The 144,179-nt window shown below is 34.8% G+C and overlaps 1 pseudogene; it reads left to right on the top strand.

The window, feature by feature from the left end:
- LOC123835933 (golgin-45-like) overlaps nucleotides 1-1,135 on the top strand; it is a 1,375-nt pseudogene extending 240 nt beyond the window's left edge.
- Nucleotides 1,136-144,179: the final 143,044 nt, after the last annotated feature.

Genomic DNA, 144,179 nt, shown 5'->3' with positions numbered 1-144,179 from the left:
AACCCATGATACCCCCAACAAAAATGCAAAGGTGGAGTCTCTGGGACATCATAGATGAGAATTCCTTGGTCAGTCAGAGAGAGTCATAGAACCCAGGAAGGAACTATCAGAGGTAAAGAATATATTGGAAAAGCACAAGAACTCTCTTTTTTTTAAAGATTTTATTTATTTGACAGAGAGAGACACAGCAAGAGAGGGAACACAAGCAGGGGGAGTGGGAGAGGGAGAAGCAGGCTTCCCGCAGAGCAGGGAGCCTGATGCGGGGCACGATCCCAGGACCCTGGGATCATGACCTGAGCCGAAGGGAGATGCTTAATGACTGAGCCACCCAGGTGCCCCAAGAAAAGCACAAGAACTCTTAAAAGTTACTACAGGACAAAGATCTTTCAAACCAGCTCAGTGTACAGAGATCAACTGAATTTAAAAAGTTGCTAGTGGCTTCTGTTGGGGATGATAGTCAGTATCACTTTGAATGTCTAGTCCGTGAGAAAAATCAGCTTATTTTAGAAAATGCAGCCCTAGGTCAAAACACAGCTCAACTTTCTGAATAGTTAGAACATGTATCAATATAGTGTGATGTATGGCAAAGTAATTTCCTCACGAGCAGGATTATAGCAGATGAGTTAACCAACTCCAGAGCAGATTCACGGCATCAAAACCCTGATGCACAGAGTGCTATTCAAAATCTCCTGAGTGAATGGAATAGTTTTGTCAGGAAATGACAATTACCCAGAAATTGTTGGAGGAGCTCTTAGTCTCCCTGTAGTGGGGAAGAGAGCATACTTGCTACCCTAGTACACAGCCTTACACCATAGCAGGACTAGCATTAACAAATCACAAGTTGGCAAAGGCAGTAAATGCTCATCTTCTGGATAATGTTGGCACTAACAGTCAAAAGAAGATTCCATCAACAGTTGAATTCTGCAGCACCCCAGCAGAAAAAAAATGGCTGAAAGGGTTCTACTCATTTTGGATCCAGTTACCTGTACAGAAAGCTCACCTGATAATCTATTTTCTGAGTTTTCACCTTACTTGCTACAAATAAAAATATTGGATGACTTCATCCTTACACAGATATGAAAATACAACTTTCAGTTGTAGCAATCACTGCCAGGAAGAACTCACGGTCCTTTAATATTCAGTATGTTGGAGGCATGGCTTTAGGCACTTGCTTCTTACCCAAGAGTCAATACTATTTGGGAGTTCTTATAATGGTAGAAGTAATATTACTTTCTATTTAAGTAATACATATTACTTATATCAACGATGTTTCATGTACTGGACCACAGATTACCCTGTTTCAGTAACTATCTCAGGGTAAGAAAAGAATGAAACTGTGAGGATATATTTAAAGTAGATGATACTTCCCAGGCATTACATAATGCTTTTCCCAAAGGACTCTGAAAGAAAAAGAGTCTATCTTTATTTTAGGCCCTAAGGTATATCTTGCTATGTATTTAATATGAGCAGATTTAATTGTGATACTCTCTAATGCAGGGTGGGTCACGCAGCCACATGCATTCACTTACTGTTGTCTATGGTGGTTGGTTTTTTTAAAGATTTTATGTATTTGTATGTGAGAGAGAGAGAAAGCACAAACAGGGGGAGCGGCAGGCAGAGGGAGAAGGAGGCTCCCTGCTGAGCAGGGAGCCGGATGCGGGGCTCGATCCCAGGACCCTGGGATCACGACCTGAGCCAAAGGCAGATGCTTACCCGACTGAGTCACCCAGGTGCCCCGTCTATGGTTGTTTTATTGTTTTTTTTTTTTTCCAACAGTAGAACTGAATAGATGCAACAGGGCTTGTAAAGCCTAAAATATTTCCTATCTAGCCCTTTACAGAAAGAGTTTTTTGGCCCCTACTCTAAAGGAATAAAAGCTCGCATGGGGATGGGAAGAGGGAATGTTTGTTCCCTTTTTGGTGATTTTTGGGGGCTATAAAAGAGGCTTATGGAAATACTATGGGTGAAGGGACTAATATTTTAAAACTAAATGCTATATGTTAGGAAAATTAACATTTTACAGCCACAATAGCAAGTGTTTCAGCAACATATGTTGGTTTTGTGTGGGGAACCCCATAGTTTGAGTGGATGCAACTTGACATATATAAAAGAAACAGATTCTATTGAGCTCATTTTGACAAATGCAACACAATAGGAATATCCAATTTGACATAAAATATGGAGAAAGTAGGATCTTTCTAGAACATTGTACAAACTCAAAATTGCAATCCCTCAATTAATTTATATTAATATATATTTTTGTTTACTTATGATGGACCATCATGAAACATCCTTTTATAGGCCTTTAAAAATATCCACAATATGTTTATACCAAATTACACTCTATTAGGTTCAGAATTGCCTATCAAAAGAGAAATTTTCTAAAGACAGATCTGGTTAAATAACATAATGTTAATGATTTTTTTGGTCTGATTCATCTGAGTTATACTCTGAAATGGCAATAAATTTCTCTACATTCTTTAAAAAAACTACAATGGGATATTATCTGACACCTGTTAGGATGGCTATTATCACAAAGATGAGAGATAACAAGTGCTGGCAAGGGTGTGGAGAAAAGGGAACCTTGCACAACATGGGAATGTAAATTGGTACAGCCATTATGGGCAACAGTACGGAGGCTCCTCGAAAAGTAAAAAATAGAATTACCAAATGATCCAGCCCATTCCACTTCCGGGTATTTATCTAAAGGAAATGAAATTGCTGTTTTGAAAAGATACGTGCATCTCTTGTTCATTGCAGCATTATTTGCCATGTATTTACAATACACACAGTATTTGTCTTTCTGTATCAGGCTTATTCCACTTAGCACAATGCCCTCCAGGTTCATCCATGTTGTCACAGATGGAAGGATTTCCTACTTTTTTATAGCTGAATAATATTTTATTTTATATATGAAAATCTATCTCTATCTATTTCTCTAATCAATATATAATTTTCTTGGTTATTTGTTGATGGACACCTAGGTTGTTTCTATAGCTTGGCTATTGTGAATAATAGGTTCCATAGGCTGGCTTATTTTTCTTGTTCATCTGTGGGTAAATATTATTGACTTTTTTTCTTTGGGGATTTTATAATAATTATGCTTTTATAATTTGTGAATTTGCTTTTAAATACTGCTAATGAATAATTGGATAGAGCTTCTACCCAGAAACTTGAGAATATAATGAAAAGTTTGTTGCCAGTGCCTATGTTTCCAAGTATTTGTATTCATAACAGACACAGAGGCTTTTATTTTATCCTAAGCCAACCACCATAAGGGATCCTGATGAGTGGGTGCTGGGTTACTTATTGTTTGTAAACAAATAAAAAATATGCCATAAAGCTATCTTTTATTGTTTGTGCTTCCCCCTGGATAAAACGATTTGATACCCTTGTGAAATCATAATGCAGGATCAGCCATTATTCAGAATTTTAAATTTCAGGCCCTTGCTCAATTATAAAAGAGTAGGATGTGATTCGATGATTTGACACTGCAATCTTGTTCATTTCTTAAATGACAGTCTCCTGGATTCTTTTTAAGGAGATTTTACAATAAAGATTTAAAAAGTACGTCTCGAATATACAAATACTCATGTTTATAATGGTTGAATAAAAGTCCTGATTTGGCGAGACTGTATCACAACATATCTCAGAGATTAAAGGAGAAGCTTCTATTTTGTGTTGTCCATAAAACATACAGACATTGGGCTTTTTCCAAAAGGTCAGTAGATAGCAGTGAGCACATCTTCCAAAACATTTTCATGTGTTCAGACTGACCAACTGGTTCAGGAGTGTTATCCACTGTCCTACTTAAGAATCAAGTTTGTGGTATGAATAGTCTATAAAAGCACTGAGTACACTGAAGACCATGCCTTTTCAAAGAGCATTACTATTAAGAGATGCTAGTATACACCCACTATAAAAATAAGCTGCAGATGAATGTTTCAGGAAGTCTGCATACCCTATTTTTTACTGCTCCTTATACAAATTTTATTTCAGTAATGCTTTTTATAAATGAGAAATTAGTAAACTCTACTTTGACTTTTCGATGAAATTTGTACAGTTAGCATTACAGTTGACCCTTAAACAGTGTGGGGGTTGGGGGCCTCAACCCCTGCGCAATCAAAAATCTCCCATAACTTTTGGCTCCCACAAAACTTAACTACTAATAGCCTACCACTGACTGGAAGTAACACAGACAGTTGATAAACACATATTTTGTATGTTATACATATTATATACTCTATTCTTACAATCAGGTAAGCTAGAGAAAAGAAAATGTTATTAATAAAATCATAAGGAAGAGAAAATAACATCTATAGTACTGTATTATAAAAAAAAAGTCCACATACAGGCAGTGCACCCTGGGGTCACATGAATCTATCTGTTGTTTCAACAGTGTTTGGATGGGACCAACCCAGGTACGTCCCTTCTCCAGCTTCTAACCCCCCTCCAACCTCTTTTCCCGTGGCAACCTTCAAAACCATCCTCTCAGCCATCTTCTACCTCTGGTAACAGCCAACACCATTTTTCGAGCTTAGCTCCTTATTGCCAATCAACTACCAGCTCCCAGATTCCTCAGATTTACTGCACTGAGGTGGAGCTGATGACAACCACCTGGTCAATATGCATCTGTGGGTCTCCTACACTTACCTCTGTCTGGGCTTCTATTGTGTGCAGGATGTTGTGGCACTGGAGGGCATGGGCCACTTCTTCCCTGAGTTGCCCAAAGAGAATTGGGAGGGCTCCCAGCGCCTTGAATATGCAAAACCAGTGTGGTGGCCACGCTCTCTTCCAGGACCTGCAGAAGTTATCCCCAAATGAATAGGATAAAACCCTGGAGCCATGCAGACCACCACAGTCCTAGGAAGAACCTGAACCAGGCCCTTTTGGATCTGCACATCCTGGGTCCTGCCTGCACAGACCTCCATTTCTGTGGCTTCCTAGAGAGCCACTTCCTAGATGAGGAGGTGAAACTCATCAAGAAGATGATGACCACCTGACTAACCTCCGCAGGGTGGGAAAGTATCTCTTCAAAAGGCTCACCCTCAAGCATGATTAGGAGCCTCTGGACCCCCACAGCCCTTGAGGGGTTCCTCTGGCATCCCCCTGGTGTCAGGACTTCTGCCTGAGCCTCTCCCTGCAGTTACTAAGCAGCTTTTCAACCACCTTGGAGCCCTCTAAGCCATGGACCAAATAGAAAGAACAAAGCTTTTTGCAGTCCCCTCCCAAAATCTGTGCATAAGTGGACCCACATAGTTCAACCCTGTGTTGTTCAAGGGTCAACTGTGTAGGTATAGGGGCTCCTGGGTGGCTCAGTCAGTTAAGCATCTGCCTTCCTCTCAGGTCATGATCCCAGCGTCCCGGGATCGAGTCCAGCATCAGGCTCCCTGCTCAGTGGAGAGCCTACTTCTCCTTCTCCCTCTGCTCCCTCTGCTGCTCCCCTTGCTTATGCTCTTTCTCTGTCAGATAAATAAATAAAATATTTTAAAAAACTGTACAGGTACAAAAAATTTCTTTTCTGAAAGCTAACACCTGTAATCAACAAAACACCTATTTTTAATAAAATAGTATTTACTGGAATACTTAAAGATTATTTTTAAATACCAATGCTCCAGCAAACTCCAAAATAAAATATATTGGCTGAATATTAAGAATTTAAATATGAGGATGCTCTGCTCCTACAAAAGTATATCAAAGAGTTAACAATGTGATTTTTTTCTATTTTACAGTTTAAAATTATTAAAATTACAGTACTTTTCAAAGTATTTTAATCACAAGTGCTGGGATTCATATAGCCTGGGAATGTATTGTCTGATGGTTAAGATATAAGAATTTGTTTGCATTATACTTTCTGAAGACTTTGGATTTACTTGTAATCATCTAGAATAAAATTGAGGAAAAATACATTGTCTTTCAAATAGATGTGATGAGATATTTCTACATATCATGTTATGGCCTTCCCCAAACCCTATATAAAAAAGGAATATATACTCCATAATAGAGAGGGGTCAAAAGAATATTACTATGCCAGTTATTAATCTTTTGACTCTCAGCTCTAAATCTACTCTTCCTTGTCCTGATTTGTGATATTGGAGATGGACCCTATAATCATTTCTATGTTTCTGGCTTGGACAATATTAGTTTTGCCAACAGTAGTGGAGAGACTCTGCAAGTCTAGAGCAGGAAGAAAGGACACCCTTCATTCTTTCAGTCTGCTCTTTTCTGGAAGGCAGGCTGTGCATTAGTGTGATAAGTGTATGTGAGTTGTAGCAGTGAACTTGTGCATGGCCCGTAATATCAACTCAGTGGCTCTCACAGTTAAGCTTCATCTTTGTCCTTGGCAAGTTTATTCTCTATTAAAGAGCTGCATGTTTCCATGACAGCCATGGCCTCTATTCATATATCTGAATCCTGGGCTTGGGTACCCACCCTGCCCTCCTTAATTATTTTCCTAAAAAGTAGCTGTGTCCTATACCTCTTAAGAGTCCTTGTTTGCTCCTTTTATTAGTTAACAATTCTTTATATTAATCTTTGCTGTTCAAATTACAGGTGTGGTTTTTGTTTCCTGACTGAACCCTGACTCATATAATCATGTTAAATAATATATATGATGTAAAAAGCCTGTAGCTGGAATGCTATGAAGTTATGTTGTGATATGAAGTATAGTTTAAGGGACTTGTAAGAGATAATTTGAAAAGAGCAAAATAGGCCCTTTTAAAGTCAGATAAATGAGAAAGAAAATGTAAGTCAGACTGTGGGTTACAGATATTGGAATGATCAGACAGAGAAGTTAAAATAACTATGATTATTATTTTAAATATTCTTTAAGATTTTATTTATTATTTGACAGAGAAAGAGAGAGAGAGCACAAGCAGGGGGAGTGGCAGGCAGAGGGAGAAGCAGGCTCCCTGCTGAGCAGGGAGCCCAATGTGGGACTCAATCCCAGGACCCTGGGATCATGACCTGAGCTGAAGGCAGATGCTTAACTGACTAAGCCACCCAGGCTTCCCAATATTTTAAATATACTAATGGCAAAAGTAGACAATATGCAATATAGCATGGCTAATGTAAACAGAGCAGTGGAAATTTAAATCATCAAAGAGAAATGACAGAAATAAAAAATGGAGTAACAAAAGTAAAGAATGCAACACACCTGGGGACAGATCAGTAATGTTGAAGATAGGTGAATAGAAACTTCTCAAATGAAGTGAAAATAATAATAATAAAGAATAAAGAATGAAAGGAGCATAACATCCAAGGACTGTGGGACAAGATCCAAATATCTAAATATCCAAATGTGTTATATATATATATATATGGAAGAAAAGAATGAGGAGAATGGAGAGAAGAAATATTTGAGCTAATAATGGCCAATACCCTTCAAAAATTAATGACAGCCACCAAATCACAGATACAAGTAGTTCAGAAAACATAAAACAGGATTAAAAAAACATAGGCATATAATCTTCAAATTGCAGAAAAATAAAGACAAAGAGATAATCTTGAAGAAAGTCAGGGAGTGGAAGGATAATAATATATCAGACTCCATGAAATCAAGGAGTACAGTGAAATCTTTAAAATGTTGAAAGAAAAATCTACTAAATTAGAATTCTATATCTGGAAAAATTATCCTTCATAAGTGAAGAACAATGACTTTTCAGAAAAAAACAAAAACTTAGGGAATTTGTTGTCAGCAGACCTGCTTTATAAAAGGTATTAGAAGCTGATAATATCAACTGTTGGTGAGCATATAGAATAATGGGAACTTTCATTCATTGCTGGGGAAAATGCAAATTGGTACACCCATTTTGGAAGACAGTTTCTTCCAAAGTTTGGCAGTTTCTTACAAAATTCAATGTAATTTTACTAAACTATCTAGCAAAGACACTTTTAGATATTTACCCAACTGATTTGAAAACTTGTGTCATCACAAAATTCTATATGTGTGGCTTTATTCATAATTGCCAAAAGCTGGATATTATCAACATGTCTCTCAACAGATAGAGAAACTCTGGTACAGCTATAAAATGGAATACTCTTCAGCAATAACATGGAATGAACTATCAAGTCTCCCCAGAACATGGATGAATCCTAAATGCCTATTGCTAAGTGAAAGAAGCCTGTATGAAAAGACTCAATACTTTATTATCCTATTTATATGACATCCTGGAAAAGTAAAACTATGGAGTAGATAACTCAGTGATTTCAGGGAGTTGGGAAAAGGGGGAAGGGTTGAATAGATAAGTATAGGGGATTTATAGGTGGGACAACTCTGTATGATACTGGATACATGGCACTATACATTTGTAAAAACCCATAGAAACTTAGACCACAAAGAATGAACCTTAATTACATGCAAATAACAAAAAAATATCAATTAGGAGATTGGGGGATCCCAGGAGGAATGCAGACTGTGATAAAATAATCCATATTACAATATGTGATATAACCTCATTGAAGGGGATGGAAAAAGAAAGGTGCCAATATAAGTACCTCTGGATATGAGTGGGGACTGTAAACTTAGGAACTGTACATAATCACTGTGCTCTATCTGGTAAAATTATTTGCCATGAGGTTATGGGTTAACGACTCTGAAATTACCGTACAGGTATGAAGGATTGAACAAATAAGTAAGTGGATGGCAGATGATGAGAGGGAGGTTTCTCACGGTTGTAGTGGCAGCTTACAGACAAACAAGGTGTGAGGGGGAGTCTAGTCTACGTGGTACTGGATGAAAATCAGAAATTTCAGTGTGAAATAGATATAGATGGATGTCGATATGCATAAGTGTACATACACAGGTTAGTATATATGTGTCCTAGCTCTGTCTGTTGAGAGACTGAAGGCAATTATTCCCTTAGAGCAACAAGTACACCTAGCACCTAGATCTTATGCCTAATTTTATACACTAATAAAAGGAACCAAGGCACTTTGGAGAAATGGTTTTGAGGTTTAAGGCAGATAATATACAAGATGAGTCTAGAGCATCTTATAGTGTCAGAAAGAAAGTAATGCTAAAATCAAAACAAAACACAATGATGGGATGTGTCAAGGGGATATATGAGCCAACTGAAAAAGTCCCAGTGGCAAATCTGGAACAACTGTAATCTGGAACTTCTTGTGTCAGAAAGTAAGGAAGTGCTTAAAAAAACAAAATGATATGGGTATGTCAAAGCGATACAAGAGTCGACTGAAAAGCTCCCGTTGCCAAAGCTAGAAAAATTGAGCAAAAAAGAAATAACGTACTATTGGATTATAACCCAAAGTATAAAACTTTCATGCATCCATACAGATATAAATAAATTATTAAATAAAAAATGAATGAATGAATGGGAAGAATAGACAAATCTCACTTGCAGAAGAATTCCAAATATTTTCTGTAGATATCACCCCTTGTCTTAGTCCTTTTGGGATGCTATAACAAAATGCCACAAACTGGGTGGCTTTTATTTTATTTTATTTTATTTTATTTTATTTATTTATTTATACTTTTTTTTTAAGATTTTGTTTATTTTTTGAGAGAGAGAGAGAGCATGAGCAGGGAGACAGAGACACAGGGAGCCCGGTACGGGGCTCGATCCCAGGACCCTGGGATCATGACCTGAGCTGAATGTAGGTGCTTAACAGATTGAGCCACCCAGGGACCCCACTGTGTGGCTTTTAAATAACAGAAATTTATTTCTCATAAATCTGGAGGCAGAAGTCTAAGCAGCCAGCACTGTTGGGTGAAGGATCTCTTCTGGGTTGCAGACTTCCCCTTTTATCCTCACATGGTAGAGGGGGCTCTCCAGCTGTGTTGTCCTCTCAAGAGCACTAATCCCATTCATGAGGGCTCCACCCTCCAACCTAAGAAGCACTTCCCAAAGGCACCTCTATCCATATCATCACCTCTGGGGGTTATAATTTCAACATATGAATTTGGGGAGGACATAAACATTTAGACTATAGCACGCCTCAAATCTTCACCTCTTAAATGTGGAGTACACATAGTAACTTTTTAAAATGAGTACAGTAGGTAAATGGAAAAAGAAAGAGTAACTTTACAGCAGAGAAACCTGATAAACATTATGACAAGGTTAACATAATAAATAATAAGTGATCTTAGTAGCATGTACCTTTGATACAACATGATGATGAATAGCACTTTACCTCTGTAGTCTTTTTCCCAAACTTTCATAACCCCTGTACAATCAGGAGAAAGACATTAGGCAAATCTAAATGAAAGAATATTCTACAAAATGCCTGACCTGTACTTGAAATTCTTAAGGTCATCAAAAACAACGAAGAGTCCGAAAAAGTGTCACAGCCAAGATGAAGCTAAGGAGATGTGAATGAATATGTTATCCTGGTTGGAATCCTGGAAGAGAAGAGGAACACTGGATAAAAAAGAAGGAAATCTGAATAGAGTATTAACTTCATGTGTTAATAATGTATTAATATTAGATTATCAGTTTTGAAAACATACCATAGTAATGTTGACAATAGGGGAAAACAGGGTATGGGGGACTGGAGAGCCCTCTATAAATCCAAAACTTTTCAGAAATTAAGTTTGTTTAAAAATTCAACCTGTAGCCCAATAGCCTAAGGTTCTAATTAAATAGCAAAATTCTAGGTTGACCCTCTATTATAAATCTTACATTATTAATTATTTCAATTAAGTAATGTTTTTGGGTCAGATTTAACTAAAGGACAGTAATGATAGAGAGTCAGAATGCCTTTTTGTAACATTTAGCAGGGCAAAGGATTTTACTGACATTCAGAAGACAGGTGCACATATCTACCGCCAATTTGAAAAATAAATTGGAATCTAACTGGTAGGATTGTTATTTAGGTGAGAATGTTACATGTAAAAATATCAGCAAAACAGATGTCAAAACTCACTTTACTTTTAATTTGCAAGTTGTCATTTAACAAATTAAAATATAGGACACCCACTTAAATTTGAATTTCAGATAAACAATGACTGTATTTTTAGAATACATATATCCCAAATATCAAATGAGATATATATACTCATACTAACAAAAATTTCCGTTTTTCTGAAATTCAAGTTTAACTGGATCTCCTATATTTATTTATTTATTTAGAGTTAGCGTGGGTACGTGCGCATGCATGCAAGTGATGGGGGAGCTGCAGAGGGAGAGGGAGAGAGAGAATCTCAAGCAGGCTCCACACCCAGCACAGAGCCTGACATGGGGCTCAATCTCAGGACCCTGAGATCATGACCTGAGCCAAAATCAAGAGTCAGATGCTAACCGATTGAGCCACCCAGCGCCCCTGGGTCTCCTACTTTTATCTGGAAACCCTATTTCAACTAAAAAAAGTGTATTTGAAGCAGCCAAATGTATGAGTTTGTTAATAGCAACAGAAATTTCTTGTAAATTGCTGTGCAATTTAAGTAGTGTGGTTACTAAGAATGTTTGGTTTAAAGACCAAACTCTTGGATTTGAATTCCTCCTAATTCAATTTACCTAATTGTGTAACTTTGGATAAATTACTTATGCCTCTGCTCTGAACTTTCCTTTTCTGTAGACGGGTATAATAAGAGTTGACATTCAGAAGACAGGTGTGCCTACCTGTTGCCAATTTGAAAAAAAGATTGTGAGTATTAAATGAGCTCAGTGCACTTAGAATTATGTTTTACACATGGCAACAGCTTCGTAAATGCTAGTAGAATAACAGCACTGTGCCGGAATCTGATGTAGAATAGGCCTATGCCTGTCAGCTAGACCATTCAGTTTCTTCATTTCACTTTTTATAGACCAACACTTATTTAGCAAATACTGTGTAACAGGCACTCTGCTATTATCCTCTCCTTTCTCAGAGACTTTAAAAGACCATTATATTTGAAATCTCCCATCATTTAGTTATAAAGTTTACATTTAGATATGAAGTATACATTTTCTGATGAAAAGTATTTCCAGAAAAGACATATTCTTTATAGAAATTCATAGACAATGGCTTATTTTTCTTTGAACACATGATATTGTCATTTCTGTAGGTAAAATATGGCAATTTCATGTGGTTTAAACTCATATCAATAAGTACATCTTTATCCTTTATTTTTGTGGTATATCATAATTATTTGGTATATCATAACTGCATTAAAATTCTGAAGAGGAATGTTATTTTTATTGGTTGCCATATGTTTTTTTTGAAATAATTTAATATGATTTTGTAGCTAAAGCGACTTCTAGGTAGTCCTACTATTTTATTTGGTGTCATGATATTATTATTATTATTGTCAAAACATGAAATGTATAATTTTTTCTTTGGTTTTAAGTTATTTAGAATTTATTCATCTCTTTGGAAATCAGAGTTGACAAAAAAACAAAATTAAGGCAAAAATGGGACTATGTAATAAAGATGTGAATCCTAGCTCAACTGTAGTAATTAATACTGATAACTTTTCATTTTACACAGCAGTGCACATATTGACTGTACTGAACACATCAACCCACAGGGTACCTAGTGAGGCAGATAATAGAATTTGTGTTTCATAGCTATGGCACAGAATTAAAACAACTTAGGGCAGAGATGGAATTAGATTTAAGAAGTAGTTCGATCAACTTGAACCTAAATTCATTTAAAATACATCAATGATGCACTGTAGTTTAAGATAGCCTTCCAAAAGAAACAGCTGTGTGGTCAAGAAAGTTTTGCTTTAAAAGAACCACTTGGATGTGGAGTGTGTAATTTGCATATGAAATATTCACTCTCAAAGTCTAGATATATCTGTGTGCATATTTTATCCAAATGTGCTGCTTAATAAGAAAGGGATGAGAAAGGATTTACCAAATGCAAGGATACGTCCAGAACTCCTCTGACATCGAACCCATGCTGAAATAATAAGATCTGGAAACTTGCTTCCTTGAAAAGTTTCCTGTACCAATCATGCTTCTAGAAGACTTTTTTTTTCTTATGTCAAGCTGAAATCTGTATCTTTATACTTTTAGGATTGCCAGATAAAATTCAAGATGCCCTGACATTATTTGGTACAATAAAAAATGATTTACTATTTATCTGAAGTTCAGATTTAATGGGGCATGCTTTATTTTTATTTGCTAAATCTGGCAATCTTATCTTTCTACCCATTAGTTGAAGAACGTGAGAGCAACAGAGAGCAAGTCTACTTTTCTTTCCTTATGCCATTCATTCGTTCATTTATTCTTCTATTCATTCATCTACCATGAATCTAATGACCACAGTTTGTATCAGATCCTAAGTGTAGAAATGGATATTAAAAATCTCTATCCTTGGAAAGTGAGCAAGTTAAATAGTCAGTAGCCAATGTGACCAATACTATGATGGAAATATATCCAGAATTCTTGAAGAAGCTGCATGAAGAGACCCTTGACTCTCATGGGTGAGGTTGCAAGAGGACATGAAAGAGGAAAGAAAGGCCCTGAGTACAGCAGTTGTTGCCAATGTAGACTGGAGCGTGAAGGTTTAACAAGAAAGGAAAGCTGGAACATCAAAGGGGATAATACTTTGCATGGGGATTGAAGTGAATGAAAACAATATGCAAGTATTTAAAGACAGCTTCTCCCACCCATGTTTTCTTTTCCAGACTAATCAGTCTTTAATTTCTTTTACTACATATTATATCATTTCCAGAACCTTTCCTTTATTTCTAAAAGTACCCTCATTTGTCAAAAATGCAGTTTTAGGGCGCCTGGGTAGCTCAGTCAGTTAAACATCTGCCTTCTGCTCAGGTCATGATCTTAGGGTCCTGGGATCAAGCTTCCCACTCAGTATGGAGTCTGCTTCTTCCTCTCCCTCTGCACACCCTCCCCCCACAACTGGCTCCTGCTCTCCCTCTCTCAAATAAATAAATAAAATCTTTTTTAAAAAAGTGCAGTTCTTAATTGGATGAAGTATCTCACATATCTGAAGTGCCTTTAGGTGTATCCTTGAAATAGTGCTATTAAAGTTAGTTTCTTAAAACCCCACTGGGGAATGCTGTTGAGTTAAAGCACTAAGACCAATACTACACAAGGCACAAACATCTCCTACATTTTGTCTTTTCATTCTAGAGATGCCGCTGCTCTCATAATTTACTTTTGTTTATTATTGGGTTTCAAAAGCATAAACTATAATTGGTGGGATGAAAACTTCTTCCTCTTTGATTTAATACAATGTAAATTACAACCAGTTTTGAGATGGGACTTTCAAGGTCATTCTGTAGGGGCAAGATTAAGCAGATATTTAGCAGCATGCATCCATTGATTTACTGGATTTCTCAAACTTGGCACACATCAACCATCTGGAGTGCAGAGGCAAACTTCATGAATTTGTTCACATTTGCTGTGTTTCACTCATGGTGGAGCACAAAGTCATAAAGAAATAGTTGGTGGTGGATTATAAGGAAGGGAGTGGGGTGAGTAAACCCACTATTAGTGACAAGCAGCTTGCAAATAGCTCGGTAGTGGCTGGAAATTTATGATAGCATTAGTTATACACCATTAACTTTATCCTTGCTCGCATTGGGAAGTAAAAGAAGGTAGAGTCATTGAATCCAGGGGTTCATAGTAAACCCACAATTGACCACCAGCTTCAGGCTGTTCAATATATTATCTGTGCTGGTAATATGTGTCCAGAAAAAGCAAAGTCAGAAAACACCAGTGAAGATCCTGAGCATAGATGTCAGGGCTATTTGTTTTTCTTATTTAATACATAATAATCACATTCTTTAATAGCCCCCTGCCCCTGGCGCCCCCCCCCCCCCCCCCCACAAGCTCTCACACATCACAATTCCTCTAGCTCTTACTTTCTCTGGAACTTGGCATCTATGAGCAAGGGCATAGTCTGCTTCTTGGACTCACATACTGGGTTTGCCAATTAGTGCTGTGTGGATATGGTCTTGAATAGGTTGTGTAACTTCTCTGGGCTTGGTTTACTTATAATATAAACATAACAACTTGAATCTCTCACTGAACTGAGTTGTCATATGTTTGGGTATGTTGTAAGCAGCTAACACTCCTCCTGGCCCATAGTAGATGTTTGATGAATTGTGTTAACATATAGTAACATGCTTGTTACTTTACCTTCTCTGTCTTTTCTCCCATGTCAGGTTTAAGGCTTCTAGAGGGAAGGTGGGACTACAGTATACTATCTCACAAATGTTCAATGAATTCTTGTAATCCACTGACTGGTTTGAACCTTATGTTGTTAATTAACAGATATAAAAATTATTTATTTGCTCCCTGCATGAGTAGTGAGACTCGCAATATGATTTCAAGGACAGTATCACATGGCAGCTTCTCCATGTGCCTCTTTAAGCAGCCCACCCTTCTGGCTTCTAATATCTCTTAGGTTCTAGAATTTTTTCCAACCTCCCTTCTGTACTGCCATCTGTTGACTGTGGTCTACTTCTGATTCCTTTCTTACCAATCTTGTTTTTAGGAGAATTCTTCCCAGATGGAATGGGACAGGATTTCCTGTGGTCTTAACTATCCTTGAGTTATAACCCTTGGCTACTTCCCTTGTTTACCCAGTAGTGGGATTACTGGTGCAGGTGGTAATTCTATTTTTAATTTCTTGAGGATTCTCCACACTGTTTTCCATAGTGGATGCACCAGTTTGCATTCCCTCCAACAGTGCATGAGGGTTCCTTTTTCTCCACATTTTCACCAACACTTGTTATTTCTTGTGTTTTTTATTTTAACCATTCTGACAGCTGTGAGGTGATATCTCGTTGTGGTTTTAATATTTGGGGATCATGATAAAATGAAAATTCAGTAGGTCTGGGTGGAGCCTGGGATTCTGTATTTATAATAATCTATCAGTTGATCCTAACACTGCGGATCCCAAGGGCACACTTTACATGACAGGGCTGTAGAGCCCATGGAGCTACAGTGCAGTGAATATTCCCCACTTTACTGTCTCATTGCTCAGGTAGTCCATGGCAGACATGATTCCAGGCTTTGTTGATAAACATCCTTCAGTTAAGGGAATATGTTTCTTGATTTGCTCAGACTGGGAGAAAGACAAATTTACAGTCATGTTAATAAACTATTCCTCTAGTTAGTGGGTTTTCATTTAGTGAAAGTGGGCTAACTTCAGCTGATGGATTTAGGATCCTATAAAGGAAGAAGAGAAAACAGTTATAAAAAGACAGTGCAAGAGCTGAATTGCTAGGGTTTTCAGGTTGTTATTTGAAAATGAAATCTTGCCATTTGCAATGACGTGGATGGAACTAGAGGGTATTATGCTAAGCGAAATAAGTCAATCAGAGAAAGACATGTATCATATGATCTCACTGATGTGAGGAATTCTTAATCTCAGGAAACTGAGGGTTGCTAGAGTGGTGGGGGGTGGGATGGATGGGGGGCTGGGTGATAGACATTGGGAAGGGTATGTGCTATGGTTAGCACTGTGAATTGTGTAGGACTGTTGAATCACAGACCTGTACCTCTGAAATAAATAATACATTATATGTGAAAAAAAAAAAAGAAAAAGATAGTAGGAAGGGAAAAATGAAGGGGGGGAATTGGAGGGGGAGATGAACCATGAGAGACTATGGACTCTGAGAAACAAACTGAGGGTTCTAGAGGGGAGGGGGGGTGGGGGGATGGGTTAGCCTGGTGATGGGTATTAAAGAGGGCACGTACTGAATGGAGCACTGGGTGTTATACGCAAACAATGAGTCATGGAACACTACATCAAAAACTAATGATGTAATGTATGGTGATTAACATAACATAATAAAGTTAAAAAAAAGAAAAGACTACTGTGGTGGGATAATACACAGAAATATTATTAAAGATATTTTAGCAATGGAAAGAAGATTCCTCTTTTAAAGGACCACACTAGCTATGTATTTGAAATATACCAGGTATATTCAAAATATACCAGGATACACTGAATCAGGAGGCAGCTTAGTAAGGTAGTTTGTCATTTGATGCCTGAGTGATATATGGGAAGTTACTTAAAAGTCTTGGTTTCCCCATCTGCAATAATAATAGTATTTACCTCACAGGATTATAGTGAGGATTAATAAGCAAATACACATGAAACACATAGAAAAGAGTCTGGCACATAATCAGTACTCAATAAATGTCAGCAATTATTCTGTGTATATTAGGAAAATATGCTCATGAAGCTACTGGTTACTATTTTTCAAAGAAAATATGGAAGTAACAGCCTCAGATGACAAAAAAATTTGGAAATGTTGAAAAAAAACCCCACTAACCTAGAATTCCAGTAAAATTATCACCAAAAAGTGAAGGAGAAATAAAAATTTTCAGAAAAACAAAAATTGAGGGAATTTGTGGTCAATAAACCTGCCTTGTAAGAAATGTTAAAAAGAAGTTCCTCAGAGAGAAGGAAAATTATATAGATCAGAAACAGATTTACATAAATGGTGTTAGGAAAGGAATAAATGAAGGTGAAATATAACTTTTTGTTTTTCTTATGTTCAATCTAACAGAAACAATTTGTTCAAAATAGTAATGGCAATGATTATCATAGTAATTGTTACTTATGGATATATGAAATGAATGACATCAATGTCATATCAAACCAGAGAAAGAAACTGTCAGTACTCTGTTATAAAGTACCTGCACCAACTATGAAGTGGTATAGTGTTATTTGAAAATGGACTTAAAGTAGTTGTAAATGTATATTGGAAACTCTCGGACAACCACAAACATTTTTTGCTTTAAAGGAGGATAATTGATAGGCTAAGAAAGAAGGAAAAAATGGAATCACATAAAATGCTCAGTTAAAACCAGAAAAGGCAAAAAGAGCAGAAGAGACAAAAAGAAACAGAGCAAGGGCAACAAACAGAAAATAGTTACAAATATGTTAACTGTTAAACCATATATGTCAATAATCACTTTAAATGTGAATGATCTAAATATACTAATTAAAAGGCAGAGACTGTCAGAGTCAATTTAAAAAATATGACCTAACTTGTTTATATTAATTTTTTAATTTTTTATTTGAGAGAGACAGAGACAGCAACAGAGAGAGCAAATAGGGAAGAGAGAGAGAAGCAGGCTCCCCACTGAGCAGGGAGCCCAATGCAGGGCTGGATCCCAGGACCCTGGGATCATGACCTGAGCCGAAGGCAGATGCTTAACTGACTGAGTCACCCAGGCACTCCTAAGAGATCTATTTTAAATATAGAGTCACAGTCAGATTAGAAGTACAGGGATTAAGAAAGATATACCATGTTAGCACTAATCTATACTGCAGGTAGGCATGTGAATTGGTGCAACTATTTTGGAAAAAAAGTTTGATGGTATCTATTAAATTTGAATATATGCATAAACCTATCATCTAATAATTACTTTCTTAGGAATAGTCTCAACAAACTATTTTTATCCATATTTTTCCCACAAGAAATATATATATATATTCATTTCAGCACTATTTGAAATGGCCCCAAACTGGGAACAACTTAAATGTCTATTAATGATTGAATGGATAAATATGCTTACTATATTCATACAATGGAATACTGTACAACAATGTGAATGAATTATTGTGCAACATGAATAAATCTTACAAATAGGCTGAGCAAAAGAAGCCAGGCACAAAAGAGAACATAGTGTATAATCTATTCATGTAAAGTACAAAACATAGAAAGTCAATCTAAGATATTAGAAATCAGGATAGCGGTTACTTTATTTGGGAAGAAATATAGGTAGTGACAGAATAAAGGCATTTAGGGTCTTGAAATGTTCTACTTCCTGAACTGGGAGTTGGTTATATGGATGTATTCTTGGTGAGAATTCATTGAGCCATATGTTTATTATTTGTGTACTTCTCTATGCATGTTTTATTTCAATAAACAATTTAAAATTTCCTATTTATGCAAAATAATGTATGATTAAACATTCTAGAAGGAAATCAAGCTGAAGAATAAAGAGAGTTGCTAAAATACAACATAAATCCTGCAGTTGTAAAAAATTTCAGGGGTAGAAAAAAAGAGTCTTCTAAAGATACTGTACTAGAGATCATTTTGTTAAGCTCAAATTGTCAAAGAAAATGTTCAAATTTTACAAAGGGGGCAGGCATATTAAAATGTTGATAAATATTTTATATTTTTGTGTATCTCTACAAATAGCCTCAGGAAGTTTGAAGAATAAATTAGGGATTTTGAAAAATGCTAACAGCATCAGAATGTGTTTGCTGGCTGAGGAGAAATAGTATGAACAAAGGAAGGATAGGACACATAGTTGGGGAACATAATCTGATATTATATTAAAAATAGCAGGCAGAACTGCACACCTGCTTTTATTTTGTTCTTTTCTCTTAAATAGATCACTCTTCAAACTTGAATGGGCTAGGCTGTGCATGAAAGGAGTGAAAATATGAGGGCTATTCACCATTTTAAAGTAGATTCAAAGTCTCAGATAAAGGCAAATTATTTTTGTGATACTGAAAAACTTGTTTAAATTTTATTAATGTTTGTAATCTCTCAGGAATCAAAGAAGGTGGGAGAAGAATCAGAATTCTGGAGAGGGGTGATATTTTCTAATTTTTAAAATGGTTGTTTCCAGCGCATCTGGGTGGCTCAGTTGGTAAGCGTCTGCCTTTGGCTCAGGTCATGATCCCAGGGTCCTGGGATGGAGCTCTGCTTTGGGTTCCCTGCTCAGAGGGGAGCCTGCTTCTCCCCCCACCCCTACTCCTGATCTCTCTCTCCTCTCCTTCACTTTCTCTCTCTCAAATAAATAAGTAAAATATTAAAAAAATAAAATAAAATGGTTGTTTCTGGAAGGTATAGGTTGATAATTTTAATATTGATATTTTTTTAAATTTCCAGGGCAAAATTTTAAACTAAAGTATTTTGCTAATACTGAGTTTGGTCAGGGAGGTGATGGAGGTAGTTAAAGCTATGAACATATTTTATTTAATTCCTATAAGAATCTATCATACTTGTTTTGGTGATTTTTTTTCCTTATAGATTAAAAAATTATAATTATTCCAAGATTATGTAGCTAGTAAAAGTATAACTGAACCTAAAATTTGTGTTCTTTTCACTATGTCCCATTCCATAGATTCATGTGTTTTCAAGCAGTACTACTAAAAAATATTGCAGATACAGTATATTGTAATTTTATGATGACTTCTGGCAAAGCGTGTTAGGAAATCCATCTAGAGAAAATAGAACAAATAAGATTCATAGCATAACTATAATATCATCTAAAAAATGTTAATTAATGAAATGCTCTAGAACACCATTGTCTCTTTCTTGTTCGAAACTTTATTACCTTAACGGCTATTAAAAAGGTGATTGAACGATAGCAGATAGAGATTGCTGACATACTGCATATTAAAAAAAAATTCATATTGACTCTCATTCAACAGTTTATTTATCAAGCGCCTACTAGGTGGCAGCTCTTCTGCTGGCTGCCTGGATTGCACTCGTAGACACAGAGCTCTCTGCTTAGTGCAGGACACAAATGTTTAGATTGAGTGTTAGAATTGAGTGCTTCAGTATATAAGAACATAATAACTGGCAGTAACCCCATCCTGAGTGATTGCTGGGGGCCCTCCAGGAGTATCTTTAAGGTTCAGAGCTAAAGAATAAGCTAAATTTAAAAAGCTAGTTGGAGGGAGTTTGGCAAGTGTCGAGGGTGGGGGTTGGGGTGGTGTTGGAAAGAGTCAGGCAGAAGGAACAGTAAACACGAAGGCCTTGGGGTAGAGGAGAACACTGTTTTTCCCATGGGAAGTTGTCCAGTGTGCTGGGAGTATGGAGGTCAGAACTATAATGACGAGCTGAAACCAAAGGGCTGCAGTGCAAGAGAACAGTATGTAACATTTTATATTAGTGTTTTCAAAATACATATAATTTATAATGTAAGATCTGGATTTGTAGGAGGAAGTTTTATTTGGCCACTATTTTTGATGAAAGTGAGAAAGTTAACAGATATGCTGCTCAGAAAAAAAATAATTCAACTGCATTTGTGGTGATTTAGCGTCTAGAACTAGGAAACTTACTCTTCTACTGTGACTCTGTGTTTATCATTCTGGAGGCGGTGCATTAAATGTTGTAGGTGCTCCACTGGAAGAGATGATTGAAAACCATTATTCATCCAGTAGATTTGGAGGGTCCATGTGAGGAACAAGTTAAAGAAGCTGCGAAGGCTCAGTTTGTAGAAAGATAGATCAAACCGAGACATCATTGCGTCTTTATATATCTGAAGCATTGTCAAGTAGAAGCAGCAGTTGAAGTATTTTGTGTTTTTTGACAATGATAGATTTCCAAGTAAAGGAATGCTCTCCACAACACACTCCCTGCCATGGACACATTTAAGGGGAGACTGAAGGTCATTTAAGAAGGCTATCATTCCTTCATTGAGATAGAAATTGGGCTACATGACTTTTCCATTGCTAAGAGGCTGTGATTATATTTTCCTGTACTATCTTTATTTTATTTTTACTGTGTTATACTGCTATGAGGTTAAAAATGGCAGAGACTTCCAATTAACTTGCAAAGTGGCTAGTTTCTAATTCTCTGCTAGAACACTGGTTGCTGTCTTGTAGATGGTAACTTTGTTATTTGCTCAAGTGGAAGTCTTATATATGGTTACAGTTGAATTAGTCCTGCTGAAGACCCCTAAATATGAGGCAAATACAGAGATGTTCAGTGGTGTTTGGTGACTTAAAGTATAAGAATGGTGGCAGGGAACTCACCATTTAGAAAACTATTTCAAACAATATGTACCATATACTTCATTATCCCTGCTTTATGTCTACTTTCCAAATGGCTAGAGGAAACATTCTATTTAATCTTGTTGACCTATCTGATGTTGCCCTAAATAGAGTTGTCTTACCCCATAATAACTTTCTTGTCATTCAAAAATAGTTTTCTCTTCTCTGTTTATGACTCCATGTCCTCTGGAGTTTAGTGTTTATAGCATGATCTGAGTCATTTACTTATGAATTCTATTTGTCATCACTTTTTTTCCACATTAATCTTTTCAAATGCCTTAACATGTAGTCTACCTAATGATTCTACACTTTGTTGCATCTGGGATTCAACTATGAAATACAATTCCATTCTTTGCAATACAATTTTTATTAAGTGAAATCTCATAAGGTTTCTCACTTTGCTACTATTTTGCAAAAGTATTCTTAGAATCTTGAATTTTGTAAGAAAAGTTAGTGTTCCACTGCCCTCTAAGTAGAAATATAAATATTTAAAATATTCTTCATATTAATCAAGACATTAAGACATTTAAGACATTATCTTAAATATCACTGTTACTGATCATATTTGGCAATAATGAACAGGGAAATCCTGCAAACAGAATTATGAGTGTGGTAGGAATCTGTTGAGACTCGCAGTTGTTGATACGTTCCGCCTGACAGCAATTGTAAATCTTGGAAGGCCATAGATGGTTGGTTACTGGTTATTGCTGTGGGTAATTATCTAATTTTCTCTATTGGAAGAAACTGATATCTACCAAAAGCACAACCTTATACTTGAGAATGACCAAATTGACTTAGGTTGGTTTATAGTATCCATTAACATCGTAAGAGGGTATTTCCAATCTAAAATTGGTGGTGAGTTTTAATAAGATAATAAAATAATATAGTACATCTGAGTTATTTCATTTGTCAGCAACCATCCTCACATCATTAAAAGGTAGTTAAAAAAAGTAACATCATAATTATTTTGAGAGTGTCATTTAAATAGTTTGATGTAAAATTTTATAGTTTGAGAATATAATTTTGTTCATCTTGACTTGTCGTATTTTGTCATATTAAGAAAAGGAGCTTGTATTAGGGAGAAAACCAAAATGAAAACAAAACATCCCTCTCCAGGACCACACAGAATACAAAACCCACAACAAACTGGATCATTAAACTAAATCTATTAACAACAAAAATAATTGAAAACTATTATTTATTTATACAAGTAAATATATATATTTTTGGTACATATACCTAGTTTTATAAATGGTGTCTTCTTTTTTGAGATTTTTTCCTGACTACTAAACTTCATCTCAGAGTTTGCCTCCTGGAAAATCCCTTGTGGCACTGTTTTTGTTGTTGTTATTGTTTTGTTGTTGTTTTGTTTTACTTCCAGTGTTTGTTTTAAACAAAGCACTAAGAGGGGTGCCTGGGTGGCTCAGTCGTTAAGCGTCTGCCTTCGGCTCAGGTCTTGATCCCAGGGTCCTGGGATCAAGCCCTGCATTGGGCTCCTTGCTTGGCCGGAGGCCTGCTTCTCCCTCTCCCACTCCCCCTGCTTGTGTTTCCTCTCTTGCTGTGTCTTTCTCTGTCAAATAACTAAATAAAAATCTTTAAAAAAATAAATAAAGCACTCAGAGGTATAGATAAATCTGGGTTTCTTGATATCTTTGGATTTTCTGTGCACTAGAACTTTATTAGGACATTTATAAAAACTATTTGGCTTCAAGTGATAAATATTAAGACATAATATATGGAATATTTTTATTTTTAAAACTACCAACGAAATAAACATAAATTTCCTTTTTTTTTCTTTTACAAAAAGGACATGTATGTCTTTACAGCCTACCTTCTAAACAGAAATACATTGTTTTTTTAGAATTTGTAATGGTCTAATAGTCAAAGGAAAAAAAAATCTTTGAAATTTAATTATTGAAATGTGTCTGGGTACTTTACCAGCTTTTGACCTTCAATTATTTAAATTGTTTATATGAGTCTTATGAACATCAAGAGTATTTTATGACTTTTCCTTATTATGAATTATTCACTCACAAATATTAAAGTATAATTATATTATGTGATATGTATTTTCCCCATGGTATTGATTATTATTACTTTTTGCCACTATAATTACCATTCCTTTTTTTTTCTTTTCTTATTGATTGCTATTTCTTATGTCATACCAAATATCAGAAGTTTGGACAACTTCTCAGATAATTGACAAAGGAAAAAGTTATTTTTGCCTTATTAAATTTCTCAGTTATCTGCTTTATTATTCATTCCTATTAAAAGAATATAGTATAGTATGGTATAAAAAACACGAATTGAAAAGAAGTCTTTAGACCTGGGTTCATATCCTTGAGAAAGTCAATCATTTATTCCCAAAAGGTATATGACTCTCCTATATATATATATAAGATAATGGGACATAGTTTATGAATTATTGCGTCAAAATGAAATAGAAAAATTTCCCTATAAGAATGCACTAAGGAGAAAGGAGGGAAAATTATGGAATGATGACAGAAAAAGGAAATTAAAAGGCATGGAGACATGGATTTACAATTAAGTTTTGCCACTATGTTGGTTGAATGACATGCAGCAAGCCAGCTAACATTTTCAAGGCTGTGTGTATGTGTGTTTGCCTGTGTGTGGTTTTAAATCTATGTAAGTAGTGGAAGAAGGGAGAGTTCAACATGAAATCAAGTGCACCACAAAGTGGTAATATTGCAGGAGTTTAAGTTACTCTAATGATTTTTAAAATGTTGTAAAAGAATGAAACAATCACCTTTCTTTTGCAATTCTTCTTTGTATTAAAGATGCATACAATAAATCCGAGGCAATGTGAATCATTGCTTACATAGCATCCTCTAGTCAGGTATTTATTCAAAACTTAGATTTTTTAGGTCAAAATTAATTGCTGAAATTTCTCTGTTGGGAATTGTTTTCTTTTATCCTTTTTAGTTCTTCATAATATTATATATTTCTTGCCTTTGGAGAATTGCAGAGAAGACAGTTACATCAACAGAATTTGCACCACTCTTAAAGATTTTGAATCGTTGACTCCTCAAGGCAAAGTGTAATTATTTTGCAAATGTGAAGACAAAATGAAGTTAGCATGTTTAATGAAGATATAAATTTGATGATGGAGGAATCGTTTTCTATATTTTTGCAGCATTTAAATAGTAATTATGGAGTTGTGCTTTTAACAAAAATTGGCCCGTTCAGTACTTTATGAGGCTTGGCCTATAAAAGATCTGGCTTTAATATACAGCAAAAAATGTAATCTACAAAACAACTGCTAACTTCCTGTAAAATTAATTAGCTGTTTAACCACTTTAGAACTTTAGAAGTTACGTTTTTAAAACCCTTGGGTGAATTTCTGTGGGAGAACAATAGGAACAGATGTGTGATTAAAAATGATTTAAAAATAATAATGGCCCAAATAATTGTGCTTAATGTAGAGAATCAGAAGGAATGTTGTTGTAAAAAACCACTCCATCTGGGACATGAATGGGCAAATCCTCTTTTTTTCCTCCTTCTTGGGCACTCAATAGGTATGATTTGCTTTGCTTTGCTGTATTGGCAAAATCTCTATTATTAAAAAAATTCAAAGAATAATGTGTTGGTTCTCAAATAAGTTTAGGCTTGGGCCTGGGGATTTGACAGACATAAATAGTTAATCTAAGCATCACAATTACTGCATTTAGAAGCATTCTCATTATGTAGGCATCCGTAATTTATTTCCTTCTTTCCTTCTTCCTTCCTTCCTTCTCTCCTTCCTTCTCTCCATCTGAATGATCAGAAAGATACTGAGGATTGTATATCTTATAATACTTTATTGTCATGATGATAGGGGGTATTGATTTGTTACATATGCACTAATAGTAATTTTAAAACTAAAACTTTGTTTATAGCTGGGTTCTTGAAATGCCTTTGTTATTTATTGGAGTGTGAATAAATTGAAAGATATCCTTGTGGCAGCTTACCAGTGGTCATAACATTTCATTGGAATTTTTGTTTAAGTTTATTAAATGGAAATATTAATCACAAATATCTTGGGATTGGATAGTCAAGAGGACAGAAGAACTGCATGATAAGACTACTCAAGATCAGAGAAGTATTCCAATGGGTTACTTGCAGACCTAATCAGATATATATACCCCATCAAGAGTACTGGAAAAAAAAATGCAACAAGTTGAATCAATAAAAGGGACTTTTGAACCTAGAAATTTTCTTTAACAGAGCAAGAGCACCTAATCATTCAGCTCTTTCATGTAAATTTTTAGCCAAAGCAAATATTCTAATCAAACAGTCAATAGAGTGTCTGTCCTTCCTGTGGAAACATTTTTCATTTCTGATTATTTAAATTTTAATTCCTTTTTTTCTGGTACTGAATTTGATAGAGAAAAGGGAGGAATGAATGTATTAAGAATTAGGTGATCAGGGTTTTGGGCCTAAATTATGTCACTAACTCTTTGACATTGATTATATGAAGAGACTTGTATTTACTCTTTTCTTACAGAGCCATTGGGACAAATACATAATATAATATACTTGCAGAATCTATGAAATATTTGAAATACTATAATAATATGAGAAATTATTATGAAAGAAAAAATATAGCAAAGTACAATGTGTTTTGTGTACTTTTTAAAAATTGGAAATTAATATTCTATCTCTACTAAATTGAAAAGTAAGTGAATAACATTATAATGTCTTTAAATAACAACAACAACAACAAAATTACATTATACCTTTTCAAACCCAAACTAATACTCAGTGTTGTGGTAATGTTAACTATATTTAACTTTATTCTGGTCTATAAACATTGATGCTAATTTTATCATGAGAACCCATTTGTTCATTCCACAGATATTATGGGTGAGTATTGGTAAAACAATATGAAAGAAGGCAAAAAGAACTTGTAAAAAACATTGTCTTATAATCAAGAAAGTACATATACATATATGTATATGTATATGTATACACATATACATATATGTAGATATTAAGGAAAGAAAATTATCAATGAAAAAATTATAAAAATATAGAAGAAGATACAGCTTTGGAGTTTAAAAAGAAAAGATAGTTCTTGTGATTGTCGATATTATGGGAATCTCACAGCTGAGATTTCTGTTAGTTCAAATTTAGAAAAATTACATATTAATAAGCCATTTCAGTACTAGGCCAGATAAGAGAGTCTCAATATGATTTTCTAAATGGAGTATTTAGTGAATATAAAGTAATTATTGAAGTATTAAGATTTATACCTACCATTTTGCAATTTATTTTGGGCATTATCAGGTTTCTGGTTCTCTGTGTCTCTAATTTCTTACCATTTTATTTTATTTTTTAAAGATTTATTTATTTGACAGAGAGAGAGATAGCAAGAGCAGGAACACAAGCAGGGGGAGTGGGAGAGGGAGAAGCTGGCTTCCCGCTGAGCAGGGAGCCTGATGCGGGGCTGGATCCCAGGACCCTGGGACCATGACCTGAGCGGAAGGCAGATGCTTAACGACTGAGCCACCCAGGCACCCCTTCTTACCATTTTCAAAGATTAAACACTTAACATTATTTAATTCTTTATCTTCTATTATCTTTTTTTTTTAAAGATTTTATTTATTTATTTGAGAGAGAGAATGAGATAGAGAGAGCATGAGAAGGGGGAGGGCCAGAGGGAGAAGCAGGCTCCCTGCTGAGCAGGGAGTCCGATGCGGGACTCGATCCCAGGACTCTGGGACCATGACCTGAGCTGAAGGCAGTCGCTTAACCAACTGAGCCACCCAGGCGCCCCTATCTTCTATTATCTTATTAGAAATTCTTTTACTATTCTTTTGTGGTTATCCTAAAGAGCAAAACTTGCAACTTCGATTTTTTTTTTTTACACAACTTAGTATAATTAGTTCCTTACTCCTTCCAAGGCAATGCAGATATCTTTAGAACTTCAATAGTCACCATTAGACACATGTGGCCACTTAAACATGAGTCGAACTTAAATAAAATAAAAAATTCAGTTAGTTAGTTGCATTAGCCACATTACTAGGGCTCAGTGGGCACAAGGGACTAGTTAATGTCTACCCCATTGGACAACTCCCAGTTGAAATGTTGGCAGTTCTACAAAGGAGCATTGCTTCACAACACTTGAATTCTTTTCCCTACTTTCTGGTATTATGTATTGTTATTGCCTTGCAGATTAGTTTTCATACATTTAACCGTAGTCTCCTAGATTTACTATTTTTGCTTTTGTATAGTCAATATTTATTTATATTTATCTACATTTATAACATTTCTATTACCCTTCCTTTCTTCCTCACGACATTAACATGTTTTATCGGAATATTTTTATTTTCACTTGAACTCCATTGGTATTTAGGTTAGTTCAGGAAAAAAAAAGTGATATATTCTCTGATTTTGATAGCCTGAAAATTCCTTCTTTTCATCTTTAATTTCTTTTGGAAGAAATAGAAATGTATGTTGACAGTTGTTTTAAAGAAATTATTAAACACTTAAAAGAAGTTATTCCATTTTTCTGAGGTCTCTATAGCTTCTTTATAAAGTCAACTATAGCCTCACTGCTATTCCTTTGAGGATAATATCCTTTTTTTCCTCTGGGTGCTTAAGCATTTTCTCTTTATCTTTGATATTCATTAGTTTTACTATGATGTGCAAAGGAACAGAATGCATTTATTCTAGCTGAGTTTCAGGCAGGAAAATCTGATAAATCTATCTTTCGTATCTTATTTCAGCTTTGAAAAACTCTAGCCTAATAGTTACTCTAAGTTTCCCATTCTGTCTCTAACCCCAGACAGGTATAGATATATATTATTTACACACAGGTTTTTGTTTTTATTTTTGTTTTTGTGCTGCCTGGTTCAGAGCTATTGTGTAAAAGAATGCTCTAGCTGTCCATTTGCATGTGGGACATTAGTAGGAGAAATGGGCTCATCTGTCTGGAAAGGTGATCAGGGATTTCAGGATAGAAAATTGACTTGGAGCTGCTTCCAACCAGGCACATTTGCCAGTGAAATGACCCATTTTGCTGTAATGAGGTGGAGTCACTGCCCAGAGCCAGATTGTTGGGCCATCTCCCTGGAGTTGCTCAGGGACCTGCAGGTGAGGTGTGGGTGGGACTTGTTCCTGGTACAGCTCCTGGTTAGACTAGGTTTTTTTTTTTAAAGATTTTATTTATTTATTTGACAGAGAGAGACACAGCGAGAGAAGGAACACAAGCAGGGGGAGTGGGAGAGGGAGAAGCAGGCTCCCCGCAGAGCAGGGAGCCCGATGCGGGACTCGATCCCAGGACTCTGGGACCATGACCTGAGCTGAAGGCAGTCGCTTAACCAACTGAGCCACCCAGGCGCCCTAGACTAGGTTTTCTTTCTTTCTTTTTATTAAAATTTTTTAAAATTTATTTTTATTTTTTAATTTTTTCAAGTTTTTATTTAAATTCTGGTTAGTTAACATGGTGTTATATTAGTTTCAGGTGTACAATATAGTGATTCCACAATTCTATACATCATTGCTCAGTGCTCATCATAAGTGTACTCTTAATCCCCTTCACCTGTTTCACCTATCCCTCCACCCATCTCCCCTCTGATATGCTTTATTTTAAATGAATACCCTCAGTTAAAGTTCTTTTGTTTTTCTCTGGAAGGTTGGCTCAAGCCTCCAGAAACTTGCTTGTGGCTGGGAATTTACTATCACATATATCAAATCTATCTTACAATCTTCTCTGAATTTTTCATTCTTTTTGTTCTCCATGATTCTGCCAGGATTTTTTTGTATTGATCTATCTCTAAATCTCTAACTTTCTATTCTGTTGTTAAACCAATCTGTTGACATCTTAATTTCAGTATTTGCAATTTAAAAATCTTTCTGATTCTTTTTTTCAGAGATTTTAGTTCTCCAGTAAAATTCCCCCCTCTGGCTATCTACTTATTTGAACATAGAAATCACAGGTATTGTATAGGTCATCTCCAGTATGTCCAATAAATCAATCATCTGTGGGTCTTCTAGTCTGGAAAAGAGCTTCCAAGTGCATGAGGACTACACTTTGCTTGGTACTCTTGGGAATTCTAAACAGTTACACTAGGCACACTCAATTTTAAAGAATATATTATGGGGCGACTGGGTGGCTCAGTCCTTGGGCATCTGCCTTCGGTTCAGGTCATGATCCCAGAGTCCTGGGATTGAGCCCCATATAGGGCTCCCTGCTCATTGGGAAGCCTGTTTCTACCTCTCACACTCTCCCTGCTTGTGTTCGCTCTCTTGCTATCTCTTGTCAAATAAATAAATAAAATCTTAAAAAGAACACATATAAAAAAGAATATATTACAATTTTACATATTTTCTTTTACCCATTTTATGGTTCTCAACTCTGCTTGTGCTTTGACACAGGTGAAATGATTCATGTGCTTCCTCATTTCTTGGAGAGGTTCATTGCACTTTGGAATTTCGTTCATCTGGTTGACTTGTGATCTCATATCTCTGATGGGCTCAAGAAAAGTTATGCTTTTGTAGATTATCTTGTTGTTAGCATGTGAGTGATGTTCTCTGGTAGCTTCCTAAATCCTAATTGAAAACGGAACTCTGCTGTGTATTTTAACATAAAAGAAAATAATAGCATATTAATTTAAATTCTTTATTTTTATCCCAAATTATATTATCTAGTATAAATACTTATTGAAATAAAATACAATAATAGTAGTAGACTTACTAATGATTAGAAAAAATACAACGACTCAGTGCCAATTGTTAAAACTTTAAATTTACATGTAGGAAAATGGAAAAAGAAATTAGCAGACAGGAAATCTAATACCAACTATCTTAATGACTCTGCATGATGTTATTTCTTAGTCTCAGTTTTTCAACAGTCAATATAAAAGGTGTTAAATCCAGAGTCTAAGTTTTTCATGTCTCTACTTATTCTGCCACCTCCTTTCTCCCCAGAGCATACACACATATCCTGAACTCTGGCCTTACCAAACTACTACATCCAGTTTCTATTTGTGAAAACAAAAACAAAAACAAAAACTAATGTACAAATACGATATATATTTTTTTGACATTCTTAAATTGGATAATTTTTTTTTGTTGTTTTCTACTGACTCTACACTGAATTACTTTGCCTGAAGACCTTTTTTCCCCTTTTGCATTTTTGTATTCTCAATGGGTAAAGCAAAGTTTGTTCGCAAACAAAATCAGCTTGTGAACCTGCTGGCAGATGATTAAATGACATTTCTAATAAATTATCCAGGATATTAGAAATGTATCATTTTAAAACTTGTGGATTTCCATGCCTTCAGGTTTGATAAGATACTTAACTTGTTCTACAGTTATAATTGTGGACACATGTATCCTAATACATCTCTCTACATAAGTAATGTTTCATTCTCTTTTCCTTCTTACAAATCTGCTCACTCCAACATTCAAATATTTCTAGCTGTTCCTTCTTTTGGCTTTCTACTATACTTGGGGTAGTAAAATAAATTGGGAGACCAAAAGTTAAGTGCCTCTAACAACCAGAGAGGCCCAATGACCGTCTTCAAATACTTCCCCTGAAGAGACCTTAATATTGTTATAAAATTGAATTGTTACATGAAATAAAGAAACAACAACAAGGAAAACAGTATGAATTGTGTTTTCTTGGCAGGTTTGGTAATAGATTTGACAATTCTGTCATCCAGTCATAAACCTCCAATTACGTCCAAGGCACTAGAGCCATTTCAAATAACAAAGGCTTCATTCACTCAGTGTCAAATCATTCAACGTCTTCCTTCTTGTGTCAATAACTAGTTTAAAAGTGAAGATGACACGTAGAGGCAATCCATATAACTTGACATTATTTAGACATCCAGAACAGGATTTTAAGTGTAGCAATATCACTTCATGATGGAATATACCAATGAAGTGCTCTTGTCATTAATTATATTTATGACATTTTTATAAAAGCAAAATGTAATCAGTGAACTCTGTAGACTTGCAGCCTGCCAGATGTTGTAGCAATGTTAGGTAGATTAATTTAGTTTGGTTCTGAACAATAAAAATAGAAACATTAATATTAATTTATCATATGAATTAAAATGACCTAAGCATTGTTAATTCACTTTGTAGCTAAATTCAGTGGTAAAGTTGGAATAATAATTGTGTGAAAATGAATTTAATCATATTTAACATGTGAGTTTAGGTATTATTTAGAACATTCTCACATACTATAACATCATTCCTTATATAGTTATAAACTTTGAGAGACTGTATATTTAACAATTGCCTGAACATCTACATGTCTGGATTAGAGACAAGGATGAAATATTTTAGTATATGATTACAATACAAAGTTGTTTTCTTCTGATTTGCCTGAAGACCTTTTAGACTTTATTATTGAAAGCCTAAAATAAAATTAAAATTTTTCTGAGATAAATTCTTTGCAAATAAATAATCATCATCTCTGACTTTATCTAGAAATGTGGTTGCATTTGATATAAAGAAATTCTGCATAGATTTGGGGGTTTCTGTACTTCATAAAATAAAATAATAATATTGAGGAAGGAGCATTAGACTACCTCAGGTAGCAGATCTATGTGGGAAAAAAAACTTAGATACTGTCTGCCAAGCAGACTTAGTTATATATAACATATTATATATAATATATATTTAATATATATATTTCAGCTTTATTGAGATATAATTGATATATAAAATGCTACATATATTTAATGTGCATAATATGATGAGTTTGGACATATGCATACACTCATGAAACCATCCCCACAATCTTCTTCAAAAGTTTCCTTATGTCCTTTCATAGTTTCTCATTTGTTTTTGTTTTTTTTGTTTTGTGTGAGATGAATACTGCTTGATTTCACTTACAGAATGAATCTAAAATAGTCAAACACATAGCAGCAGAGAATAGTGCTTGCCAGTGGCAAGAGAAGGGGGAAAGAGGATTTAGTTATATATTGAATTTTAGATCAAAGTAGTCTAGGAAGCATTCAACAAACAATTTCAGTCATAGAATAAAATCTATACACACACACCCCTTACCTTATTTAGTCATTATCACTTAATACTTTACTGTGTATCCTGTACTTAGGAACCCCAGCCCATACAAGCCCCCAACCCCTTTAATCTTTATTGTAGCAATAAAACAGTATTTCTTTTTAAAAAATTTTAAGTAATCTCCACACATGGGACTTGAACTTACAACCCCAAGATCAAAAGTCACATGTTCTACAACTGAGCCAGCCAGACACTCCTAAACAGTAGTTCATGAATCTGTTGGGGATAAAAGTCAAAATAAATGTAATATTCATAGTATTCAAGTATATTGGCCAAATTCTAATCATGATTTTTGTTCTTAAGTGTATTAGTTCAGGCTTTAACAAAACTGTTAGTACATAAAAATATCTGCTAAGTGATATGGGTTGAAATCTTTATTTAAATGAACAAATTATAATAAAAACAGATCTGACCTCTAGCAACAGAAAATCTCTCAGATGTTCATCACTCTAAGTATTTTTTTAACCAGGGTTTTATCATAAAGCGAGAACCAAATTCAAACAATCAAAAGATACATATAAATTATGAACTTTTCTTAGCTTTATGACTACTAAAAAATTAGAAAGAAATTACAGAATAATTTCTGTAGAGAAAAAAATGTGCATATTAACAGAAATATGGGCTAAGCCATCATAGATACGTCCCGGTGCACCCCTGTTAGTATAAATTAATATGCCAATCCATAGCTAGAGATCATCCACAGGAGGAAGAAGAATATTGGAAGAACAAATATTGCCTTTTATTTACAATGCAGATCACTAAAGGAAAAGAACTGCTTTGATTAGGATCATTTATTCATCTTTCTGGGATGTGGTAGAAAATGTTGAAATCATTTAAACAGATCACGTAAAACATGTCAAATATTTTTTAGTACGAGTGTGAGTTTAGAAAGAAAGCAGAGCAGTGAAACAATTAATACTCAGTCTAGTGTGTTTGCATTTGTATTTACAATGCCTGGTCTGGGTGTTCAGTGAATATACTTTGGAGATAATTTGAACACGTTCTCCTCTGCTGTTACTTCACTTAGAGTCTCTCACAGTCTAAGAAGCCTGACTTTTTTTTTTTTTATGAGATTTTATGCCTCTGCCTACTATGAAAATCTAGTTTGGGAGAATATAGTATAAGATTATAAGTAGGTACTTAAGAAGTCACATATAATTTGTTACTTGTCTCCTCAATCTCACTTTGAATGTGATGCATAGGTTTAATCTGGAAAGGTAAACTATTGCAAACTGGCCACATTTATTGGTAACAGTGATAGAAGGCAGTAGTTTCCAACCTTTTTGAATATGAGGGAAAATACATATTTTTAGCTTTTGTACATTAAGAAAATACATTATGAAAGAGGTCTCTTACCCTTTGATTGTTACTTTTATTTTGTGGTCCTCCTTTATAGCTGCAGTTGCTTTAACAAATTTAGGATTGTGCTGCAATCATATTGTAATTGCTTTCTTCCTATTTCAAATACTATGCTTTCATATTGAATAAGTTCTTTTGCTTAATGATGCCATATTTTTCTGCTGAATTTTTTTATTAAGATAGTCATGCAACCATTTTGCACCTTTAATCTTATAGTATGTTTGAATAAACACTGATTCCCTTTTTTATTAATTCACATTTGGTTATGTCAGACTCCCTTGGATCAGCCATAAACAGAAGCTTCCAGTGGAAGGAAGAAAGGGCCAGAGCAGATAAAAGCTTTCTATGTTCAAGGTCCCCCTCTTCTGTTGCTACTGTGATGATCTGTCCCTTTCTGTAACTAATATTTTGAAATAAAGTTTATAAAGAACTCTATATTACTGCCACTAATAGTTAAATAAGGAGTTTGAACCTAGATGTTTATATAATGGTGTTTTTAGAATTAATGTTGTTAAAGGAAAAGTGGTTCATTGTTAGTGTGATATTTAGACTAACTGGATCATTAGGATTGGCATTCTAGATCCCTAGATTCTTTCAGTGTACTCTGACAGTTATTAAAGGGAGTAAAATCAATACCTGCCAATTATCTTCAGAGGACAGTTAGAATTTGATGTATTCAAATGTATGCAACTTGGTTAAAGTAAAAGAAAGCTGGAAAAGGCAAATACACATCTGGAAAAAACTAATGAAATAAAAAACTAATGAAATAATGAAATCATATAAAAGGAAAATTATTTCCAAATGGCGGTACCTTGGTTAGGATTCTTTAGAATATTTAAGGATGTATAAGGCACATTAAATAGGTCAAATATATTGTATTTCTTTAACTCAATGATTAAAAGTATATATATAATGCATGTATACTAGTTATATACTGTGTATTTTAAATACTACTAGTGTAGGGGTAATAGAATATACCATATACATACTATAAACCTATAAATATATAATTTATATTCCTGGATTGGAGTATTAGACTGTGAGACTAGAATTTTTTTGGATTAACCTGAAAGTGTGAATTCTTACCTAAGCATTAATAATAATATAAAGAAAAATGAGTTTAAAATTACTAATAATTACCTTAGCACCCACTGTCATTTATCATTCCTATCCTTAATTTCCCTTTCCCTCTTTTTCAGGCACAGAAACACCCAAACCATTCATTAAAATGCTACTAAACAAAGTAAAATATGATTCATCACAATTTGGGTGAAGTGTATAAAGAACCAATCTGAGATTAAGATAAATCAGATTTTAAGGATGAAAATCTTTAACAATTTTCCCCTTTGAGTATGAGCTGGGAAGAGAGGATTCAGTTCTTACTTCTCCCCGATTGTCCATTACCCTTTTTTTGCACTTTGTTTTTTCTCCATTTCTGAATTATTCAATTTAAAAAAGTCTCTAGGGCTGTCAAAGGAGAGTCTTTGCTTACTTTTTTTTTTTTTTAAACTCAAGTTCCACAGAAAAATTAAGAGCAGGCAGGGAAACGTCAATTATAGTACCTTTCATCTGTTCTTTCCAGTTTCCAAAAAACTGAAAAATGGTGCTTGTTTTATTTATAAGGTTATTATGAAGATTAAATGCATTATTACAGAGTAAGAAAAAGCTCAAGATTAACTATTATTTTCACATTTACCCTGAGTGAAAGGAAAGGAATATAGAAGTCCAAAGATCATAGCTTCACCATTCTCTCTCCCTGGGCATCCTTCACATCAATTAAAGGGAAATGGTTCACCCAATACAGCAATCTAATAATAGTCATGAAGCAAACATTTGACTACATAATTATTGTGTACATAAAAATGTAGTAATAAAAATGAGAGAAGTGTGGAAAATGACGGAAAGTGTGAGCATGAAAAAGGATAAAAAGAAATAAACAAACAAAAAGAAATAAAATAATCTGGATAAAAGGGTACCTACTATAATCTAGTTTGGCAGAAGCACTTACTATGGGCAGTATAGGTCAAGTGCAGGGGAACTGGATGAAAAAATAGAGTCAGTAAAAAAGAGTTTATTTTGAGAATTTGACTTGGATTTCATTAAGAAAAGTGAGGAATTTCATGTGTGTAAAACCATCAAAAGGGACATTCCTCTTAACTTGAAATATATTCTTTCAAAAATGATCTTTTAGCTATGCTGTTACTCAAATACAGTATTGAGTTAATGATGGAAATAATGGAACAATGTATGTGGAACATTGTCTACACTTTAAGGATAGCTGAAGCATTAGATACAGATATATGAAAAAGACAAGATGCTTGCCTACACAGCATGGGTAATTAAGTATGAAATGCAATTTAAGTAACAAAGTAGTCATAATTTGGTGAAATAACTTATTTAAAATATTGTATAAGATGTTATGTGTTCCTACGGGAGGAATGGGAGAAAGCAACTATTGGGATGAGGGTGGAATCTGAAACGTTTCCTAGAGAGGTGCCTGAAATATAATCTTATTGTGAAACAAGTATTTCTTCCCCAAACAAAAAGATCAGATTATTTCAAGTAGGATACATTATTTGGATTAAAACATTAAGATTGGTTCATCAGTTTAACTCATTCACAATTTTGAAACACTAACTTTCACAATCTTTAGCTCATTCTAATAAATGTTGATTTGTTTTTTAAAGAATAAAATCATCTAATGAGTTTCTAAATTAAGTACATAAACTGATTAAGATTTAAATATTGTTTTCAACTAACATTTCTTTTGTAATAATGATAAAGTAAGATTTTAAATCATATTTCCAGAAGTTACGGTTTATACTGAAAACAAACAAAAAAACAAAGATGTTCCAACATAATGCACTGCTAAATTGCAAGCTAGAGTTGACATTACATTTTTTAGATTAATTTGTTTTATTAGTTTATTCTACAGCAATTCTGTTACTTTGGACAGCAGTTATTTACTACATAATATTAGCCATTTGAATGAGTCGAGGAAAAATATACTTACTAGAGGAGGAATCCTTATTCTAGGAAAGGTTATTTCAAAAGATGAATGTTTATACTTAACTCAAAGGGCAGTGAGTTGCTAATAACTTTTATGTTTTTATATTAGATGCATAGAAAACAAAAGAGTTGCAGATTTGAATATATTTATAGTACCTAAGCCTTCCTCCTATGCTGAACTTCAAGTGCTCAAATGTTTCAAGTATGCTATTAAAATCTTGATTCTTGATAAAGCTATTTTTTATAGACATGCTGCTTCACCTATATTATTTTCGTGGTTCTCTTCTACCTTCTCTTTCCTCCTGTTCTGCTTCCTTGTTTTTTCTTCCTCCTTTTCTTCTTGGATAAAGCAGAAACTGGGTTCAGTTAAAAAGAAACCTAATACAACAAATGTACACATCATAGTTTCCCCCATTGTTTCCATCTTACATGATACTATAGTATAATATCAAAACCAGGATTTGACATTGATACAATATGGGTGTATCATTTAGAGTCATTTTATCACATGCATAGTTTTGTGTGATCATCATTACAATCAAGGTACAGAGATATCCTATCACCACAAAGAATTCTTTTATATTACCCCTTTATAGTTACACGTTTCTCCTTCTACCATCGGTAATCTCTATTAACTACTTATCTTTTTTCCATCTCTATTGTTTGGCCATTTCAAGAATATTATATAAATGGAGTAAAAATGTGATCTTTTGATAATGACTCTTTTCACTTAGCATAACACTGGTGATAACCACCTAAATTATTGTGTATATCAACATTTAGGTCCTCTTTATTGTTGAATAATATGCATGGTATGGACATACCACAATTTAGCCATTTGTCTGTTTGTGGACAACTGGGTTGTTTCTAGTTTTGGGCTATTACAGTTGTAAATGCCATTGCCTTCCATAAATTTTTTATGAACAGAAGTTTTCATCTCTCTGGGATAAATGCCCAGGAGTACAATTGCTAGGTCAGGTGGTTAGTGTATATTTAGTTAAGGACACTGCCAAACTATTTTCCAGAGTGGATATATTCTTTTACATTCTTATTAGCAACATATGAGAAATCAAGTTTCCTCATACCCTTACCAGCATTTGGTATTGTTACTCTTTTTTTTATTTTAGCTATTCTAACAAGTATATAGTGATAGTGCATCATGGTCTTATTTTGCATTCCCCTAATGGCTAGTGCTATTCAATACCTCTTCTGTTCATTTGTTATACATGTATAATCTTTGGTGAAATGTCTCTTCATATCTTTTGCCCATTTTCTAAATGGAGTATTTGTTTCTTTTAACATTGAGGTTTGAGTGTTTGTAAATTCTACATTAAAATCTTTGTCAGATACCTGATTTGAAAATATTTTTTTTCAGTCTGTAGCTAATCTTTTCATTCTCTTAATAGAGTTTTCACAGAGCAGAAGTTTTTTTCTTGATAAGGCTATGTTAATCAATTTTTTTTCTTTTTCAGAATTCTTTTTCTGCCATGTTTAAGAACTCTCCAATAAGCCCTAGTTCCAAAGATTTTCTCCTATATTTTATTCTAAAAGTTTTATAGTTTTATATTTTAAATATATGATCCTTTTTGAGTTAAGTTCTGTGAAAGTTGTAAGGTTTAAGTTAAGGCTCTATCTGTCTGTCCATCAATCTATCTATCTATCTATCTATCTATCTATCTATCTATCTATCTATCTATCTATTGGATATCCAATTGCTCCAGCACCATTTGTTGAAAAGGCTATCTTTCCTTGGTTGAATTGCTTTTGCATCTTTGTCAAAAGTCATTTGGGCATATCTGTATAGGTCCATTTTGTGGCCCTCTCTTGTTTGTTTGGTCTCTGTGTCTATGCTCCCACCAATATCACACAGTTTTGTATTACTGATAATAAGTCTTGAAGTCTGTAGTCTGATTCCTTCTACTTTATTCTTCTTTTTCAAAATTGTTCTAGCTATTTCAGTTCCTTTGCTTTTACAGATAAAATTTAGAATAATCTTGTTTATATCTACCAAAACTTGAGGGGATATTGATAAGATTTTGAGAATTGTCACCTTTACTGTGTTAAATCTTCCAATCCACAAATATGACGTAGTGTGTATCCTGTTAGTGCTGGAAAAGGATGTGTATTCTTTTGTGGTTGGGTGAAGTATTTATAAGTGTCAATTGAAGCTTCTTAGGTGATGATGTTTTTGGGTTCTTATAAAATCTTTCAGGTTTTGTATTCATCTCCAAAGCCAGCTATGACATCATTCTGATCTCTGTTTCTGTCATCATAGTTCCTTATTTGATGGATGCTTCTGCTTCCCTTTTCCATTTATAAGGACACTTGTGATTACATTGGACTCACCTGGATATTTCACAATAATCTCCTTGTTTCAAAATCCTTAACATAATTACAGCTGCAAAGTCATTTTTCTGACATGAGGTAATATCTTCACAAGTTCAAGGGATTAGGATGTGGATGTCTTGGGGAGAGGGCATTATTTTGCATGCTATATACTGTTAATAAGTACTAATCTTGCATTCAGAATTGGAATCCAAGTGTATTAATGTAACAATTCTTTGCAAAAATTTTTAATTGCAAATTAGACTTAACTCATTGAATTGATTATTAGAATTTTAGTAAGTACACATAATAGAATGAAGCACAGTGCCATTTCTTTAAAGAGACAGGAATACTGGAAGGCAAAGTTCATCTAAAACAATAGAAAATATTCCCAAATTCTCTCTCTAAATCATAGTATAAAAGAAATAGTGTTTAACAAATTGTTTCTGACCATATGTTTTAATACCTTGAGTATAGCACATAGTGAAGAAGAAATGCACATAGATTATAATACAACAATTTCTATGCTTGTAAAACATGGGCTATTCCTTGGTGATAAATTTTATTCATTTTTTTTGCACACACCATATCTTTTATTGATGAATATGGATTGGCATAGTCATTTAAGAATATATTGAAGTATTATTACATAGAATAAATTTTTTCTCTTCATCTGCTTTAATTTATTCCAGTTGTAAATGCCATTGCCTTCCATAACCACAGAATAAATCTCACTCTAGGATCAATTACTACAGTTTAGAATTAGATGTGAGTTGTTTTATAGTTATATGAAAATCAGGGTACCATTTTAATTAAAATAACTTATAAAAACATTTGAACTTAGAAAATGATATACATGATTACATTTGAACCCTCTTTATGAAATTATTACAATTATATAACTTTTCTTCATATTCCATTGATTTCATAATTTTCAAAAATAAACACCTAAACAGATATTTACTGCATTTAAAATATAATCCATTATCTAACATTAAATAATTTGCTACCTCCAATAAAACCTATATTTATCAATTTTAGAATTTTCTAAATGCTTTTTGCTTTGCATAATAGTAAGAAAATTGTTTTCAAAACTTTTGATCATCATTATCACTGAAATATTCTTACTCTTAAAGAAATCCATAAAAATGAAATCTTGTTAAAAGCAATTCAGTTATAAAGAAGCTTGTATGTATGTTTTCACTTAACATTACTATGAATTTACAAATAATTATTACTTAACCCTATGATAATAAGCACAGCCATCACTGGATCTCATGTAACTATTATTGGTTGAATTGTATCCTCCAAAATTATTTGTTGGAATCCTAATCCCCAGTATCTCAAAATGTGATTTTATTTGGAGATAGAGGCAAACAAGTTAAAATGAGGTTATTAGTTTGGTATGCTTAAAAGGGCAAATTTGGACATAAGCATGCACACACAGGGAAAAAAATGTGAAGATAAAGGAAGATATTGGGGTGATGCTTCTATAATCTAAAGATGCCAGCAATCCACCAGAACTATGGGGGAGACATGGAACAGATTCTTCTTCACACCCCTCAGAAGAAATCAATCTTGCTGGCACCTTGATTTCAGCTTCTAGACTTAAGGACTGTGAGACAACACATTTCTGTTGTTTAAGCCACTCAAACTGTAGTGATTTGTTATGGTAGCCCTAGCAAATTAACACAATAACTTAGACTTTGCATACCATGTTTCCACTGGTATATTGAACTATAATATAAAGACAAGGAACATTTCTCTTTTATAACAGTTTTAAGTGCATACCACATTGTATTTGAATTAATTTATTTTTTTGTTCTTGTTGCAGAAAAGGTGATTGAACAAGATTTTAATAAAGAATCGATAGGCTGGGTAGGGTTAGCTTGATAAGAGAGTAAAGTTTTATCCTTCATAGAAATTTCACATAAATCCCAAACATAAAATGAAGGGGGGGAAATCGGAGGGGGAGACGAACCATGAGAGACTATGAACTCTGAGAAACAAACTGGGGTTCTACAGGGGAGAAGGGTGGGAGGATGTGTTAGCCTGGTGATGGGTATTAAAGAGGGCATGTACTGAATGGAGCACTGGGTGTTATATGCAAACAATGAATCATGGAACACTACATCAAAAACTAATGATGTAATGTATGGTGATTAACATAACATAATAAAAAAATAATAAACTGGCTTTTCAAATGCTACCAGAATCACACCGCTCCTCTGAGACAGATCCAAAACCAAGTTAACATATTAACAATCTCTATCATCTCTATACTTGTTTCTTCTTACAAAACAACAACAACAAAATTACACTTAAAATGAGATGTGGAATGATAGATAATCTCATATCTTACTACAAGGAATGTAAAATTTTATAATCACTCTGGAAAACTTTTTGCTGGTTCTTATAAATTTATACATATTCTTACCATATAACCCAGCCATTCTGCTCCTAGGTATTGCTGAAGATATAATGAAAACATATATCCACAAATGATTTGTTCATAAATATTTAAGGCAGCTTTATTCACAATTGCTGAAACCTTGAAACAACCAATATGCCTAGCAACAGGTGAACGGATAAACTAAATGTGGTATATTTATATGAATGTAATACTCTTCAACAATAAAAAGAATAAAGTATATACAATCTGGATGAATCTCAAAAACTGTGAAAGCTAAACATAAAAGATCACATAATGTGTGATTACATTTTTAAGACATTCTAGGAAAGGTAAAACTCCTGTGACAGAAAACAGATCAATGTTAGCCAGGGTCCAAGTATGGGTGGAGGAGACTGACTGCAAAGGGGCACCAGAGAACTTACTGAGTTTTGGAAATGTTTTATATCTTGATTCTAACGGTTGTTATATGACTGAATACATTTGAAAAACATGTCTGATTGTATAATTTAAACTGGTGAAGTTTATTATATGTGACGTAAACCTCAGTAAGCCTATTTTTTTATAAAAGCCAATTATAACCCAAACCTACCAGATGATTTAATTTTACATCTTTCAAAGAGTAGGTGCATTTTCCAAAACATTATGTGTCATGTTATTTGTTGTCTATTTTTAAAATATGAAAAGCACAGGCTTTGAGTTCAGGCACACCTGGGTTTGAAATTGGACTTCTTGTTTACCAGGAATGTGACCATGAGAATTGTATTTAAATTCTCTAAACCTCATTTCTTCCTTTGTTTGATGAAGTTCTGAGAGGCATCACAAGATCATTTTTATATTTGATTATTACTTTTAAATTTTCTCTTTGTGCTACTCTGCTAAGAACCAGGAAAAGAGAGGTCACAAAGAAGGCTTGGTTCTTGCCTTTGTGGAACTTACAGTCTGGAAGGGAAGGTAGACATTAAAGACCATACCTACAAGAGAAAACTACAAAAGGGAAATAAAAGACTTATTAGAGCAATTAAAGGGGACCTAATGAATTACTCTGAGCATCAGGCTATAGTGTCAAAGGAAGCCTCCCTCAGAAAGGAATATTTCAAATGCAATCTGAGAAATTAATTAGAGTTGGCTGGTGAACAGGAGGCAAAGGGTTTCTGGCATAGTAGAAAGCTCATGCCATGACCTCAGGGTATTATTCATAAAACCAGAAGAAGTGCTGAATAGTTAGAGTGAGCTGAATTTAGAGAGGGTGGCCTGACACTGGAGAAGTAAGCAGAAGAAAATCCCAAAGGGTCTTAAAGGTTAATTTTTAAAGTCAAATGTGGTGATACTAATATTTTAAGTCTGGAAAACGAGCAATCCAGTGTTGTCTTGTGCAGAATTGAGGTAACTCGTGTTAACTAATGTTGTTGTCAGTGTTGTTGCAGTAATTATTTTATGTACCTATAAACCTAGTTCAATTGAAGCTTGTATCTTTCTTCATGATAATTTTGTTAATCCTCCTTTTGATCCTCTTAGGATATTGAATATTTATTAGGAAATTAGAAAAATAGGTTAGATTCTGTAGAATGTTAATTCAGAGAGTGTTAAGTTGTTAGCAATTTCATTGCTTTGTTATTTTTTCAGGTATTTGGCATTTTTGTTTTAATACTGTAGTAACTAATCTAGTTTTTAGTTTCCAAAATGCCAAAATACCATATTTAATCAAAGTTGCTCTGGACTTCTCCCACATCTGACATAAAAACACTCCCACACTTTGGTTGCTACTGAATATTATTTTATTTTCCAGGCTGTCTTTTAATTAAATAGAACAAATTAAATGGGTTACATACACTTTTGTTGCTATGTGCTACAGGTCAATTCTGTAGACCTCCCAACTAACACCAGGATCTATGCCTCTATGACAGTAAACATCAGTCAGCTGACTTGGTGAGTTTTTTCTAAAGCTCAGGTTCTATGACTTATTATTTCTAGCTTATATTTATTCCCTTTGAAGGGGGAAGTAATTTATTAATCTTGTGTCCTGGCACAAGAAAACTTTAAAAAATTGTTTTTCTTCCATAAATATTTATAGGAAGGTCAATCTTATAAATAAAAGGTAATAAATGAAACAACAGTGTATATAATCCTAACACTTTTATCTTACCTGAAATGGAATGTATATTCAATCCAAAATATTTTGAGAGTCTAAGATATCTGGGAAATTCTATTCTTCCCTTTCAGTTACTACTGTAAAACTGTTCCTTAAAATGTGTTCTTGATTCATGTGTTTGGATTTATTTATGTAGAGAAAAATAAGATCTAATTAAAAACAACAGTACAGTATATACATTTTTTTGTTGTTGACAGCTGGACATATATTGGCCTAAAGTATGTTTATCTGGCTACGGGTTGTGCTGTGTCTAATGTTTGCTGTATCTGTGTTGCCATGAGTCTTCAAATTCTTCCAATATCCTTGCTTTTTTAAATCCCCCTTGTTGATTTGGGCTTCCCTGAGTACATCTCCTCAGAGAGATTCTGTGTATTATAGGTCTCTCATCTATAAGCTCTGTTGGTATGTGGTAAAGTGTGGGGAAGTAGAAGCTATAATTCTATGATTAAATCTCAGTCTTTTAGTGGGCCTCTGTCCCTGGGCTGTGAATTTTATAAGCGTTTCTTAGCTTTTGTTCCCCACTTAGGTGAGTCAAGAAGCCTCAAGCGGTAGAAGAGTGATAACACTGTTGGGATAGAATTTTATAAGTCTGTTGGATAAAGCGTTAGAAGTCTTCTTCTTAAAAGTAAACTCTTATGGAGGATGTTCTTGTATGTATTTTAAAATTCTACCCCCCTAACAGTGTCGTGAGTGGATCTTTCTTGGCTCTTCACCATGAGAACCTCGTGTGGTTCTTGGCTGTAAAATCCACAATAAAGTACTCTCCCCCCTGCCAGACTGTAGCCCCCCAAAAACTTCTCGCTCTCACCTTAGTCCACACGCAGCCTCCAGCAAGTAATCACAATTACTTTGTAAGTGTCCCCATCTGTTTACGTGTTCAGAGACTCCTGCTCCAGGTAAGGAGATCTAGATTGTGATTCTGGACTTGCTTGTCTACCCAGATTTTGGGGTGGTGGTTTGTCCTGGAACTTCAGTTTCTGATGGGTCCAAAAAAGTCATTGGATTTCTGTTTGTTCAGCTTTTTTTCACTGTGAGAATGGGAATGAGAACTTCAAGGTTTTCACTTGGTGGCACTAAAACCAGAAGCTCCAAAAACTGTTTTTGAAACATGAAACACGATTTTTAAGCCTGTGAGTCTATGACTAATATTTTTGGTATTGTAACAATTGGTCAACAGAGAAGCAATGAGATGCTCAACACAATGCCTTAGAATGAATTCTTCTGATGTCTGTTTCTATCTACACTTTTATTTATTTTATTTTTTTTTAAGATTTTATTTATTTATTTGAGAGAGAGAGAATGAGAGACAGAGAGCATGAGAGGGAGGAGGGTCAGAGGGAGAAGCAGACTCCCTGCCGAGCAGGGAGCCTGATGCGGGACTCGATCCCGGGACTCCAGGATCATGACCTGAGCCGAAGGCAGTCGCTTAACCAACTGAGCCACCCAGGCGCCCATCTATCTACACTTTTATAAATGCTACCTTCAGATAAGCAAGGAAGTAATTATAATTGTGGTTCTAAAGCAGATTAACACACCATGTTTTTTGTCATGCTTTTCAAACACTTTGAAACCCATTGTAGTCTGTTGCTTAATTTCCATATGATGTTAATAAAACAAAAGGCTACAATAACAGTAACAAAGCATTGATGATGTTGCTCATCTTTAATATGGTATTTTATTTCCAGTGTACACTTGAAGATTTGAAGAGCATTTTAATATATGCTTTGTATTTCTATGTAGGTTTTGTGTTTCTATGGCCCTTGCTTTGGGAGGCAGTATGTGTCCAGAATTCTCAATGTTTCCTATTTAAAATGAGTCAAAAACTAATACTGTAATCTGGAGATGCTGAAATCAAAGGAAATATTTGCAACTGCCAATGAAGACATATGATTTCTCTGTATAATCCAGAGGTTCAATATAAGATAGTGGATATTCTAACATATGAAACATAGAACAGAGCCAAGAACTGACTAATAAAACAACAGAGAAATAGAGATTTGGAAGAAGAGACTCTCACTTGTGCTAGGAGATGTTTCTTTTAGTCAAACTCAGTTAAAGATGTTTATTTCCACTTCTCTAGTTAGAAAAATGGATTATAACTTATAAGAAATGCACATTATATACACTCTGTGGTATGTGTATATTTATGTATATGTACATATATATGTAACTAATTTTTGTTTATACATATATGTAGTATTTCTTAGTTGATGTTACCTTACCTCTATCATAGAATGATTCAATCGTTGGCAATTCATCATTGTCTTCATGAATTCTGGAATGAAAAAAATATGAAAGTGTTACAACTAAGGGCAGTAGAAATCACGATAACATTGCACCAAGTAATTAGATTAGAAAAGCAATATACTTTACAAAAATATTCTCAAAATTTAGCATGCATAAAAATAATATGGAAATGTTGCTAAAATACAGATTTTGGAGACTAACTTGCATACTCTCTGTTTCAGAACAGTTAAGTTGAAACTCCAGAATCAGAATTTTTAACAGGCACTTCAGGGAAGTGTCATAGTGTGTCTTCTATATTGTGTGTATAATTACATTTATTTCTATTTTGGGTAAACACGTGTTTCGTTAACAATTCTTATGGTAATTTATATGACAATAATAAAATGTTTATAACATTATTAGTGCCTGTTACGTTCTCAGCACAGCATCCTTGAAGAGCTCTGTGATAACTCTTCTCTACAGGTCAGAAATTACAGTGGTAACTGCTGTCACTGAATTTGGAAACCTAATGCAATGGGGATAATTGGATCACAGGGTGCCACAAGCCAAGGGACTGCACTCAAATGACAAAGGCAAGGTGGCTATGGTTATCATAAAGAACAGCAGAGTCAAAGCAGCCATCAGAATATCCTGACTCTCAGAGACCTATGGTGTTGGCTGGTTAATTACTGTGTTTCTAGAAATGAAATAAATGCAAAGTTCACTAAATTCTTACTTGATCTGTTTAGGTGGAAGAATTCTAGATCAAGTGAACAAAAGTCTAACTTGAATCAGAAAACAGTTATGACTCTCAATCAATTCCCAGACTTGATAAAGTTTACAGAACAAATCTCAAAGTTATGTAATATGCACTATTTCATTTAATACTCTTATATCCCTATGGGATTAATATTATTGTTATTTAATTTACATTTAAGGAAATTATTGCTCAGATTAATTCAGGGATTTTTTTTTTCTATAGGCAAATAGTCATAACTCAGCTGCATAAGGATTTAACTCAGGTCTCTAGGATTTTAAAATCTCATTTTTCTACTGTTCCAAATTGCAACCCATTGCTCCTAGTCATTGGAGCTAAATGTTTTTCCCAAAAATAAGGGACCATGTTAATGTAATCCATTCAATCAATAAAAAGTTGCAGAGAAAAGTCTTATCTTACTATAGATCACTGTGCTAGAAAGATTAGAGAGCCACAAACCCAGTACCTTCTCTTTGTCCCTTCCTGATTACATTATAATAAGAATAATACTTGCTGCAATGACAATTTAGGAAAAATATTTTAAAAGTCAATTGAAATAAACATCAACCTCCAGTTTTTTTAATGAAATACATTTAATATAAAATGTAATATAATCACTGTATATTGTCCAATCTATTGGCTATAAAATAGGGACCCATATAATCCTACTAATTCAAAGAAGTTCTTTAATTCATTTCCTAGCTCCTACCTCAGAGGAAAAGAAAAAAAGCATTCTGAGTCAATCTCACCAAATGACTCACTGAAAGAAGGTACAAAAGGAATCCATAATAAGTTACTGCATTTCCTTTTTATACCTCTGCTTTAAACTGAGGCATGTTCTTTCAAGGAGAGACTTCAAGTTTCTCTTTGTAGTTCTCTTCGTGTATCTCCCTGGATTATAATTGCTAATATTAGGGCTGCTGAAGGTAGCACTAACAAGTGTTTGAGAAGTAAACTGTTATTGTTCTCAGTCATCTGTATATAACAATGAGATCATACATACTCATTAACCAAGGTTAGAATTATACTGGAAAACCTCCAAGAGTAAGGATTTATAACTTTCTTTACATGGCAAGATTAGGTAATTTACAAAAGAGTAATTTAAAAAGCTAATTGAGAAAATCATCCTGTCGTTTTAGGTTGTCCTTTTAAATTTGACATGAATAATTTGAGACTCTGGAAAGAAAGATCACCAAATTCCTGGACCCCAAAAATAATTTAATCACCTTAATATTCTCATCAACATGACTTTCCATTCATCTCATCATAAAGCAACTGGCTTATGATGAGATGCTCATATTTCCACCAACTAAGAACTAAGTTTCTTCTCAATACTTCCTTTCTATTGAGAGTTTATTTTCACTTCATTTAATCAACCCTCTCTGTCTTGATGCATAGTAATCTCCTGATCCTAGCTGTGTTTTGATAAAGTCCTTCTCTTGTTCATTCCAAAAATAATTGGCTATTTAAAATCTAAGCTGAGATGCACTGGACTTCTAAAATCAGTAATGCTCCTAGAATGTAATTATGGAAACACAGAACTTTAAAGCCTCAAAGATAAACAGTTATGGTTATATTTTGCTTTGTATACTGGACTCTCCAGAGTGACCTTCCCAATAAATAACTTAGCAGGGATGAGAGAGGAATTATAATTTTTATGTATCTTATTTAAAGGCAGAGGAAAATTTTCCAACATAATTTATATTTTCCAATTTTGATTTAACTCCTATCGATGGTTAATGGATGATAGATTCCAATTTATGTTTTCTAAGAAATATGCAGATATTATATTAAAGATTTCATGAGCTGAACATCTCAGTTGATATAAAAATCTTGAGACAATAGAATGTTAAGGTTTGTAATGATGTAGCTAGCATTTTTTAAAAAGATTTTATTTATTTATTTGACAGAGAGAGTACAAGTAGGCAGAGTGAGAGGGAGAAGCAGGCTCCCTGCTGAGCAGGAAGTGATGTGGGGTTCTATCCTTAGACCCCGGGATTATGACCTGAGCCAAATGCAGATGCTTAACCAACTAGCCACCCAGGTGCCCCTGTAGCTAACATTTTTACAGATGGAATATGTGTAAATTGAAATGACAGATGTTTGCTGGGCAACCCCCTATGGAGAAAAGCACTTTGTCAAATGTATCAGTTTACTCTACTAAGAATTGCTAAACAGCATTTGAAAATGGATTTTTTGCTTACATTTCGTTCTAGAGATAGACAATCAGACATTGACTTGAATGAAGTAAGGTTCAATCAAAATAAACTTTGGGCAAACCATGTGACATACTCAGGAAGTCCATTCACTGTTTGCTCAAGATTAAGCCCAATTCAAAGTGCCAAGCACTATTTTAAATACTTAGAATGCAACAAAAAACAAAATAGACAAAGATCCCTGTTCTACCCTGCTTTTGTGGAGCTTACATTCTAGAGGCCAGAAATAGATAATGAACACAAGAAATATGCAAATCATGGCATATCGTACTAAGTGATAAGAGCTCTAGGAAAGAGAAAAAGTGGAGCAGTGTAGGGGGAATAATGAGTGTAAGCAAAGGCATAAGATGACTACAGTGTTAAGTTTGGTGATTGGTGAGATTGGAACAAATTGTTGAAGAAGGCAAGAGTGAGACAAGAGTATTCTGGGCAAAGGTAGCCACAGAGTAAAGGACCTGTGGCCAGATGGCACCTGGCAAATTCTAGAAACATCTAGTAGCCAGTGTGTCTGGAATGGAGTAAGCTGGTTGTAGAGAGAAGAGACAGATGCAAATCTAAGGTCCATAGGCAAGTTTTTGTCTCTATTAGCAAATCCTATAAACATCCATCCAGCACCTCTCTTTAGAATATGAGGTCACTAAGCATAATCATCCTTAGGAGCCCTCTGCCAAAAGTCTGAGATATAAAACTCCTTATTTAATACTTTTATATGGGGAGTTTACCCCCTTACCCTAACAACATATGTATTCCAAATTTATCTGAGAAAATACATTTTTTCTTTTATTTTAAAAGAAACAATAATATTACCAAATTATATAAGTGGATTTTTAGGAGAAAAAATATTTAGAAGATTATTTTCTATTTGTAATATGAAGAGTAAAAATTAGGAGACTACTCACTAAATATCAGTGACAGTTCTTGAATTGGTAAACAGTTCATATAGGGGCTCTTCATGTTGAAAAACTGGTGTATAGAAGATTTCTAATGCCAATCTTACCAAGGATCTCAAAGAAGAAGAATAAAATAATTAGCACCATTACAATATTATTTCTTTTTTAAAAAATTTTATTTATTTGACAGAGAGAGACACAGCAAGGGGAGGAACACAAGCAAGGGGAGTGGGAGAGGGAGAAGCAGATCCCCTGCTGAGCAGGGAGCCCGATGTGGGACTTGATCCCGGGACTCCAGAATCATGACCTGAGCCGAAGGCAGTTGCTTAACCAACTGAGCCACCCAGGCGCCCAACAATATTATTTCTAATCAAAACCCTTAAGCAAATCATGGTGATATTTTCATGTATTCACATACATTTCATATGTGGGAAAAGACTTGAGAAATAACTGAATTGTAGAATATAGCAATTAAAAAAACTAATAATTTAATTTGTGATGGCCAGACCCATGCAATTTGATTGAGGCATATTATTACTTATAGGTGAAGATGACAACATGAAATATGATACTTCCTATCAATATAACTGTGAATGAAAAGCTGATTTCAAAATGAAATTAGCAATAGTAAGTTGTAAGATTCAAACTGTCATTAAAGCAAACATGTATTTAAAATGAGGTAAATCTTAATTTTAATGAAATTCAGGCTTTCTATTCTCTTCCAATTTAATTATTTGGGGGAATATTGATCTATTGGAACTTTGAGATTCTCATAAGATAGTGTTTGGTATGACCACTACATTTAAAAATCAATGTGTAGGTGAAAATTTCCAGTAAATGATAATTAAGAAACAAATTTGTAAAAAGTATGAATACAAAGGAAGGGACTTGACTAACTCAGAACCCAAACTCTCAGTATAGGTTAATTTTTTTTATTATAATTAACAAGTGATTAGGTCTTTATGACTTGTGTTCCAAATAAAATGCAGTGTGTAAGTCAATTCAAATGGAATAACAGCTTTAACTATGTCCAAAGATGTGTGAAAGTACAAACTATGGTTGCTTTTGTGCTACAATGGCAGAGTTGAGTACTTCTACATGTGATGGTATGGTCTGCAAAGCCAAAAAGACTTACCATCTGGTCCTTATAGTAAAAGAGTGCTGCCTCCTGTCTAGCCTATTTGCATGAAAGTAGGTAGTAGCTAGATGTACAGACAAGTCAATAGAACTTCTGTTCTTCCAATTCAATTGTTACCTTTACTGAAATATTTTAAAGCCCTGTTTCAATAATGAAAAAAATCAGAGAGAAAAACGCTACTCTAGTCTTCCCTAGCTTATCTTCATCAGTCTCTCACACTAGTTATAAACCCTTTAATCCCAGACACTTAACACAGTGATTGTTTGCTTGGAGGACTGCAGGAAGGCAGGGAAGGTTGTTGTCATTTGCCTACATACCTCCCTCAGTTTATCTCCCCGCTCTGGACCCATCCTTACGTGGTAAGCAACAAAATAGGAACTTGGTCAGTTCAGATGCTCAATCCTCAACCCAGGGTTTCACATAATGCCAAAGAACAGAGAAAGACTCACTATCAAGCTACCCAGGCATCCTTAGATACAGGATCTCTTTCATTAGCTTAATAGTCTGAACATATTGCTAATGCTTTCTATTTTCCTGATTCCTTAATCCATTTGGATCACATAGGACATATTTTCATTCTTCCTGTTCCATGACAAATTTGAGAAATGACTGAGGTTTCTATCTCAGGTCCTTGAGCCTAGATACCCCTCATAGCCTTCTCAGCTCTATGATGTCCACACAATGCAAAGCATGAGCTAACAATCTAAGGCTCCACCCAAATAGCAAGGCACAAGATGCTCCTACACTCAGATTCTCCTCAACCACTTTGGTGATTTCTGCCATTTCTCTTCATATTTGGAACCCATCTCTGAGTGTGTAGCAGAGCCTCACAAGAGGAATAAGTTCCAGAATTTAACACTGTGTTTCACTCGATTTATCTCTTTCTTAACTAGCCCAGGGAAATATTGCTTTGTCTAAGGTAAGAAAACCAATTATGACTGATAAGTTATAAAATGATAGATGACTTTCAGTATCCATTTTCCCTTTCCTTTACTATAAAATACCCTGAATTTTAACAGGGCACCCTGACATCCAAAGGTGGGGGGGATCAACTTTATTTCTCAGCCTGCTTTGGAGTTAAGTGTGGCTATGTTACCATGTTATGGCCATAGACATATAAATAGATATGATATGAGCAACTTTCAGGTTGTGCCATTAAAAGGAATGGCTTTCCCTTGGTACAGTATGATTTTCAGAAAGATACTATCATAATAAGCAAACAAAATGAATATGTAGCAAATATTTTATATAACATGTTAATCAATGAGGGAACAAGCAAGATGTTATGACAGGTTCAAAGACCATCTGAAAATTATGGATTTCATAGGCAATTTAACAAAAAAAAATGTTAAGAATAGTGGATTATATACAAAATTGAATAATGTCCACAGGGCAATAACATTAAGAAATTAGCAAGAAACTTCACTAAGTCTGGGACTCTTAACTAATAGCAGTGAGATTAACTAAGTATGTGCCCCAAACAATGCTTGTGTGACCTTTGCTTTCCTATAACGTAGAAAAGATTTGCCACCCAAATCTTAACCTTTCCTTGTTATTCAGTTTCAGGTAATTTTTGTCTGTCATGCTCCAGTTCTCTTCTTTTGCATAAAATGTGGATATTATACCAGGAGCTGAAGCAACCATCTTGACCCTAGAAGATAAAAAAGTGTTTAAAGTGGCAGGGAAACAAGTTAGGAGGGTCATGTGTACCCAGGATCAGCAAGCACATATACCCTTCCCTGGAAGACTCTACTTTTAAGTAGTTGGGAGAATTATCGGTATTATGGACTTTTGACAGCTAAATCTTTATCCTAACTAACATAGAATTTTCTACCAAGCATGGGTCACTCAGAAAAAACTAAAATATTTTGACTTAACAGTTGACTGGAAGGCACCAAGGAAACGTATATTGTGTACATGAAAACTGGTGAGAATCTTGTTACTCCATAGCAAGGTAAAACTGTTGCTTGTAATATTTTGGAAGTCAGGCCACAAACCAACTATATTTAGGAAACTTGGGGAAATATTTTAAAAATGAGTAATATTGATTTGTGTTAGTTTCTTCTTTCCACTTTCACCAAACACCTGTAACTAAGAGAAGAAATCAAGCCACAGTTACACACCTTGAAAGCAGAGAAGGAAGGGATTACAGCTTTGCTAAGGGAACCTCTTACTGCCTGTAGCTTGCAATTGCATTTGAGGAATAAAACTATAATTTGGGGAGGGCGCCTGGGTGGCTCAGTTGGTTAAGCGACTGCCTTTGGCTCAGGTCATGATCCTGGAGTCCCTGGATCGAGTCCCTGGATCGAGTCCTGCATCGGGCTCCCTGCTCGGCAGGGAGCCTGCTTCTCCCTCTGACCCTCCCCCCTCTCATGTGCTCTCTCTCATTCTCTTTCTCTCAAATAAATAAAATCTTTAAAAAAAAACCCAAAAAACAAAAACAAAACTATAATTTGGGGTCTCTGAGAGGTGGAAACAATGAGTGATTCTGTATCCCTAAATTAAAGCAGTGATAGCAAAGCGTCTGAAAGAATCAAGATTCTGGCTACAAGCTTTTCTTCAGCTACTCTCATTCCTTGCTCTCTGACAGACAATGGTAGCCAAACCACCCACACAGACTGCAGTACAGGTAATGTTTTCACTGCCCAGCCTACAATTTTCCAAGCAGTGCCATTTTTAAGTTGGAGGAACAATCAATCTGTAAATAAATGACAAGACTTTTGGCAGTTAAGCACCATTATGAGGTGTTATCTTTACTTGATTTTTTGGTAAGAGAGCTGTTAAACTTTATCACTTGTTAATTTTCTTATTGGACATCTACTAATAGAATTTTTTTTTTGTGAACGAAACCACAAAACTGTGACTATTGAATTCTGAAGGAAAACATTTGTAATCTTAAAACTGTGCCGACAGGAGTTATGTAATCACCAGGAAGGCCATATTATCTAATGTCTCTTCATATGTGGCTGCAAAGGATAGTGGACAAAGAGGTCCTTTCAGAAACTCAAATCACAACTGCCACAAGTTCCAGTGAAAGATCTTGCTACGGACTGGTGAGGATTTATCATGACAATTGCCTAACAATGTTCTCCATTATTTCTTTTTCTGAAAGGGAGTTTTTAAATTGTTCTCTTTTTGTTTGTGATACCTATTTGAGATAGAAAAAGATAGCTAACATGATTATTAATTTTTGGTCATCAGTCATGTATGGACCTGCAGAAGAGGAATGTCCATAACCCAGAGGACTTAGACTTTGAGATGAATGCAGTAACATGATCAGTCATTTGGTTGCCTGTCTTGTGAAGAGGTTTAGAGTATTCTCTGTGTGTATATTCTCAAAATACCAAAGGGGTATATTGTGTTAAAGACCGCCAGTTTACCCCTAAATCTATTACTCTCTTCTTCCTTTAGAAATGGAATCTTCAAATTTTAATCGGCCACACAGTCTAGACCCTCTTTCTCTGCACTCCCTCATTTCCCCAGAAAAGCTACAGTTTCTATTCTACCTTGTAGCTGGGTATGGTCATATGTTCTGGCCAGTGAAATGTGAGCAGATATGGGATGGGCAACTTCTTCCAAGACATGGGCATGTCCTACACTTCCTCTGTTTTCCATTTCCTAATGGCTATAATGTGGATCTGGATTATGGGACCTGGAGATACAAGCTGTGTGTTGAGGATAGAAAAAAAGAGAGAGACAGAGACAGAGCACCTGGGTTGTCCACATAGCCAATCCTCTACACTAGACTAGACCACAATCTTAGACTCTTCTATGAGACTGGAATATATTTTTACCTAATTTAAGCCACTGTGTTTGGGCTATCTTTCTTATAAGATACTCTGAAACTGCCTATAAATACATTCTCTCAAATATAGCGTGTGTTCCTCCAGTCCTTCAGCATGTTATCCTTTTATATTTAAAAAGTTCGGGCTTCTGAAAAATCAGAAACAGTGATACACTAAAAGAAAAATCCTTTAGTTTTGATGTCTTGCTCAGGAAATGGATGCTGCTGATTCTTTGAGGGGAGGGCAAAGACTGTTAGGAAACTACAAATATACATGCGTGCATGTTTACATAAAGGAATATTGCAAAATATCCTGCTACAGAGAAAATTCTTTTCATATTATTTATTTCAATTCTGAGAGCAATACACATTATTGTTTCATCCTCCTCAACAATGCATCACAAATGAATATTATTAATAGCTTTATTTGCATTTAAGAATTTCCAACTACTCCCAACTTTTATTACATTTCTCTGTCATTTCAAACTCTTATTCTTTGCAATATTGTTTCAGACTTCTAAAAATACCTTTAAACATCCAGACCTCTACTTCTCCTTTTATGTGTACCTCATGGAGAAAAATTAAAGATACTAGATACAACTGTATTGAATTTTCACTAACACAACTGTAACCCAACCATCTTTTTCACATCTATAACATTGGCCATTCTTTTCAGATTGGTTTCATTGGTGGAGGTATGCCTCCCGTAGCTAAAGCAAGGTAATCACCTATGCTTTAAATTCTCCGACTTTTTCTTGCACATTTTATTTAGTTATGCTTTCTTTCTTTTCTATATTAATCTATCTTTAACTGGGTTAGTTCCATGATTATGTAAAATAACTTAAAAAAATTCTTTGTCTTTGGATATGATGGGTATGGCTATTACCATGATTGTGGTGATAATCACAGATGTATGTGTATGTCCAAACTCATCAAGTTGTATGCATTAAATATATGAAGTTTTGTATTTAAGTTATACCTTGGGGCACCTGGGTGGCTCAGTCGGTTAAGTGCCTGACTGTTGGTTTCAGCTCAGGTCATGATCTCATAGGTCGTGGGATTGAGCTCCACAATGGGCTCCACACTCAGTGGGAAATCTGCTTGAAGACTCTCTCTCTCTGCCTCTCCTCCCCTCACTCTCTTGCTCTCTCTAAAATAAATAAATATTAAAAAAATAAGTTATACCTCAATAAAGTGTTTTTTTTTAACCTCCTTTAACTCCACATCTCCCTCCATCAATGGACTTACCTCATCTACAGCCAAACCTTAAAAAAAATTTTAAGCCACAAATAGATTTGTTCACTTGGCATATACTCATCATCCCAATATAACTCAAAACAGTGGTTCCATGTTGTTAAATATGATGAGTATTTTCAGTTGTCAACTTTCTTCTTTATTCCTAAAACACTGTCATTGGCTTGTGCGATGACACTTTCTCTTGTTTGTTTTTTTTTTTTTTTTCTGGATTCTCTGGTTGGTCATCCCTAGTGAAGTTAGATCCTGTCCAGAGAGAAATGGAGTCATGGAAAAGCAAAAAAAGGCACAGATGGGATTCCATGACAGTACTGCCTTATGAGCTCTAACAGGGACCCGTGCTCTGAGTCCCATGCTTTATTAAAATGCACCTATTAAAGAATGAAAATTGAGCAATAGATTTTTTAAGTATTTTTGAAGTATTAAGCATGTCCCCCCTAAAACATAATGGGTGTGTAGTTCAAAGTCTTAATTATTCTTTAGTGTGAAACCAAGACTCAAAGTATGACACACAAAGGAAGAATACCCCTTTTAGACTTTCTATTGACCAATCATATTAGCCAATTATATTTATCTTGGTCAGAATTAAATTCAGTCAGCTTGGCATTATGTTTATCAAAACAGCACTTTATTGAAAATTTCAATTTGTGGAACGTCATCAAGGCAAAGTAAGTTCAATAGAAAAGTATAGTAAGTATTTTTTTAAGTCATTGAATCTCCAACTTGCTCAACACATTCTATGCATTATAACATTTAATAGATTTCAAATTTGATGAATTACTTATAATTCTACTGACAAGGCTGATGAAACAAACTGTTTTTTCCTTAAAAAGGATAGAATACAGAACTTACTTGTCCCATCGTTAATAGATATTTATAACGGAAATTTTCCATTTCAGTGTTTGAAGGGCTTAAATTGTTTCTTACTTTAGGTAAATACTTCTTCAAATGAATTTTTCTCGGGGGCACCTGGTTGGAAGTCCGTTGAGCATCTGACTCTTGATTTCAGCTCAGGTCATGATCTCAGGGTCCTGGGATTGAAACTGGAGTTGAGCCTTACTTCAGGTTTAGCGTGGAGTCTGCTTAAGGTTTTCTTTCCCTCTCTCTCTGCTCCTCCCACTTGTGCTCTCTCTTTCTAAAATAAATAAATAAATCTTTAAAAAAATTTGGCCCAATAAACTTTACCTTATTTCTCACTGGCTTCATTTCTAGCATATCTCAGAGAGTTTTGGACTATTTATCTTTGTATAGCTGAAGAATACTCACCTTTCTGTGTTTATTTTAAAAACTCAGAAACTGCAGTACACTCTACAGTAAACAAGGAATTGATGTATCACTGTTTGCCCAGGAAACATTATTATTTTATTTTTCCTGCTTTTTTATCTTCTGAAAATAGAACAACTTTGACTTGCTTTGGAAATGATGTGTATATTTCATTTTTTTTTCTATCTCTGTCATATTAATCTGGAGAAGATAAGATTTTGACACTCATTCTAAGGGATTTCATCTGAAATGCTTTCCACAACTCTAAACAATATCAAGGATTTGGTTCATTTCCTGATATCATTAAACAGCAAACCCAGTGCTGACAACATTTAATTCATTTTGCTGGTTTTCTCTTATAGAGTTATACACATTCAGGGCATTTCAAACTGGAATCACTTCTTGCATATTTTTCTACCTAAAATTTCTGAATTTTGCTGGCATGTGACCCTAACTCTGCCGAACATAGTAGTCTGTCTCTGATATATTGTGACTAGTACAACAATAAACCAGATTAGGATCAGAGCTTAAAATGAAGCTAGTTCTATTAATCTAGGCTTTGTTATGTAGAGTTTATGCTCTAAATGGAATACAAATTTTCCCTCCAACAAAATTGTGTAGGATACAATAGGTACTTGAACAGGGTGGTCATGGTGGCAGGGATGGATCCTACACCTGAGCTCAAAATTAGGGGCTCTCATTCACCAAGACTGATCTAACAATCAGTGACACTGAATATCTAACCTAACATCAAATAGAGATCAATGATGAGTCCCTGATATAGCACTATATCACAAGGTGAGAAACAAATCACATAGTAGCAAATGGACACTAGACCTCTTTTAACTCTAAATGAGGCAGTAATTCATTTTTAACAGGAACCAACACTTTTTTACTTATTTTTATTTATGTATTCATTTTTATTGTGGTAAGAATGCTTAACATAAAATCTAGGCTCTAAAATTTTTAAGTGCACACTTCAGTGTTGTTATAGGCACAATGTTGTACAGCAGTCTCTAGAACTTACTTATCTTGTATAATTGAGACTTTATACCAGTTAAACAGCAACTTGTTTTCCTTTCTCCCCAGCCCCTGGAAACCTCAGTATATTCTGTTTCTATTATAATGTTTAACTATTTTAGGTTCCTCATGTAGGTGGTATCATGTAGTATGTGTCCTTCTGTATCTTATGTATTTCTGTTAGCATGTTTTCAAGATTCATCCATCTTGTCTCATATGGTAGGATTTCCTTCTCTTTTGTGTAAGGCAGAATAATATTCCATTGTATGTGTATACCACATTTTCTGTACCCATTCATCTGTTGATAAACATTTCAATTGTTCCCACTCTGTAGCTATGGTGAATATGCTGTAATAAACAAGGGAGAGCAAAAATCATTTTGGGAATATAATTTCAATTTTTTCTGGATATATGACCCAAAGTAGGATTACCAGATAACATGGTAGTTCTATTTTTAATTTTTTGAGGAACTTCCATAGTGTTTTCCATAGCAGCCACACCATTTTACATTCCTAACAACAGTGTACATGGGTTTCAATTTCTCCAAATCCTTGCCAACACCTGTTACCTATTTTTTTTTATAACAGCCATCCTAATGGTGTGAGATATCTCATTGTGGTCTTAATTTGCATTTTGCGAAGATTAGTGATTTTGAGCATCTTTTCATACACCTATTGGCCATGTCTTTGGAGAAATGCCTATTCAATTCGTTTGCCCATTTTTAAATCAGGTTATTTATTTTTTGCTATTGAATTGCAATTACTTATATATTTTGATTATTAATTCCTTTTCAGATACATGGTTTGCAAATATTTTCTCCCACTCTGTATGTTGCTTTTCTGTTGATAGTTTGTTTGTTGTATAGGTTTTTAGTTTGATGTAGTCCCTTTTGTCTAAATTTGCTGTTGCTTGTGCTTTGATGTCATATCCGAGAAATCATTGCCAAGCCCAATGTCATGAAGTTTTTCCTGTTTTCTTTTAAGAATTTTACAATTCCAGATCTTACATTTAAATCTTTAATCCATTTCGAGTTGATTTTTGTGTGTGGTAAAAAATAAGGGTCCAGTTTTATTCGTTTGCATGTAGATATCCAGTTTTCCCAGCACCATTTATTGAAGACACTGTCTTTTATCCATTTTTTTTCTTGGCAGTCTTATTGAAGATCAACTGGCCATATGTATGTGGATTTAATCTGGGCTTTTTATTTTGTTCCATTTGTGTATATGCTTGTTTTTATGCCAATACCATACTGTTTTAATTACCATAACTTTTTAGTATATCTTGAAATCAGGAAGTGGGATGCCTCCAGCTCTGTTCTTTTATAAGATTATTTCGGCAGTTTAGGGTCTTTTCTAGGTTCATATGAATTTTAAGATTGTTTTCCCTATTTTTGTAAAAAAAATGCCATTAGGATTTTGATAGATATTGTTTTGAATCTGTAGATTGCTTTGGGTAATATGGACATTTTATCAATCCAAATCATGAAGATGGGATGTCTCTTCATTTATTTGTATCTTTTTAAAAATTTTTAATTATTGATTTGTAATTTTCAGTATACATGTATTTCATGTCCTTGGTAAATTTATTTCTAAGCATTTTGTTCTTTTTGATGCCATTATATCCTTTCCTATTAATTTTTTCTTAGTGAATAGAAATGCAACTGATTTTTGTATGTTGATTTATATCCTGTAACTTCACTGTGTTTATTTATTAATTCTAATAGTTCTTTTTGTAGGCTTTGGGATTTTCTACATGTAAGATCATGTCATCTGTTAACAGAGATAATTTTCTTCTTCTTTTCTGATTTGGATACCTTTTCTTTCTTTTCTTTTTTCTTCTTTCTTTCTTTCTTTCTTTCTTTCTTTCTTTCCTTTCTTTTTCTTTCTTTCTTTCTCTCCTTCCCTCTTTCTCTCTCTTTTTCTCTCTTTCTCCCTTCCTTCTTGCTTGCTTGCTTATCTAATGCTGTGGCTAGGACTTCCAGGACTATATTGAATAGAAGTGAGTGAGAGTGAGAGTGGGCATCCTTGTTATGATTCCAAAGGAAAAACTTTCCGTTTTCCACTATTGAGTATCATGTTAGCTTTGGGCTTTTCATATATAGCTCTCACTATAGTAGGTTTTTTCCTCCTACTCCCAGTTTATTGAAGGTTTTCTCATTAAAGAGTATTTTCTTGGGGCGCCTAGGTGGCTCAGTCATTAAGCATCTGCCTTTGGCTCAGGTCATGATCCCAGGGTCCTGGGATAGAGCCCCACATCAAGGGCTCCCTGCTCAGCAGGAAGCTTGCTTCTCCCTCTCCCACTCCCCCTGCTTGTGTTTCCTCTCTCACTGTTTTTCTCTCTGTCAAATAATAATAAAAAAAAAATCTTAAAAAAAAAGAGTATTTTCTTAGGGCACCCGGGTGGCGAGTTGGTTAAACATCTGCCTTCGGCTGGGGTTATGAACCCGGAGTCCTGGGATTGAGTCCTGGGTCAGCCTCCTGGCTCAGCGGGGAGCCTGCTTCTTCCTCTGTCCCTCCCCGCTCTGTGCTTTCTCTCTCTCACTCTTCTCTCTCTCACACATAAATAAAATCTTAAGAAGTATTTTCTTAGCTCATTTGGGCTATTTTAACAAATATAAAACAGACAAGGTGGCTTATAAATAGCAAAAATTTATTTCTCAGAGATTTGGAGGCTGTGAAGTCCAAGATTAAGGTGCCAGCAGATTTGGTGTCTGGTGACAGCCTGCTTTCCGGTTCATAGATGACTATCTTCTCCCTGTATCCTCACAGGGAAAAAGGGACAAGGGAGCTCTCTGGGGATTCTTTTGTAAGGACACGATTCCTATTTATAAGGGACTCTTGTAATCACCTCCCAAAGACCTCACATCTAAATACCATCATGTTCGAAATTAAGTTTCAACATATGAGTTTTAGGGAGACACATCTATTCAGTCTATAGCAGGTATTGAATTTGTCAAATTCGTTATCTGCATTTATTGAGATGATCCTCTGATTTTTATCCTTTGTTCTTTTAGGTGTATTACATTGGTTGATTTCAATGTACTCAATTATGTTTATATCCAAGGGATAAATCCCACTTGGTCTTGGTGTATAATCCTTAAGATGTGTTATTCAATTTGGTTTGCTAGTATTTTGTTGAGGATAATTACATCTATGTTCATCACAGATATAGGCCTATATGTTTCTTTATTTGTAGTGCCTTTGTCTGGCTTTGGTATCTGGATAATGCTGGCCTTATAAAATGAGTTTGGAAGTGTTTCCTTCTCTTCAGTTTTTTAGAAGAGTCTGATTGACATTAATTTTTTTTAAATGTTTGATAGAATTTACTAGTGAAGCCATCTGGTCCTAGGCTTTTCTTTGTAGGGAGGTTTTTTTTTTTTTTATCACTGACTGATTCAATTTCCTTACTATGTTTGAAGAAATTTCTCTTTCTTTATTATTTGGTCTTGGTATGTTTTATGTTTCTAGAAATTTATCTTTCTTCTAGGTTATCCATTTTGTTGGTGTATAATTGTTCACAGTAGTTTCTTATGACCCTTTTTATTTCTGTGCATCGGTTGCAATGTCTCTTCTTCCATTCTGATTTTATTAAATTGAGACTTCTCCCTTTTTTTCTTAGTCAAATTAAGGGTTTGTCAGTTTTGTTTATCTTTTTAAAAAAACCAACTCTTATTTTCTTTGATATTTTCTGTTGTTTTCCTCTTTTTTATTTTGTTTATTTGTGCTCTAATCTTTACTATTTCATTTCTTCTGCTATCTTTGGGCTTAGTTAGTACTTCTTTTTCTATTTCTGTGAAATGTAAAATTAGTTTATTTGAAATCTTCTTTTTAATTTTTTTCTTTGTTTCTCACTTTATTATAATCATTACTCCCATTTTGCTGGTGAGGAATTTAAGAATCAGAAATACAAAGTGATTTTTCAAAGTCACATGGGTAAGGAGTTCCCCAAACTTAGGACTTTATATTCCAAAGTCATTTTCTACAGTATATGTCTTATTACTTTGGCCAAGAATCAAAACCATGTCCCTCTCAAGGGAGGTGAGAATTTTTTTTAATTGATGTATAACTGGTGTACAATATCCTATTAGTTTTGCTGTACTTCATAATGATTCAATTTTTTTATACATCATGAAATGATCCCCATACAAAGTTATTATATTATTATTTTAAGATTTTATTTATTTGACAGAGAGAGACACAGTGAGAGAGGGAACATAAGCAGAGGGAGTGGGAGAGGGAGAAGCGGGCTTTCCGTTGAGCAGGGAGCCGATGCCCAGGACCCTGGGATCATGACCTGAGTGGAAATCAGATGCTTAACGACTGAGCCACCCAGGCGCCCCATATTATAGTATTATTGACTACAGTGCCTATGCTGTTCATTACATCCCCATGACTTATTTATTTTATAACTGGAAGTTTGTACCTCCCTATCCCCTTTATCTATTTTTTAAATTTATTTTTTATTATGTTTTTTTAACTCCAATATAGTTAACACACAGTGTTATATTAATTTCAGGTGTACAATATAGTGATTCAGCAGTTCTACACATCATTATTCAGTGCTCATCATGGTAAGTGTACTCTTAATCCCCTTCACCTATTTTACCCATCCCCCCACCCATTTTCACTTTGATATACTTTATTTTATTTCTTTTCTTTTTTTTAAATTTTATTATGTTAATCACCATACATTACATCATTAGTTTTTGATGTAGTGTTCCATGATTCATTGTTTGCGTATAACACCCAGTGCTCCATTCAATACGTGCCCTCTTTAATACCCATCACCAGGCTAACCCATACCCCCACCCCCTCCCCTCTAGAACCCTCAGTTTGTTTCTCAGAGTCCATAGTCTCTCATGGTTCATCTCCCCCTCCAATATCCCCCCCTTCATTATGCTTTATTTTAAATGAGTACCCTCAGTTAAAGTTTTTTTTTTTTTTCCAACAAGAACATTTTTTACTTGAAACCTACTTCAGAATACATGTCTAAAAGATATATATAAAAAACATTCCATCCAGGGCGCCTGGGTGGCTCAGTCGGTTAAGCGACTGCCTTCGGCTCAGGTCATGATCCTGGAGTCCCGGGATCGAGTCCCGCATCGGGCTCCCTGTTCGGCAGGGAGTCTGCTTCTCCCTCTGACCCTCCTCCCTCTCATGCTCTCTGTCTCTCATTCTCTCTGTCTCAAGTAAATAAATAAAATCTTTAAAAAAAAAACAAAAAACAAACAAACAAAAAAACATTCCATCCAAAAAATAGAATACACATTTTCTTCAAATATAAGACAAAAGAATCCCCTGGTCATTTATCACTCTAAAATTCCTCTTAGTACTGCTTTTGCTGCATCCCATAAATGTAGTATAATGAAAAAATTTTAAGCCTTTAAAAAAGAAGGAAATCTTGGGGTACCTGGGTGGCTCAATCTGTTAAGCATCTGCCTTTGGCTCAGGTCATATCTCAGGGTTCTGGGATCGAGCCCTGGAGTAGCGTCAGGCTCCCTGCTCAGCGGGGAGTTTGCTTTTCCCTCTCCCTCTGCCCCTGTCCCCTGCTTGTGCTTTCTCTCTCATATGAACAAATAACATTTTAAAAAAGAAAAAGAAAGAAAGAAATCTTACCTTTTGTGTCAACATGGATGAATCTTGAAGACATTATGCTAAGTGAAATAAGTCAGTTACAGAAGACCAAATGTTGGGTGATTCCACTTATACAAGGTATCTAAAATAGAATCATAGAAGAAGAGAATATAATCAGTGTTGCCAGACCCTGGAGGGTAAGGAAAATGGGGAGCTGTTGATCAATGGGCGTAAAGTTATGCTAGATGGGGGCACTTGGGTGGCTCAGTCAGTAAAGTGACCAACTCATGATCTCAGGGTTGTGAGATTGAGCCCCACATTGGGCTCTGGCCTGGGTGTGGAGACTGCCTAAGATTCTCCCTCTCCCTCACCTTCTCTCTCCCCTGACTCTCATGTGCTCTCTCTACAAAAAAAAAAAAAAAAAGAAGAAGAAGAAGAAGAAGAAGTTATAGAAGATGAATAAATTCTAGAAATCTACTAGACAACATAGTGCCTATAGTTAACAGTATGGTATTGTGCACTTAAAAATTTGTCCAGGGGCACCTGGGTGGCTCAGTCATTAAGCATCTGCCTTCGGTTCAGGTCATGATCCCGGGATCTGGGATTGAGTCCCAAATCAGGCTCCTTGCTCAGCAGGGAGCCTGCTTCTCCCTCTGCCTCTGCTGTTCCCCTTGCTTGTGCTCTCTCTCTCTCTCTGACAAATAAATAAATAAAATCTAAAATAAAATAAAATCAGTTTTGTTATAAAAATTATCAAAAAATTGAAAATTACACAAAGAGGTGAATGGCATATTTTTTCAAACATCACACAGGGATGAAGATCACCCAAGGAAAAGCAAGGGCAGAAACTGATCAACTTTTTTTGGTAAAAGATCAGATAGATTGTTGAGCACTGGGTGTTATATGTTAAGTGATGAATCACTAAATTCTAATCCTGAAATTAATATTACACTATATGTAAACTAACTAGAAGTTAAATAAAAATTTGATAAAAAAGACCAGATAGAAAGGCTCTGTTTCAATAAAACTTTATTTAGATAGACAGATGCAGGCTAGGTTTAGCCTGTAGTCTGTATTTGTTAACTCTTAATCCAAGGACATGACTTTTTTTGACTAACTGTTTAACATTGCTCAAATATCCCAGGCTTTTCATAGATACGTCAACTTTTAGAGGTTTGTCTGGTAGAGATGAAAATAATATCTTTCCAGTATATCTGGTATTTGTAGTATAACAAACAAACCTCCAAAATACATTTTATTGCACTGTAGGAGATTAAACCAGTTGTGTATGTAACATAGTGTATATGCCAAAAATATAACTCTATCCAACAGTTTTAATAAAATATGTAAAATAAATAACGAAAGAAACACTAAACAGTATGCACAATAAAAGGGTCTGATACTTTTAATTATGGATTTGATATCTGCATTACTACTCCATAGGAACCAAAATAGAACATTTAATTAATCTTGATTTTCTCTATATTACTCACTGTATGCTTTGATTTTGATGAAGGAAATTTGATATTGACTACTTTCCAAAATTGTCCAAATGATGTATGTATCAAATATAAAGAAGCTCAGAATTGAGGGCTGTTGTAGGGAATAGTGGAAAACCTTTCATAATCAAAAGCCACAAACTATTCTCTCTCTCTCTCCACACACACACACACACACACACACACACACACACACAGAGTTAGAAAAATATACAAAAATGACATTAAAAAATCAGCATTATATTGATGGTTTACTGAAATGATCTACTCCTTTCATGATTTTAAATGTTGTAGGATTGTAACATAAGAATAATATCAACTATCTATGCCATCAGTAAATATTACTAAAATGCCCTTTATTTTAATTGCTACAGAAATTAATGACCGCTTTGCATTGTATCTTAACAGCTTGATATAAGGTGGTATTTAATAGCCTAAGAAATATGATTATAACTGAGTGACATTAATTCGTACCATTACATTTATTTGCAAGGCTAAAAATAGTGTTGCTAAGCAACAATCTAAAATATAAGAAATTAAAATATATATGCATCCTAAAAACATTTAAAAATTAGGCTATACTAAAAATTTCCCATTAACTTCATCTGATCTATTTTGTAATTGACAACTGGAAATCAGTGTAGAGGTCATTAAAATCACAGATTACCTGAACTGTTTGTTTTCAAATCAGTTTTATAGGAAAGACAATGGGACAATATTTGAAACATATCCAATTGTGTTTATTTATTCATTACTCCTCTGAGTCAACATTAATATTCTGCAGAGCTCTGGAGCAATATTGAGTAGTAGTCATGGAGATATTTCAGATTTCCTTTGTTCTTTAAAGATTATGCCTTTGTACACAGCCCATTTCCTGAGGGACAAGTTGATATTGGCACAATAGCAGAAAGGGAAATATTGTTGAGGTAGCATAGCAAATGATGAGGTTCTTTGGGGAGAGACTGAAAGAAAATGTTGAGCTTAATTACAGTTGACATAGATACAACCAGTAAGGGAGATAGGGTTAGACTAAGTATTTGGTATTGATTCATGGATCATTATGAACTTTTTAATGGCTTTTCCATGATACAAAATTATAATTTTAAATAAAAAAACAGCATATGTAAGAAATTAGCAGCCACAAAGTAATCTAGACAGAAATAAAATAAATTGCTATTGCTGTAAATAGTGAACTTTATATTAAATTTCTATGTAGGTAAGCATATTTGTTAAATACTTAGAAAAAGTCCTGACAGAATCAATTATGTTAATAAGGGAATATATGAAGCTAATTTTGAAAAATATTGAGAATGCACCAGGAAATTGGACATAGGATGATGCTTTGGCAGAGCCCAGGGTAGAAGGTGAAATGACCTTGGGATGTCATATGAATAGTACTCACTTTAGTTTGCTCATCTGAAAAACAAGTAAGTTGACTAAATCAGTGCTAGGTGTATTTCTGCCTCCATCTCTTACCCATTTCTTATGCCAGTAACATTACTTAAATTAGAGATTCTTTAACTGTATTGTCATACACTGAGGTTTGAAATCTAGTGACTGCTGCTTTAATTAATTTCTCAGTTAAAAATTATACTGTGTTCTATTGGTCTGATGATACCTCGACATATTGCACTGTGTTTGTCTTTTCCTATATATCTTACAACAATATTTTGTTAAATAAAATAAAATTTCAACATGAAAAGACATGTCTTTCCCATAGATAATATTCTAAAAACAAGTAAACCAATAAAATAAAACAAAAACTTAATGAAACATTTCCATCATCAGTAGTTAGAGAAAACATCTGTGTGCCCAGCATTAAGGATTAACAAATCTTGAGATATTTCTTTCAGATCAAAATTTTTAACAATGAAAATTTTCAGTTTAAGGCCCTTATCCCATCCATGAGCTCATTTCCCATCCTCTGAGATCAGCTTTCCTTAGAGAAAGCTAGTATCCAAAATTTTTTACCCTCCTATATTGTATTTTAACAGAAACATTATTAAGGACCATTTTTATTATTTTTAAACTTAATATAAAAGTCATTTTATGGTATAATTCTTTAACAATGTTTTTCACTCATATTTTGGAAAAGCATCCATGATAATATATGACTTCTAATGGCTATATAGTACATTATACTTCCTCCTGTAAATATAGCACATTATACTTGTGTAAATATAAAACACTGTTTCACCTGTTTGTCACCTATTGTTTTTATGCCATTCAGCACTGATGATCTTGATGAGTAATTACTGTTTTTACAAACTATGATGTAATGAGTAACCATATATATTTATGCAATTCTTTTTTTTTTTTAAGATTTTATTTATGAATTTGAGAGAGAGAGTGCAGGAGCCTGAGCATGAGTGGGGGGAGGGGCAAAGGGCAAAGGGAGCAGTAGGGAGCCTGAGGCTGGACTATATCCTGAAATCAAGACCTGAGCTCAAGGCAGACACTTTTTAAAAAAAATTTTTTAATTTATCTTTTTAAATGTTTAAGTGTACTTTTATTAGCCTTTTTATTTAAAATTTTTTTATTATGTTACAGTAGTCACCATACAGTACATCATTAGTTTTTGATGTAGTGTTCCATGATTCATTGTTTGCATATAACACCCAGTGCTCCATGCAGTACGTGCCCTCCTTAATACCCATCACCAGGCTAACCCATCCCTCCACCTCCCTCCCCTCTAAAACCCTCAGTTTGTTTCTCAGAGTCCATAGTCTCTCATGGTTCATCTCCCCCTCCAATTTCTCCCTCTTCATTTTTCCCTTCCTTCTCTTAATGTCCTCCATGCTATTCCTTATGTTCCACAAATAAGTGAAACCATATGATAATTGACTTTCTCTGCTTGACTTATTTCACTTAGCATAATCTCCTCCAGTCCCATCCATGTAGATGCAAAAGTTGGGTATTCATCCTTAATGATAGTTGAGTAATATTCCATTGTATATATGGACCACATCTTTATCCATTCGTCTATTGAAGGGCATCTCAGCTCTTTCCACAGTTTGGCTATTGTGGACATTGCTGCTATGAATATTGGGGTGCATATGGCCCTTCTTTTCACTACATCTGTATCTTTGGGGTAAATACCCAGTAGTGCAATTGCTGGGTCATAGGATAGCTCTATTTTTAATTTTTTGAGGCACCTCCACACTGTTTTCCAAAGTGGCTGTACCAACTTGCATTCCCACCAACAGTGTAAGAGGGTTCCCCTTTCTCCACAACCTCTCCAACATTTGTTGTTTCTTGCCTTGTCAATTTTTTGAAGGCAGACACTTAACCAACTGAGCCACCCAGGTGTCCCTATTTACACAATTCTTTTGTCTAATATAGAATAATCACAGGAATACCCTTTTTCACTCTTCTAGATATTGCCAAATTGCTTTCCAAAATAGTTAGACTAATGAATACTTTCCACATTTATGTATACAATTTTCTATTTCTCTGCAACCTAACAAATATTTAGTATTCATTTCGCTATCAGACATCATTAAATGTCAATAAATATGAAATTGTATTTTCTTGCTTTGAATTTGCCTGATTACTAGAGAGGCTGAGCTTTATCCATGAATGGTTCATGGGGTCACTGTTCAAGCCCACCGAACAATTCTTAAGGATGAAATATTACCAATATTTCCATTAAAGTTATCATTAAAAAGAAATATCATGGATTACTTACTTGAGTCAAAGTTGTAAAGATCTTATTATTGCAATGGGAAAATATTTAATATTGTTTAAAAATAGGTAAAATTGCTACTATATTACTTTCTACCCAGCAAATTCATCAAATATAATGAGGGTTCTCATTCTTTATGGTACAAATACACCTTTTTAAATGTATAGTGACCAGAAGCCTTTATTTTTAGTGAATCATAGCCAAGTAGACATAGGCCTATGACTTGGCAGACCTTAGTACAGTATATATTTGATATTTCAAATTGTTGAAAGTTAATTCACTATTCACAAACTGCTATTGAACCAATTTGCTCATCCAACTGGAAAACAAAAATAAAATTGTAATTTTGCTTCACAGCAAAAAAAAAAATCCCTATACATTAAATTTCCAAGGAAAAAAATTACACACTCAGTTATTCTAACAAAAAGTATATTAGAAAAATATAAATAAAATAAATCATTATGATTTATATTGTTTTTCAAACAATAAAAAATAAAATCCAGAAAGTTTCTAATGAAAATTTTCAGATTATCTCTGGATATTTCAAAAAGGCATAGGGGCAAATTAAGAGAAAACATTTGAAACATATAGACATAAAATGATTAATATGCACAATAAAAAAGCACTACCACAAACAAGTCAACAGAACATTTAGTAAAGGAACTGTATAACAATTCACAAAAGAGAAAATGTAGAAGACCCTGAGCCTATGAATAATGCCAAATGTCATTGATAATTAGCAAAATGAAATAAAAACTAGAAAACTAGAAAATCTAATGGTTTACCCACCAAACTATAATTTTTAAAATGTTAATATATTATACCTTGTGGGGAAAATGGCATTTTTATAAAATTCAATTAATATGTAGTTGAAGACAGTTTGAGACTCCTCAAACCTGTGAATATAAAAAATGTAACAAAAAAAGGTAACCATTTCATTTCCTACAGAAATATACTTACATTTAGACAAAGAGACCTATAGCAAACCTTAATTGTATCTTTCATTGTAACAAAATATTTGATATCAATCCAATTCTATTAATGGGGAATCAGTTCAGTAACTTATGGCACATTCAATTCAAGCAGCTGTTGAAGATTATGTAACTATTAAAAATATAGATTTATTTTTTTTGAGTTGTTGACTTTTTTATTTTCAGATTTGCAAATCTGTGTTTTTTTTTAAATTTAATTTTATTATGTTATGTTAATCACCATACATCATTAGTTTTTGATGTAGTGTTCCACAATTCATTGTTTGCGTATAACACCCAGTGCTCCATTCAATATGTGCCTTCTTTAATACCCATCACCAGGCTAACCCATCCCCCGCTCACCTCCCCTCTAGAACCCTCAGTTTGTTTCTTAGAGTCCATAGTCGCTCATGGTTCATCTCCCCCTCCGATTCCCCCCCTTCATTTTTCCCTTTCTACTATCTTTTTTTTTTAACATATAATGTATTATTTGTTTCAGAGGTACGGGTCTGTGATTCAACAGTCTTACACAATTTACAGTGCTCACCATAGCCCTTGTACTGACCTGGCAATATATTAACAATATGCTAACTGAATAAAGCAAATAAATGGGTAACAATGGTTATTTCTTTCTTTCTTTTTTTCTAGAGAGAGAGACAGAGAGCTAGCACAAGCAGGGGGAGTGGCAGGCAGAGGGAGAAGCAGGCTCCCCACGGAGCAAGGAGCCTGATGCAGGACTGCTCCCAGGACCCTGAGTTCACGACCTGAGCCGAAGGCAGCTGCTCAACCGACTGAGCCACCCAGGTGCCCCAACAACGGCTATTTCTGAGAAGAGGGTTGGAATTATGGATTAGTCTTGGTGAGAAAGATTTTTAAATTTTTAATCTGTATTCTTAATTTTTAGAATAGCTTCCACTATTAATTTATGGTTTTATTGTGATGCATGTGTTCATTTATTAAAATAAATCCAGAGCTTCAAAAAATGTTACTTAAAATTGTTAATGAGCAACTAGGATAAAAGTTAATATTATCTTGCAACTCTCAACTTGAACATTACCAGATAACATTATTAATGTTGCCTATGAGAATCAAAAATTAAAAAAAAAATTTGAACTGATAACTTTTAAATCATTAATTTTTTAACTTTTTATTTTGAGATAGTTGTAGATTCACAAGCATTTGTAAGAAATAATAAAGATAGGGGCGCCTGGGTGGTTCAGTCGTTAAGCATCTGCCTTCAGCTCAGGTCATGATCCCAGGGTCCTGGGATCGAGTCCCACATTGGGTTCCCTCCTCGGCGGGAAGCCTGCTCTCCCTCTCCCTCTCCCACTCCCGGGGCTTGTGTTCCTGCTCTCGCTATCTCTGTCTCTGTCAAATAAATAAATAAAATCTTTAAAAAAAAAAAAAGAAATAATAAAGATAGATTCTATGTATCCTTCATCCCTAACAGTAAAGTTTGCATAATTATTCACTTTTATATCAAGAAAATGTTTAATGCAATTTTTAGGGTAAATATTACACTTGTAGTTAATTTCAAGTGTGTAAAATGACTTTAGACTGGAAATAAAGGTAAGTAGCTTTGATTCTTAGATTTTAATAGGGACTTTTATATGCATTCAAAGATTGAAGGAAGGTTTCCTACAAAACCAATGTTCTTTCAGCCAATAGTGAGCAATCATTTCAATTCTGTGCTTCTATTAATAGAGAAAATATACAAAATGCATATGTATGCTATAGTACTAATAATAGATAAAGGACTGGCATAAAATCTCTGAGGAGATAAGGAGCAAGCTAAAATAATTAAAATGTTTAGAAACATTGTTTTTTTTATTGTATCTAAACCATTTGAATTTTACTAAAAATATTGTTTTATTCCTTAGAATATGCTTCGTCATATTTAAGAAACTTGTCTTTGAAATCTAGTGTTTTGAATGTTTTCAGTTTTGTTTATTTCAATGCATGCTTTGAAGGACTGTCAGGATTAGAAAGGGGGAAATAGCAAAAATACAAAAGCACCTTATTTGTTGTGTTTAAATGCATATGTGTGAGCACTTAATTTTCATGGGAAAGGCTTGAACACATTTAGAAATGAAGAGATGGAGGTTGAACAGAAAGCAGAAAAAATCAAATTGATGGAATAAAGTCCCAGGGAATGCAGAAGGGAACGGGATTCGGATAGGAGGAGCGCCTCTTTATCAGAAACAGAAGAAAGGAGATATAAAGGATGTAGATGCAGGTATCCTGCGAATATTTCACCTTAGACCGAGGTTCTTCTCTAACATGGCAGAAGAATACATGACAGCTTCAATGTGACCAATGCAAAGAGGAATCCACCAAGACTACAGTTTTTCTCTTTTTGTTCCAGAAATTCAGCTTATAAAATTTTTTAGTTCAGGTGTTTATGGATTATTATAATTCTTGATTGCTTCTTAGCTCTTGTAAGCACATTTACTTTATGTCCCAACTAGTTCTCTCCTAGCAATACTAGCGTTTGAATGAAACTTGGAGTTTCACATTACAAAACGGAAGTTTCATGTTTTCATTTTTTTGGTCCACATATTATACTCCCATTTGCTGCACGTGTCCCAGGTTAGGCCCTCTGAAAGCAGATGTTAAAAGGTGCTTATTAGGACCCAACCACCGTGAAAGGAAGTTGGGAGAGTGTGACTGTGTGGAGAAAAATGTTTAAATGCTATGCAGGCTCCATGAAGGTAAAGCCTCAGCCAACTTAGGGTGGAGTTCTAAAGCAAGAATGCTCATCCCTGCATCCTGCTTTGGTGAGATGGCCGGATCTCAGTCATTCATGGTAGGATACTCTGGGAAGGGCATAACTTCTGCCAAGGCTGTAGCTGAGGCAGAACCTGAAGGAGCTGACTATATGACTCCGTGATCCTATCGTTAGAGCATGGAGAGAGCATGTCCACATATCACAAACTGTTGGCCTGTAAGGATGTTTTGTTTTTCCAGTCATATTTTATGTATATTGAGTATGCCTAGCCAATCTCTATCAATTACATTTCCTAGCTGAATACTAAAACCGTTTTGTTTTGTTATCCCTTTCATATAGTATCCTCTTCTCTGATCCTTCAGTTCTACTACCAGAATCATATGAGGAAATTTTATCCTTATTGTTCATGAAAAGGATGTATTCTAATAATCCACTGGTCACTTCAGCATCGGTTATCTGAACAAACCTGGACAGAAAATGAAGACCAAGACACCACCCATGCTTACCAGATCAGATACTCTTAGGGTGAAATTTGGGTATGCCTGTGTTAAAAAAAGCTCCTCAGTTTGTTTGGAATGATGAAGAAATCTCTATCCCTGGTACCATTCATAGTAACCCCAGGGAAAGAAAGAAGTTCAGAAGTTTCAACAAGGCATGCAGATTAGGATAGCTGACAAAATAGAGCAAGAACATAAAAAGGGCATATAGCATGAAGAAAGAACACAGTATCAAAATGAAGGTACTGTGAATAAAGTAATCCAATCTGTGCCAGAACAGAAGTAAGCCTGATCAGGGACACATCAGAAATAAGATTTGGATGTAAAATTGAACAAAGCTCCTGAGGTAAGGATTTATGTCTATATTCAATTTGGTAATGTTTACGACCTCATATATCTCTGGGGATCAATAAATGTATCCTAGAATGAGTGATCTGAAAGTAGAACACGTAAATAAATTCACACAGAAGTAGAAAAAGTACTGGTTACACTTGCTGGTGACTGTTCCTTGTATGGGGCAGAGCCCATCTGCTGTACCAGATGCCCAGTGGTTGATTGGACAACAAGCCTGTGGGAGGCAAAAGGCAACTCTCAGAGAAGGCCACCAGGAAAGAAGCCAATGCCACTGTGCCAGGACTACTCCTAACTTCCATCAATAGCCTCATAGTCATATTGAGTTCCTTAATTTAACCAGAAATCTCTGCAAATGTGTGAAGAGATGACGAAGTTGCATTTCATGGTTTCAAATAAACAACCTTTGAATGTTTTTGATAAAAACGAATTCATATGGTATCTGTTAGACAAACCTCTGCTATTTGGGTTGGCCGTGCCTTCCTTTAAACATACTAGGACAGCAATATTTTCTGTAAATATTTAATTATACAATATTTCTGAATTGACCCTTAATTTTCAGTGAATTAAATGTGAGAAATCTATGTATTTCTTAAGATTTGAAGGTTTTATTTAGCTCTAATTATATAGGCAGAATGAACTTGAAAATAAGTTAATTAACTTTTGATTTCAGATTTTTATTTATTTATTTATTTATTAAAAGATTTTATTTATTTATTTGACAGAGAGATAGTGAGAGCAGGAATACAGCAGTGGGAGTGGGAGAGGGAGAAGCAGGCTTCCCGCAGAGCAGGGAGCCCGATGCGGGGCTCGATCCCAGGACCCTGGGATCATGACCTGAGCTGAAGGCAGACGCTTAACGACTGAGCCACCCATGCACCCCTTGATTTCAGATTTCTAATTCCCTCACTTGTACCAAGAGTTTTGAAACACAATTACACAACATTTGCCTTAAATTTGTACCTTATTTTCCCCCACGTCATCATAGACTTGATGTCATAGCTTCCTGTAACCAAAGTTAAATATTGTGCTTTAACAGAAAGCATGTTAATCTTCTAATCCTAAAATGGCTTATCTATATATGCAAGTTTCCTTCTCTTTCCTTCCTATACCCTCAGATTCTCTCTCTCTCTCTCTCATACACACACACTGACACATATGCACACACACACACCCACACACAGTAATTTTGCTACTATATACTAGATTTTGTTCCAGAGGGAATTCCTATTAATAGTACCAGGTGCATACATCTTCCAGGTACCATGTTAACTGGAGACTTTGCTTGAATCACATCAAGCCTTCACAGTAACTCCAGAGGCAAGCACTGTTGTTCTTTTTGCACAGATGAGGAAATTGAAGCCCAGAAGCTTTCAGTGATGGGCCCCAATCTACACAGCTGCAAGTGGTTAGAGTGGGATTAAACCCAATGTCTCCCAGACTCTAGAGTGCATGATCAATCATGCTGCTTTCTTGTCTTTGAAATACTGAGTAGCTTTAGAGGAAGAGAGGAAATAGGAGCAATATTTCTGTGTAGTGACCTGGTGATATATTACACATGCCTCTTCATTGTGGAGTCTGTTCAACTCTACCTAATACCCAGCAAGACATTAGAAATGGCCACAGATAAAGTTTTCAGATGGTGTCACCTAGTCAGTACAACATGGTGGTTTGGGAAGAATTCACTATAACATGAGATGGGATAGAAAAAAAAAAAGCATTGAATGTGAATGAAAAAAATAAAACTATAAAAGATAATGGGGCATAGTTTATAAGGAAACAAAAATCTGGAAAACATTGGCTTTGTCTTATCTGCCTTAAACAGAGTCTGTAAACTGTGTATCTCAAATATAAGAACAAGGAATTCTGGGCTCAGGCAAGATTATTAACTTATCTTGATTTCTCATAAAAGAAAATGAAGCAATTTCTTAAATCAAATAGCAATATAAGATATTTTTTCAAATGTAAATGCTATTCAGCAAAGGTAGTCATGTACAGTGCTTTTTTCAAGTATTCTTAATTTAATCAGCCAAATTCTTCTTGTGACAACTTGTACTAAATCTTTATCAATGAGATATATAGGTCTTAATCATAAAGCTTTATTTCAGGATAGGGTTGAGGGAAGAATAAAAATGGTATGTGTCAAATAGATGTAGGTCTGAATGCACACTGTATTACTAAATAGCCACTTAACCTTTGACAATAAGCTAAGCTTATCTGTCAGTTTCTTTATCTATAGAATGGGGATAACAGCTGACAATCTTACTGGGGATTGGAGAGAATTAAATGAGATAATGCATGAAAGAAGTTACATGTCACTGATACCATATATTGGCATATACTATAAATGCTATATGTCATTTATACGGTTTATTATAAATTACAGATTTTAGGTTTGTACTTATTTATCCTACTTAGAAATAGATCTAATTCTAAATCACACTCCCAGATTTCTGCCAATATAAAGACAAAAAACTCTCACAATGTTTTTGGTGTGGAAGCTATGTCTTCCCTAGTCAGACTTCGTACTTCCTTCCTGAACCATGTTGTGATATTACTCTAGTTTTAGACAGATGGCAATAAGAGGGTCTTGAGAATAAGCATCTATTTGCAAAATGCCAGGTGAGGTTATTACAGAGCCTTCAAGCAAGTAAGGCTGGTCTTCTCTTCCACTGTCAGAGTGACTCAGGCTTGAAGATTCTGAGCATTACCTGTATCCAATCCAATGAACCCTGTTCAATTATGAGGATCCCACTCCCTTCCAAGTTTATCCTAACCTTCACAAGAGAGAATTGATGAGGCTGCAAATTTAACTTCTGTTATAATTTTGCAACCCACTCAATTAAAGTTTGTGTCTGATTTTAATTAAGGCCAGGCCTGTGGCTACAAAGAATAAGGGCTTATTTTAGGACTGTCAGAGAATTTCTACAGTTATCTGACTCTAACTTGAGCTGAGAATTTAAAGAGCTGAGCTTGTATTTTCTTTCTGTAAGTGTTCAAGTACACTCCTTGGGGTCATCACAACTGCAGAAAAGTTGAGTGAAGCAGTCACTTAGTCCCCCAAGGAAGTTAGCTTCATCACCATAAAACACAGGTGATAATGTGATTAATCATGGTGTACCATGTTTCTGACTAAAGACAAGACCAAACTGATGCCAAATCCCCATCTTTGAGGGTCCCCCTTTTGAGTTCCCACTCCTGGTACTAATGACTCAATCAGCCAGTGAGGAAGTAGACATCACATCAGTTATTTTCACAGAAAGAATTTAACAGAAAGAATTGTTAATTAGAGACTGAAAAGTGAAAAAAGCAAAAGGGAATGTTAATGAGTCATAGAGATCAGCAACTACAAGAAGCAGCTAGCAACCTTAGGGATTAGCAACAGAGGAAAGAGTTTGAAATTACTAAAAATTAGAAGCCTGAATGAGGGGCCCTTCAGGGCTGAAATCCCACTTCTGAGGAAGGGATGCTGGCACTTCTGAGGGGGTGTCAGAAGTCTGATTCCATGAGTAGTGGAAGACTATCTGCCGCTTTCAGAATGAAGGCGATGCGCATTGGCGACATAACAATAACAGGAACAGGAAGGGAAAAGTGGGTTTAAAGTGAAACAGGAAGGAGTGTGTATCTTTTTTTTCTTCTTTCAGTCTTTTGTCTCTCTCTCTCTGAACACCCCTTCTTGGCAGAATCTAATAGAGAGCCAGCTGACAAGCAGAAGTGTGGTTTGCAGCATCCCAGCCACAGCATCACAGAGCAGAAGATGGGTTTGGATCTAGGGAAAATAAACACTTACAGAAGGAATTTGGCTTGCAGCACAAAAAAATGAGATACATATATTTTATATATAAGAAGGAATGAATGTATCTTTCACTTATAATTCATGAAATTAATTTTATGATTTATAAATTTGGGAGCATAATTTGAGTTATAAAAGAAAAATTACTACTTATAAAATAGGTCATTTATTCAATAACATAGGAAATTAAATATGGAGAGCTTCAATGTGGTAACAATAATATGCATCTATCTTTACAAAGCAATGTAGTACAGCATATAATATTTTAAGAACAATATTTTCATTCAAAATAAAGAAGAAACAAGAATGCATAATCAATCTTCTTATGTCTACCCTCCACTTAATATATTAATTCTACATGGATATTTTTATTTTTTATTCAAATCATCCTAAAATAGTTAATTTTCCTTTTGTCGGGGGGGGGGAAGTCATATAATGTTTCTTTTGAATTTGCATCAAGAATAATCTCTACTTTATTTATAAGGTAATGGATGATTCAACCTCACCATACCAGTTTTTCTCTCTCAGCATTATCTCCCTTCAAGGAGAATAGAAGCAAGAGTAGAGTCATTATTCCAACTGCACTTGTTTTTTGTTTGTTTGTTTTTTAAGATTCCTGAAGCATAGAATCCCATTCCTCTACTAGTCCTACTCAGATATTACTTACTTTTCAGGGCCCAGACTAAATGTTTTTGGCTTCCCTGGTTATACATTATGTATCTGATACTCATACATGGCAGAATGTAACATTGAGATGGTAAATTATGTTTTTTATTCACTGCATTACCTTTGCTCCAATCTAAGCTTTTTCTAGTTTATTAGAATTTACTAGCCTCAGAGAAAATAATGGATGACACCACCTTTCTCAGTCCTCTGTAAATGTCTAAACTCAATGTGGGTAACTGTAGGGTAAGCTGAGTGAGCCAGGCAATCCAAGTGATAGGACTCTGAGGAAAGAGCAAGACTCAGAAGATGAGGATGCATAGAGGGTCTGTGGAAGCTAACCCATAGGCACCAGAGCTCCCAATTTTGTCAAATGTCTTGTGTTCACAAGCAGGGTCATGGAGCAGCCAAGCCATCATTGAGATTACTTCAGGTGATAGAATCTGGCCTTTGTAGATAAAGCACCTGAGTCTGAGGGTTCTAGAGGGGAGGGGGGTGGGAGGATGGGTTAGCCTGGTGATGGGTATTAAAGAGGGCACGTTCTGCGTGGAGCACTGGGTGTTATACGGAAATAACGAATCATGGAACACTACATCAAAAACTAATGATGTAATGTATGGTGATTAACATAACATAATAACAATAATAAAAAAAAAAAGCACCTGAGTCTAAACCAAGCTTTAGGAGATAATAGGTGAGAAAGGAAAAAGAACATAGTTTAAGATAGCACACTTCTGATATATTCTTCCATTAGTATTTGAGACTGGATTGAATAGGATAATTGCTAATAAAAAAGATACAACTATTAGGCATCTTTCATTCCATATAGTGCAACATTGAAATACTACTATTTATGTATCATTTCTGCTTCTTTTTATTTATTTATTTCAAATTTCTTTAAAAAACAGCTTTATTGAGGTATCATTGACATTTAATTCAATGCATATATTTAAAATAAGTGCACAATTCAATAAATTTTGACATATATATAAACTATATGTACCATACATTCATGTTGGACACACATTTGTATACACACATAATATGTTCATATATGTATTATGAACACATATATGTTCACAAATATGTATATACACATACATATATGGCTATACAAATACGCATGTGTATTTACATACATACATACATACATGCATAGTTATGAACTCATCATCACAGTCAGGATAATGAACGTAGTTATCATACCTACATGGTTCCTTGTGACTTTTTTTTCACATGCACCCTTATGTTTATTGCAGCATTGTTTACAATAGCCAAATTATGGAAGTAGCCCAAGTGTCCATTCATATATGAATGGATAAAGAAAAACTGGTATGTACACACACACACACACACACACGGAATATTACTTAGCCATGAGAATGAATGAAATCCTGCCATTTGCAACAACATGGATGGATCTAGAGAATATAATGCTAAGCTAAAAAATCCAGTTAGAGAAAGACAAATATCATTTGATTTCATTCATATGTGGAATTTATGAATCAAAACAAACAAAGAGCAAAAAAGAGACAAACCAAAACATAGACTCTTAACTATAGAGAAAAAACTGTTGGCTACCAGAGGGGAAGTGGGTTGGGGGGATGGGCAAAACAGCTGTAGGGAACCTATCCTGATGAGCACCAAGCAATGTACAGAAATACTTTCATTTATAAATAGTCATACAACGAGCAAAAGTTTATATGTTATGTTTGGCTATATTTTTACAAGCATAATGCAATGAAAAAACTCCTTAAGCCCTCATTTCTTTTTTTTTTTTAATGGAATTTTTTTTTTTTAAAGGTTTTATTTATTTGACAGAGAGAAAGACAGCCAGAGAGGGAACACAAGCAGGGGGAGTGGGAGAGGGAGAAGCAGGCTTCCTGCAGAGCAGGGAGCCCGATGCGGGGCTCGATCCCAGGACTCTGGGATCATGACCCAAGCCGAAGGCCGATGCCTAACGACTGAGCCACCCAGACGCCCCATAATAAGCCCTCATTTCTTATGGTTCTCCAGTATTTTGTTTAAGTATGTAGAAGAATAAGTAATTTGTATTTAGTGTCAATCTACATACTAATGATTGTGATTGAAGAAATTTCATTTTATTACTATAATTTTCACTTTAATTCTGGAAAACGGCATTTTGCTTTTTATTTGGCAAATAAAATCTTCTATGAATTCTTAATGAGATACATGTGGAAGTTCATCAAAGGTTTATTCCCCCATGGCCATATTTAATGCAAAGTTACAAGTGCTAAAACATCATTACAGAGCTTTAGTTAGGGAACAGGAATAAACTGACAGAATTTTAGCCACACAAAATGAATATATTTTTATTGGCTGCATTTCAAATAATGGCAAGGTTATGCTACTGTTGACAGATATTTTTCACCCATCTGTAAAAATTGCTTTATGCTTTGGGTGTTATTAATAAGCAAGTCTTTTACCTTAATAATATCAAAATTTAAAATACATCATCTTGTACTTAATTTTTGCCATTATTCTTAAATGAATATAATTTTTACATGTATAATCATTCTTTATTATCTGACTTTACCCTAAAATAATATTTGCAATCACTAAAGTTTAGACAGAAATATCAAATCATTTATATCCACTTATGGGATTTTTTAAAAAAGATTTATTTATTTGATTTGTCTCCCTCTCTGATTTCAACCCCCCCTTCATTTTTCCCTTCCTTCTCCTAATGTCCTCCATGCTATTGAGGAGGGCACCTATTGCATGGAGCACTGGGTGTTATATGCAAACAAAGAATCATGGAACACTACATCAAAAACTAATGATGGTGACTAACATAACATAATAAAAAAATAAAACAAAAAAATAAATAAAAACAAAAACAAAGCAAGATTTATTTATTTGAGAGAGAGAGAGAGCATGTGCACAGGAGAGGGGCAGAGGGAGAGAGAGTCTTTTTTTTTTATTAAAGATTATTTATTTGAGAGCGAGAGAGAGAGCACAAACAGGGGAGGGGCAGAGGGAGAGGGAGAAGCAGACTCCCCGCTGAGCAGGGAGCCCCAGGTGGGGCTTGATCTCAGGACCCTGGGATCAGGACCTGAGCCAAAGGCAGATGCTTAACTGACTGAGCCACTCAGCCACTGCGCTAAGTACAGAACCTGACACAGGGGCTCGATCTCATGACCCTGAGATCACCACTTGAGCTGAAACCAAGAGTCGGACACTCAACTGACTGTGCCACCCAGGTGCCCACATTTTTTTTTTACTTGACCAATTCTACATAGTATAATCAAGATACTAATGGTTTCCTTTTTTAAAAACAAACAAAAACCCACAAAAAAACTGTTTTAAGACAAATAAATTATAAACAAAAATGTCAAGATTTAAGAGATAATACTTTCCATAAATTAATATAGTAAAATAGTAGAGTATAAAAATAAAAACAAACAAAATCTTTTTAAAAAGAGCTTATTATTTGTGTTTCATTTTTATGTTTCCAGAGCTCAAAATTTCTTCATGAAGATTCATGTTTCTGGCTGAATTTGTATTCCTTCTGCCTAAAGAACTTTCTTTAACATTTTTTATATTGTGTCTGTGCTGGCAATGAATTTTCTCAGCCTTTGTCTAAAAAAGTCTTTACGTCATCTTCATTTTGTAAAGATATTTTCACTGATTAGAGAATTCTGGGTTGACAGTTGTTAAGTTGAGTACTATAAAGAACTCATTCCATTGACTTGTGATTTTCATAGTTCCTGAGAAAAGTCTACTAAATTCTTATCTTTGGTCATTCTGTATGTATTGTGTTTCCCCCCTTCTCTGGCTGCCTTCAAGATGTTCTTATTTCTGGTTTCAGCAATTTGAAAAGATGACATGTCTGTACAAGTATGTGTATGCACTTAGTATTTATCATAGGATCTTTCATCTTCTTGGATATATGGTTTAAAATATTTCACTATTTTTTTAAGATTTGAGCCTTTAATTTTTTATTTTTCCCACACTGTTCTGCCCTGTTCTTTTTCTCTTGTCCTTCTGGGACTCCAATTAAATGTTTTTTAGACAGCTTGATACTATTTATTCTATAACTCTTGGATGTGCTATTTTTTTCACCCCTCCACCATTATTCCCTGTGTGTTTCAGTTTGGGTATTTGTACTGATCTACTTCAAGTTAATCACTTTCTTAGCATCTTAGGGATTCCATCTCCTTACTGAAATTCCATATATATTTATGAATTTGTCTACTATTTCCTTTAGATCATTTAACATAAAAACCATCATGTGTTTAAAATCCCTGACTGATAGTTTTAACACCTGGATTATCTCCATTTCTGGTTCTGTTGATTTCTTGTTCTTTGACCAAGTTAGATATTTTTCATACTTATCTGTCTCATAACTTTTTATTGATTGCCAGTCATTCAGTGTATAATAGTAGAGAATAAGGTAAATAATATTTGTTCTTTGAAATGAGCATGACTTTTTCTCTGTCTGGCTATTAGTTGTGAGTAGTTGAGTCACTCTCTTCAGGAGCAGAGGTGAGTTTGAGTTTTGTGTTTGTTTTTCTCAGTTTGTGTACCAAAGGCATCAAATTCGTCCAGCAGTGGTCTACCACTGCCTTGTGATTATTAATAGAGAGGCTAAGGATCAGGAAAGTTTTTCTGTGTTAATGTTCCATTAGGAGCTGTCAACCATTACAGCATTCCTGTACAAAAAAAAAAAGGTCTCTCTCCACCCTCTTGGTGGTAGAATGCTATTCCTTCTCACTTGATGCTTGCCAAGGCTTGTGGTGAGGGGCAGTGTATTTTCCTGGTCCAGCTTAGTATTAGACAGGCATTGTGATTAGAAAGTGGAGTAAAGCTCCCTCATCTTTCCAATCTATCTTTCCTATTGCAGCCAAAGTCCACTTTATATGTATGGTGGGCCTTGTGTCAGACAAAGATTTCTCCCCCTCCTCAGTGGTAGACCTATGGTTATATTGGTATGAATTCCTAGCCTGTTTCTCCCCAAAGATAGGTTTTCTTTTCTAACCAATATACTGGTAACAATGCACATTTCACTGTATCGTAAGTGTGACAATATTTCCTGTCCATCCCCCAGAAAGAATCTTATAAGATTCTGTATAAGAGAAAGATCCAGGTAGTAGTGTGAAGTTTTGTGCCTTTTCCACAGTGGCAGTTGACTCCCTCTTGCATCCTCGCCTAACCACAGGGGCTTTCCTCTGATCATTTACCCTGCCTCCAATCTTTCTTGAGGGTAACTAATAGAGGTCATTAGAAGAGAACTTGCAAGTGAGTGTGAAATCCTTTTGAGTCTGGATCTCTCAGGGGTTCTAAACTGCCAGTTAGCTCACACTTGTCCTTTATCAGTTATTCAAAATTTCAGGGTTTTTTTTTTTTTTTCTTATCCACTTGTATGGCATCTAGTCTCTCTGTATCCATAGAGATATCTTAGATATCTCTTCTTGAAGGAGTTTGTTTCTCCTTGAGTCTCATTGCCCAGGGACCTCAGCTCTTTAATGAGTTCATGGAAAATTATTATTTTGTACTTTATCTAGTTATTTCTCATTATAGTTTATCCAACTGTTGCTCATTCCAGATTTATACAGCCCAGGCAGAAGTTGAACTTCCAATGCATTAAGTTTTAAGAGTATTGACTTTGCCACTGATTAAGATTACTCAAGATAGTTATAATCAGGTTATATACTGGTATCAAAGGATATGCTGAGCTCTGCCATATAACCTAAAGATATAATACAATTAGCCTTCCCTTTCATAATTTGAATATAGTTTATCTATATCTACATCTTACGTAAAAATATCATAATAAAATTACATTGTACTTTACTTGAAAATTCCTTTTTCATAAGTCTTTTAATAGCCTCTTAAATTTTGTGCTGAATTTAGTTATAGCTATAAAAGTGGTTACCAAGACATTCAGTGGTAGTGAAGAATTTTGGATAGAGAGGAGGCAGACAATTTCTCTTCTTTTCCTCCCACCTTTTTCTACTTCTCGATGCATATCCTTTCAAGCAGGTAGCTTTTCTAGCCAGTAGAGTATAATTGGAGAAAGAACTAAGGCAGTTCCAGGGTGAATAAATTTCCTGTTAACTCCATTCCTCCATGCCAAGTTTGGTATGAGACTTCCTCCCAGTCACCCATAGTCAGGGTACCCTTTGCCAGGTTTTCATGGGCATCCATATGACCATCCCATATAATGTTCTGTCTCTCCAAGGAGTTCCTCCCAAGCAGGCACAGATCTCCATGACTGTTGTAGAAACTCTGACTTTCCTTCTATTAGTTCTCAGAAACTTCACTGCCTTCCAGGTGTGTGGCTGAGGTCATCTTTAGTATCATTATAAGACACATTCATATTTTTATCTTGGCACATCAAACATAATATTACCCAGGGTCTTAACAGAAGGGTGCCCCACTTGTCAGTTTCATCCTTTTGCATAAAAACAGGCAAAATGATGTGGATTATCCCTGTGTATAAGGAATCTAGACTTCAGGGATCATGAAGTCCTGATGATTTCCCAGGATTAAGATGGAGATAGGGGAAGCGCCAATTTTTCACCTTGGAGAAAATATATCTCTTTTATGCTCTCTATAGGTAAATTTATATCTAATATTCTGAGGTGAAGTGTGTGGGGTGGGAATCAAGAACATGTTCAAGTCTATGTTGAACTCAATGGTTAACCTAGAGAGGAAACACTGTTTTTTTTCCTTTTAAATATTTCCTAATAGATGGGTTTGCATAAGGGCTTCAGGCAAAAAATGTTGTAAGGCTCAAGTAACAGAGCTAGCTGTATTTCAATTGCTACTTCCTGTCAGCCTAGTGACTTTATAATTTATTTGTATGTAAGAAAGTTTCATTTCCAAAATAAATATATTGGATTCATCCCCAAAATTATCTTTTTGTAGAAATATATGAGTTCAGCCTTATGTCACTTATAAAGATTACTGCTTTTCTACAAACTGACAATCAATATTTCTATCATTTCCCTCTAAGTCTATCTCTAGGGGCAAATCACAAGTAAGTAAATGTCAAAGTTTTATTCCACATACAGAAACAACTATGCTGTAAATAACATTGTGAATACTTATAATTTTTTTATAAGTAACCTTTCTAAATTTTAGCAGGAGAAAATATGAAAAAGAACTCAAGTGTGTACAAATTAGAAACAAAAGAATAGCTTTTTCTTTCATATCATACTTGACACAAATAGAATACATGCAGCAGACATTTAAATGGATATTTGAGAAGCTTAGACATATACCTTTGTGATAAGAAAAGTGGTTAAAAAGGAGACAACATACATTGCACATTATAATAAGAAGACTTCTCATCTCAGGTAACTGGTTTATACAAAAATCTTGGGCTGATTGAAGTGTAAGCAAACTAGTCAGTATCAATCAGATAAGAAGTCCAGCCTTAAAAATTTAGGGCGTAAGCTGAAAATTCTTTTTTATTTTCCTGAATAAAGTTTAAAAATACATCATACATATATTTTAATGAGATAGTATTTACATATCAGACAATGGCAATGTTCAAAACTTTGAGGTTCTATTTCTACTAGGTTACTGGCCAATAAAATGATAGATCAGATTGTATTATTTTGCTATTCTTAATTTTGGAATCATAAGGCTCTATAAATGACACATAAAACAAAGGTACCTGAAAATGCTATAGGAAAATTATAAGAAATAAACTATTTCAAGTCTACAAACATAAGTCTTCTCTTAATCTTTATATAAATTTTTTGCTATTTTCTCAATATAGAGATGCATAATGACATGACTGAGGATGACCCAGAAATATCTGAAATGTGCAAGGGGGTGGTTAGGATGTTGCAAAGGACTTAGCATTTTTCCTTAGGTATATTTGTATAAATATACAGATATACATCTTGAAACATATATGTATATCTCTGTGTATTTACATTTATCATGAATTCTAACATAATTATAATATTTCAAAAATATTATGGCAAATATTATTAAGTATATTATATCTTGATTAACACTAAGTTCATAGTTCTGTAACATAGTTCTCACAATGGTAACATACATTTATCTTAAGTAGGAAGGGAGACAAAAATATAGTATAAGAGAAAAAGATGACGTTTATAGATTAATTTTTTTTTTTTGCCTCCTAAAAGACTTACCCATTTAGTTGTAAATGGTATCAAATAGAACACAGGCCAAATTTTTGTTTAATAATACACTATCCAATGCAAATTTCTGAAGCCTAGAATTTGGTATAAGTAAACACTTATGTCATAGTAACCCAAGAAATACATTTTGGAGGACGATTAATGTTTATCCATCATAAGAGCTAGTCTGTCATAGGAGTAGTGCTTCTAGGGAGACCAGGTAACTAACCCCCAAGAAATTAAAAAAGTTGAAGACATTTCCATTTATAATTTGTGTAAAATTATAACATCTACTGGGTAATTTTAATATCCAGTGGGTAATTTTTATAATACAATGGGTGATTTTTAAGTCATTTCCAGAGGAAGCCTTGATACACACTTTCAACTATTTAAATAAAGTATGGACAATTTGGCTTAATTCTGTCTCTTAGAATAATTTGGCATTATTATAACACAAATAGATTTATTTAAAGACAGGCTTTTATTTATGTTTTGAATATGCTGTAAGGCCTTAAAAGACCAGCAGTTTTCCTCCATAAGTGTATCTGTGTCTATATTTCTCTCAGAATTTCTTAATCTTATACATTTCAATGTATTGCATTTTACCTGAAGTGCTATATGTTTATATAAGAACAGGACAGACATACTCACTCACATGCATATCATTGTAACTGAGTCATAGGTGTGGCACTTAGTAAAAACAAACAAAACATAATGAGAAAACTAACCATATGACAGGAGAGAGGCAGTACAGGACCTCAGCTAGAATAGCCCTAGCTTCAGATTGTTTCAGTTTAATTCTTGCTCTGCCACTTCCTAGTTGTATAATTTTGGACAAGTTAGTTATCTTCTCTGTGCCTCCAATTTTTGTAAAATGTGAAAATAATTGTACCTGTGTTATCATGTCATAAAGATCCCAGGAAAGAATACAAGTCAAATGTTTAGAACAGGTGGACATGGTTAACACTAAGTGTTTACAATTGCTATTATGATCTTCTGAATCAATTAAAATTTAATCCTGCCTGTGGAAGCATAGTCTCTGTAGCTATTGGGATTAAAAAAAAAATTATAGAATTTTATAGAAAGCATTGTGGTAAGAGAATTATTCCCTTACATACTGGAAAAATATACTGAAGTCTGTCTATTTTGCTGTATTTTGTGTGTGCAGGGACTGAATATATTAATTGTTGTTATATATCTCTTGGTTGGTAAAATCTCAGCTTAATTAATGTTGCATTACTAAGGTTCACTGAGTTTTCCCTTTTGCCCTTAGGAAATGAATAATAAAGAAGTTTATCCAAATAGCTCTTCTCAAAAGCAAAAGGGAAAGAAGAACAAGAAAAAAAATGAAAGATGAAAAGTTGTGTGTTTTCCCGAGCCAGAAGGCTCCCAGAGAGAACCATGGCCTGGAGTGTCCCTGGGAGGCTGACTGCAAAGGTGCCTTGGAGCAGGGACTTTCTGCATGCTCAGCGGCATGGTTAGGCAGTGGAAAGTGGAGGCTGCTCTGTGTCTGCCACTCAACCCGCCTATTTACTTCAAACTTATGATGTCCAGAGGACTGTTATTACATTAGTTTGGGCCCAGAGGGATTTGATTCTTTTCTTTCATTATTCATAAAGTAAAAGCCTTGAGCCACCGTTTAAAGATTTTATCACTCATAAAATGATGCTTATGTGAATGATGTAGAAACATATATAGTCAATATCTACCTGTACAAATGCTGTGAATATACTTTAATGCTTAATGTGAACATGTTGGAAAATACATCTTAAAGTACATTCTGTTGTTTTAAAACCATTCCTTAGCTATTGTTAAAAGGAATCTTCCTGCCCCTCTCCCTTTCCATATTGAGTACCAAATGTAATTTGGAGAGAAGAAACATTAAGTATTATTATATTTTTATGTAAATATGATATATTTTAATCGGAAAAAATAACCAACCAAACAAAAGAAATTCCCATATTTCAAAAATAAGACTAAGTATATTGGAGTTTTTAGAAAGTTCCTGTGGGTAAAATTTTCCATTGAATAATATAAAATGAAAATCTGACCTATGTACCTACATTCTATTATATCTTTACCCTGACATTTCACTATTTATATTGCTTTTGCAATTGGAAATATTGAGCAAACATTGCTGACATTACAGAGTTTATCTGTGTATGACATTCAGTATCGCACCCCAACTTGGTCTCCTTTGCTTCAATAATGAAGTTTGCTGTGGTCAGTGGAAACAGCTTGATTGGTTAATAGAAGAGACACTGATGTTTGAAACAAGTTATGTATGTAGCCTGGAAAATGTTATTGGGAAATTGCTCTAGACCAGATAGGAATATACCAGTTTAAACTACTAGGATAAAAACACCATTTCTTTTATTAAAAAATGGAGATTGTGATTGATGAGACAATGTCAGCCAAAAGAAGAGAAGAAGAAAAAGAAGACGAAGGAAAAAAGCAAAAGCAAAAAAAAGGTAACAGTAATAATTAAATTTAATTTACCATAACCAGCCTGAAAAGAATTCTTTTTTTTGTAAGATTTTATTTATTTATTTGAGAGAGAGAGAATGAGAGAGAGAGAGAGCATGGGGGGGGGGGTCAGAGGGAGAAGCAGACTCCTCGCTGAGCAAGGAGCCCGATGCGGGACTCGATCCCGGGACTCCAGGATCATGACCTGAGCCGAAGGCAGTCGCTTAACCAACTGAGCCACCCAGGCGCCCCTGAAAAGAATTCTTATCAAGTATAAATCTGTATTAATCACAGTGTAAGAACTACCTCCTCCATACAAAACACACTCAGCTACCCTGCTTTTCAATGGTATCTTTTCTCTTCTGAATTCCTCTAGAGTAATGGTCTCAAAATGTAGTCCTCAGATTGGCAGCATTAGCATCATCTGGGAAATTTTTAGAAATGAAAATTCTTAGACTCCACCTTAGACTTAGTCAGACACCCTGAATGGGCCGCATAATCTGTGTTCTAACAAATCCCTAATTGATTCTACTGCATACTCAAGTTTGAGGACCACTGCTATAAGACAATGCACCTATACAAATAAATAAAGTGCATAATTAAATGTGTGTGTTTTTTCCTTTTTTAAAAAATTAACACATTCAGTTTATATCCATATCCAGATAAAAACTTCTTGAAGACAGGGACATACATACCATATAAACTTTTGGTCACATCTACAAATTCTATAAAGCATTGTTTTTATGGTGTAAAGACATTTCTATGCACATTCTAGGTCACATTTTTCAACGTTCTTAACTCAGTTCATAAAATTTGGAAGCCCAAATCTGAGATCCCCTTAAGCCTAACATTTCTTAAGAATAATAATGATAAAGCCAAACAATATTGTCATAGGATAAGTTTTTATTTTCAAATTTATACTCAAATGAATAAAGCTTCAATGTAACAATTTAAATATTTCAATGATATGATCCAGAAATTCCTTTTCACCTACAGAATATTCAGAAGGGTAACTTTCCTCATACCACCATCATCCCATCATCCTTATTTTACAGACTCCATTTCAACTAGAAGGGAAAACTAGTTTTCTTGAGAGAGTACACCCATGATCTTTTTATATGTTGCTTTCATCCCACCCACAATCACGAAGACTAAGGCAGTCAAATCCAATAAAACTACTTCTTTTTGTGGCTCATAGAAGTTTCTTTTGGCTTTATTTTGATGGCATCAGGGCCTGGGGAAAGGAAGTTTTTATGTAATAAGTGACTATACTGTCAAGTATTTTTTCTCATGGCAGTTTCATATTTTAATTTAGACTTTTTATGATTTTTTTAAATCAATCCATAATTTTTTTTCTGTTTCTAACTTGATGTGACCTTACATTTTATTTTTGAAGCATTTGATGTAGTTTTTACCTTCATCTCCTCATTACATGAATTGAGACTTTTAAAATATGACCTATCAATCATCCTAGTACAGGAGCTACCATATTCCTGTGATGATGTCCCATCCTTATTTTAACTTGCACCCCTCAAGATATCATTCAGATACTTCCTGTCCCAAACTTGATAAAGAATGGTACAAAAGGATAATAAATGTTTTTACTTCAATTAACAATACGTTTTGTTGTTATATCACATTGTGTTTTAAATTCCCCAAGAGGTTGTTTATTCAGAATGAGTTCCTTCATTTAATATTAAAATTTATATTTTATAAACTTCCATTTATTATTTTTTAAAATTGCGGCACCTGGTTGGCACAGTTGGTTGAGTGTTCGACTCTTGGTTTCAGCTCAGGTCTTGATTTCAGGGTTGTGAGACTGAACCCTGCTTACCACTCTGCATTCAATGTAGCTTCTGTTTAAAGACTCCCTCTCCCTCTGCCCCTCCCCTCTGCATGCTCTCTCTCTCTCTCTCCCAAATAAATAAATAAATCTTAAAAAAAAAAATAAAAAATAATGCTTGGTTTCATATTTGCAGCCTATTGGAAGTTACCCAATTCTTTGAAAAATGCTTATTGCTTACTCAGAATATATTCCTTCATGGAAAGTTAGAATTTACATTTTATAAACATTTCACATTTTTAAAAAATGTGTGACCTTGTGACAAAATGTTTCCAAAATACCAAATGAGTAGTTACCAGTGCTTTGTGGAGTATCATAACATCACACCTAAATTCTGTGTGTGTGTGTGATTTTTTTGTAAATATGTATAAGATTTATACAGAAATGTTAATATTTAGTAGTTTTGTCCTACACTTATCATTGAATTCTAAACAAGGATTACGTGAGCAATACAGCTTTTACTAGATTAGAGAAACATTATGTATTTATTAAAAGAGCTTTTGTCTTTCAGCATGGTGGGCTTATGCTATCAACTCTGTGACTTCAAATACATGAAAAGAACTCCCAGTGTAAGATGGGATCAAGGGGATAATTTCAGGCATGGTTTATTTATGATTTAAAGTTTCAGAAAAAATTCCTTTCTGCAACAGAAATACAGAATGCTATCACTACGTAAAACAAAGCAATGTTCTTTGTTGAGTTGCTCTGGGTTTAAATATTTCACAATTTACTTTAAAGGAAAAAAATTGAGAGAATTATAGATACACATGCATTTTAAGAAATAGTAGAGATTCCCATATACTCTTAGGCCAGTATTTCCCAATGGTAATATCTCACATAACTACAGTACAATATATTAGCCAGGAAACTGACTCTGATACATAGTTTCAACATTATTCAGATTTTACAAGTTTTATATGATATTGTCCGTGTATGTGTGTGCATATGCACATATATAGTTATGTATACATTTACATGTTTAAGTTCATGTAACCACTAACACAGTCAAGATAACAAACAATTCCATCACCAGGATTACTCTTGCTATGCTTATATAACCACAGCCACTTCCTGTCTTTCCACACCTCCCTCACCACTGACAATCGCTAATCTGTCCTCTATTTCTAGAATTTTATTTCAAAATTGTGTATAAATGTAATGCTACATTATATAATCTTTTGATATTGGCTTTTTTTTTTTTTACTCAGCATAATTTCCTGAGATCCATCCAAGTTGTTGCATGTACAAATAGTTTGTTCCTGCATCATTTATTTAATGATGCACCCTTAGAAAGGCATTGGGTTGTTTCTAGTTTGGAATTTATTACAAATAAAGTTGTTATAAACATTTGCACATGGGTTTTTGTGTGAATGTAAGTTTTCATTTTGCTGGGATAAATGGAGCTTTTTGTAGTGCAATTTTTGGGTCATATGGTAAGAGCATGTTTAGTATTGTAAGAAAGCATCATAAGGAAAGAACAACCTACAACACCTTAATTCCAAATAACTGTTGATGATTTTTTATTAAAAGAGAATAACAAGATTATTATCATGTAATTATGTTTCATCTGATTTATTAACATGGTGAAAAATATTAAGAAAAAACTTTATTTATTCTGGTTTACTTTTGAGCTCTTGTAATATGAGTACTTAAGCACTGAATCTTCCATTGGTGTTGGGGAAGTATAATTAAAAATAAAATCTCTTCCCAACTCAGAAAACTTTTCTACAAAGTTAGAAGAAAAGAAAACAATTTTATTATTGAATAAGCATTAAACCAGAATGTGATATGATGGGCATCACAGGTAATCCTCTAAAGATAGTGCATATATATTCTGTATATGTGTGTGTGTATACATATACATATATATATATAGCCAAGGATACAACCCATCACATATATGTTCTCAGGATGAACAATCACTACCCCTCAAGTAAAAGGACTTGATAGCACCCTTTGTCACATGTAGTTCATCCTAAATTCACCTGGTAATGGAAGGTAACCATCTGTGTTAGCTAATTGGTTTTACCTAAAGGAAAAATAAATTTCTCCTATCTTTATAATGGAAGTTAGTTTTGCGACAAGGCATCAGAGGAATTTAGGCTCTTATTCTCCTACAGACACTGGGATATAGGGTCTCTTCCTTGTTTGATGATTATAGTTCAGAGAGATGGTTCCTAGGTTCTTGAGAAAGGCAGTCCTGAGTTGTAAAGCTGGTTAAGAGGTTTATTTAGCCTTTAAAAAGATTTACATGCTTTTCAAAGTAATAAAGCCCTTATAATTACATGTATTCGAAAGTAAAAGCTCTGGGACAAGGGAGGGGGTGTGGAGTCTCTTCCTTTATTTTCAATGGGGAAAATTAAGGCTCTTATTTTTAATTCGTATTTATCCTTAGGGGGCACATTTTAGCTAGATCTCACAGGTTCTAATATACACTTGTTTTAGTATCATTGCTTTCTGTATTCTTTATTTCAATTTTATTTTCCCTTTAACCCAAGTGTTATTTCAGAATAAGTTTGATTTTTCACTAATATTATAATCTATATAAATGAAATTCAATCTATTTATTAGTATTATAGATGTATCTAGTTATAAAATTATTTTCCTATATGGAGCAAGTTTTTTTGTTTTTGTAATATTTTTTATGTTTTCTTTTTTATATTGCATATTTGATCTAGACTTTCATTCTACTTTTCTAGTCTCTTAATCTAGATTTATAGTATATAGCAATTCTTTCAAGATTTATTATGATTTATCTTTAGTTTTAAATTTAAAGTTTAATGCTTATAACCATGGAAATGTCATCCACAACTTTATTCACTGCGTTGTGCTTTTACTTAGTTTTCATTTTTAAATGATAAGCTGAATTCTTACAGGTTGACAAATATGACACTATTATGAAGGTGGTATTTATCTACCCTCTACAAGTTTATAAACGTTTAAATCTATATTTAAATCTATATTTAAATCTATAGTGTCATATCAATCTCTGTTAAATTTTACTCAACTTTCACTATTTTCTTTAAGTTAAAAATCTGAATTATTTAGGTTATTATACAAGTTCCTGTTGATTATGTTTATTGCCAATGACTATAGTCTCATCTTTTTACATGCCACATCTAAGAAAAATAATTTCTCTTCATATTAAATAACCCTGAATGTGCCATGTTTGTTTCTGATCACTGTTGCTCATGGTATTACATCTACCTGGAATTTTTTATCCTCTTCTTTCCTTAGGTATCTCCCACTCATCCTTTACAACGGAGTATGGAAACATCTTCTCCAGGAAGATTTCCCTGGTATCTATCCACTTCCATTTCCCATACTATTTTTTTTTAGATTTTATTTATTTATTTATTTATTTATTTATTTATTTATTTATTTATTTATTTATCAGAGAGAGAGAGAGAGTGCACACAAGCAGAGGGAGAAGCAAGCTCTCCACCGAGCAAGGAGCCGGATGCGGGATTTGACTACAGGCACCTGGGATCACCACCTGAGCCAGAGGCAGATGCTTAACTGACTGAGCCACCCAAGCATCCCTCCATTTCCTATACTATTGTTTGGATTATCAATAATATCTTGTGTTTCCATGGTGACTTGAGGGAACCATTATCAGAGCATTTGTGGTGTGCTATTCTTTTTCATTGTTGTGTTTTGTTAATGTTTCTGTCTCTACCTACAAGATGCTGAACTGCTTATCAGGAATATGTCCTTTTTAAATGTTTTAGTTTGAAATAATTATAGGTTTATAGAAGTCTTACAAAAATTGTTCATCCGACTCCCTTCATCTTAGCATCTTGCATAACATAGCAATTTATAAATACTAAGAAATTAATATTACTATAATAGTATTAATTAAACTAAAGACTTTATTCAGATTTCCCCAGTAGTTCCACTATGACTTTTTACTTGATATCTCTCAATTTTAAATTCTAGCCTCCTATTTAGTCACCAGATTGTAGCTTCTTCTGTCTCCTTAGTCATTCTTTCACCCTCACTCAGTCTTTCAAATATGTTTTATATTTCTCTTCCACTGTTAACCTTTTCCTGTTCTATTTTTCCTTCTTGATTTATACAGTTTTATTCCTGTAAATCTTACTTGGGTTGCTATAGGGAGGGTTAATTGACACATATGACCAGTTCGCCATAGATAGCTAGTGTACAATTATGTAGATGATTATAAAATAAAAATGAACTTGGTTTGGTGTCAGTGTAGATAAAAATGGAAAGAGCTAACTTATTGCATTTGGGTGAGCTACTGAAGAAATAAGGGTCTGACAATGCCTAAGAACTCCAATTCATTGAATTGTTTTTCTGTATAGTTGATTAGAAAATATTTATAAATCACATGGGAGACTGATGTGAAGAAATATTCTATATCTGTCTATTATCTATCTATCTATCTACCTATCTATCAATCATCTATCTATCCATCTATCTATAAGAATTCATTACTACTCTCCTCTTAAAGTTGAGCAGAAGATAATTAAATCTGTTATTCACATTCATATGTAATAATGAATGAAAATTCAGAAAGTCCTTCTGAGTCTGGCCCTTGTCTGGTAACATTTTCCTACAAACAGTATTTAAATCAGAAAGTAACAGAAAATAGAGACAGAGAAAGGTAAGCTATTCCACAAGGGAACCAAAGTATAATCATTTTATTTATTTATTTATTTATTTTTAAATTCTTTTTTTTAAAGAAAAGAATTTATTTATTTGACAGAGAGAGAGAGAGCAAGAGCAGGAACACAAGCAGGGAGAGTGGTAGAGGGAGAAGCAGGCTTCCTGCCGAGCAGGGAGCCCAATGCCAGGCTCGATCCCAGGATCCAGGGATCATGACCCAAGCCAAAGGCAGACGGTTAACGATTGAGCCACCCAGGTGCCCCAAAGTATAATCATTTAGCACAAGAGTTGGCAAACTTTTTCTATAAAAGCCCAGGTAACAAATATTTTAGGCTTTGCAACCTATGTCATATATTTTACAACTATTCAACTTTGTCATCATAGCAGGAAAGTAGCCAGACAATACCTAAACAGATGAGCATTACTGTGTTCCAATAAAGCTTTATTTACAAGAATAAGCAGAAGGCTGGATTTGGCTCAAAGGTGGTAGTTTGTCAACTCATAATTTAGCACAAACAGGTTATATGTAAGAAGAAATCATTTTCAAAGTGCACAATAACTTACGGACAACAGGATGAATGCTAGAAGCACTTAAAGTCCAAGTGCTCTGTTTCTTAATTCACTGTTTACCATTCCTTACCATAGAAGTAAAAAGAAACTAGTCATTTATAAGCCATAGACTTTAGCAATAATTTAAGTGACATTAAGGGATCTTAAAAACCATAAGAAATACATTTGCTATAATGACCTTGCTTTTTCAAGCAGTGACTTAATTTTTTTCCATTTGTTAATGAGCATAGAAAAATGACTGAAATCTGTCCCTGTTTTCTTCCCATATCTATTTCTTATTTTGTACTTGCCTAGGAAGAGAGGGCCAAAAGGAGAGAGTTTGTCCTCTTATCCTTGGGCATATAAGGAATTCCTTATATCTCTTGCTCCTCAATCCTTCCAGCAAGTAGGATATTACCATGAAATTGCTCTTAAAGAGAAAAAAGTAAAACAAAAAAACATCGAAGTACCTTTCTGTTTGTCACCCTAACTCAATATTGGTAATGATGTTAACAGTAGTAGGGGGTAGGTGGTAGAGCTAAGTTACTCTAATTTGCCTTTATTACTATTTTTTTTTTGGTCTTCTGTTTTTATTTTTAATTTTTTTCTTGTTTTTATTTTTTATTTAAGTTACTTTAATTTGTGTTTGCATTTGGGGGCAGAGGAGAAGAAAGTAGTAAATAGTAGGAATAAAATTATCATAAAATCTTTTTGCATCCTGACAACACATTGAAAATAGTAATACTAAAGTATAACTTTTGCTTTGAACAAAATTTATAAAATGGAAGAGGTGAGTAAAGTAGCATTATCCTTTAGGGGAAGGTCTGTAATTGCCTAAGTATGAAATAATTTTTATTTCTAAACACTTTTCTAACATTCCTTTTTGTACCAAGACTTTGGCTATATGAAAGCCTGGAAATGTTTTGAAATCAGAAAATTATGTGATTTGTGGAATTAATTGTTGATAAAACCCAGATTACTTCTCCAAATTATTCATAAAAGTGAAGCATCTGGCCACTAGCTAGTCTAGCATATTACTTTCTGAAATTCGCTCTTTAAGTTTCCTGTCTATGGCATGGTTGTGAAAAGTGATTGGGAGCCTTGGCCATAGAAATTCAAACACTGTGAACTGGTGGAACTCTTCAGTGATGGTAACAATATAGACACAGTTAATAATAAGACTTAGAGTGAATTTGAGGAAGTCCCTAGAAGAAAAAAATATGAGATATATATTTACTAAACTAGTGTTAAATACTTTAAAATGGACTTAGTATAGTTGAATAATAGATTTGTTTTGAGTTTTTTTTTTAAGATTTTTTTTTTAAATTTATTTATCAGAGAGAGAGAGACAGAGGCAGGCAGAGGGAGAAGCAGGCTCCTTGCTGAGCAAAGAGCCCGATGTGGGACTCAATCCCAGGACCCTGGGATCATGACCTGAGCCGAAGGCAGACGCTTAACCGACTGAGCCACTCAGGCGTCCCTGTTTTGAGTTTTAATAGCATAAATGGACACCAGGAATATCATGCTGCTATGAAATGGATAAAAAATTTTTTTCAATTAAAACTTTGACCAACAAGTGATTTCTTCATCAACATGAATATAAAACACCCCTCTATTCATAGCAGCCAGCAGAGAGAGTGCAGCTACAGAAGTATAGCCCAGAAAGAGTTAATTATTATGGAAAGACAAAATGTTGTAGAATTGTGCAGCCATTTCCTATAATGAATACTTTTTTGCACTTTTTGAAGGAAGCTTCCCTCCTTAGTGATAGTAATGATTAGTACTTAAATTAAAGGGAGTTTTAAGTTGGTTAAAACAAACACCTACAAAAATAATAAAGAGTGAATAAAGGGGCGCCTGGGTGGCTCAGATGGTTAAGCGTCTGCCTTTGGCTCAGGTCATGATCCCGGGGTCCTGGGATCGAGTCCTGCATCGGGCTCCCTGCTAGGCGGGGAGCCTGCTTCTCCCTCTGCCTCTGCCTCTCTCTCTCTCTCTGACTCTCATGAATAAATAAGTAAAACATTTTAAAATTAAAAAAAAAGAGTGAATAAAGGACTGGAAATGAAGGACACAGCCAACAGCTTTTGGACATGGTAAATGAACTACTTTTCCCAGAAAAGATCAGGAAAATCTAGAATCTGGATGGATTAAAATAAAGATTCTTGATTAATCATATATGAGTTTTCACAAATTTGCTTGAGATACATAGGAAATACAAATAATTATTAGTATTACTATTAAATCATTATTAGTATTAAATAACTATCTAACAATAAAAGAGAGAAAGAAATAACAACAAGTAACAACAACAAAAAAAACCAAGCACACCCAGACAATTTCACAGGGAAACTGTATTAAACTCAAAAGACCAGATAATTCAAATCATAGCAAGTGAAGGAAAACTTTTTTTAAAAAGATTTATTTATTTATTAGAGAGAGTGTGCTGGCAGGGGGAGGGGCATAAGGGGAGGGAGAGAGAGAGTCAATCAGACTCCCCACTGAGTGCAGAGTCCCATGCAGTACTCAATCCCATGACCCTGAGATCATGACCTGGGCTGAAATCAAGAGTCGAACGCTCAACTGACTAAGCCACCCAGGCACCCCGCAAATTAAAGAAAAGTTTTAAAGAAATTCTTTGTAAACAATATAAAATTGATAATTAAACAAGATAAAGAACACACCAAAACTTGATAGATTAATCTCACTATAAATATCCATGAAAAATCCCAAAAATTCCTAAAAAAAATAAACTGAATTCACTATCTACATAAGGAAACAATGCATCTTGACTAAATGGAAAAGGATGTTGACAAAATCTAATGTCAATTTCTGATAAAAATGATTAGTAAAAAAGGAATTGTTGGATATTTACACACACACACACACATAATTATTTAATGGAGAAACACTACAGACAATCTCACTAAGGTCAGGGACAGGGCAATGTTCTGACAATCTCTACTGCTATTGAACATTTTTTTTGAGATATTAGCTGCTATGATTAAAGAGAAATCAATAAAAGCCATAATAATTGGAAAAAAGACTGTAAGTTATATTTGCAGATAATACACTTAAAACCTCAAGACTAGCTCCTATACCCAAAGAAAAAATAATTTGGTAATGTACTATGATATAAAATATATCTACAAAAATGAATAGGAAAGCAAGAGGTACTCTCATTCATTGTCATCTTCCACTTTGGAAGACAGTTTTGCACTTTCTTCTGAAGTTAAACACAAACATAATATATGACCCAGGAATCATACTCCTAGTTGTTCACCCAAGTAAATGGTAAACTATATCCATATAAAAGCCTAATGCTAAACATAAACAGACAAAAAAAAAAAATGGAAGGAACCAAGCTTCAACAGGGAAATGGATAAACAAATTGTGGTATATCCATATAATAGAATAATATTCAGCTATAAAAGGAATGGGTCATTGATTCATGCCATAACATGTATGAAAATTTATTTTGCTAAGAGAAGTAAGTTAAACCAACAGACTACATATTTTATGATTCCATTCATATAATGTTTCAGAATAAGCAAATTTATAAGGACAGAAAATACCAGTAGTTGCCAGAGATTAGAGGAGTAGGGTGGTTGTAAACAAAGTGAATGAACAAGAGAATTTTAAAGTGAAGGAACTAATCTATACGGAATGCTATAGCAATGAACTGTACATTGTAAAAGAGTGAACTTTAATATTTGCCAACTAAAACAACAACAACAAATCAACCAGGATGTCATGGGATACCTGAATAGAATGCACTTTGACAAAAGAATGTGACAATATTACAAATGTATGACATAACTTTACATAAGCAATGGGGGTAAAAAAGGAGCTGATGTAATTAATTTTGTAAAATGGTGTTGTCATTGGAAAATACAAGTGTAAAAACTAAAGAAATTATACATAAATTTTGTACTCTAGTTGGCAAATTTGTTTGTCATGGGGAATGGGTTAATAACTCTGAACTACTTTACAAGTATACTAGGATTAAACAAATAGATAAATGAATGGTGGGAGCCAGGTTTCTTACTGTCAGAGAGAGAAGTTACAGGTTAAGTTAGAAAAGAGGCTACAATAAAACCTGTGGTATTAGGGGCGCCTGGGTGGCTCAGATGGTTAAGCGTCTGCCTTCGGCTCAGGTCATGATCCCGGAGTCCTGGGATGGAGTCCCGCATCGGGCTTCCCGCTCTGCGGGAAGTCTGCTTCTCCCTCTGCCTCTCTCTCTCTCTCTCATGAATAAGTAAATAAAATCTTTAAAAAAAAACAACCTGTGGTATTAGATTAGAGTCAAAGATATCCATACATACTCATTCTGATCTTAACGGCTAGATACAGAAAAGATTGTGTGTGTGTGTGTGTGTGTACATATATGGTTTAATACACACTGAGAGGGCCTAGAAGCAATGACACCCAAGTAACAACAAACAACCCCAAAGCCCTGATCTTGGTTCCTAAAAACCATCCTCTGATTAAGTGAACCAGATCCTTGGAGAAACTGAAACCAGGTGGGAACGGAAGAGCAAAATGTAAGCCTAGAATCTACTTTTATGTCAGAAGTTTGGTATGCAACTTACTTCAGAAAGTAAGGAAATGCTTAAAAAAGCAGAGGTAGCTTGAAGAACTTTCACTGGCTCAATAGAGGACAATTTTAGCATGGAAATAATTATGATAATAATAGATTTTAACATGGTGAATTAAAATGAATATATTAATCCACATGGGTAATTTTTAAAAAATAAGTTAAACCATGAGGCAAGAATGAAAAACTATGGAAGGTGGGTTAACTAATTAAGTAGAAGAAATGGCAGAAGAAATGGATACTAAAGCCATTGGCTAAATTGTACTGGGAGAATGGGATATTCAGTCTCAGAGTATCACCCCACAAGATTACATGTTAAGTAGATTGGGAAAGATGCTTTTATAATGGAAAAAGTTAGTGGATACCACCTTAACCAAGTGATTAAAATTAACATCACACATCATGGGATAAAATTGACTTCATGTAGCATTTTTGCCAACATTTAAAAAAATCTCAATTTAATCAGAAGGAAGCAATTAAACACATCTAATTTGAAACTCATTCTGTAAAATGGCTGGCCTGGTTTCTTAAAAAACATAAATGCACTGAAAGCCAAAAAAGGCTTAGGAATGGTTTCAGTTTAAAATAAACTAAAGAAACATGATAACTAAATACAATACAGTATCTGAATTTTCCAGTAAAACTTCAATGGACATTATCAAGAAAATTGAAAATTTGAATAAAGTCTTTGTAATATAATATAATCTGAATGCTAAATTTCTTGGGCATGATCACTGTATTGGGCTTAGACTTATGTAAAAAAATGGCATTGTATGTAGGAGGCAATGCTGAAATGCTTGGGGGGGCGAGTTATCATAATGGCCCAGAAAAAGAAAAGATTCCTTTCTCTTTTTATCTATCATCTATCTATCGACAGAGACAGGAGCAGAGAGACAGAGACAGACTGAAATATAGAAAGAAATATAAAGCATATGTGACAAAATGTTAATAACTGATGAACCTAAGTAAAGATATATGGGTGTTTATTACAATAGTCTTTCAATTTTGCTGTATGTATGAAATGTTTCAAAAACAAGTTTTGGTAAAATAATACATTAATAATTGTTTCACTTTTTGTACATTTTTGAGCAGCAGAGACCAGTATTCTCTGAAAATCTTACAAAAAACAATGATATATAAACAGCCATAGTGATTTTACAGGGTTGAAGCTGGTCTCCATGTAATCACCCACTTGTCCTTTCATTCATGGTCTCTGAACAACTTTAAGGAACCCTATGTCTTTAGACCCTTTTTTAAAAGATTTATTTATTTATTTGAGAGAGAAAGAGAGAAAGAGAAAGAGCGCGGGGTGCCTGGGTGGCTCAGTCATTAAGCGTCTGCCTTCGGCTCAGGTCATGATTCCAGGTCCTGGGATCGAGCCCCGCATCGGGCTCCCTGCTCAGTGGGGAGCCTGCTTCTCCCTCTCCCATTCCCCCTGCTTGTATTCCCTCTCTCACTGTGTCTCTCTCTGTCAAATAAATAAATAAAATCTTAAAAAAAAAAAAAAAAGAGAAAGAGCACAACAACCAGAGATCACCGCCTGAGCCGAAACCAAGAGTTGGACCCTTAACCGACTGTACCACCCAGGTGCCCCTAGACCCTTTTTAATTGAAAATAACATTTCAATTCTGTTACACAGTTTAAAGTGGCAGAAAAATATGCAGTCTTTGTAAAAGGATTTTCAATAAAATGTTTTTAAAATATTTACATTTTGACACTTGAAGGGACGTTACTCCAACTTTGGGGAAATAGGTAACCTAAAAACAAAACCATTTTATTTGCCCCTAATGTGTGACTGGCAACATCCTCATTACTTTGCATGAAAAACCCATATATCCAATAATAACTCTGTAAAACAAATTTTTATTTAATTTTTACAAAGAAACCCAATGATAGTTATATTAGTAGTAAATGACAGAGCCAATGTTCAACCAATATCTATTTCTTTCAAATCCTTGGCTCTTATCTATACATACAAATAAAGAAATTCTAATCTGTCAAAAATATTAGGATGCAGGGTTATAGAATATGATTTATCATTTAACAAGTAAGGCATACTAATAGAAGACAGAATTAAATTGGGTTCTTTCCACTCTATCTCCTAAATTTTGGAATTGCTCTTGAAGAGATCTGGTTTATCGAGGTATTATCTATAAGTATATGAAACTTGACAGAAGTATTTGAACGAGAGACTTTATGGTCAGGTAGTTCCATAATTTTTCTTTAGTGGCATTAATTTCTCAAAACTAAAATATTAGAACTAGACAGGTTTTACTTTATAATACTCATATGTCACTCTCATTTTCCAGATCATCATCACCCTCCCCTCACTATGCCAAAATTAAGATAGATAAGAGAGAATGTTTTATTGATCTTTGTTGATAAATTAAATTCACTAGACACCACAGTGTGTATTATAGTGACATCATTAGAATATTCATAACTTGTATCCTTGTCTATTTTAGTCTTTATTTTACATATTACTTTAATAAATAGAAATGTCAAATAGAGTGAAATAAATACCTCCTTTCTTACATACAGCATACTCTCCCTCGCATACACGCATCTTAATATCTAACAAACATAAGCTTCAGTAGTACTTCTTAATCTTTTAGATTGTTGGTAATTGTATATTTAATGAACTTTTAAAGTAAATAAATAAAGCTGGTATAATGAGTGTTATATGTATTTTATCCAAAGTTAAATATTATTTCATTTTCTATCCTAACTCAATATGGAAAAGGGGTTTCTAAACAGCAAAGAAATGAGGGTAATACAACTATCCAAAGGAAGTGTTTATAAAAAGTACATGCTGGTGGAGCATCTGAAAAATATTGATCTTAGAAAGCAAATGGAACAACACATTGATCTCAGAAGAATAAAGGGGTAGTGAGAGCCATAAAAACAGTTGGAGAGGAGTCTTAGCAATAAAGAAGGGCACATCTTACTGATAGAATTGAAGGAAGGTTGAAAATGTGAAAGTACAGAAATATTTTAAGGTGAAATCACAAGGTAGTCTTAATTTGAAAGTATAAGGCAAGGTCATCAGTGAATAATAAAGTATGAAGGTTTTAAGGAAAGCACTGAAGTGGAGAAAAGGTGCTCACCTGGATGGATTTTAGTTCTAGCTAAGCCTCTAAATAGTGAGGATTTGATAAATCACTAGACGCCATGGAGACTCAGTTTTCTTATATGTTAAATAAAGAGCAGTAATAGCCATAATCCAGTCATAGGACTGCTGCAAAAATCCATTGGGAATCTTCTTAAGCAATACATATCCTTGAATTTTTCGCCCAGAGGGATTCTGTTTTAGGCAGCATTAGATTTGGAATGCATTTGATCAAATAACTGTTAAGGTCTAAATAGCCAGCATACCTCCTAAGATATGTTCTATTAAAAAAAAATCACAGAATCATGGAAAATTCCAAGCCACACTGAGAACAACAGAATATGGTAAGCTTCTCTTACTAGAAAATAGATCAAATAGAACTGTGGTTTTTCTGCATATTTTTGTGAATCTCTCCTATATATACCCTTGTTATTTAATGTTAGCCTAGAAAATATTCTTGAATCTTTCCTCTCTGTCATACCACCTATCTCATTAACGCCCAACACCCACACAGAATTAGTGAGCAAATCCTGCTAATTCTACCCACTTTTCTACTAAATCTTTCCTGCCTGCAATCCAGAAAACTAATGTCCTGTTCATATACTCTCAGTATCTTGTCTGGGTGATAATCTTCTACCTCTTTTCTACACTCCTAGTCTCACATCTTGAATCCATTCTCTCTACTACTGAAACAATGCTCTTTCTAGTCATCATAAAACCTGCTTGCAATGTTTTCGTAGCTCCCAATTTCTATAGGGCAGAGTTTCCTCAAAGTTTGCCTCATACTGTGGAGAATGATCCATTGATATATCAGAATTAATTTATTTGTTCAAAACCAGCATGTTAAATGGAATAAGATAGAATGGAATAAACTAAAAAGGATAGAGTGGGATGTAAAACATCTGAGTACATTGCTGTAATATTTTGTGAAATGTTAATTTTTTATGTCTTTATGCTTGTATATTATACTTGTATATAATTATGCTTGTATAATATAAAAAGTTTTTAAAAAGTTTAATAAACACTTCTGTAGATCATATAGAGTCTTACATAATCTTGCCTTTGCCAGCTTTGTACCCTAAAACCTCAAAGTTTCAGCCATTCTCTAGGTGAATGAATGAATAAGGCATACTCTTTTGAACCTTGGGACAATCTCATAACACTCCCCTGATGAAATATTTCCTCTCACACCTTCCTTTCAGCTTGGGAAATTATCCCTCATTTTCCAATTTGCAGAAATGATTATTCATTTTCCAATATGCAGAATGTTTCCGGACATTCCCCTCCCTGTGATCCTTATTTCTCCCATCTCCTACCGACTGTTTTGATCTGGTCTAAAACAGGTTGATGCAGAAGTATTAGGTTCTTTTTGTTCAACCTCCAACAGTGTGAGGTAGGTGATAGATTATTATTTTCCAATAACCTGAAACTAGTTAGGCTGCAAGTAAACTCTGACAAAATTCCACAAGAACTTATTAAACCGTCATACAACCTCCGTGAGCTTAAAAAATCCTGGCTTTCCTTTTTCTTTGTGGAGGGGTGGGGGGAGTTGTTGAGAAACCTTTCTTGGAAAGTTGTCTAAAGCAAATGTGACAATATTCAAATCACATAAAGGGAGACCAAGATTCATCTGGACAAATTTGTTTGGAACCAAGTCTGGAGAGCAATATCTCAGTGTACAGAACATACCCAAGGCTGGCTAGACCCTTATGCCTATTAATGAAGGTTAGAGAGATGTTTCTAAAAATCTTTTCTCCAGATAATGTATTTCCAATATTATTAATTACACAAATGGGGACCCATTTCCAGCAATCATTAGCTAATAAGCATTAATTTTACAAATGAAAACCCATTACAGTTATGCAAAATAGCAAACCCTCTTTTTTTAAATCAGGTTAAGGATCGCCCAGGCTTGTAGCTATTTCTGGAGAGTGACATTTCAGATTAAAATTTATCTGACTACCCCTGGAATGTGAATTTCAGACCAGGGAATTCCTTAAACTGTAACTTAAACCATTATTTACCTGATATCACACTGTCTATGACTGAAGTATTTTAAAGTAAATTATAGATATCATTACTAAAAAAATAATTATTATAGTATGCCTTGACTGTTGGGAGACACCATGAGATATTTTAAAAATGAATTCAGGGCGCCTGGGTGGCTCAGTCGTTAAGCGTCTGCCTTCGGCTCAGGTCATGATCCCAGGGTCCTGGGATCGAGTTCTGCACCGGGCTCCTTGCTTGGCAGGAAACCTGTTTCTCCCTCTTCCACCCCCCCTACTTGTGTTCCTGCTCTCACTATCTCTCTCTCTGTCAAATAAATAAATAAAATCTTTAAAATAAATGAATTCAGTTCACAGGTGCACTAGCAATGATAAGTATGAAAGTCCAAAGTGTGTGTGTGGTTGTGGTGGGGGATCTGTTCATTAGAATATGTTACCACTAAAAAGAACATGGCTTAAAGTTCACACAATAAACCAAACCAAGCAACAGTAACAAAAGATTTCCCTATAAAGATCTTCAGATGTACAGTTAAAGTCTGTAGTCCACGTCAAGGAAAATTAAATAGCGCTTTCCTTCTATTTTCCCAAAGTAGTACATACATTTTACTATTGTTGCTATTGTAATTGTTCGAATAGGACACTTTCTCTTCACATTTGAACAAGTTTTCCAGAGTGAGTGTCAGAATATAAAAGTGACTCTGAATCCCTCACATCCATGTGCAGAATTAAGTTTCCAAGAAATTCTTCACTATGTCCTGGTCGCACCCTAAGGCAGATGAAGTTTGTAAGGACAGGTCAGAGACCATGAAAAGAAGTGATTAGTGAAGAAATTTCTTTAGATAAAGTTGTTACCATAATCACAGTTCACACCCCTCCTTTTGGAGAAGGGGAGGAGGTGGTAACCTACAGAAATGCCAAGGTTAGGTACCTAGCTCATAACTGAAGAAAAATAGACAGTGGACTGAGGACTTTTAGAGGGGAAGGGAAGGGAAGACTTTGGTGGTAGAGCCAGAAAGTAAGAGCTGCTGTACTGTCCTGGGGAAATTTAATTAAAACCAAAATGTCCTCCCAGCCCAGAAAACCTCTCACAAAGTAGAAGATAAAGAAAACAATTTTACTATTGAATAGGCATTAAGCCAGAATATGAAGCCCATCAGAGGCAGTCGACTAAGGAGACTGCAAAGACAGAAAGAAATCTCACACTCATATAGCCAAGCAGATACAACCCATTGCGTATATGATCTCAAAATAAATAACTAGTCCTCAAATAAGAGGACTTCACAGCATCATTTGCCACACATAGTTCATCCTAGATTTGCCTGATATTGGGGTGACCCTCTGTGTTAGCAAATTGGCTTTATCCAAAAGAAAAATAAACCTTTTATATCTTTATGACAGAAGCTAGTTTTGCAACGTGGTGCTAAGCAGCCCACCTAGGAGTCAGGCTCCTATCCTGCCACTGGGAAAGAGAGGTGCTATCTTCCTTGATTACATTTCAAAGAGATGACCCCCACATTCTCCAGAAAGATATTTTTGGGTTGTAAAGCTGGCAAGTGGCTTATTTAGACTTTAAAAAGAACTTGCATACATCTCAAAGGGATAGAGAAAGAATTTACAATTAAAAGTTTTCTGAAGAAAATAGTCTGAAAGAAAAGGAGTCTCTTTCCCTTTTGGCACCAGGGAAAATTATTGGGTTTTTTCCTTTTTAGATTTCTATTTACACTTACAACTGGAATCAGCCAGCTTTCCTAAAATCTGTTGGGACAGGGATGGGTGAATGCTTCCTATTGACCAGATGTGGCCCAGACAGAGGAATCCATGTGGGGTTAGTGATGGCATATTCTGTCCTATAGGGTCATGTGGGAGGAGAGGGGGACCTTAGGAGAAAGGCCTAAAAGTTTCACATTTGATGTCCAATGGCTGTGGAAGGAAACCCTAAAGATAGTCAAATCAGAGGTGCTTCTGCCCACCTCAAGGAAGTGCTGGAGAGAAGCCCAGCGAGAAATATATGAAGACCACAGACAGAAATTGGCTTCTCTTATCTACTAGGCCAACCTGGGGAAGCCACTTTAAATATATATAAGGCCCAAGATTGTGAAAGTAGGCAGGCACAAAGGAATTGTACTATCCCCTTATTTCTCCTTCTTCCCTAGGTTTTATACCTGTCGAGGAGCTCTGAATGGAGCTAAAGAATGGAGATGAAATCTGAGGGAGAGAATAGAAAGCTCCCTCTCCCCTACTGTACTGCAAATGCCCAGGCTTTGACAGTCCAGAAAAGAGAAGGTGATTTCCTGCTTCTCAGACGTATGCATAAATGTTTTTGTCATCCTGATTATAAATTTAATCCATGTTCATTATATAATATAGAAAAAAGGAGAAAGAGAGATGGAGAAAAAAGACAGCATAAGTTATTTATTATTCCTCCACAATGAAACATTTAGTGTATAAAATGAAATTTTAATTCTCGTATCTGTACAATTATGTATTCTACTATTCTTCATGAAGAATTTGGAATAATAGTAAAGAGTATATGACATGGACTTTCTTTTTTTTATTATGTTATGTTAATCACCCTACATTATATTATTAGTTTTTTTCTTCTTCTTTTTATTTTTTTTATTTTTTTATGCATGTGTGTGTGTTTTGTTGTTATTTTATTTAAAAAAAATTTTTTTATTCTTATGTTAATCCCCATACATCATTAGTTTTAGATGTAGTGTTCCATGATTCATTGTTTGTGCATAACACCCAGTGCTCCATGCAGAATGTGCCCTCCTCAATACCCATCACCAGGCTAACCCATCCTCCCACCCCCCTCCCCTCTAGAACCCTCAGTTTGTTTCTCGGAGTCCATAGTCTCTCATGGTTCATCTCCTGCTCTGATTTGCCCCCCTTCATTTTTCCCTTCCTACTGTTTTTTTTTTTAACATATAAAAAGTATTATTTGTTTCAGAGGTACAGGTCTGTGATTCATCAGTCTTACACAATTCACAGGACTAACCATAGCACATACCCTTCCCAATGTCCTTCACCCAGTCACCCCATCCCTCCCACTGCCCCACCGCTCCAGCAACCCTCAGTTTGTTTCCTGAGATTAAGAATTCCTCATATCAGTGAGGTCATATGATACATGTCTTTCTTTAATTGACTTATTTCGCTCAGCATAATACTCTTCAGTTCCACATCATTGCAAATGGCAAGATTTCATTCCTTTTGATGGCTGCATAATAGTCCATTGTATATATATACCACTTCTTCTTTATTCATTCATCTGTCGATGGACATCTTGGCTCTTTCCACAGTTTGGCTATTGTGGACATTGCTGCTATAAACATCGGGGTGCACGTACCTGTTCGGATCCCTACATTTGTATCTTAGGGGTAAATACTCAGTAGTGCAATTGCTGGGTCGTATGGTAGCTCTATTTTCAACTTTTTGAGGAACCTCCACACTGTTTTCCAGAGTGGCTGCACCAGCTTGCATTCCCACCAACAGTGTAGGAGGGTTCCCCTTTCTCTGCATCCCCACCAACATCTGTCGTTTCCTGACTTGTTGATTTTAGCCATTTTGGCTGGTGTGAGGTGTTATCTCATTGAGGTTTTGATTTGTATTTCCCTGATGCTGAGTGATGTTGAGCACTTTTTCATGTGTCTGTTGGCCATTTGGATGTCTTCTTTGGAAAAATGTCTGTTCATGTCTTCTGCCCATTTCTTGATTGGATCATTTGTTCTTTGGGTATTGAGTTTGATAAGTTCTTTATAGATTTTGGATACTAGCCCTTTATCTGATATGTCATTTGCAAATATCTTCTCCCATTCATTCGGCTGTCTTTTGGTTTTGTTGACTGTTTCTTTTGCTGTGCAAAAGCTTTTTATCTTGATGAAGTCTCAATAGTTCATTTTGCCCTTGCCTCCCTTGCCTTTGGCAATGTTTCGAGGAAGCAGTTGCTGTAGTTGAGGTCAAAGAGGTTGCTGCCTGTGTTCTCCTTTAGGATTTTGATGGACTCCTGTCTCACATTGAGGTCTTTGAACCATTTGGAGTCTATTTTTGTGTGTGGTGTAAGGAAATGGTCCAGTTTCATTCTTCTGCATGTGTCTGTCCAATTTTCCCAACACCATTTGTTGAAGAGACTGTCTTTTTTCCATTGGACATTCTTTCCTGCTTTGTCAAAGATTAGTTGACCACAGAGTCCAGGGTCCATTTCTGGGCTCTCTATTCTGTTCCATTGATCTATGTGCCTGTTTTTGTGCCAGTACCATACTGTCTTGATTATTACAGCTTTGTAATAGAGCTGGAAGTCCAGAATTGTGATGCCGCCAGCTTTGCTTTTCTTTTTCAATATTCCTCTGGCTATGCGGGGTCTTTTCTGGTTCCATACAAGTTTTAGGATTATTTATTCCATTTCTTTGAAAAAAGTTGATGGTATTTTGATAGGGATTGCATTAAATGTGTAGACTGCTCTAGGTAGCATTGACATCTTCACAATATTCATTCTTCCAATCCATAAGCATGGAACGTTTTTCCATTTTTTTGTTTCTTCCTCAATTTCTTTCATGAGTATTTTATAGTTTTCTGAGTACAGATTCTTTGCCTCTTTGGTTAGATTTATTCCTAGGTATCTTACAGTTTTGGGTGGACTTTCAAAACTGAGCTCAGCCATTTACTAGATGTATGACACTGGACAAGTTATTTATTTTCTCTCTTCCCCCAATTTCTTACATATAAAGTGAGAGTTAAAAAAACCTACATAATTGACTTGTTGTGAAGATTAGCACCAGCAAATTATTGTAAAGCATTTATTAAAGAACCTGATATATAATACATGATCCACACTGAAAATTGGTATTATTAAGAAATCACAAGAATTTCCTCACATTCTTGAGTACTTATGGACTATTGAAAATAAAAGTGCTTGTTAAGGAGAGTACATCTTAAATGTTCTCACCACACACACACACACATGGTAATTATGTGAGGTGATGGAGGTGTTAACTAACCTTCTTGTAGTATTCATTTCAAAATATATATGTGTATCAAATCATCACATTGTACATATTAAATTTATACAATGTTCTGTGCCAACTGTATCACAATAAAGCTGGAAAAAATACATAACGAAAAAAGAAAATGAAAAGTGTAAACCATCAACCAACCCTCATCCCTGAATATGGATTTACTATAATTTTCAAATTCTCTCTTCTTTAAGTTTCTAATATAATTTGTATGTTGCTTAACATTCTTATGTATACCTTTTATGCTCATCTCTGATTATTTCCTTCAAACAATTTGCAATAAATAGAATTACTATGCCAAAGGATAACAAAATTTGCAAAAAATTAAAGAAATAATAGTGTTCTTCATCTCTTTTTTCCTACATTTTGCACAAAACTGCCACAAGTAGTAGCTAAAAATATAATAACCTAATACATGAATAAATGAATGAATGAACAAATGATTGAATGACTAAATGACATAGATATTTAAATGAAGGATTGCTTTTTTCAAGACATTGCTTTTTATGCAATGCAGGTTTCTGTTCTTTGATAGCCAGATAAAAAATAAATAGTATTATGGAATTTGGATCTGACCTGATTTTATACAAAATTTTGCTAAAATTTCTAAATTATACATAATACTTAGTAAGCTATCCATATCATAACAAATATAAAGTTCCCTTTTAAGGAATTTTTAGCTGAGCAAGTTCATGCAACATTAAATCTTACTGTAGAGCTTTCTGGAATTGGCCTGGTAATTCTGTTTACAGAAAAGAATGGAGCTTTGGTTTTGTTTCATTACAGAATTAGCAGTCTCATTAATGAATAGGAAATTGTTTTTGCTGCACATGATGGTAAGCATTATAAAACAAGAATGATTGCTTAGCTCAGAGGTTCCCAAACTTTTTTGCTCATTAGCATTACTTTGGGATCTCTAAAAAATTTCAAAGCTCAGGCCTCACCCCAGACCAATTAAATTATAATCTCTACCCAAGAACAATTAAGTCATAATCTCTGAGGATGAGACAGAGACATTCATTTTTTGGTATTTACTTTTATTGAAACCTTCAGCTGATTGCAGGCAAATTTGGGAACCAATGGCTTAGCATATGGCTCAAGTTTCTGGCTTACATTAGCAGTTAAAGTAGGCACTCTGCAGTAATTTTAATATTCCACCAAGCACTGTTAAAGCTTCATTTGCATGTCTACTAAATCTGCTAAGGAGACAAATTTATCTTTGGAAATACCAATGTACATATTTATTACACTTCTACAATTGCTCTACCAAGTGGTAAGAATGTATTTATCTGTCATGGAAATAACCACATCTGAATAGACATGCAGATAGTGTATTTACAACCATTTAGCCTCATGTTATAATACTGTATAAATAAACCCCATGAATCCAGTAAGCAGTCTAGTTTACAAGTTCTTTAATATGACTGCAGATTACTTAAAAAAAACAAAACAGAAACGTTTATATTTCCCAAGACTTCAAATTATATTTTAACAAGAAGGACCTAGGCTCCTTTATCATTTTTTATAATATCTATGCATCTCCATTTCTCACCAAATCTTAAATGAAAAAACACCATCATCAAAAGAAAATAATATTTTCATATTTTCTTACTCTATAAATATATTCTTAGTTTAACAGATATCTCTAGAAAACATAAAGAAAAGGCATAGACAGTTATGTTTATTTATCTACACAGGAAACATTTTCTGTTAACCATTCTCCCCCATTTTCTGGATGCAATTTCATTTCCCTACAGAATCTAAATAGGGGAAAGTGGAGAAGTAGGGAAAAAGAGAGCAACTCTGATGTGGGTGTGGTTTCTTTCTCTTGTTTGGCAGATGCTAAAGCTGACATCCCTGGGTGGGTCTCAAAGGTGGTTAAAGGTGACACCTATCTTTTAGGGCATTATTGTTGATTTTTCAAAGGTTCTCTGCTGGGTCCCTTCCTCCTCAGTTCCAGTGATCTAGGTGGAAGTCTTTGATGATTTCTTTCTCAATCCATGGACAGTCATCTTTATGTTGAAGACTACTATTAATTAATTACCAGGGGTTCTAAGAGATAAGAGCCAAGATGACCACACACACATGTCCCATAATGCACATGGATGTGTTTGGTCCCTGAGAAACATGTCCCGTGAATTAGTAACCTCCAGGAATCTTGGTCAATGACAACACAGCATCACATTCTCAACTCTCTCAGCAGACAATCTAGTCAGCCAACCCTTCTCTTACCCTCTAAATTTCCATAGTGGTCACATCCCTGGTTTCTGTTCCTTGATAGAGAAGCAAAGAACAATTTCTGTCAATTATTTCCTTTATAAAATTTGTGTATGCAGAGAAGTGATTTTTATACACTCACTTAGGTACCTTACATTTATTTTCTCATGCTTCATTCAAAACTAAGATGAGTCTCCCTTTGTTTGGTTGATTTCTTAAATTCCCAGAGAACAAACTGATGGTTGCTAGAAGGGAGGCAGGAAGGGGATGGGTGAAATATATGAAGGGGCTTAAGAGTACACTTACTGTGATTAGCACTGAGTAATGTATAGAATTGTTGAATCATTATATTGTGCACCTGAAAATATAACATTGAATGTTAATCATATTTCAATAAAAAAAGAGAAAAACTAAGATGAGTCTCATTCTAATATCCTGCTGGTTATATTTCTGTGTTTATGCACTCTCTCCTAAATCCTCTATGAAATAAGGTATCAAAAAATGTAAACCTAAGTAGACTACATTTAAATAATGAAATCTGTAGCTTTAAAGCCAGTAAAACCTCCTGATATGTGTTGTTGATGTCTGGAAGATTGACATATAATAACGAGCTATAAATGCTTCAAAAAAGGAGAATGTACAGAATGTATAATATGTTAAGGAAGTAGAGATGAAGAAATAGAAAATTCCTAAAAGAAGTTAAAGAAACATCAGGGTGGGAATAATATTTGAAGTGAACTTTAAGGAGTATGGTGATTTCATTCACATAGTTCATCTCCCAGTGTTTGGAAACACATCCCCTTCTAATAACACACTTCTGCTTAGAACCTACTTACCGTAATAGCTCCTGATAAATCAACACAAGAGTTAAAAGCAAGTAGTTAAAATGCCATTTTAAGATAGAATAACTCTTGTGACTATTTATCTTTAACTATTCTCCTTAGAATAGTTTCTAATGAAGTATAATTATAATACATGGAAAGTAAAGAAATAAATCTCCATTGTCAGTCACTTATATTGAAATCAATAACTACAAAATCATGTTTTCTAAAAAATGTTCCTTTAGGTCTAATTTAATTGGCCACTTACCATTTCATAACATGCTTCTGACACTGTTATCATGATTGTCATATTTCTTGATCCTTTAAAATGTTAAGGTTCAATATTTGCTTATTAAGTAATAACTAAAATGTTTTGAAGGTTGCCAAGTCAATGAATTTTTATATGTATAAACTTGTTACAATAATGGCTAACATTTAATGAGGGTTTTCTGTAGGCCAGGCACTATCTAAGGGATTTACATGCATGATCTCCTTCCATTTTTACATAACCCTATGGGGCTAGTTTTTATAATCATCCTCATTATGCATATTAACAAATGGAAGCCCAGAAGCATCAAAATTTCCCAAGTTCATAGACAATAAAGACCCAGGTTCTAGCCACAGAAAGATGAGTTCAGTGCCATGTTCTTAACTACCACAACTTACTGCTATCTCTTTTTTCCAACTTTAGCACAGGCATCTCCATTCAAACTGGAATCTTTACCTAATTAAGCATTACATCTATATTGTATACATACATTTGATATCACTGTTCCTTGTTATGAAGTTAGAATTTTGTAGCCTGTTAGAAATAGACCATTTATCTACAACATGGCTCCATAGATTATCTTTTCATAAAAAGAGAAGTGGTAGTTATCTATATGTTGTATCTGTATGGTATTTATCTACCTATAGCTTCATGACATGTGCCAAGAAGTAAAAATATTTTTATAAAAAGGGCAGCTGTTCAACTCAAAGAAAACACCCACAGTACCACCTGCACTCACAATAAATGTATAATACATGTTGAAGAGATGGATGAATGGATGGTTGAATGAATAAACAAATGAATGAATGTCTTAAGCTCCATAAAGTTCAGTTAATATATTTAATTCATGAACATAAATGCCTGTGTTTTTATGTGTTTTAATATTTTAACAATTATAGGTAATCTTCAATTTGTTTTTAATCACTCATGTAGTGTAAAGATATTCATTTGACTTTAAAGGAAATGAATGTGGACATAGTTCATAATTCCTTTCTTTAACACTCAGAGAATAGATTTGCCGCTGGCTAAGATTCCAACTATCAACAGGATAAGAACTGTCCCTAATACAAGAAAGTAATCAAGGTCTATATGAACATTAACATTAGTGGAAAATTTAAAAAAAGCAAATAGTTGAAGAGCAGTGGAGAGATAAGATATTTCAGTGTCAAGTACAGCTTCTCTCTGTAGTGGTTAAAATGCTCCCAGTTTATGTGAAATCTATGATTGATTCTCTTTCATTTGGAAGAATTTTACTATACCCAAAGGAGAACTGTAAGATAAACACTCTTACTACAATCAAAACATGAGGAATGAAAATCCCACCCACTGGCACAATAAATATTTTAATAATCTATAATATATCTAAATCAGTAATACTGCTCTAAGTTGTTACTGATAACAGAGCTATTTCAAAGTTTAATTTCAACACTGCTTATGGCTTAACATTTCAAAGCAGACAACCAAGGATCCCTGACTCCTGCATCATTGAATACAGATTCAATTCTAGAAAATACATTGGTATTAGTTTACAATTCTGAACATATTTTAGCCAGAATGTGACATTATTGGGTATGGGTTTTATGGTTTCTTATCCCTCTCATATGTTCCATAAAAAGAATGGTATGTTACGATGATGACTACAAGGAATGATTTTGGTGTACGTTTATAAATCACTAAAAAAATTATTGTTGTATTGGTATGATGGTTCTGTTAAGATCTAAAATAGACTCATTTATTTTTCTAGGGACAACCAAATAAATAACTATAAAAATAAGACAGAGGAAACAGGAATAGGGGTCCATAACAAGATTCAGAAAACCTGAAATATGAGTGATCTACCAAAACATTTAAAAACAATCCCTTGAAGGCCACATTGAACATCAGTAAACCAATGTGCTTTGGGAATGCTGTTCTGGAAAAATACAAGCTTAAGAAATGCCGTTTATGGGACACCCGGGTGGCTCAGTCGTTAAGTGTCTGCCTTCGGCTCAAGTCATGATCCCAGGGTCCTGGGATGGAGCTCCGCACTGGGCTCCCGGCTCAGTGGGAAGCCTGCTTCTCCCTCTCCCACTCCCCCTGCTTGTGTTCCCTGTCTCGCTGTCTCTCTCTCTGTCAAATAAATAAATAAAATCTTTTTTAAAAATAAAAAAGAATAAAAAAAGAAATGCCATTTACATCCTAATTTGCTTGAATAAATACTTTTTCATTGGCTTCAGAAATGCATCCATCAAGTGTTAATGTTAACAGAGAAAGTCAATATCCACCAACATTTATTGATGCTAGTATTGTAAAATGGTGAAACTACTTTTGTATCAAAGAAGGACGACTGGGCAAAGACCAAAGTTTCTTACCAAAGAATTATATTAGATCCGCATAGGTCAGTAGCTGACTGCAGTATTTTGAATATGCTTTCCTGGTTGCTGAAGGTATGAAAATGAGCCAGAGTGTGAAACATGCAGCCTTTGGCCAGGATATTTCATTAGCAAAGATTCTGAAACCTAAGTGCAGAAGTATGTATTCCATTGCTGGTGTTGATACTGTTGAATATTCTCTACACATGAATGAAGAGGTAAAGAGCTGGTGTCCTAAATCTCTTTGGATTCTTTTTCCAATAAGCTAACACTTAACTTGAACCTGACAAAGTAAATCATTTCAAATTCAAATGCCCCTTTCCACTTTACAGAGGCACACAGAGATGTAGTAGCAACTAATGTTCATTTTGAGAATAGAACTAGGCACAGCTGTTCCAGTTAGATTTTCTGCAAGAAAATAACATGAACTATACATAAAGGGACAAGCAAAATTTAACTGTTATGTCCAAGAAATTCATAGCTGGTTCAGAGCCTAAAATAACCATTTTATGGATTCTGAAAAATGACATTTCAAATTGCATCATCTAAAATGTAAGCATTTTAAATTATTAAGAGCAGGAAAAAAGGAAACACAATTGGAAATTGGAAATATAAAAACTCCATTGAGGAAAGATAAATACTTCACAAACAATGCTCTAGGATTCTTTTCTCCAATGAATCACTTTCCAGCTTCAGTAAGTAAAACGACATATGCCATGTGTTTTAGGTGGATTAGTAATGACACGTAAGAATTCAACAAACCCAATCTATTTGATGAGCCAACAGACTGATGTGTATAGGCATCAACTATCACAAAAAGTAAGATATGTGTATATAGAAAATATTAAACTATGTATCTTCATAATTGAATCAGAATGAGAATTCATTATGTTGACTTTCTCATGTTAACTGGTCTTTAAGAATTCTTGTATCTGGCATTTAGATAGAGTGAGTCATTTAACTCTATCAAGAGCATATAAAACAGCCTTACTCATTAATGGAATTATGCAAGAGGCAGGTGAGGAAACACCAGATGATTCCAACTATTCCAACTACCATCTCTTTTTTAATAATATAGAACTTCCTAAATGAAATATATGTTAAATACTTAACTGCAACCAATAATACTTAATCAAATCTCACCAACTGAAATAGTGTTTACTTGGTGATCTCAATGATCTAGACTAAAATTTAAGATCAGGGAAGAACCTCTAAATAGCCAAATTGGTATTTCCAAATTTGCTCCATGTAGAGCATTTCAACTCCTTATAAAAGATGGAAACCAGTGTTTCCAAATTCACAGTAAATAAGAAAGTTCTGCTCTTAAAGCTTCTTTAGAACAGATTAAGAAAAAAAAAGACAAATTGCACCCTGAAAATTAAGAATAAAGACACAGAAAGTCAAATAACTAACTAAATTAATAATAGGCCTTTGTGGTACACTAATATTCTGGCTACCTATGTCAATAGTCCTTGAGAATGTCTTTATATAAAGAAGACTGTATTAGATGTCAGAGTGAAGATTAATTACTGAAATATATACATTTATTTATTTGACAGTCTTTTCTTGGGATGTTATGTGACAGGCACTGTAGAAAGGGCCAGACCAATACAATCACTAAACCCAGATAGACTTAATATAAATCCTTGAAGACTCAACAATTGAAAAAGAAATTATAATGGATTTCCACCACTCCTAGGAAAACGGAAGTCAAACTCTTCAATTAGCGGTTTAGAAAGTAGAATCTCAGGATGGGGAAAGGCTCTTGGTCAGTGACTCTAATTTAACCTCTTAAATTTTATTCCCTCCTTCAGTTTCTTACCTTTCTATTACTGTTGGTACTAATCAGAATACAGCTCTGGCTCACATAGGTACAAAAAGCCCCCTTACTTTGTCTCTTTGGTAGAGTAGGCAGTTAGTTGGTTCTAACAGGATATCTAGAGGTCAGCAAGGAGGAAGTCATGGCCAGCTATCAGGAAGGTCAGAGGCCTGTCCTGGCAGCATTCCACAAGAAGCGGGATCAAACTAGAGGAGCTCAAGATGGGGGGTGCCATGACAGGAAACCCCTGACCAAATTAGGAAGAAAAAGCAAGGAAACCCTGCTTCTCACCCCAAATAATAAATATTCCATCCCTTAGTTAACAACTGTGAATAAAAGATAGAAACCTAACTCCCAGGGTATGCAGCTCTTAGTCTCTAGAGCTTGCCTGTTCTCATGTCTCAAAAGTATAATTTTCACTTTAATAAACTTTCCCACTTGGCGTCACTTGTCCGCTGTGCTGTGTGTCTGTCCTTGAATTCATTCTTGTAATAAGACCAAGAACCTTCCATGACTCCTTTGAGTGTGGCTGGGTCAAGGCCCCAGGGTCTGAGGTTTCCCCAGCTCACCCAACAACATTTGGTATAGCTGAAACAAAATTGAGTTTTTTGTTTTTGTTTTTTAAAGATTTTATTTATTTATTTGAGAGAGAGCGAGCAAGCAAGAGAGGAGAACATGAGCAGGGGCAGAGGGAGAGGGATAAGCAGACTTCCTGCTAAGGACCCTGGGATCATGATCTGATCCAAGGCAGATTCTTAACTGACTGAGCCACCCAGGTGCCCCCAATCTTGAGTTTTTAAAAGTCTTTCCTAATCATTAAAGGACGACTACTTGGAAAAAACACATGATTGAATACACACAAATATTTAGTACCAAAGACATATTCCTATGGCAGAACTTGTAGTTTGGTGCAGTAAGGAGATATAATTCAGAGCTTCCCATGATTCCCTCCTCAGGTTTGATCATTTGTTAGGATGGCTCACAAAGCTCAGGAAAATATTTACATATGCTTACTTGTTTATTATAATGGATAATGAGCATGATAACTTAATATAGGATATTCTATGCTACTATATGAATGAAATATAGGATATTAAAGATGATAACCATTGAAGAGGTACTAAGGTGAGGTCTGGAAGGATCCTCAAGCACAGTAGTTTCTGTTTCTGTGGAACTGGGGTGTGTCACTCTCCCAGCATTTGGATCCATTTACCAATGGAGAAGTTCATCAAACCTCTTTGTTCAGGAACTTTTATAAAGCTTAATATTCAGCCCTTCCCGTTTCCTAGAAGCTGCACCATTTGGGTAAAAAATTCCAGCCCTCTAATCTCTTGGTATTTCTGGTGGCCAGCCCCATTCTGAAGTTATCTAGGGGCCCCACCCTCAGTACCATTAGCATAAACTCTTTACTCAAGGAGGTTTCTTAGAAATAACCAAAGACACTCTTTTCACTCAGGATGTTCCAAGCATTTAGGGAGATCTCTGTCAGGAACCAGGAATGAAGAACAAATACATTTCTTATTATACCACAGAGCCTTATGCCATCTCATACACAAAATTAACCCAAAAAGGATAATGCAAAATCTAAAACTATAAAACATCTAGAATATAGCAAAAAACATTTGTGACCATGTGTTAGGCAAAGATATTTTAGCACTGTCTATAATAGAAAAAAAAATAAATTGGACTTCATAAAATTATAAACATTTGTACAACAAACACTATCCCCCCACCCCAAAATGAAAAGGTAAGACCCAGAGTGGGAGAAAATACTTTCAAACCAGGTGTGTTGTAAGGGGCTTTTATCCAGGATATAGAAATTCTTCTATCTCAATAATAAGACAGGCAATCCAGATTAAAGATTCTATTTTTTTTATTTTTTTGAAAATTTTATTTATTTATTTGACAGAGAGAGACACAGTGAGAGAGGGAACACAAGCAGGGGGAGTGGGAGAGGGAGAAGCAGGCTTCCCGCTGAGCAGGGAGCCTGATGCGGGGCTCGATCTCAGGACCCTGGGATCATGACCTGAGCTGAAGGCAGATGCTTAACGACTGAGCCACCCAGGTGCTCCTAAAGATTCTATTTTAATAAAGTCTACAACAAAGAAGATATAAGAAAGACTAATGAGCACATTTAAAAAATGCTAAACACTAGTCATTAGGGAAATGTAAATTAAAACTACAGTGATTTTCCACTTCACCCACAAGAACTGATATAATCAACAAGACAAGTGCTGCTGAAGTTGTGGAGAAATAGGAACTCATACATTGCTGGTGGAAATTCCAGCCATTTTGGAAAACATTTTATCTTTTTCATAAAAGTTAAAAATAAACTTAACATATGATAAAAAAAGTCCCACTCTTGGGCGCCTGGGTGGCTCAGTTGGTTAAGCGACTGCCTTCGGCTCAGGTCATGATCCTGGAGTCCCAGGATCGAGTCCCGCATCCGGCTCCCTGCTCGGCAGGGAGTCTGCTTCTCCCTCTGACCCTCCCCCCTCTCATGCTCTCTCTATCTCATTCTCTCTCAAATGAATAAATAAAATCTTTAAAAAAAAAAAAAGTCCCACTCTTAAGAATCTACCAGAGAGAAATAAAAATATGCATCCATACAAAGACATATATATGAATGTTCATAGCAGCATTATTCATAATAAACCCAAACTAGACACAATTCAAATGTCCAGCATTCGATGAATGGATAGACGATATGTGGTACATTAAACAATGAGATACTATTAAGCAACTAAAAAGGAGTAAACTACTGATACATGATGTGAAATGTTGGGGTCCGGGAGCGGACAGTCAAGAAAGAATTCTTGAGACATCTTTGGTGCAAAAAAGGTGGTTTTATAAAAGCACAGGGATAGGACCCATGGGCAGAAAGAACTGCACTGGGATTGTGAGGAGTGATTGATTATATACTTTCAAGTTGGGAGGGGGTTAGGATTAGTGAGTCTCTAAGGAATTTGGAAGCAAGGTTTCCAGGACCTTGAGGGATTAGCTGTTGTTAGGATAAGGTCATTTACTACTATCTAGTAAACCTTTAGTCATGAGACCCTATAGATGTATATTATTGGGCTATATGTTTAGAGGATGATTGTTAACATATTATCTTGGGGGAGGTGGTAAGAGATAAAGGAAGATTCCAAAGGGATTTTCATATGTTAAAGAAGACTTACAGGATCCTGGAGGTTGGGCTAATGTCCATGTCGGTTGGTTGCCTTTTGCCTCTAGCAAAGGATTAACATTAAGGCAGCTAGGAGCCCAGCACCTAGCACATGCATAGTATATGGAAAGCTCTACCTGAAAGAGGAGGAAGGTCACTCTGCTTGTTGAAGGTACTTGTCAATGGGCTGTAAATTATAAGGAACTTTATTTTTTTTAGTATTTCTTTTGCCTTTGTTCTCCACATCAATACATGCTACAATATGAATGAAACTTAAAAACATTATGCTAAGTGAAAAAGCCACAAGCAAAGGATTTGATTATTTTACAATTCCATTTATATGGAATGTCCAGAAAAGGCAACCTATACCCAGAAAAGAAATCAGCGATTGCCTGGCACAAGAGAACAGGGATTGGCCACAAATGGTCAGGAAAGATATTTTTGGGATGATGCTAATGTTCTAAAACTAGATTGTGGTAATGATTGTACAACTATGTTACTAAAACCATTGAAATGTACATGTAAAATGAGAGAATATTTTATGGTATATAATTTATATCTCAAAAAGCTGTTTAAAAAGACATATTTCTGATCTTCCATAATTAATTTTTTCTCACAGTCTGAAGGCCCACATTAATCCAATTACCATCTGGATTGATTGTTCTCTTTTAGGCCCAAAGTATTTCAGGAACTTGTTGTTTTACTTCATAGTTTCAGTCTAATCTCCACATGGAAATTACCACTACAAAAGTTCCTACGCAGAAGCAATCTGCTAGAAATATGCAAAAATAATTATCAAGGGAATAGAGTTTTCTTTTTGTTTTTTCTTTTTCTCAAAGGTTTACTTAGAGGTCTTCTTAGTTTGGGTTTACATTCTGAAACACATGCTGTTTCTTCAGTTGATGGACCCCATGAATGATTGCACTTTCGAAAATCCGAACCCCAGCATACAAGAATTGTATTTTCCCTCAGTTTAAGCCCCAAATATGAAAGCACAAGCTATGTCTGGTAGAAGAGTGATTCCCTTCTTCACAAGGACATAAACTTATAAATTGACAGTTGTAATCAAATAAGCAGGAAACATGCTGTGGTATCTCAGAGGAGGGAGCTGAGTTAAACTCACCTATATCAGTGGACAGTAATACAGAGCCATGAAAATCAAGTGGGAGTTGCCTGCCCAGCCTGGAGTAGTGGAAAAGGGCATTCTAAGTAAAGTAGGTAAGTAGGCAGCATGAATAAAAGATTAGTGGAGTTGCTTCCTTTTTTTAAACAAGGGATGTTCAATAAGTATTTGTTATAATGAAGTGCATTTAGTGAACGAGGTATCTAATGTAGCTAGGATATGGGGCATCATTGAAAGACTAATGAAAATAATAATTGATGGGCTGGAGTTACACTGTTAAGGGTCTTGTATATATTAAGAAATGTGGATTTTATTCTTTAGTTGATGGTAAAAAGTAAGAGTTTTTAATGTCTTGTTTTGTTTTAAATAGATAAATGGCAACTGAATTCCTGTTACAGACAGCTCACTTTAGGGGTTCTGTAGAGAAATTTTGGCATGGGGAGAAACATGGCAGTCTAGAAGGCCAGGAGGTTGTTGGTAGAGTGCTGCCCAGGTGCTCCATATTATTATGGTCTATGTTAAACAAAGTTTATGAAGAAGAGTAGAGATAATAGCCATTACTATTTTTAATAGTATAAAAAGGCATACTGCATTCAGAATGCATTATTTAAGAAAGAAAAGTTACCTATATTTGAAATATTTTTGTAGTATTTTTATAATAATTTTTCATGAAAGGATTAGCTTTTTTTTTTTGAAGATTCTATTTATTTATTTGACAGAGAGATAGAGAACACAAGTAGGCAGAGTGGCAGGCAGAGGGAGAGGGAGAAGCAGGCTCCCTGCTGAGCAGGGAGCCGGACGTGGGGCTTGATCCCAGGACCCCAGGATCATGACCTGAGCCCAAGGCAGCTGCTTAACTGACTGAGCCACCCAGGCACCCCTAGCTTTTCTAATCTTAAATATTCATACCTATTTGGCAAAAAAAAAAAATCCTTATTTATTTACTTGGCATTCAAAACATGAAATTAAATAGGATTTACATACACAAACACATGATATGTATACAAACATGGAAATGATAGATAAATCTAGGAAAACATAGAAATAAAGTAAAGAAATATGCAAGATTTATTATTATTTAAATAATAAATGACAAGTATCTTTAAACAAGCTGACTTTGCAAGATAAAGAATCTGTGTTTCTGAACGTTATAATTAACATTTAGTAATTATTTTATTATTTTTTTAAAGATTTTATTTGTTCATAAGAGACAAAGAGAAAGAGGCAGAGGCAGAGGGAGAAGCAGGCTCCCGGCAGAGTAGGGAGCCCGATGCAGGACTCAATCCCAGGACCCTGGGATCATGACCTGAGCCGAAGGCAGACGCTTAACCAACTGAGCCACCCAGGCACTCCAACATTTAGTAATTATTATGTTTTGACATGGTTTGATATATCATATGGCTATCCTCCAGGAGATTACAGAATACTGCTAGAGGCCAGGAAGTAGGGGTCATATACTGAGAGAGCCAGCCCCATCTCATGCAAGCTATTTTAACACTCAATTATTTCCCAGGGTGGCCATATACTGTTGCCTTCTTGTGAATTTTTAGCAACTTACACTGCTTCTAAATTAAATGATGGCAGCAGGAGCATTCATATGATTTGGATTATTGCTTCCTGCAAGATGAGCCAACTTTATGTTCTATCAATAAAAGATCTTTCCTTGTGGCTCTCTTTAGAAAGTATCATAAAGCTAATCTAGTTGAAGTTGAACGTTGGGATACCATATATGCCTGAACAGAATTCCTTTTATTGGCCACAGAACATCCATCTGCTCTGGCCTTGTCCCATTTTTGACCAAAGCTACAGCTTTACCAATCAGCTTTCTTACAAAGCCACAGCACTAGTCAAAATGTAATAAAACCAGAGAAGATGGATGATTCAATGATCCATCTAGTCTATGTTATTAGAAAATGTTCAGACTACATATCTCCAGAACAATCTGTTCCTTGAAGCAAGAGTCAATGTTTTTTTTTCCCTCCAATTAGCATGCTCAGCACCTAGCACATGCATGGTATGTGGAAAGCCCTCCCTGAAAGAATGAACGATGGGTCATCATATCATTTATATATAAAAGCATACCATATATTTTATACAAACAAAGTCAGTTATTTATACAAAATTTCAAGGTATCATTTTATTACAATCTCCATAAATATGTAAATATAGCTTTGTGGTATAATATGTAGATAGAAACTGGGGACTAAGGGTCATATTTCTCTTTTATCAGCTGCCAATTTTTAGCTGAGGGGGAAGTTCTACAAATAAAGATGACATTGATATAGTTGGGTTAGTTTCTTTTTTTTTTTTTAAGATTTTATTTATTTATTTGACAGAGAGAGACACAGCGAGAGAGGGAACACAAGCAGGGGGAGTGGGAGAGGGAGAAGCAGGCTCCCCGCAGAGCAGGGAGCCCGATGCGGGACTCGATCCCAGGACCCCGGGATCATGACCTGAGCTGACGGCAGTCGCTTAACCAACTGAGCCACCCAGGTGCCCATGGGTTAGTTTCTTAAAACCGGAAACAAAGTAGGCCTTTTTTCCCATAGAAATGAAGTACCCCAAAATATAAATTATACCTTCTGATGTAGTTTACAAAGAGGTTTAATGATTGCTTTCTATGAGATTTCTAAATTTATGCTGAAACAGGTCATCAGTAAGTTCTCTGATGTACCTTGACTGTGAGTATAATGTCATGAATAGTTATTTTAGTAAAAATTAGAGTCCAAGTGTAATTTCTATGGTTCTCACCAACTCACTATGCATTTGTGCTATAAATTGCTCACTCTCATTTCAGCTTTCTTTTGATTTCCTTTTTACTTTTTTTTTTTTAAAGATTTATTTATTCATTTGAGAGAGCGAGAAAGAGAGAGAGTACATGAGAGGGGGGAGGGTCAGAGGGAGAAGCAGGCTCCTCGCTGAGCAGGGAGCCCGATGCGGGACTCGATCCCGGGACTCCAGGATCATGACCTGAGCCGAAGGCAGTTGCTTAACCAACTGAGCCACCCAGGCGCCCTCCTTTTTACTTTTTTGTCCATATAGAACTCTTAGTTTCTGTAAGAAATTTGTATTCAATATTTTCTTGTCTGAGATGGCATATGTCTTTATTTTGTTTGAAGTTCAAAGCAATTCTGGCTTCTGGATTTGGAATGTGAGCAAATGAATTGTTCTTAACTTTCAGTAAAAAAGTCTGTCAGCAGGGCAGCTCAGAACAAGAATGTGGCTGTCTGTACTATGCTTGTGTTTTTTATTGACTAGTCCATTATGTATGAGGACATGTCCCACCTTTGTTAGCCATTCTGCTTACTCTTGCTAAATATCAAATTCTTAAAAGGCCTTTGGAATTATAAACAACCTAAAGCTCTGTTGAGATTTGTGACTGTCATCCTTCTGGTTAGAATTGCACAAAGATCGTACAACAGTAGCAAAGATGCATCCATAATAGCTGTCAGCTAGAATGGTCATTAAGTGCTGTCTGCAGTCAAAATTCCTGTGCCAGATGGCACTCAGGAACACTAGACAGAGCATGTGAAGTTGCCAAGATTTGTTCTGTGCCCTTTGAACTTAGAGCTGGTAGAAGAATAAAATAAAGCAAAACGACCCAAGAGAATAAACCTCTCAGCAATAGCTTCTTAGTCCCAGTATCTTTTGTTTATATACAAAGAAATGTGTATTACTTATTAATATTATGTAAGACATCACTTAGTTTTCTGAAATATGTATCTCATTGTGATAGTGTACTTCAAATGATTTTTTTCTGTCTTTTGTGTCATGTCGAGAAGGTATTTCAACCAACTTCGATCAATGTTTTTTTAAAAAATTTCTCCTTTCTTTTATATCCTTTTATCTGGAAATCAGATTAGGCATGAATTTGCAATCTAATTTTCTTTTAATAGCTAACTAATGACTTCAGAACCACTTATTATGTACCTGATTTTCATGCTTTTGAGATTCCGTATTTACTACACTAGACTGTCCTACATATTAGGGTCTCTTTCTTGAATATTAATATGAATCAGAGTATACAATGTTACTTGCATTCTAATAGTGCACTGTTTTAATTGTTGTCCTTTTGAAATACATTTTAAAATTAGGTAGAAAAAAATTTCTTTTTTTCCTTTGTTTATAAACTCATTTTAGCTCTATCTACCTATGAATTCCTTCAAAGACATTTTTACATTATTTTGTCAAGTTCTTTAAAAAAATAGCCCATTTGAATAGTGATAGACTTTATACTAAATGTGCACAATAATTTTGTGATATTGGAAGGAAACAAAGAAACTTGCTAATTGAGGACATAATTATTTTACAATAGTTTACTGTATTTAGATTATAGTCTCCCAGGAAATTTATTTCTCTTTTTGAAGATGCACATATGTTTAATGTAACAGATGCAATAGTTGAACATATCAGTTGCCTAAAGCATATAAAGGTGAAACTATCATAAAGGAACTGTAATGAGGAGGAGTTTAACTACTTCACTCTGCCTCTACCACCCTTCCCCATAAAAGACACATTGCAAGGTGCTGGATGCCTTACAAGATAGCCATTGATCCTCAAGGGGATGGTGCTTCAGACTTAGAGATGCTTAAGATTTTCAATGGGGCATTTGGGAAGGTGGCAGGCAGTTGGAATCATGGAGGAATAAGTTGCTTTGGAGAGCTGTGGTGATTTGGAGGGATGCTTAATAAAAGTAGTTTTGGGGGAGGGGTGATAAAACTGGAGGGCCAAGGAGATGGGTTACATGTAGAACTCAAAGGTAGCTATTTCCTTGATAGGGTCAAAATATCTAGTAGCAATGCCTTTCAGATTTAAAGGAAATTCCAAGATAATGAATAGTTGTTGAACAAATTAATAAATGAATTAATGAACTTTAACTTGTCTTCCAATTTCTTTCTAAACTTAACACAAAACCTCTTTATCTGAGTTTTACATGGGTGGTATATGTAGACACTGAAGGTGAAGGGACAATTGTCTCATTTTGCTCATTAGCTCCAAAGTAGTGGGGTCTTAATTAAAGTTTCTGATAGTCACTAATGGTAGGGAGAGGAAACTCAGGAGGGAACTAGCTGAGTTCCCATGCTTTTCACACAGAGAAGACACAGGCACATTATTTTTCATCACACAGCAAATATTTTTAGATTTGCTATATGCCAACTACTCTGAGTGCTGGAGATACAGCAAAAGTAAAATTCACAAAAAATAGCTCTCCTCAAGGAATTAATATACCACAGTAGGGAGGGCTGAACATAAACAAAATTAATAAGTAAAATATATAATGCATCACTTGAAAACTGATATGGAGAAAAATAAAACAAGGGAAAGAGAAAGAAATGCTGAGAAAAGTAAGAAGAAATGAGGTCAGAGAGTGAACAGGCTGCTGATTAGTTGGCAAATAACAATTGCTTTTACCCTCGGCGAGTCATAAACCCACTGGAAAGTTTTGAGCAGGAAAGTGTGATGATCTGAATTTTTAAAAAAGATTTATTTATTTACATTAGAGAGAGAGAGAGAGTGCACTAGCTCAGGGAGGGGCAGAGGGAGAGAGAACTTTTAGCAGACTCCTTGCTGAGTTCAGAGCCTTAAGGGGGTGGGGGGTGGGATGCTGATCTGATCTTAAGAGATCATGACATAAGCCAAAATTTAAATGAATGGGCCACCCAGGGGCTGGATCTGATTTAGTTTTAAAATGATCATTCTGGGAGCACCTGGGTGGCTCAGTCAGTTAACCATTTGCCTTTGGCTGAGGTCATGATCTCAGGGTCTGGGGAATCTGCTTCTCCCTCTCCTTCTGCCCCTCTCCTTGCTCCTTCTCTCTCTCTCTTTCTCTCTCTCATTCTCTCAAATAAATAAATGAAATCTTTAAAAATAAATAAATAAAATGATCATCCTGACTGCTTGGGTAGAAGTAGACAGTAGGGGGCATGGGTGGAATCAGGAAATTGGTCAGGAAGCCATTGTAATCTAAACTAGAGTTGTTGGAGGCTTAGACCAAGGCTGGGAGTAGTGTAGGTGGTGAGAAGTCATGAGTATTTGCATGTTCTGAAAGTAGAGCTGACAGAATTTGGTGAAATATCATACATGAGGTGTATAAATAAAAGGCTTTAAGCTAGAGCAATGGAATTGAAATTAACTGAGATGGGGGAAACCTTGAAAAGCAACTGGTTTGTTTGAGAGTAGAAATCAGAATATTGGTTTTGGATAAGTTATATTTTAGCTTTGATATGGAAGTAGAGATTTTATACAGATGGTTTGGATATCTGAGTCTGATTTGTTAGGAGAGGTCCTGGATAGAAACAAAAATCTGGGAGTTATAATCATGTAGAAGGTGTTTAAAGCTATGAGACAAGATAAAGTCATTAAAGGAGTGACTAGATAGAAATGAGGACTAAGAAATGAGCCAATGACACTTTATCATATGTGGCTGGAGAATGGAGTAGATCTAGAAGAAGAAGCTGAGAAGGAACATTGGCAGGATAGGGGGAGGACCAGGAAAGAAAGGAATGAACATTCCTTGTACTAAGAAGTGCTGATGGACAGGTAAAATGAAAACTGAGAATTTACCATTAGTGATAGCTGTATGGAGAACATCATTCATTGCCTCTGTTAAGATTGTTGTTAGCAGAGTGGTCAGAGAGAATGGGAGGACAACAATTAGAAATAATGATTATAAACAACTGTCCTGAAGAATTTTGCTATTGGGTAGTGCCTGGAAGGAAGTGGTGCTAAAAATACTTCCAGTTTTGTTCATCCAGGTTTTTAAATTATATTTTTTAAGATAGGAGAAATAGTACATCTTTATGTTAATAAAAGTTATACTATATCTTAGTATAACTTTATGTTATGGAGGAAAAAATAGATTATGTGCAGAGTGGGGTGAAGGGGTATTGTTGAGTAGTGATCTCTGTAGGTTAGAAGTGTTGGGATCTAATGCAAAAGTGGGAATTTAGCAAATAATAGGAATTGGAAGCCTATATACTTAAGCTGCTATTTGAGCCCTAAAAAGGAGAAGGAGACATTTATTTAATTTTTTATTACAGTTTTAAAAAATTTATTTATATTAAGTTGTTATTTAAATTCCAGTTAACATACACTTTAATATAGTTTCAGGTGTACAATATAGTAATTCAATCCTTCTATATATCATCCAGTGCTCATCACAACAAGTGCACTCCTTAATCCGCATCACCTATTTAACCCCCCTCCCCCTTCCAATCTCCCTTCTGGTAACCATCAGTTGGTTCTCTATAGTTAAAAGTGTTTCTTGGTTTGTCTTTCTCTCTCTAGAAAGGGAGAAATTTAAGTACCTCAAATAGACTAGTATTTTATTTTGTACTTTGCATTTCTAGTCATTGGAGGCATTTTACTGCATTTCCTTTTTTGTGCTATTTTCATCTGATTTGATATCAGAGTGATGCTCAATTCATAAAGTCAATTTGCAACCTATCCAAATTTTTTGCTTGTTGAAGACTTGTTTCCATATCATAGCAACAGATGGAAATGAGTTTATATTTGGGAGAAGAGAAAGCTTCATTGGTCAGAAATAAGATTATCCCTTGAGAAATTGTGAGAATATGTGAAAAACTGAGATACAAATCTAGATAACTATTCTGTGCTCATTAAGTACTGATATGCTATAAGGATGTCTGCCTGGCTCCACCATTTGGAGATTGCCTTTTCACTCTCTTTGTGTTCATATAGCTCTAGACAACTATATGTACAAAATGCTAGTCTATCTCACCCTGGTCAGTCATGGTGATAAGACCAGAGAACACTGAATCAAGCTGAATCAAAGTTTCTACCTTGGGATTTAGGAAATTACATTCATTCCAATATTGACCAGTCTCTTAAATAATAATGTAACAGCTTGGGAAATGTGGAAGAGCCACATGTTATGTCGTTTGAACTGGCAAGCAAAAAAATTCATCCAGAAGTACATGGGAGATTACAGAACTATTAGGGAATCAAAGATGAAAGATGCAGAGAACATTTGTAGATGTAGAGAATATGAGATTTTCATGGTTGCCCATTGCTGTGTTCAAGTACATTTCTCAAGCCTGATCTAGTGTTCTAGAAGATATTCTGTATCTTCATGGAATTAAGAAAGGAATGGAATACTGTGACTAATGAGACAACACACTCATGTAGTGAGGGAAATTTTTAATGACACTGACATGGGAGGTAGAAGTATACAGATGGGGAGTCGAGTTTCAGTTGTGCCCAGAATTGGCAAGTTTTCAGTCAAGAATTTGAAGACATAAGGGGTTTTCAGAGAGCACAGTTAGGAGTGTCCAAAAAGTGGCTAATAGCAGGGTAATAATCAGAAAAGGGAACCACAGAGAAGCATTGGTGATTCCGTACTGGATTAGATAGATGGAAGACAGGATGACATTTTGGTAGGTGACAAATGATAATAGACAAGAAAAGCATGGACTTGCTGATTGTACAGTGGAACTGTGATAATTATGTACTATTAACAGAATCTGACAATTATTTTATAGTATAATATTGTTAAAATTTGTCCCATTTGTCCTATCCCCATTATGTCCTAAAGAAATATCAGCCCTTTTAATCCTCCTTACACTCACTTTCTGATTTCTGAAGGAATAGCTTTGGGGGCAAAGACCAAGGAGGTTCTAAAGGATTCTAAAGGTTCTAAAGGATGGAAGGCTGAGCTCTCCAGTAATGTATGTGACTCCTCTCCTGAGGATTTCTTTGGCAAGTCAAAGCCAAATACCTAAAGATGAGCTCAATTTTGCATTTATTCAATCCACATTCTGAAGATCTTTCACCTGTGAACAGGTAGGAGGAGAAACAGCAACTGATGTCATTGCTGTTTGCTTGTATATTTACTATATCTAATAAAAAGGCTCTTTCTCTTTCCATTTTTATAGTCCAGTATCAAGTATTAGGATGAGCCATGGGAGTGAGCAAAAAAGAAATAGGCTTTCTGTAAATTAAGCTATTCCTCTAAATCATCCTTAGTAATTACCCTAAGGCAATTCATTTACTATTTAATTAATTATTCAATATTTTATTTCAAGATAAAGTTTTGGGCTTTGGAACCAAAAGAACTTAGTGTAACTTTCAATTCTGCTTTTTACACTATAGTAAATTACAGGAGCCTTGGAGACTCAGTGTCATCATCTGTTAAGGAAGGTCATTTTCTATCTCACAGATTTTTTTCTCTGCAATTAATTACTCAATACATATAATACACCTGACAAGAAATTCAACCCAGAGTAACCTCTGATTAAATATTTGATTTCTTTCCTCACTTCTTAAGCAGCAGCCAGTGGTTAGGGGTACCACAGACATTTCATCATGGATGGGGCTGACTGTTGCTGTGCCCACACTATTTTAGAGTGGTCAATCAGTTTGAGGAGAGACAGGCTGTTACATACCCATTTATTTAAATTCTCAGTTATTTTAATGTTTGGGAGACAGATGATACTGTGGAAGGAAAATAATTATCTTTATTTTTCATCACAGTTCAAAACACCCTAAAGTCTTTGCTTATTTCCTTGAACAAGAGCATGCTTTTATGCCTATTCTTTTAAAGATATTCTGTAGCTTAGAGATTCTCTTTCAATGAACACAATCCAACTTGTAAATTATGTGTTTCTTGTTCTTGCAGTTATTTTTAATATTTTTCTAACATCTGACTATTCAAATATATCTCACTCTCTTGGTATAGTTATTAAAAGAAAATAATTTGAATTATGATCGCAGATATATATGAACTAGGAACTGAAAGGCATGGCAAATATAATTGGCAAGACACTTGCCTCACCTTTTCACAATCAAAAAAGCCATGCTTACTGCTCCTAAATTGACTTAGTTCAATATTAAAATCAGAGAAAGTAACCAAGTGAGGTTTCCTTTTCATTATGCAATGCTCAGTGATGTTTTAAAATCTGAAAGCTTTACCTTTTTGTTCATTTGCTATATGAATTAAATATTAACAAGAATAAAATGAGCTTAAAGCTTAGAAAAAGGTTAATATATTCTCCAGGGAAAACTGAAGGTTATCTTATATTTCTATAGCTCTCTAATTCACCACTTAAGCAATGCAGATGGAATATTGACACAGTCATGTAGGAAGAAGTCAAGAGCAGTTCTACTTAATCTCTTAACATGAATTCCCCCAATCCTAACCTTATTGTTATGATTTAGGCCCTTTCATGGCACCTTTTACAGAATGTTAAGTTTTATGTATTTTTTGAGCTGATAATTCCATTATGTTTTACTCATTGATGAACATTTTAACCACAATTACAAATAATTAAGATTGTAGCTTCATTTTTGCTTTTATAAATTCATTAGACTGACTGTTGCATTTCTAAAGTCCAAGTTTGAAAGATAAATATAAAATTAATCTTAGCACCAATGACAGAAATTAAACTACCAAAGCAGTAAAATGACTTGATTATTTGTCTCAAAAAAATGTGTAGAAAAATCAGCTGAGAAAAATTAATGTTTGAAAACTTGAAGAGAAGTTTACAGTATTATTAAACTAATGAATTGTTTCAAATTTTGAATTTTAAAGCCAATAGTATAAAAGGATGATTCATAGGTTTGAAAATGGCTTGTGCTTTCATTCTACTCAGAATTGGCACCAGAACAAAGCTGCTAAAATGTTTAACCTTTCAGGCTATTACCTCTTCAAAAATCTCTGTAAAATTGACTCATAGGAGATATTTTCTCTGTAAGCATTACATAGCAATTTTTCCCCTATTAAACATGATAACAAATGTGGATTGTGATAACTAGGTCATTACATTTTTGGCCAATTACAAAATATTAATAGTTAGTACTTTTTCTCTAATACTCTCCTAATTCAATGAAGCATTCAGAACATAAAAATTGCATTAACTAAATACACAATTGGTGAACCACGTAATTCAACAAGAAGTTTTACAACCATATGATATCTCCAACTTTCCCCTATAAGGTCATATCTCCATAGGTCATTGATAAGAGAATAACCTTAGGGGCACCTGGGTGGCTCAGTTGGTTGAGCATCTGACTCTTGATTTCAGCTTGGGTCATGATCTCGGGGTTGTGGGATCCAGCCCTGTGTCAAGCCCTGCATCGGGCTCCACACTCAGGCCAAAGTCTTCTTGTCCCCCTCCCCCTGCTCCTCCCCCCACTTGCTCTATCTCTCTCTCAAATAAAGAAATAAATAATATCTTAAAAAAAAAAGAAAATAACCTTGGTGGTAAGGAGATGATATGTTTAATGACCTTAACTGAATGGCTTTTTGAGAAGATAAATACACTGGAAAAATGTCTTAAAATGTATTACCAAAGAGACATTTTGTGTCAGAGACTGTAGAATTTAATCTATAGGATGATAAAAAATTGTGATTAAAAGGAAGAAATAGGTTATATATTATTTCATACTTAGGATTTCCAAAGGGGCAAAGATTATTGCTACTAGATTATAGCCCCTGTGTTTCCAAACATACTACATTAAATGATGACAAAAGAAGAAAATTAGACCCAGACCCTTTCATATGTACTGAATTGTTGATATTAAGAGTAATTAGTATCAAAAAACCTGTTCAATGTCTTGAATTTGAAGCTAAACAACAGTAAAGTAATTAGATTGGATTTAAAGCTTTCAAGCAGAGTGAAATGTATTTCTTCAGAAGAATATTATACAAACTGAATTAAAAAACAATTAGATAAGTCAAAACATAAAACACTTATCACAAACATGCCAGATTGTTTTTATGCAGTTAGATATTTCATACCTTACTGGTTTACTAAATGTTGCACTTTTGAATCAACTGACTGATGTAGATATAATTTCATGATGATCAGCAGTCATGATTTGTAATAAAAGAATGATTAAAGTAGTAAGTGTGAATAAACCAATATTAAAGGAATAATTCTGGTTCTATTTCAGAGTTTGGGCATAGGTATTCATTTCTAGTCAAACTAAAATTCCATTGGATGTAAAATATGTTAATAAAAAGCAAGAAAAAAGAAAGTCATGAGAGTACTAGAAAATAAAAAATGGATGCATTCCAAGGAATTCAAATTTGGGGGAATTTCTGTAAGATAAAAAGCAAATGGTATGATATCCTTTGGTAAAAAAGCAAAGGGAATCACATCTAGCAAACCCAAGATCAGCCCATTCAGTCTTTGCTGCTGTGAACATGGAGTTGGTTTATGGCTTGACCAAGGTAGCTCTAGCTTTATCTCTGGTGAAGCTTGGGTTACTGATTTTTTATTCCTGGCTAAAATAAATACAATAGAATTTATTATATGCTCCTTAAGATCTGAAACTCTCCTGGATGCCAGGGAATTTGATAAGCCTTGCTTGATTCTTTAAAGGGCTTTACAGGAATTCTCCCAAAGGCAAGATTCCTCACAAGGAATTTGATGGGTTCAAGTCAGAGAGGCAGTGTGGTCCTGGTTGTGCGACACCTGGTTGGCTCAGTTGGTTAAGTGTCTGCCTTTGGCTCAGGTCATGATCCCAGGGTGCTGGGATCCAGCCCTGCACTGGGCTCCTTGCTCAGTGGGGAGCCTGCTTCTCCCTCTGCCTGCCGCTCCCCCTGCTTGTGTGCTCGCTCTCTCTCTGACAAATAAATAAAATCTAAAAAAAAAAAAAAAGAAAAAAAGAAAAAAGAAATGGCCCTGGGTAGGTCACATTGTGGAATGTCTCTAGTAGGAATTCCATTGCCTGCCTGCATTGTCCTTTTCTTGTTGCATCCAATCCTTTGTGTTTAAATAAAAGCCTTATGTGAATATACTCTGCAAAGTCTGGTGAGACTCTACTTTCAAAGAGTAGGAAAAATAATCAAGCTGCACAATGGAAAAACTGTAAGTTTTAAAAGTTAACTGATGTCTGGATCTCACTCCCAAGATGCTTTCATTGGCTTGGCATAGAGCCTGGATCTTAGGAAGTTTAGAAGCTCCAGAGGTATTCTACTATGTTGTTAATGGCTGAGAACCACTGGTCTGAACAGAGTCAGAAGATAAGGGGAAGCTTCAGGAAAATAAATAAAGATAATTAATAAAGGATAGCATTGGTATAGCTGGAACATCAGACTCTTCCCTGCCCCAACTCTATGGAAAGGTGAAAATCTTGAGTCTCTGGGTCGTAAGGGGCAACTTGAAGTAGTGTTTTCTTTTGTTTGTTTGTTTTTCACAGTTTCTCACCATCTGAGAGAAATCCTGCTCTTGAATATTACCAGTGGATGAATAACTGTTAGGTAACACAGAAAATTGTATGTCTAGAATCTGTTTCAGAATGTTGGTCCATAAAAGATGCTGTTTTACACGAAAAAGAATACTCTAGCAGGCTTCATCAATGAAGTGCACAGCACCTCGGTACTTTTGGAGTAAATGGAATTAAAGAGATATTTATATCATTTTCTCATTATAATTAATGTGCCCAATAAAGAGGCTCTTAAGGAACCAAAAAAATTAATTTTGTCAAATTAAATTGGCCTTATATGGAAGGAACTGAAAAACTGGACTTAGACCTAACTAAGACCACAACAGAGTACAGGGCTATTTTTCTTATTTTTTTGCTATGCATTTTTTTCCTTTCCACATGAATTTAAATAGGAATTTACTGAGTAGATTATTACAAATTTCTAATATTTATCTGTTTTACAAAGATTAGAAGCACATATTACTTGGAGCATAATTACTAGTTTTAAAAAATAACTGAGAACATAACTTCTCAATTATTTTTGTATGGCATAAAATAATCAAATACAAAAATTGTCTACATTCAGAGAATTTTCTGCTAAATAATAAATATTTCTTTAAAAAAATATTTCACAGAGTATTGCTATTATGGGCTGAATGTTGGTATCCCCCTAAATTCATATGTTGGAAACTACCAATTTGATGGTATTAGTATTAGGAGGTGGGCCTTTGGGAGGTAATTAGGATTAGATGAGGTCATGAGAGTAGAGCCCTCATGAATGGGATTAGTGTCTGTATAAGAGTCAAAAAAGAGCTTGCTTCATTTCACTCTCTGCCATGTAAGGGTACAACAAGAAAACAGCCTTCTAGGAAACAGGAAGCAGGCTTTCATGAGAACCAGACCATGCTGGCACCCTGATCTCAGACTTCAGCCTCCAGAACTGTGAGATATAAATTTCTGTTGTTTATAAGCCACCCAGACTAAGGTGATTTGTTATAGCAGCTGAGTAAGACAATTGCTAATTTTCCCTTTGCTCCCAAGGGCTCCCACTTTTTTTTCCAAGGTGGATAATAGCTACATCCTTTTAAAAACATCAATTTTGTTTCCTTTTACTTTACAAAGCAAGAATATGTTTAAATAATCATAGTTTAGGTAATTAGTTCTTAGAGAGAAGCAAAAAGGAAGACAATAAAAGAAAAATAGGCAAACATGTCTATTTCTTCTATACATTAACTTTTTATCTTAAAACCTTATATTTGAAAAAAGTAAAAAGCAAAAGAAAGATTTTAAATACAAAATTATATCTTTAATTCCTGTAGCAGGAATAGTCAATAAATAAACAGATTTCATTAGGGGAAAAAATTGTACTTTTCAAAACTAGAAAATTTCAGTTTCCTTTTTTTTTTTAACTAATAAATACTATCCAGCTAGAGATAAAACTTCACTATCAAGAGCTCTTACCTGATTTTCCTAAGTTATATGTTTGGGGAGAATGTTTAGGTAATATACACACCTGCAAAGGAAATGTCCTATGCATAATATGAGTATACTTTGGTATCTATAGCCTTTAGCAAGCTCTTAGTCTATATTCATAATGAACAATGAAATCAGGAATTGATTTCTGTCATTGCCTCTTGGATGACATTTATAATTTGCTACTGCTTATTGTTACATTTTCAGGTGTATATGTTTCACCTTTCTAATTAGATTTTAAAATTCTTAAGAACATAAAATATCTTATTTACCTTTCACTTCCCATAAATACCTAGAACACTATCTGAGCCTGCCAAGCTAATTAATGCGTGTAGTATGAAGCTGCCTTAGAGTCGTTGGGGTCTAGCTAAAAGGTCACAGAATTTTAGTCTTGGATAAAACCTTAAGAGACGTTCTTGCTAATGTACCTGCCTTTGGCATGCTTAATACTTTTTGTTTTCAGGTAGATGGTATCTTTTTTTTTTTTTTAAGATTTTATTTATTTATTTGACAGAGAGACAAAGCGAGAAAAGGAACACAAGCAGGGGGAGTGGGAAGGGAGAAGTAGGCTTCCCGCTGAGCAGGGAACCCAATGTGGGGCTCGAACCCAGGACCTTGGGATCACGACCTGAGCCGAAGGCAGATGCTTAATGACTGAGCCACCCAGGCACCCCAGGTAGATGGTATCTTAAGCTTACATGAATTTCTACTCTAAAAGCAATTGATGATTAAATATTCCCTGTTCTTACCTGAAGACTTATAGTATGTCCTGTCTTACCAGGCAAAATATAACCTTGGCTAGACCCCATCCATCCTATGCTTTCCACAATTTGTTGCATCCCCTGCCCGCCCCCCACCTTCTAAATTCACCAGGATGTACACCATCCACGGATATTTTTTGGTGTGATGGATGAATCAATCAAATAAATAGAGAGAGGTGATATTCTAAGTATGTGATTACAGTTATGACACAGACCAAATCTTATCAGGGTTGAGCATTAAACCAATCAATGCCAGTCACATTTAACTGATATGGCCACATTGCTGTACACTGACTAGGTATTACCCTTGAAAACATACAAGTTCATAGAAAAACAAGAGAATTAGGGAGAATCAATTTTGAAGACTGCATTAGTTTCCTAGGGCTGTTTTAACAAATAATCACAAACTGGACAGCATAAACAACAGAAATTTATTCTCTCACAGTTGTGGAGGCCATGAGTCCACAGTCAAGATGTTGACAGTGTTGATATCCTCTGGAGGCTCTGAGGAAGCATCCCTTCCATGCCTCTCTTCTAATTTTTGCTGGCCACCAGAAACCCTTGGCATTCCTTGGTTTGGGCTTCATAATTCCAATCTATGCTTCTGTCTTTATGTGGTGTTCTTCCCTGATGTGTCATAATTTTCTCTATTTTCTATTATAAGTGTGTCTGTCATTGGATTTAGGTTTCACCTTAAATCCAGAATGATTTCATCTTAAGATCTTTAACTTTATACATTGGCAAACATTCTATTTGCATATATGGTCACATTTACCAGTACTGGGAGTTAAGACATGAATATAGCTTTTGGGGACACAATTTAACCCGCTACAGAGATCAAATATATTCCAAGTATTTTGCATACAGCCACATACTAAATTCTAACATCATGTCATAAGGAAACCTTACTCTCCCTGTTTTCAATATGAAAATACTAAATAAAGCTTGAAGAAATCAAGTGCTCATCAAAAAAGTAACTCAAAATTCTAGAATTAGAACTTAGCTCATGGCTAAAAGTTCAAGCTTTCTGTCCTATACCAAGCACTGAAACTGAGCAAGAAATAACAGACTCAGGCTAATCTTGTGATAAGTAGAAAAAAGACAAAAACATATTATTTTCTTTTTTTTTCCTACTGTGGTTTGATCTGAAAGATATATTGAATTGGTTATATATTTAGAAAATCTGTTACAAACAGGCATATGCTTTCTTTGTTTCTTTTTATTCTTGGAGGAGAGGATCTTGAAAGCAAAGAGAACATTACTGGAAATAGGCTACAACTAGGTTCCTGACCAAAGAGGGAGATCAATGGGAAGCCTTACTGAGAAGAAGGAAGAGAAGTGTGTAACAGAATAGCCCAGGCTCAGTTTGAGTCTTCCAGGTCCACAGAACTATCCTCCAACACATTTACATGGGCTTTATCTCCATATTCAAGGACTCTTTCACTATTCCTAAGCCCTTCTGACTTTATATTTTATTAATACATTTCATTAATGTTTCTGAGTATTTTATCCCATTGTCCAGTTTATTCCCATCTTTTACCTTTTTGGTAGTGTGAGCAAGATGTGTGGGTTTATATTAGTAGTATATATAAGTGCATTATATGTAAGCACAATTGGTATACCAAAGGTAAATAAAGTACTCTAGTTTCTAGGATATGCATATTAATTTTAAAACATAAAAGATTCATTTTCTAAAAAATAGAAATACCTGAAACAAGCTCTTGAAAACAGGATTGAGCCTATTCAAAGTAAAATTCATATGATATAGAAGAATAATTTTTTTTAAAGATTTTATTTATTTATTTGAGAGAGAGAATGAGATAGAGAGAGCATGAGAGTGGGGAGGGTCAGGGGGAGAAGCAGACTCCCTGCTAAGCAGGGAGTCTGATGTGGGACTCGATCCCGGGACTCCAGGATCATGACCTGAGCCGAAGGCAGTCGTTTAACCAACTGAGCCACCTAGGCGCCCTAGAAGAATAATTTAAAAAAAGTCCAGGTTAGTGATTAATTTCCTCTGCAGAAACCATGTTTAATTTTTTAAAAAATTAAAAACTAACTGCAGAAACTTCTGAAATCTCAGATGCTTCAAAGTTCTCTAAATCTTCTTAAGAAACTGGTTATAAAATGTGAGAACAGATGAGTGCCAATATAAATAATTTTGTGATAAGCTTTGAATTTTTAACTACAGATCATTTCCAGGGTTAAGTATATTTTCTTTTTTAAAACAAAATCTTTTGTAATACAGTATTTAGGTTAGAAAAAAATGTATCAAAAACATGTATGTATATTTTCAAGATAATATTTCTAGACTAAAAGAGATTAAGTTATGAAACTTTAGCAGTGCTGAGTTCAAGGTAGCAAAGAATTATATATAATGATATATAATAAATTAGTGTCCCAACATTTAAGCCTCATAAAATGTATTCAGATACATTTCAACATTACACACACTGCTGTTAAGTCTGCTGTATCTAAATAGAAATATAGTAGGTGACGATAAGGACAGCTAGGCATACCTAGGTTTATATTGCAGGAACAGATCCTAAACTCCCTTTTTCAACCCTAGCTTGTAGTCTCAACATTTTTTTTCAAATAGTTGTCAGAATCATGCACCTAAGTCAGACAGAAATAGTATTCTCGCAAGTGTGATATCTGAAATGAATGGCAAAATATTTCTCTTATTTGTAATCTCCCCATTATACCCAACTTCATCTCTTGCATATACAAACTGAGACATGAGTTTGTATACATGCTCACCAGACACACACACACACACACTCACACACACACACACAGTACATAGAAGTGATGGATGGTTGAGCTTTTGTTCTCATCTGATCTCTGTTCATTTTCCTTCTTCCTTCTCCCCCCACCTCCTCTGCCTCTTTCTTCCCTTCTTTTTTCTCCTTCTTTTGTTTATGACCCTAAACCTGATAAGAAACACCAACAGTATATTCAGGACATAGTTCTATTCATGCTTTCATGGAATGTTACATATTGAAAGAATTGAAGCTTGAGCCTCTTAACCTAAAGAAAACATTCTTGTGCCTAGTATTAATGCATCTGGTTTTCCTTGAAAGCTCCTTAGAACAAGAGACATAATAGGAGTTAATGTTCAATAAATAATGTCTATTATAAGGCAGGTATTTATTTTTTTACCCCATTTATCCTCATTAAATGATATAATAGATAATGATAATATAGCGTTCAGCTATTATGTATTTTATGAAGGCCAAGATTTGGAGAATATTGGAAATAATTTCAAAATTTGTATATCGATCTTAGATGGTAGTTGCTAATAAAAAAGCTTCCACAAATAGATTAGAAATCTAAGTGAGAAACAAGAAGTAGGAGAAAATAGTGAATGCCCATTTAGGAGGTCAGGTCTTTAAAGAAAAGTACAAAGTAGACCTTGTAGATCAGCAGTGCAATCCCTCTTGTCCTAAAGTATCTTTTATTGAAATAATTAAACTACCACTGCTATTTTCAGGCATGATTAATATTGCTATTTGGAGTTAAATGTCAAGGTGTAAGATTAAATTAATATGATAACAAACTCACAGTCCCACCCACTGTTCCAAACTGCAACAAGTCATTTTAGAACCAATCCAATATAACAATGTCTAATTGAGTCAGGGTTTAGTAACATGAGTCAACTCAAGAACTTCCAGAGCGAAAAAACCAATCATGAAATAACACTTATTAACTGAATCAGACAGAGAGAAAACAACCTATCAGGCTGGAAACATCACAACACAATTTTTTCAAAATTACACCTAGATTTACAGATCTAGGCCAGCTGAATAATCATTTTAAACATAATCTGAAACTTTAATATTATGTCTCATTGTTTATTGATTCTCTTACAGCTGAAGGGCCATAACAAATGAAAGGAAAATCAGACTATGTTTTAAAATATCAATGCAAACACTTTCTTTCACTGAATACAAAAAAAAAAATAAGACATTTGTTATTGAATACAAATTAGGTTAATGAATACTAGGACAGTTAAGTCTGTTTTCCCCCTAAAGCTTGAAAAACTGCTTTGCTTTTCAGGTTGGCAAAGCATTGTTTTGTTTCTGGGCAAACTGCAGTCCTCACTTCTATTTATGCCAAGTTCATATTCTTTGTTCATATCATGATGCTAAACAGAAGCTGATGTCCCAGAGATAAATATTATTTTCATTAAATGAATTAAAACTGCCATGCACAAACATAAACAATCAATATAACCAAAAGAAAAAAAATGAAGTAACAATGAGAGAAATCATTCAAGTTTGCATTTTTAGAAAGCCCTTCATCATTCCTCTTTTATAAGCCACTAGATAAAGTCACAATAAATTAGGACCACTTTTCTTAATATTCACTTTATCTCCTAAATTTCATTTTGCTTGGAACAAAGCTTGAATGTACCTTTCAATATTAGAGAAAGACAAAAGAAGCATCAATTTCTGGTACCCCTGTGACTTATATCTAAAAACTAAAATGTTACATATAGATCTATTCTTCCTGGTTATTTCTGAAAAATAATCCATAAATTGTGTCCATAACTTAAACTGATGTAGTTGGATAGGAAATGTTCAGAGACTGATAAGGAATTTACTTCATTTTCACACATTTACATACAATCTTCAGTTAGTTAATTGTTTTATGTGAAATGTTTTCCTGTAGTATAAAAGTAGGAAGAAACTGATACTAACCCTGTTATGTCATACCTTACAAACCACGTGATTTCCACAATTGTTTTTATGTGAGTTGAACATTCAAGTGGTAGTTTCTTAATTCTGTCAAATGTTCTCTAGGTTGTCTGAGTGGCCTGTCCTGTAGTACTTTTGTCATTATTTTCACCTTTTTATTCAGCAATCATCAAATAGCTGCTAGGTGGTAAGGTAACATGGGAAGAGAATGTGAATAAAAAGTGGTCCATGACTTCAAGGAGTTTACTTTGATGGAGAAGACAAACTTGTGAAAAATGACCATTATATGACAAATACAAGATATGGGAGTGTTAAGACATCAAAAGATAAGAGCCAGAACTCAGATTTCTGAATCACTGAATATTATCCTCAATAAGCCATTTATTACTTATTTAGGGCCTCAAAGAAACTATATGGACAAAGGATATGGTTAATAGAAAACCAGACTATTTCTACTTGAGGCTTTGACCTACAACCTCTATTTAGACCAGGCATGACTGGACCACAGAGAAACTTCTCTTTTTGAGGACAGTGAACTGAGAATCAAAACAGGCAAGATGTTTTGTTTTGCCATTTCTTTCCAAGTATACACCTGGATTTTATTTTTATTTTATTTTTAAGATTTTATTTATTTATTTGAGAGAGAGAGCGCATGAGCAGGGGGGAGGGGCAGAGGGAGAAGCAGACTTCCCACTGAGCAAGGAGCCTGATGAGGCTTGATCCTGGGACTCCGGTATCATGACCTGAGCCAAAGGCAGACACTTAACCAGCTGAGCCACCCAGGTGCCCCTATACACCCGGATTTTAGCTCTTCATATTTCACCAGCATGTTGGTGAGAAAGGATTTGTTCAAGAAGAGCTTACAATCCCTAAAGAAAGTGCAACTGCAAGAATAGAGCCAGCAAATGTTTTGCTCCTTGCCTTGCACAGAACTGGTCTTTGGCTTTTGCCATAGACACCAGAGTCTTGAAGAAGGAGGATCAGTCTCAGTGCTGTTCACTTCTGAGATGGCATGGAAGGAAGGATCTCAACAGGCAGACAAGAGTAATGCTGGATCTTTCCAAGCCTTCTCATTGTTCTAGGTTTCTAGGAAAAACAAGTCTCCTATGAGGCTAAAACTCACATGAACAACAGGTCATAGTACTTCAGTATCTGAGAAATATACTCCTATTTGGAGGTAAAACAAGGGAGGACTGGGAGAAAGGGAGAAAGGTGAGCTTCCCTATAGGCTAACAGATTAAAATAAAGATATATACAAAGTGCTATTGTGGTTTGATTGGGAAGGGAGGGGTTTAAAGTGATTTTCCTGTTAAAGTTAGCAAAGGCTTCAACTAAGTGGAGAAACTGCAGAACAAGCATCCCAAGTGTACCCAATGATACCCTGGACCAGATCTGAGTATTTCAGCAAACAGATCTGCCAACTAGAGACATCCCTCTGAATCTATTTAGTATTATACTTTTACCCTAGTATGTAATAACTGTCCTCTTACTTCCACATGCTCCCTTGTTGGAAACTAGTTTATAAACTAAAAATAAAAACCACAATAACTTCATCTAGTTGACATTAATTTGTGGTACTGCCTTTTCCTTGGACAAACATTTAATTTGCATTTTATTATGATATCCCTTGAAAATCACAGTGAGTGCAGACTTACAGAGAAGGAGACCAAAAATACTCAAAACTGCTTTGGCATTATTGTGAATAAG

Source organism: Mirounga angustirostris, unplaced genomic scaffold (genome assembly GCF_029215605.1).
Source record: "Mirounga angustirostris isolate CCGP_5_RB_7025 unplaced genomic scaffold, mMirAng1.0.hap1 SCAF_12, whole genome shotgun sequence".
Classification (NCBI taxonomy): domain Eukaryota; kingdom Metazoa; phylum Chordata; class Mammalia; order Carnivora; family Phocidae; genus Mirounga; species Mirounga angustirostris.
This window is presented reverse-complemented; position numbering and strand designations above follow the sequence as displayed.